At 43.1% G+C, this 144,179-nt stretch overlaps 1 protein-coding gene across 5 annotated transcripts; it reads left to right on the forward strand.

Annotated features, from left to right (window-relative positions):
• Window positions 1–25,138: 25,138 nt before the first annotated feature.
• TMEM184A (transmembrane protein 184A) lies at window positions 25,139–97,681 on the forward strand. Of its 5 annotated transcripts, none has more exons than XM_073636741.1 (10): window positions 25,139–25,456; window positions 45,513–45,563; window positions 75,028–75,296; window positions 81,085–81,250; window positions 82,331–82,421; window positions 85,917–85,992; window positions 91,831–91,922; window positions 93,990–94,159; window positions 96,031–96,228; window positions 96,512–97,681. In XM_073636741.1, the coding sequence occupies exons 3-10, from the start codon at window positions 75,039–75,041 to the stop codon at window positions 96,757–96,759; spliced, it is 1,299 nt and encodes a 432-aa protein (XP_073492842.1). In that variant the 5' UTR covers window positions 25,139–25,456; window positions 45,513–45,563; window positions 75,028–75,038; the 3' UTR covers window positions 96,760–97,681. The 5 variants fall into 5 exon arrangements, with proteins under 5 accessions (XP_073492842.1, XP_073492844.1, XP_073492843.1 ...); XM_073636743.1 differs by having other exon boundaries at window positions 25,139–25,381; XM_073636742.1 differs by lacking the exon at window positions 45,513–45,563 and having other exon boundaries at window positions 25,139–25,488.
• Window positions 97,682–144,179: the final 46,498 nt, after the last annotated feature.

Consider the following 144,179-nt stretch of genomic DNA (forward strand, 5'->3'; position numbering starts at 1 on the left):
AAGAAAGCTCTATTTGTGTGAACAAAATGATAAAAATGTCATTTGGGTACGGTGTAGCATGACTGAGTAATTGTCATTCAAACCTGAAAATTGGTCTGGGAAGGAAGGGGGTAAAAGTGCCCAGTATTGAATTGGTTAACTAAGGTATATATCTAAAAGTGCGGAAACTTTTTGAAGACCCCTCATAATTTAAGTAGGGATATTTGTGCTGTCTTTGTAGCTCACAGGAAGTCACAAGAACCCTGATTTCTGAAAAGGTCAACTGGTATTTTCTCACTGAAAATGTACTCAGCCTGAAAAAAAGAAAACGAAGACAGCAACCACATCGGAGGACTGGTAAGCTGAAATATTTTCTGTGCCTTCAGGGCCCATTCACACTTCTCCATTCCGGTGCATTAGGTTAAAGGCATGTGTGTGTTGATATGTGTTGCAATAAAACAGCCAATCATTTTGAATGGCCTACACACAAGTACAGACAGAAAAGAGTATGAGCAGTGCTAACACACTTAGGCTCCATTCACACTTGGCATTTTGGGATCACGGCAGAATCACTGTAATTTTGAGATCGGTGGGCAGAATCGCAGCCATCCTGTTGTGATCCCAAAACGGCTGTGCTCCTCCACGCTCATTTGAGCACTGAGCTGTGGAGGGGCGGGGAGTGGCCATCTCAGCAACTTGCTGAGAGGCTGAGACGGGCATCAGTCCAGGCACCTGGTGGATCCAGTCTTCCAGAGTCCGGGTGACGCGGTGTCTGGACTGATTCCTGTGACGTCAAGTCAACAGAGAGCGGACTTCAGACCGCTCTCTGCTGAAAACGGGTCACAGGAGTGCAAAACGAATTGCACTCCTGTGACCCAGAGGAGAAGCCCAGCCAAAGGAGCTCAGGCTGGACTTCTCCTTTAAGCCTTGTAGCATAAAATGTCCAGCACTTTCCTGAGCCTGGTAAGCCAAAATGCTGCATACAGTCGCCCATACAAGTGAACAGCTGTACAAGGCCACTGGTCTTGTTACTAGAGTTGCCACCTCATTCCTTTAAACCCGAACACATATTAATTACACAGGTTCTGTGGCTAATTGAATGCAGGTAAGGCACTAAGTAAGTTTAATTACCACCTTAATCAGCCAAAGAACCTGTGTAATTAATATGTGTTCGGGTTTAAAGGGATGAGGTGGCAACCCTACTTGTTACTACATCTTCTATGAATGAAACTAGGGTTGCACTGATACCATTTTTTAAAGGAAAGTACAAGTACCGATTAGGGTAGCACCTCATCCCTTTAAACCCAAACACGTATTAATTAAACAGGTTCTGTGGCTAATTAAGGTAGTAATTAAACTCACTTAGTGCCTTATGTGCATTAAACTAGTCTCAGAACCTGCGTAATTAACCACTTGCCGACCAGCCGCCACAGTTGGCTGGGCGCAACGTCACTATGTTACGTCGCTTTGCCCTGTGGCCACTGGGGGTGTGGCGTCCGCTGCTCTCCCCTGGAGCCGATGCGAGTGCCTGGCGGTCACGATCACCACCGGGCTCCCGCGATCGGTGCTGACACACGGAGAACCGGGATCTGTGTGTGTAAACACACAGTTTCCGGTTCTCTGAGGGGAGAAGAGACAGATCGTCTGTTCATACAGAGTATGAACAGCGATTTGTCATCTCCCCTACACAGTCCCCTCCCCCTTCAGTTAGAACACAGAGAGGGAACACAATTAAACCCTTGATCTCCCCCTAGTGTTAACCCCTTCCCTGCCAGTGACATTTTTACAGTAATCAACGCATTTTTACAGCACTGATCGCTGTATAAATGCCAATGGTCCCAAAAATGTGTCAAAATTGTCCGATGTGTCCACCATAAAAATCTCAGATCGCCGCCATTACTAGTAAAAAAAAAAAATAAAACTATCCCCTATTTTGTAGACGCTATAACTTTTGTGCAAACCAATCAATATACGCTTATTGCGATTTTTTTTTTTACCAAAAATATGTAGAAAAATACATTTTGGCCTAAACTGATATATACTTATATATATTTTTGGGGGATATTTATTATAGCAAAAAGTAAAAAATATTGCTTTTTTTTAAATTGTCGCTCTTTTTTTGTTTATAGCGAAAAAAAGAAAAACAGCAGAGGTGATCAAATACCACCAAAAGAAAGCTCTATTTGTGGGAAAAAAAGGACGTCAATTTTGTTTGGGTGCAACATCGCACAACCGCGCAATTGTCAGTTAAAACGACGCAGTGCCAAATCGCAAAAAGTGCTCTGGAAGGGGGTAAAATCTTCCGGGGCTGAAGCGGTTAATATGTGTTCAGGTTTAATAAGGATGAGGTGGCAACCCTAGTGCCGATCCTTTTGGTCAAGAACTCGCCGATACCAAGTACCGATACCTTTTGTGGTGCGATTTGAGCCCATACAAAATGACTGGGTTTATATCGCAAAGAATTGCATGCGATTTGAACAGAAATGCGGTATGATTCCTGTCCGAATCGCATGCGCTTTCTTGTACTGTTATATAGTCAGGTTGAAAAAAGACACAAGTCCATCTAGTTCAACCATAAAAAATAAATAAATAAAATAAAAAATATCATACAATCCCATATACCCAATCCTATAACCACAGTTGATCCAGAGGAAGGCGGAAAAAAACCCCAGAAAAGCATGATCCAATTTGCTACAGCAAGGGAAAAAATTCCTTCCTGATCCCAGAGGGGCAATCGGATTTTCCCTGGATCAATTTTACCTAATGTTAGTACCCAGTTATATTATGTACATTTAGGAAAGAATCCCAGGCCTTTCTTAAAGCAATCTACTGAGCTGGCCAGAACCACCTCTGGAGGGAGTCTATTCCACATTTTCACAGCTCTTACTGTGAAGAAACCTTTCCGTATTTGGAGATGAAATCTCTTTTCCTCTAGACGTAAAGAGTGCCCCCTTGTCCTCTGTGTTGACTGTAAAGTAAATAACTCAACACCAAGTTCACTATATGGACCCCTTATATATTTGAACATGTTTATCATATCCCCCCTTAATCTCCTCTTTTTAAGAGGGAATAAATTCAGTTCCTCTAATCTGTTCCTCTAATCTGTCCTCACAGCTGAGCTCCTCCATGCCTCTTATCAGTTTGGTTGCCCTTCTCTGCACCTTCTCCAGTTCCCCGATATCCTTTTTATGAACTGGTGCCCAAAACTGAACTGCATATTCCAGATGAGGTCTTACTAATGATTTGAACAGAAGCAAAATGATATCTCTCTCTCTGGAGTCCATACCTCTCTTAATACAAGAAAGGACTTTGCTCGCTTTGGAAACCGCAGTTTGGCATTGTATGCTATTATTGTGTGAACCCAGGCTGAAGTGACCATGACAAGCCTGGGTTCAGACAGGAGTGATGCGGGAAACCACATGTGATTGAGACAGGAATCGCAGCTCCTGTTTGAATCACATGCGATTTTTGCAGTGCGATTTAATCCCATTCATTTTGTATGGGCTCAAATCGCACGGTGAAGGTATTGGCTTGGGTATTGGAGCATTTGCACGAGTATGAGTACTCATGCAAATGCTCAGTATCAGCACCAGTATCGGTGCAACCAGTGATGGCGAACCATGGCACCCCAGATGTTTTGGAACTACATTTGCCATAATGCTTAACTACACTGCAAAGTGCGTGAGCATCATGGGAAATGTAGTTCCAAAACATCTGGGGTGCCAAGGTTCGCCATCACTGCCAGGCGTGCAACCCTAAATGAAACATGATTGATGAATGGAGAGAGTGGACTTATCAATCATCCACCAGTCCTCCATTCTTAGATCCTGGTTCATTAATAGACGCTCTAGTATGGCTTCTATGATTAGAGCAGCTGAACAGAAAGGGTGGGCATAGTCAGGCACTCTTGATGAGAACCTGTGAGAGCCCCTTAATTCTATTAACCCCTGCCGCACCAGAAGATTGTGGGGGTAGGGCATGCACAGAGGAGGATTTCAACTAAAAGAAGAGGCATCAGCACATGGATACATCTCAGTGACTGTAAATTATGTCCCTTGTGCTGATTTTTCTGTTTTGTTTTGTTTTTTTGGCTGCACTTAGGCTTTAATATAGGTTTGTATATTTTCCAAGGAGTGATTTTTTTAGTTCTGCGCACCGGCTGTTGTCATAACCAGGAAAAAAAAGCAGCAGAAGCATCAACACCTCTTGTAGTAGCAACGGGACTCTGACGTGATTGGGAACAGGGCCAGAAACAATGGGTAGAAGACCCTTGCAAGTAACTCAACCCTTGAATTTAATCTATAGCTAAATATCACATTTTAGTGGTTTAAACTAGTAACCAAAACCCTCATAGATGTCTGTACTCTCAACATTTTCTGTAAGCCAGTCATTCACAACCTTTTTACTCCAGAGGAATCCTTGAAATAATTTTCAGGTCTTAGGGATCACCTGCTAAGATTACTACATCATGGATCATTGGGGAAATGCCCCTTACACTGGTGGTAGTGAGGAAAATACCACTTATATTGGGGGTCAGTGGAAAGTATGTCTTCCTTACAGCAGTGGTCAATGCGAAGAATGCTCCCTCTTACAGTGGTGGTCAGTGGGAAAGAATGCCTCCCCCACCTTACAGTGGTGGTCAGAATATCACCCTTACAACCATATGAACAGATCACTGGTGTCATGTCTCTGGCTCTTCCAAGTGGTGTTGACCCTTGAACTATGCAGGCACCATTAGGGGAGAGGTCAGTTAGCCACAGCTCAAGGAACCCCCAGCAACCTCTGAAGGAACCCTTGAGTTCCACAGATCCCTGGATGACAATGGGTGCTGTAAGCTGAAGGTCAGCCTTGCTAATAATAGGAAATAGACTTATGCGCTACTTAGTGTATAGATTACAAATAAAATAAAATGCAATCAAGTGGTAAAGTGTGGTGCAATTATAAATAATATAATAAAGCTGCCAAACTCCTGTAGTGTCACTAACACCAACGCTAATAAATGTGCATATTAATGGAGCAGCGCTAAATTTAAAAAAAACAACAATAACCATACAATTATAATACAAGGAATATGTACAAGGCATAAAAAGTGAAAAAAAAATGATAAAAATTATGAAAATAAATGAAATAAAAAGTCCAGTGCAAAAAAATGTGAATATCAATAGCAATAATGATGAGTGCTTGACAAACAGATCCCATTGTCAGCGATCATACATTTGTACTGAATCCCCCCCAAAAAAGAAAGCAAACTCCGCCACCATGTGCAAACTCCAGCACTTCAGAAAATGGAAGCACAATAATATTACCTATTTTCATTTGTTGAGGTTTTTTTTATGTTATTGCTGTTGCGCAAATTATAAATCCAGAAAATTGTTTTGTAATTTTATTCTTCCAAACATTACAAATGTATTCAACTGATCAATACCCATACACACTGAATAAGTCAGAAAATAAAATTTTATTTGCTTCCAGACAATAACATCCATGTGTTTATTTCTTGTCTATACACCAAATAACAGATGCAAGACAAACAATGAACAAAATCACATCAGCAAAGAGTAATGAACAGAAAGGAACGCTTTTCCAAGGAATGAAGTAAAAACCTGGTGATTGGTGACAGCAATGTAGTATAAGTGACTTCCAGAAGATGATTATATGTACAGTTCAATAAAAATTGATTTGCTTTATAGCAACTTAGTTTATTAAAAACTGTGTTTAAACATAAAACCTTTGCATTAAACTTGATTCAGGGGACACAATACCTGCAAAAAAGGCTATAAAGTACAGCTGTCACGATCCTAGAGGGAAAACAGATTTTTAGAAACAAATTTCAGCAGTTTGTTCCTCCCGTTCATCTCTTGGAGGCTTGGGAACCCCAAACCATGGGTGCTTTTTTTAATACAACCCCTGGCAAAAATTATGGAATCACCAGTCCCTGAGGATGTTCTTTCAGTTGTTTATTGTTGTAGAAAAAAAGCAGATCACAGACATGGCCAAAAACTAAAGGCATTTCAAATGGCAACTTTCTGGCTTTAAGAAACACTAATGCCCCGTACACACGGTCGGACATTGATCGGACATTCCGACAACAAAATCCTAGGATTTTTTCCGACGGATGTTGGCTTAAACTTGTTTTGCGTACACACGGTCGCACAAAGTTGTCGGAATTTCTGATCGCCAAGAAAGCGGTGACGTCAACCATGTACAACGAGACTAGAAAAGACCATTTCAGAACCAAGCGCGGCACCCTTTGGGGTCCTTTTGCTAATCTCGTGTTAGTAAAAGTTTGGTGAGAGACGATTCGCACTTTTTCAGACTCGTGGCTTTCAGATCGTTTTCTGTGGTTCAGTTTGTGCTTGTGGGTTTGTATCTGCTCTTCAGTGCGTGCAAGCAAGCTACGCGTGACTCAGTCATTGTGTTCTTGTTCGTTCGTTACTGTTTTTTAGGTCACTCTTCACAGGCTTTGCTGTTCTTCAGTGCGTTCTGTTATTTTGTGCTGAGCAGCAGACCGTTTTCTAGCCATGTTGCGTATACGTACTCCTCGTAGAGTTCGTGCTGTGCGGGGGCTTGGTGTTGGGGTCCTGACCTTGACACAAGTCCAGTCCATGAACAGGGTGGGGAGGAGTTCATGGACCAAGAATTGGTTGCTTCAGCGTGACCAGATCTCTCATATGCCTTTGCTCCGTGAGATCCGTGAGAATAATCCTGATGATTTCAGGAACTTTCTCAGGATGACGGACCCCGTATTTCACCGTTTGTTGGCTTTGTTGACCCCCTATATCAGCAGGCAGGATACCTGCATGAGGCAAGCCATCACGCCGGAGCAGAGGCTCGTCGCTACCCTGCAGTACTTGGTGACAGGGAGAAGCCTGCAGGACTTGAAGTTCTCGACAGGCATCTCCTCCCAGGCTCTGGGGATCATTATCCCAGAGACCTGTTCTGCCATCATCCAGGTCCTGCAGAAGGAGTATATTAAGGTAAGATTTTTATCCTTTAATATCACATTTTATTGTATATAATGTTTGCTAATGTATTGTATTTCTTTCCTCATTCCCTAATTACCATGATTGGAATATGCTGTGAATGTCCCCTTTGTCCTCATGCATGCTGGAATTTTTTATTTTTTTTGTCCTTCATACAGCATCGTCTCCTGCCCTATATTCACCTCATGTAGTCACTTAACAATGTATTTTATCAGCTCCATAGTAGTGCTTTACCCCAAACACCCCCTAAAATGTTTTTAAATGTGATTTGTGCTTTAAATTCAGGCAGAGTGACAGAGGCTTTTTTTGTGGTGTCCCCAAATCATTTTTAACCCTCCCTCCCCCCAACTGCTTAGTCAGCTGATACCAATTCTCTATCTATCCTCAATCATCTATCTGCTGACTTTGCCAAACCCATACACACTATAGCCATCTCTTTTGTGGTCAGATTTATTGATGAATTCCCCAAAGCATGTAGTGCAAGGGCCTGTCGGTATACTTTCAAATGGTACTGTTTAAAGTTTTTGTATCCTATTATTATCTTGATAGGTAATAGCAGAATGTCCAAATGTGCTCAAATGTGTACTGTGTGTATTTATATCTTTGTATTATGACACTTCTTACCTGTCCAGTGGGCTGCCAATAGTGTAACTAAGGAGGGGCTGGCCAAAGTAATAACCATTATTTAGGCATTCATCTCTCAATGAAGTGGAGAGGGATACCTGTCCAAGATCCCCCCCCTATAATGTTAGAAATGGCCCATGAGAGGGGGGGGATATAATAGGTGTACCTTATACTTTGGTGTTGTAAAATTCCCCTTAATAAATGTCATCTGGATGTTGGCCAAGAATGTTTGTGTCTAATCTGCTTTCCATGTTTGTGTGCAAAAATACTAATTTATTTTTGTTTTCCTCAACAGTTTCCTTCCACGCCACAGGAATGTCAGACTGTGGCCTCCCACTTTGCCCAACGGTGGGACTTTCCTAACTGCGGAGGGGCAATTGATGGGAAACATGTCCACATCGTCCCACCACCCAACTCGTGGTCGTACTTTTATAATTACAAGGGGTTCAATAGTATTGTGATGTTGGCGGTGGTGTCGGCTAATTACGAGTTCCTGTATGTGGACATGGGGAAGAATGGACGGATGTCCGATGGTGGAGTCATCGCCCAGACGGAGTTTTAGGCGTCTCCAGAATGGCAGCTTGGACTTGCCACCTCCAGAAGAGAATGTGGAAGGACTCCCATTCGTCTTCGTTGCGGATGAAGCATTTGCACTGGGGGACCATCTTATGCGGCCATTCCCGATGAGGACCCTCACCCCGGAACAGAGGGTTTTTAATTACCGGCTGGCCAGAGCCAGAAGAGTGGTGGAGAACACATTTGGAATCAAGGCCAGCCGGTTCCGCCTATTTCTTACACCCATCCATATGGCGGAGTATAAACTGAATCATATAATTCTGGCGCGTTGTGTTCTACATAACTTTTTACGTCAACATTCTGCCAACTATGCTAGCTCAGTTGGGCCTGAGGCTGGAATTATAAATGAAACAACCCTGACGGCGACTGAAAGTGGCCATCCTGGCTTGTCCTCCATGAGTGCCCGTGATGTCTGGTTAAGATACCTTGAGTTCTTTTCGGGTAGGGGGGCCATCAATATGCCAGACAATTTGTGAAACCTTGATCCAATAAAAAAAAAAATTGCTAATCTTTGGTGACATTTACTGCTTGTGTTTGTTTTAGCTGACCCTGACAGAAATGTGGTGAGTCCAGAAAATGGCGTGATTGTGTAACCTTACAAAGCACTGTTGGGTGTTATTTACTAAAGGCAAAGACACTTTGAACTACAAGTGCACCTGAAACTGCACTGAAACTGCACTTGGAAATAATCCCCATTGTCACATAAAACAGCAATTACATCACCACAAAAGTGTTGTAGCGTTGAGACAATAATCCACACATTCTTGATTAACAATCTTTTTAATACCTGCACAATCACATGTGCATTTAGAAATGGTTTTTTAAAACAAACCAACATGTTTGTTGTATAACAATTTTTGGGGTGGCTTTATCAAAAATAGAAATGTCCATTTAAGATAAAACAGGCATGTGTAAAACCAACAAGAAAGACACAAATCTTGAACTTACAAAGTTCACATTTGGTAGAATTTGAAGGCAATATCAGACATGAGTATTTAGGAACTGTGTTTGATATTGCGTTCAGATGGGGTGAAGTCACCCCAGCAAAAGCCAAATTTGGAAGATGCACACAAATTTCCGAATGTCAACATGTGCTAGCTGCCATAACGGGGGATCAAGGGACGTGTTTTGGGGGAGAAACCCCTTCCTCTCAGCTACTTTATTATTGAGGAAGGGGTTGCACCCCCAAAACGCGTCCATTGATCTCCCGTGATGGCAGATAGAAACATGGTGACACACTGTGTGCATCCTCCAAATTTGGCTTTTATAAAAATCGCTAAAACATTTTGAACATTGTAGCACACAAAAAAAGAAAGTGATTTGGAGGTGTTTTAAACTCTACCCAAAACATCAATGATGTTCTTATTTTTTTGAATAACATCATTGATGTTTTTCTGGAGGTTTTCCAATGCTAAATTACACCCCATGATCTCCCTGATCAGGATCTGGGCACTTTCTGATGTGAAAGGATCTGGATCCACAACACCACGATCACCTAAAAAGAGAGAAACCAAACAAAAACAGGTATAAAAAATATGCCGTCATCCATCTCTTACCTGAGCCTGTGGTCACAGACACTCACCTGTTGTGGTGACTAGTTCCACCACGTCTTCTTCCTCCTGCTCTTCTTGTGTTGGGTGGATTTCCCCTTCTTCCAGAGGGGGGGGGGCTCTGGTCTCCTCGGATGAGGGGTGTCCTCCGAGTCTTTTCTCTCCTATGTAAACAAAAATGGTATACTTAGCACACAGATATTTGATGGCAGAACTATAAATAGGAAACATTGCTTGGAAGTGTGGTACAATTGTCTATTTTGGCAGAGTTCCAAAATGTAGCATTTTCAGTGTCCTTTGTCAAGCTACAATACTTTACCTGTTTGGTACAAGCTTCACAGATGGAGACCCCCCCTATAGTATACACTGGAGCACCTGTGTGGCCCGCCTAATAAAAATGGTGTTCTGGTGTCCCACACTAGTGCTCCAGTGTCCAGTGTCCAGATGCTCAGTGTCCTCTCCTTACACAGAATCTAATTTGCATTTCATTCTAGTAACAAAGCCATCTACACAACCAAATTAGTTTCATACAAGTAGGGCCTAAAAAATGTGGCCAAATGCATATGGCCAAAACAATGGTGTTTTATAGGCCGAAAGAAAAATGTTTCGAACAAATAATGTGCCCATGAACATGAAAGTTGCCATTTTAAAATGTACAACACTTTTAAGAAAAGCACATGGAGCAGCACGAACGTAATAAAGACAAAAAGAATAGGAACACCGCACAACTACTTACTTTTTTGCAGCACTCTCCGGATCTTTCTGTACTGCTCATGTTCTCGTAATTTGAGGTCCGGCCACCGTTTCCTGAGCTGATCTTTCGATCGACGTACCCCGAAATTCCGGTGCAGACTTTTGACCACTTTCGCCATGATCTTGGCCTTTCGGACTGGGTTGGGTTAAGGTCCATACTTCCCGTCATAGTCGGCCTTCTTCAGGATGTCCACCATCTCCAACATCTCCCCAAAGGACATATTTGATGCCTGAAATCTTCTCCTTCTGGACGTCTCCGGCTCCGGGCTTTCCTCCTCCTCCTCCTCGTTGCTGTAATTAGCACGCACCTGCTGTGTCTCCGCCATGTGCTCTTCACCCACTGCAGAACGAAAAGGGGTGGGGAATAGACTAGAAAGAACGTCAGGGGCGGGCGGAGTTACACGCATGCGCAGTGTGTATAAAGCGTAACACGCATGCGTATTACGTACGATCTGTGAGCGGAGGAAGGAGCATCGGAGGCGCCGATCATGATAACGAAGGTAAGATCTAAACTTGGGCCTATACTGCTTCGAAATTGAAGCCTATATTGTAACAAGATTAGGAGAGTTTGGCCTGACCTTAGGGTTTGTCTTGTGTTGTGTCTTGCAGAGAAAATGGATGGCTTCAACAACCACAATTTCCTACCCCTGTTCATAGACAAGTACAGGGAGCTTCCCTGTCTATGGCAGGTGAGACATCCCCATTACAACAATATACAAAAGAAGCAGGCAGTGCTGGAGAAACTGCTGGGGTTGGTGAAGCCGGTGGTCCCCACAGCAACCATCCCTTATTTAAAAACCAAAATTGGTGGCCTGAGGAGCACTTATCTAAGGGAGCGCAAGAAGGTCACAGATTCCCAGAGATCAGGAGCTGCAGCAGATGACGTTTATGTCCCTAGGCTCTGGTACTATGAGAGACTGCGATTTCTGTCAGACCACACTGGAGTCAGGGAATCCCTCTCCACTCTTCCTTCCACTCTTCCTTCCACCCCAGCTGAGGCTTCCGATGTCCAACCTGGGCCTTTAAGCCAGGAAGAAGTGGAGGAGCCCAGCTGGAGTCAGGTATAGCATTGTTCTACAGATTTCTGGTCAATAAATAAATTATGTTTACTAGATGTCATTATTGATCACTAATTGCTGATTGCAAAAAGTGTTTTACATATCAATAGACAGTAGTGGGCACCCAAACTTGGGACAAGAATGAAAAATGCTGGGCTCAGAATGATAGTCTGTTATATTTGTTAACATTCAATTTGCAACAGTCAGGAGGTGAAAATTGTGTGTGATTGATGAAAAAAATACTAAAACAATGTCCCTTTTTCATACACAGGAAGACCTCAGCCAGGAGGAGGCTGTGGAATGTGGCAGCCAGGAGGAGGCGGGGCTAAGTTGCAGCCAGGAGGAGGCGGGGCTAAGTGTCAGCCAGGAGAAGCCCGGGACAAGTCGAAGCCTGACCGAATCGCAGGTTCCTCCCCTCTGCCCTCCGTACAAAAGAGCGAGGAAGGCGACTCACATGCAGGATTCTGCGCTCAGGCTCATTCAGGAGGCTTCTGCGTCCCTCAGAGCCTTACCCACTCCTGAAGAGGCCTTTGCCTGCATGGCTGCCACAAAACTGCAGGGCATGCAGGAGGGTCAATGCAAGCTATGTAAGCTACGACCTTCTGTATAAAGTCCTAAGTAAGGGGGTGAGTGGGGAACTAACACCCAATACCCACCTGAGTGAGTTGGCCACTCCTCCTCCTGCTGCCACAACTCCACCACCAGAGCCACAGCGTGGAAGGAAGACAATAGAGTGATGGCCCTGGGTTCAGTCTGGTCTGGCAAAAGATGCAGTCTCTTGTATGACCACAGCCTGGGGACACAGATCTCATCTGCTGCTTTCCGGATCTCTGGGACTCCTGGACCAGACTGCACTCCCTTAGATAAGGATTCCTCAGGCCACCAATTTTGCTTGAAAATAGTTGATGTGTGCCCTGGGGGTCCAAGGCTTCACCCATTTCTGCTGTTTCTCCAGCGTTGCCTCCCTCTTTGTTTAGTTGTGAGCCCTTAATAAATGAATTTTTTTTTTTAATTATACTCTCCTATGTGTGTTTTAATTCAAAAAGGACAGTTTGTTGGTGACGATTAAGGTACAACAACACCAAACAATCTCCTACAGATTAAATATAACAACATATCAATGGTGTTGTGGTAACTTGACACACAAAACACACACAAAAATATTCTGGAGTAAAACTAAAAATACAATAAAACAAAGATCAGCCTTGAAAAAAATACAAACCAAAAAAAAATAATCTGCCTTTAAAAAAAAAAATATACAACACAAAAATAATGTTGTCAGATGTGACAAATCAAAATATATTGAGGGAATCCCGATAAATAATAAAGAAAGAAGTTTGTGAGAAGTCTGTGTGAATATGAGCAGCAAAACTACTTCATTCTTCTCACATTATAAAGAAGAAGAGAGTGCGCTGTATTAAACCATTCTTAACATTGCAGCGTGACGAAATTGCTGTATCCATTGCGAACGCTAAGTTTACCAGACCGAGCTGTTCCGTCTCGGAATTTCTTCTGAGCATGCATGGCACTTTGTGCGTCGGAACAGGCCACACACGGTTGGAATTGACGCGATCGGATTTTGTTGTCGGAAAATTTAATAGCCTGCTCTCAAACTTTGTGTGTCGGAAAATCCGATGGAAAATGTCCGATGGAGCCCACACACAGTCGGAATTTCCGACAACACGCTCCGATCGGACATTTTCCATCGGAAAATCCGACCGTGTGTACGGGGCATAAAAGAAATCAAGAAAAATAATTGTGGTGGCCAGTAACAGTTATAGGGCGTACACACGGTCGGACTTTGTTCGGACATTCCGACAACAAAATCCATGGATTTTTTCCGACGGATGTTGGCTCAAACTTGTCTTGCATACACACGGTCACACAAAGTTGTCGGAAAATCCGATCGTTCTGAACGCGGTGACGTAAAACACGTACGTCGGGACTATAAACGGGGCAGTGGCCAATAGCTTTCATCTCTTTATTTATTCTGAGCATGCGTGGCACTTTGTCCGTCGGATTTGTGTACACACGATCGGAATTTCTGACAACGGATATTGTCGGAAAATTTTATCTCCTGCTCTCCAACTTTGTGTGTCGGAAAATCCAATGGAAAATGTCCGATGGAGCCCACACACGGTCGGAATTTCCGACAACACGCTCCGATCGGACATTTTCCATCGGAAAATACGACCGTGTGTATGGGGCATTAGATTTATAGAACAAGCACAGGGAATAAATTATGGAATCACTCAATTCTGAGGAAAAAATTATGGAATCATGAAAAACAAACAAACAAAATAACACTCCAACACATCACTAGTACTTTGTTGCACCACCTCTGGCTTTTATAACTGCTTGCAGTCTCTGAGGCATTGACTTAATGAGTGATAAACAGTACTCTTCATCAATCTGGCTCCAGCCTTCTCTGATTGCTGTTGCCAAATCATCTTTGCAGGTTGGAGCCTTGTCATGGACCATTTTATTTAACTTCCACCACAGATTTTCAATTGGATTGAGATCCGGACTGTTTGCAGGCCATGACATTGACCTTATGTGTCTTTCTTCAAGGAATTTTTTCACAGTTTTTGCTCTATGGCAAGATGCATTATCATCTTGATAAATGATTTCATCATCCCCAAACATCCTTTCAATAGATGGGATAAGAAAAGTGTCCAAAATTTCAATGTAAACCTGTGCATTTATTGAAGATTTAATGACAGCCATCTCCCCAGTGCCTTTACCTGACATGCAGCCCCATATCATAATTGACTGTGGAAATTTGCATGTTTTCTTCAGGCAGTCGTCTGCATAAATCTCATTGGAACGGCACCAAACAAAAGTTCCAGCATCATCACCTTGCCCAATGCAGATTCGAGATTCATCACTGAATATGACTTTCATCCAATCATCCACAGTCCACGACTGCCTTTCCTTAGCCCATTGTAACCTTGTTTTTTTGTGTTTAGGTGTTATAGATGGCTTTCTTTTAGCTTTTCTGTATGTAAATCCCATTTCCTTTAGGCGGTTTCTTACAGTTCGATCACAGACGTTGACTCCAGTTTCCTCCCATTTGTTCCTCATTTGTTTTGTTGTACATTCTTGATGCTTTGATGTCTTCCTTGGTCTACCAGTATGCTTGCCTTTAACCACCTTCCCATGTTGTTTGTATTTGGTCCATGTTTTAGACACAGCCGACTGTGAACAACCAACATCTTGTGCAAAACTGCGTGATGATTTACCCTCTTTACCTACATACTAACAAGCAGATTTAATCTGATGCAGGTGTTAGTGTTTGTAATGAAAATTTACAGGGTGATTCCATAATTTTTTCCTCAGAATTGAGTGATTCCATAATTTATTCCCTGTGCTTGTTTTATAAATCTAACTGTTACTGGCCACCACAATTATTTTTCTTGATTTCTTTTAGTGTTTCTTAAAGCCAGAAAGTTGCCATTTGAAATGCCTTTAGTTTTTGGCCATGTCTGTGATCTGCTTTTTTTCTACAACAATAAACAACTGAAGGAACATCCTCAGGGACTGGTGATTCCATAATTTTTGCCAGGGGTTGTACTAATTGTGACCATTATCGAAGCTAAGCCCACCTCTTCTATGCCTCTTTTTTGGCCTGAGGGTACAGAACCATTTGGCAAGTGTTATGATGCCCCCTGGCACACTCACCCAAGGCACGGAGTCTAAGTGGCAATGGGTCTTTACCAGAACTCCTAATGGTGGAGAAGACTAGGAAGCCTAGTGGTCTCAGTTTTCTTTGCTGCTACTGCCACTAGGTTGTGGGCCTCAGGGCTATAACAGCAGGGGAGTGACTGCAACAGAAAAGCTTTGGAGACTAGAAAGTGGTCAGGTTAGGTAGAGGTCTTGTCAAGCGAGAAAGTAGTCAGGTCCAGGATGGGGGCTCGGCAGGCTAGAGTATTCAGGTCCAGACAGGAATAGAGATAGACAAGACAGTATTCAGGTCAAAGCAGGGGTCACGGGAGGCAAAAGAGTAGTCAGGTCTGGGCAGGGATCATGGCACGTGAGAGAGTAGTAAGGTCCAAGCCGGAGACAAAGTAGGCAAAAGAGTAGTTGGGTCTGGGCAAGGGTTGAGGCAGGGAAGAGAGTAGTCAGGTCCAAGCAGGGGACAAGGCAGGCAAAAGAGTTGTCAGGTCTAGGCAAGGGTTGAGGCAGGAGAGAGGGTAATCAGATCCAGGCAGGGGTCGAGGCAGGCGACAGGCCAAAGCGTAGTCAGGTCAATTCAGTAAGGCGACAAACAGGCAACTGGCAGCTAAGTACTTTAGCTATCAGGTAGCTGGCGATAAGACTTGGCAACAGCCACTTCAAAGACTGGTGCTTAAATACTATGCTGCTCACTCCAGTTAGACCCTGTCTAAACAGTTCTCTCACAAGAGGGTCTGTAGAAACCGCTCTCTACACTATGTGGGACCTTGCTTAGGACTGACTCCCCCAAAATTGATAAATTGTGGGATCTCTGGAAAGCAGACATTCCCCCAATAGACTGGGAGGACTGTCTTGAGCAATGCCCCAAGTTGGTAGTCTCATCAAGAGAAAAGTTAATACAAACAAAAACGACTACACCGGGTTTTTATACACTAGTAAGACTCCACAAAATATACCCAGACAGAGACCCTCATTGTCCACATTGTCAAACCCAGATGGGTACATTTTTTCATATGCTTTGGGAGTGCCCCAAGATACAGACCTTTTGGTTAGCGATCTTTGACATGATTAACACTAAATTGAACCTATCGATTCCCATGTCTCCTGATGATGCGCAGCGATCGCATCATAGCAAGCTGTTGATTTCTTACTTATTATTCTATGCTAAAAAGGCAATCATCTGCAAATGGTCTTCCTCTGCTCTGCCTGCTCTGTCTACTTGGGTGGCTATGATTGATGCTGCGTTGCCTCTTTACAAACTGACATACATCAGTCGTGGCTGCCCCTTGAAATTTGAGAAGGTGTGGACTTCCCAATAAGGTGGGGTTTCTATACTGAACTGTTGTACCACCACATAGACTTGAATATCGCCTCTCTCCTTCCCCTCTCCCTCACTTCTTCCATTATGTGCCTCCTTTCCTTCCTGGGACACTTCCAGGGGAAATGTAGCCCTCCCTCCAGATGTATATGCTATGGAAGATATTATGGGATTGTTTGGAAGAGAGTCACTCCTTCCTTCTAAACATTGCTGAACGGTCTTTATTTGTTCCCCCTTATTTTATTTTATTCTATATCATATTAATTTATTTAACTTTATTGTCAACTGTCATACATGCACAACCTGTTTCTATTGTACTACCATGTCAAGTTTGGTTGTTTCCGTTTTTCTTTCTGCATGTTCTATTATTTTATCCTTCAATAAAGCAATCCTGATTGTTGAAAAAAATAAAAATATTCTTCTGATCAGAAGATACGCCCAGCATTGTTACTGGTAACTCTGATAGTGGAGGTCCTAGGAATCCTGGAAGGCCCAGCAGGAATTCTGCAAGTACTGTAACAAAGTGGCTTAAAGTGGTTGTAAACCTCAGATATTAAATATAAACAAAACATATCCCTCTATAGTGTGCACTTGTCTCAATTCAGAACACTAATGCCCCGTACACACAATCGGACATTCCAACAAAAAATCCATGGATTTTTTCCGACGGATGTTGGCTCAAACTTGTCTTGCATACACACGGTCACACAAATCTTGTTGGGAATTCTGAACGTCAAGAACACGGTGACGTACAACACGTACGATGAGCCAAGAAAAAGGAATTCAATAGCTAATGCGGCTCTTCTGCTTGATTCCGAGCATGCATGGAACTTTGTGCGTCGGAATTGTGTACACACAATCGGAATTTACGACAACGGATTTTTCTGACGGAAAATTTGAGATCCAGATCTCAAATTTTGTGTGACGGAAATTCCGATGGAAAATGTCCGATGAAGCTTACACACGGTCGGAATTTCCGACAACAAGCTCCCATCTAACATTTTCTGTTGAAAAATCCGACCGTGTGTACGGGGCATAAGTGTAATTTCTGTCTGCTGCTATCAGCATGAATCACTTTTGACAAGTTTACCTGACACCAAGAGAAAATAGGTGACGGGGTGGGATCACACAATTTGTGATTGACAGCCTCAGCTCTGTTCCTGTGTGCTTTGTAAAGGGGAGGTGTCCCTTCAGTCCAATCAGCACTCAGAGCTCTCCTCACTGAGCTCTGCAGAGTGTATCTTTAGCTCTCCACCCATGATAAATGCTTAAGGGTCCCCGCTCAGGCTGTTGAAGTCCTGCTCTTCAGCTCTGTAACTTCAGCTCTCCATCCTCTTTTTTTCTGACAATATTGAGTACAAATTTTAGAAACTGCAACCATTTTTATACACAGTCTCCCCATTTTCAGGGACTCAAATGTAATTGGACAAATGAATATAATCATAAATAAAACGTTCATTTGTAATATTTTGTTGAGAATCTTTTACTGGCAATGACTGCTTGAAGCCTGGAACCCATGGACATTACCAAAAACTGGGTTTCCTTATTTCTGATGCTTTGTCAGGCTTTAACTGCAATTGTCTTCAGTTCTTTGTTTGTGGGTCTTTCTGCCTTTAGTTTTGCCTTCAGCAAGTGAAATGCATGCTCAATTGGGTTGAGGTCAGGTGATTGACTCAGCTATTGCAGAATATTCCACTTCTTTTCCTTCAAAATCTCCCGGGTTGCTTTTGCAGTGTGTCTTGGATCATTGTCCATCTGTACTGTGAAGCCTCGTCCAATCAACTTTGCTGCATTTGGCTGAATCCGGGCTGACGGTATATCTCTAAACACTGCAGAATTCACCCATGCCATCACACTGCAAGCTCCACCATGTTTTACAGATGATGTTGTGGTCTTTGGATCATGAGCTGTTCCAAGCCTTCTCGACACTTTTTTCTTCCCGTCATTCTGGTACAGATTATTCTTAGTTTCATCCGTCCAAAGAATGCTTTAACAGACCTGGTCTGGCTGTTTTAGATTTTTTTTTGGCAAAGTCTAATCTGACTTTTCTATTCTTTAGGCTTATGAATGGTTTGCACCTTGTGGTGAACCCTCTGCATTTGCTCTTTTGAAGTCTTCTCTTGATTGTAGACTGTGACAATTATACGCCCACCTCCTGGAGAGTGTTCTTCACTTGTCTGGATGTTGTGAATGGGTTTTTCTTTACCATAGAGAGGATCCTGCGATCATCCACCACTGTTGTCCTCTGGGGACGTCCAAGCCTTTTTATGGTGCTGAGCTCACCAATTCATTCTTCTTTCCTCATAATGTACCAAACTGTTGAATGGCCACTCCTAATGTTGCTGCTATCTCTCTGATGGATTTGTTCAGTTTTTGAAGCCTAATGCCCCGTACACACAATCGGACATTCCGACAACAAAATTCATGGATGTTGGCTCAAACTTGTCTTGCATACACACGGTCACACAAATCTTGTCGGAAATTCCAAACGTCAAGAACGCAGTGACGTACAACACGTATGACGAGCCGAGAAAAATGAAGTTCAATAGCCAGTGCCGCTCTTCTGCTTGATTCCGAGCATGCGTGGAACTTAATGCGTCGGAATTGTGTACACAGGATCGGAATTTGTGACAATGGATTTTGTTGTCGTAAAATTTGAGATCCAGATCTCAAATTTTGTGTGACAGAAATTCCGAAGGAAAATGTCTGATGGAGCCTACACACGGTCAGAATTTCCGACAACAAGCTCCCATCGAACATTTTTCTTCGGAAAATCCGACCGTGTGTACGGGGCATTACAATGGCCTGTTTCACTTGCATGGACAGCTCCTTTGAACGCATGATGTAGGTTCACAGCAATAGATTCCAAATGCAAATACCACACTTAGAACCAACTCCAGACCTTTTACCTGCTTTAGGCTTGATTCACACCTATGTATTTTTAGTGCTTTTTGCATTTTGCAGATTTGCACTACAGAACATGTTCCATAGGAAACCATGCTAGATGGACTGTAGTTCAAATCTGCAAAATGCAAAAAGCACAAAATATGCATAGTTGTGAATCAGGCCTAATTGATGAAGAATTAACAAAGGAGTAGCCCACACCTGGCCATGAAACAGCTTTTGATTCAATTGTCCAATTACTTTTGGTCCCATGAAAAAGTGGAGGTGGCTGTTCTTAAGAGCTGTAATTACTAAACCCTTCCTCCGATTTGGATGCACGTACCCTCAAATTAAACCTGAGAGTGTGCACTTTCAGCCTATATTCATTATATAACTATATCTTAAATATGTTTAGGTAAATAACTGAAAAAAAACTAAAATTGTGCCAAATATATATGGACCTAACTCTTGTGTAGGGGGATTTGTTTCATCACTGTGTATCACCTGAGGCCATAGCTCCCAACTGTCCCTGATTTCGAGGGACTGTCCCTGATTTGGAGCAATGTCCCTGTCCCTCATTCCTCCTCATTTGTCGCTCATTTTGGTCATGATCTATAAAGTTGTATATAAAATGCACTTTTTATCTTTCAAAAAGTGTTTTCCAGCGCTAAACCTTTCATCTGATTTCTAAATTGCTGCATTTGTAAATTCCAAAAGCCAATATAAAGGAATAGTAGTGGGAAAAAAAAGCACTTGTGGGTTTAACCAATCTTGTTTTTTTGTACAATTCTCCTTTAAAGGGGCGCAGCAATGGGGTGTGTCCTTTGCCTGAATACTTTTGCTGATAGGTGTCCCTCATTCCCATCTCAAAAAGTTGTGAGGTATGCCTGAGGCCAGTCACTTCACAGAGTATACAGTAGGTAAGGCATACTTCCCAACTTTTTGAGATGAAAATGAGGGACACTTTTTAGCAAAAGTATGCAGGCACAGGACACACCCCTTGTCTCGCCCCCTTAAAAGGAGAATTGTACAAAAAAACAAGATTGGTTAAACTTACACGTGCTTTTTTTACCACTACTATTCCCTTATATTGGCTTTTGGAATTTACAAATGCCACAATTTAGAAATCAGATGAAAGGTTTAGCACTGGGAAACACTTTAAGATACATACAAAATGCATTCTATATAGATCAGACCAAAATAAGGGACAAATGAGGAGAAATGAGGGACAGAGGGACATTGCTCCAAATCAGGGACAGTCCCTCCAAATCAGGGACAGTTGGGAGGTATGGTAAGGGTTTACAACAATTTTAAAGTGAAGTGGGGTTTGTCTGTGCACAGCAAAGCAAAAGGTTCACATTAGGGTTCCTGACCCTCTAGGAAGAGGCCTGGGGGTATGTGTTGACTCTATAAAGTTCTGAGTTTTGTTTATAAAACTTGTCAGCACTGTCTGTGTAGAACGTAGTTTAGAAGGTGTTGTCTCCTCTGACTTAATTTAGTGTAAATTGTTCTTGTCTGAACACGGCTTATCATTATTTGTTTTAAGGTCAACCCAGAAATAATGTGAGAAGCATGTTGAACCTAGTTACAATGGATAATATCTGATGTTTCTGAATTTTGGAAGGTTCAGCCTAGGTTCACACTGTAGCGATGCGCTTCCAGCGCCGGTTCCGCATCGCTTCTCTCCTGCAGGCAGTTCACGCTGCCTTCTGCGAACCGCTGTGGGTGTCAATATGATGTTACTGACACCCCCAGATCGGTTCACAGATCGCATAGGTGAGAACATCCATGCAATCTGATTCCAGTGCGGGGTAAAAAATGTTCCTGCAATATTTTCCTGCAAATCCAATGCGAGTTCAGCCATACAAAAAGGACTGCCTTTTTTTTCCAGTCCTGCAAGCGCACCGCCCCAGTGTGAAAGCACTCTGGCTTTCACACTGGGGTGGCTTGAGAGGGGCTGTTCAGGCGCTTTACAAGTGCTATTTTTCGCACTAAAATGCCTGAAAAGCGCCTCAGTGTGAAAAAAGTTTTAGGGGGAAGAATAGTGTCCCATCAGTGTTGGCGTCAGTGGGAGGAATAGCGCTCCATCGTTGGTGTCAGTGAGAGGCATAGTGCCCCATCATTGCTGTCAGTGTTAGGAATAGCGCCCCATCGTTGGTGTCAGTGGGCGGAATAGTATCCCATCATTGGTGTCAGTGGGAGAAATAGTGCCCCATCATTGGTGTCAGTGGGAGGAATAGTGACCCATTTTTTGGTGTCAGTGGGAGGAATAGTGTCCAATCATTGGTATCAGTGCGAGGAATAGTGCCCCATCTTTGGTGTCAGTGCGAGGAATAGTGCCCCATCATTGGTGTCAGTGGGAGGAATAGTGACCCATCTTTGGTATCAGTGCGAGGAATAGTGTCCAATCATTGGTATCAGTGGGAGGAATAGTGTCCCATCATTGGTGTCTGTGGAAGGAATAGTGCCCCATCATTGGTATCAGTGGGAGGAATAGTGTCCAATCATTGGTATCAGTGGGAGCAATAGTGTCCAATCATTGGTTTCAGTGGGAGGAATAGTGTACAATCATTGGTGTCAGTGGGAGGAATAGTGCCCCATAATTGTGTCAGTGGGAGGAATAGTGTCCAATCATTGGTATCAGTGGGGGGAATAGTGTCCAATCATTGGTATCAGTGGGAGGAAGTGTCCAATCATTGGTATCAGTGAAAGGAATAGTGTCCAATCACTGGTATCAGTGGGAGGAATAGTGTCTAATCATTGGTATCAGTGGAAGGAATAGTGCCCCTAAATTGGTGTCAGTGGAAGGAATAGTGCCCCTAAACTGGTGTCAGTGGGAGGAATAGAGCCCCATCATTGGTATCAGTGGGAGGAATAGTGCCCCATTGTAGGTCTCAGTGGCTTGAAATTTGCCCCACTGTTGCTGACAGTGGTGGGGAGGAATAATGCCCCAAGGGCCGGATAAAAGCAAGCAAAGCCCCTGTGCCTCAGTTTGGAGACCACTGGACTAGAGCAACAAAACTTTCCCTTTATTTCCAAGTGAAAACCTAACTTTCAATTGTGTTATATTAATATATTATTTTTTATAACTTGTATTTGAAATTCGGCCAGTTCAGCAGGGACCAGCCAAATTTCAATCCATGTATGGGCAGGCTTGGATGTATACAAGTCGATCTATCGATCAACTTGTGGACAACCAGCCTGTCTGATTATTCCTGAACGATCATTGCCACCAGCTACAGCCGGTAACACTGGTCATTGTATTCTGATGGCAGGAAAGTCCCCTCACTAGCAGAACACACTAGCGCTGTGGGAAGGATTCCCCTATCAGTGTGTAGATGGGGAAATCAGCACATTTTTTTAGTTTAATGAAAAAAAAAAATGGTTCAATCTATGGTCAGCCTTAGTTACCCAATCCAGCACTACTTATGGAATCCCATGCACATGTTTCCTTTACACTATTGCAATGTGAGAAGCAGTAAAACCAGTGTTTTACTACTGGCTACCACAACGCATGGTAATACTATGTGGTACAGCATGATAACTTAGTGCGAGGGCCTTCAAACTATATCCAGCCGCTATAAGATTTTATCTGGCCTGCAGCTAGAGTCAGTGGTACATCCCCAATGTACAGAGATTGAGATTTAGGTCAGCAGGGGCAGATGATGGTCCTTGCTTCAACCTCCCCTCCCTTTCCTCAAGCCAAACCCAGACTCTGTAACAGAGACCCTAATGGGGGACTATGATGGCGACTCTTATGTAAGAGGGACTCTGATGTAAGGCGGGAGGACTCTAATGGGGACTTGGATGTATTGGAGGAATCTGATGGGGACCCAGATATAAGGGAGGATAAGGGAGGACTCTGATATAAAGGGGGTTCTGATGTACAGGGGAATCTGATTGGGACTCTGATGTTAAAGATATTCTAATGGGGACTCTAATGTTATGGGCAGGGGCTCTAATGGGGATTTTTGTTAGGCCCGCTAATATTTGTAAAATACACAGTGTGGCCCTCATAATGGGCACTGATTAGGTGGCACTGACAAGGAGGCACCATATCATATGCCGCACTGATGAGCACTACTAGGCAGCACTGGTGGGCAATGATAGGCAGCATATATAGGTGGCACTGATGAGCAGGCACTGAAAGGCAGCACTGACTCACTAATATGCGCTGATTGGTGTCACTGCTGGAGCTGTACTGTAATCAGGGCACTGATGATCAGTGCCCTGATTACCTGTACAGGTCTCCCCTGCGAGGAGGTTCCAAAGATCAACTCTCCTCGCCTCACACTCTGTCACTGTGATTGGACACAGCGGATCACATGGGTAAAGAGCCGCGTCATCGGCTCTTTACTGAGATCTGGGTCGTGTCGTGTCCTAGGAACACGGCGTGACTGTGATCACCGCGCTGGGCACCCATGTGGCCGTGCGAGATCGGCGGTTCTGGGGTGCCGTGATATGACACCGTCCCAGAACAAGAGTGCATTTAGTGGTTAAAAAAAGTGTGTCCAATGCCACATTTTGAAGCAAGTGTAAAGAACCCCTTACCGCTCATCTTGAATGGCACCCCAGCGCTCCTTGTCAGTGCACAACATTGCAACTGCACAAGTTTAGTGCGATTGTCTCAAACTTATTTGAAAGTGCAACCATCGGCCGAGAACTTCCCTGAATATGTACCCAAACTGTGATTTAAAGTGGGAGTAAACTCTGGACTGAAAAAAAAAAGATATATTATATTCAAGTATAAGGGCCAGTTCACACCAGATGCAGTTTTGTGCGATTTTTTTCTACACTAAAAATGCATGCAGTGTTTTCCATGTATTTCAATGGCTCTAGTTCACACCAATGTAGTCAGTTACTGCACTGACCGGTGTGAACTAGAGCCATTGGAATACATGGAAAACACTAAACACTGTGCATGCAATTTTAGGGCCAGTTCATGCCACAAAAATGCACTCCGGATACGTTCCAGATCAGTATTTGCTTACAGTTCACACCATGCGCAATTCCAGTGCGTTTTTTATACAATTTGAAAAATACTTTTTTTTTTGCACTGGTGTGAACTTGCACTCACTCATAAAGTCCCTTGTATTGCTCTGAGCCTCCTTCCTTTTTCTATGTGTTGCTGTGATCTGACTTCCTATTAGAAGACGACTACGCTCATTCTCCATGGTCCCATTGTATGTAGAAATGTAGCCATTCTCTCTCCCTCACTCTCAGGTGGACCATGGATTGGATTATAGGAGATGTGTTCAGTGGGCGTGTTATCCATGTACACCTGAGAGCAGCTCTCAGTGTAAGCAGTAGGGATGGGCGGGGTTTACTCACAGTGGGCGTGGTATCTTAGTACAGGTTAGAGCGCGGATCTGTGTCAACATGGGGGAGGGGCGGGGTTTGCCAAAAGTGGGCGTGGTATCTATATACAGGGGGAGCGGCCGTCAGTGTCAACAGAAAGGAGAGGCGGAGTTGGCAGACAGAGAGAGAGGGCGTGGTATCTAAGTACAGGTAAGAGCGGCTATTGGTAACAACAGTGGGGTGAGGCGGGGTTTGACAACATTGGGGGTGGCATCTATATACAGGGAGCGCAGCCCTTAGTGTCATCTAAGGGAAGGGGCGGAGTTTGCAGAGAGTGGGCGTGGTATTTAAGTACAGGGAAGATCGGATCTCAGTAGGGGAGAGGCGGGGTTTGCAGAGAGTGGGCGTGGTATCTAAGTGCAGGGAATAGCAGCTCTGTGTCAGCGGGCGGGGTTTGCTGACAGTGGGCGTGTCCTCCTGGACAGGTGCGCTGTGAGCAGAGCGGGCAGCAGGTTTGGCAGGAAAAAGTCCTGCAGAGCCGGTCATACACAATAGGAGGGCAGAGACACTGAGAGCGGGAGGCGGGTACAGGACAGACAGGAAGAGCCCCGGAGAGATCGGCTACCTGTGTGCTCGGTGTCACTCCACGATCGGCCGGGGATCGCTCGGGTTACCTGTTGGAAGGTGTGTGCCAATGAAAGTGATCGCTGTGCCTGTCTAGTCCCTGGATCCGGAGAGCAGCCGCTGTTCCCCCCCCAGGTACACTCATAGTACATCTACACGTCACACAGGTGATCATCCCTCACCTACATGACCGATCCCCCCGGCTACAGCTGTTAGAGGGACAGTCCACCTAGGAGGGATGTGTAATGGTAGTTGTAGAGGGTGCACAAGGTGCTGGGACAAACCTTATTCTCTGCTATGATGGTTGTGTGTCATCATTCCTGACTCTGCTCCTGTCCACCTTCACAAGTCCGGCTCTTCCGCTAATAGTCTCCAGAAAATACAATATCCAACAAGAAGAACTCCATTATAATGGTCATAGAAGGTGGGCACACCCTCATCTCACCTGGAGAGCCCAGGACAGAGCAGAGACATCCATGTAACACAAAGATTTCACACAACTCAAAAGAAGTTTACTGCAAAATATCCTTTTTGATAGTTGGAAAAAAAAAAAACATATATAATATTTTATGTATATATTTAAAAATAAAAAAATCATTACAGCCAAGTGTATAATAGGAAGGTGCTTAGGAGAGGAGGAGGCATTTAGTTTTGACGTTTAAAGAATCAGGTGTGTATATTATATGGAGAGTGATGGAGGTACACAGGGTATGTGGTGGAAGTGTACGAAGAATGGTGGAGATATGCAGGGAGAGTGGTGGAAGTGTATGGAGAATGGTGGAGGTACGCAGGGAGCGTGGTGGAAGTGTATGGAGAATGGTGGAGGTATGCAGGGAGAGTAGTGGAAGTGTATGGAGAGTGGTGGAGGTATGTAGGGAGAGTGGTGGAAGTGTATGGGGAATGGTGGAGGTACACAGGGTATGTGGTGGAAGTGTACGAAGAATGGTGGAGATATGCAGGGAGAGTGGTAGAAGTGTATGGGGAATGGTGGAGGTATGTAGGGAGAGTGGTGGAAGTGTATGGGGAATGGTGGAAGTGTAGGGAGAGTGTTGGAAGTGTATGGGGAATGGTGGAGGTGCACAGGGTATGTGGTGGGAGTGTACGAAAGAATGGTGGAGATATGCAGGGAGAGTGGTGGAAGTGTATGGAGAATGGTGGAGGTATGGAAAATGGTGGAAGTGTATGGAGAATGGTGGAGGTACGCAGGGAGAGTGGGGAGAGTGATGGAAGTGTATGAAGAGTGGTGGAAGTGTATGGAGAATGGTGGAGGTACGTGGGGAGAGTGGTGGAAGTGACGGAGAATGGTGGAGCTATGTGGGGAGGTATGTGCTTCTGGTAGCACGTCAGACAGATGTTTCTGAAGTGGTGAGAGAGAGTGGTTCTAACATTTAGGGCAGTATGTACCAAGGGATAAATGACCAAATGCACTGTCCATCCACCGCAGCTTTCAGCCTCTCATAGAGTTTTACAGGCTGTTGGCAGCAGAGCTGTATGGCACACCTGTGCCTTTCACCTGCACAAAAACCAAGTGTGCATGAGGCCTAAAACCATAAAATGTACGCTGGGGAAGGGGAGCATGGGAGGTTCCCCCAGAGTTGGGCTTTTAAGGCTTCATGTACACCTGCAGCTCCTAAACGTGAGTTTAGAAACTTTTGGCATTTTTTTGCCAAAGCTCCTAAACTCAACTCCATAAAAGTCTGTGTCAATGTACACATAGGCTTTTACCAGAGTTTAGGCGCTGATGTGTTTAGGTGAGCTTCAACCTCCTTTTCCTGAGAAGAATTGCATTCAGGATGGAAACATTTTGGCCGTGGGGAAAACGCAAAACGTGGCAAAAAAGCAGTTTGCTTTTTTGCAGCATTTTGCTTTTGCCGTGGTCAGGGTAGGCTGGTGTACATGTAGCCTAAGTGACACTAAGCGATATCCTTATTCTCCAAAATGAATCCGTACACATTCACTACTTAATGGTCCTCTAATCTATTAATCATAAAAAATGTTCTTACGGTGCTTTTCTATTTCCTTGTAACATTTTCCCTGAGCTCCTGAACGTCTCCTTATCCACCATCACTTCTGTTTGTTTGGAAGGAGGAGAACACGTTCGTTGCGGTCATGTACATTGCTCTCTGCACACTACACATCCCATAGTCCATGGCCCATCTCAGGAGTGAGTAAGAGAGGGTGGCTACATTCCTACACACAGTGGGACTATGGAGAATGAATGTAGCCATCCTCTAACAGGAAGTCGGATCACAGGAGCAAAAAATAAATAAATTGATAGATTTGTAGGAGGTTGAGAGCAATAGAAGGGAATTTTCTGAGTTAAGAATACTTAAGTATTAAAGTACTTGAATAGAATTTATTTTTTATTATTTTGAACCAGAATTTAGTGTCGCTTCGAGGCCATATTTTATCTTGGTACTTAACATAGCATCATACCAAGAGATTCATCTCTGCACAATCCTGTATTTTGCAATGAATGGTTTATCAGCTGGTAAATAACGTCTAGTCCTCTTAATACAGGTAATCCCCAGGGTGCCGGGAGACAGGTTGTAAAGTAGTGGGCAGGGAGAGGTGGGTGCCGGTTGGGTTTTAATGATTGATGTTAAGCCTTCTGCTGTTGATTTGTGCATCATTGTGGTAGGTTGGCTTTGAAGTGTGCTTGTGTTTTGTGTAGGGTGATTTAGGAGGCATCCTGCGTTTATATTACTGGTAAAGGCAGTGGGTGTGACTTCTTGGGTTATGATTGTAGACTTTCATCCATTGAGATGGCTTGTATCACTATATAAACATTATACACGTCTTTTATTGTATCTGTATACACTAATACAGGTTTGACTACTGAGGCTTTGCATGGTGCTTCCATGTACCAAGTGTGGTAATCCAATGATTGATTAGGCTGAGCTAATCTGACTCACATCTGAAGGTATTAGAATTATTGAATTAAAAATGCAGAGGTATTTTTCTTCCAGGTTTTGTATTCCACAGACGTTGCTCCATGCACATCTTCTGCAGTCACCCATCACTAATTGTCACCTTTGTAGGTGTCTGTCTATGAAGGCAAGACTAATCCACATCATGACACTCCTTTACCACGGAGCCTCAACTCATCATTAACCTGATGTATTGTCACAGCAAAAAATTTAGATGGTGACCGTAGCATTGAGTGGTCAGAGAAAAAAAAAAAAAAAGCCCTCTTAAAAAGAAAAAAAAAAAAAAAAAAAGCATTTAAAAATCATTTGGGTACAGTGTTGCACGACTGAGTAATGTCTGTCAAAGAATCTCGAAAACTGAATGGCTTAGTAATCAAGGTATATTACAGGCTGGTACATAAAAGTGCAAATAAAAGATATATATATATATATATATATATATATATATATATATATATATATATATATATATATATATATATATATATTAATTTTTTTTTTTTTTTTTAATATTGCAATTCATTTTTTTCTCTTTTATTTACTTAGGTACCAGCCTTTAATTCGACTTGATTACTAGGCGATTCAGTTTTTGTGATTCTTTGACAGACAGTTACTCAGTCATGCAACACTGTACCCAAATGATTTTTAAATGCTTTTTTTTCACTTGAAATCTTTCTTTTGGTGGTATTAAAAAAAAAAAAAAAAAAAAAAAAAAAGGAAAAAAAAAAGAAAAACACTAGGTCATTTATTGTTTTACTATAAAAGGGAAAAAGTTCAAATATTTTGAACAAAAAAACTGTTTTCCTAAATCTCTATTAAAAAAAAAATTCTAAAATAGTACTAAAACTCCAAAGTTACCCTTTTTTTTAGAAAGCAGGCATTAATGTATGGGTCATACACACAGGAAGGAGGCGGTAAAGGGTTTAATGTACAGTTCGTATAAGATGGGAAGATGAAGGCGTTAATGTTTGGAGGTGAAAGGTTTAATGTAAAGGTCACATGGGCATGAAAGGGTTGCGGAAACAGAATGAATAAATCCGCAGCAGCTGATCCATTCATTCTTTTTTAATTCACAAATACTCGATCTCTCTCCTTTCCCTGTTGTAAGGGATCAGCGCTGTAAGCGATTCCATATGATCGCTATGATGACCAATCACATGGTACCTAGCCCCTTGGATTGTCTCGGTAGAGTGTCTTTGTACACTGAGCCATCTAATGACTGCACTGTGATTACCAGGCAGATCAGCAGCCAAATGACTATCCAGTGCCATGGGTAAATATAGGGCCGCTGCTCTGCCGTTTTTAAAGGCTTATCCTGGTAGAAAAGGGGTTAAACTAGCCATACATGACTGGATTTCTCTTGTTCAGCCTATGTTGAGAACAAGAGAAAATCAATCCAATCCTCAATCTGTGCTAGGAGCATGGAAGAAGGAATCATACCTACCGGTTATTGTATCCAGCACATACATAACACTTCCATTGAGACCGCTTTCTTGTTTTTCCCACGGCCTGAGATTACTCCTCAGGATCTCCTAATAGAGTCCAATGGTGTTTTCTGCTATATCATCTAAGCCCCGATGAAGAGGCATTTTCTGGCCCCCGAAGCGTGTTTGCTACAGCTTGTCTTCCTGTTATCAAATATTTACTAGCAATACAGTATTATTGTTTCTGGAGATCAATTTCCACTCAGCTCAGTTGATTTTTAAATCCACTTTTGTTAAAAGGGTTGCAAACCCTTGTGTTTTTTTTTTTTTTTTTCACCTTAATACTTAATTCTTTAGGGGGGGGGGCTGGAGCACCGCTTTAAGCAGGAATTGGCAGAAACTCGAACAGTCTGTGGTCAGCTTTATTTGGCTATATGGTATCTGAGGGTTTTTTACGTTTCTTTTCGGGACATTGTCTATATGCAGTGGCAGCGCGTCCATACGGGCGCCGCCCCTCTCTCCTGCCACCCCTCTAGCACCAATAGATAGATTCATGCATTGCATGAATCTATCAATGGACGCCGCTGCCACCCCCTATTCAGGCGCCCTGCCCCTTTTTGGGCACCTGAATTACAGCGGCGGGGGGGGGGGGGGTGGGTGTTTTTGAAGCACCTGATTAGAGCCATTGGCTCTACTAGGCGTAAAAAAAAAAAAAAAGTGACCTCTGAGCGCCATAATGGGCGCTTGCAGGTCACTCAGCTGTGTTAGAAAAGCAAATGAATATTCTCTTTCCTAACACTAAACCGCCTCTCCGCCAATCAGGTGCTTGAATCTGTTACCCGTCACCTGATAGGCGTCCAATCACAGCGCCTGTCATTTCAGCCATCCAGGCGTCCAATCACAGCAGAGGATGGGAGAAGACATCGAGGAGCATCTAGGAGCTGTCTCACTGAGACAGGGTAAGTGCATCCGGCGGGCGGGGGGGGCACACTGGCAGCATTAGATATGGCACAATGGGAGCGTTTGATGGGGCACAGTGGGAGCATTTAATGGGAACAGTGGCTGCAATTGATGGTACAGTGAGGCTGCAATTGATGGGGGGTTTTTTTTCAGAATTTTTAAGTTTGCGCCCCCCCCAAAAATTTTGAGCACCAGCTCAAATTGCAGTATGTCAGAAGAGCGATCCAGCCCTTGATATCATATCTCTTCCCTAATGTTAGCCAAACACTGTTCTATTTACAGTCCGCACTCACTTGTCACATAAGCTCTGTGTGTATATATTGTGGTCATGCTTACTGGAGCATTTTGCTAAAGACCATTTTTCACTTTTCTCTCCTCTGCTGCGGAATGGTGACGGAGGCGAGCCATGTCACACGCTTATGTAGAAATGTGTCCTAGACTCACTGCAAATATTGTCCTACAGCTGCTGTACATGGAAAAATAACATGACCAGCAACTTTGGGCTTCAGTTATCATGGCGGTAGAAGGGCTTTCTGTGTTGCATGTGGCAGCCAATCGGATCATTCCTTTCCTCCTTCCTGTGCGGGATAAAAAAAAATTAAAGTAAAAATTGAATTGTTTGCTATGGATGCTTCTATGGAAACTTGGCTCTTTTGGCAACTTTTTGACAGATTCCTATTTTTCCCCTATGTGCAGTCTGCAGGAATGTAAATAAGTGCTATATACACTTACCGGCTACTTTATTAGGTACACCTGTTCAATTGCTGGGTAATACAAATTGCTAATCAACCAATCATATGGCAGTAACTCAATGCATTTAGGCATCTAGATGTGGTGAAGATGACTTGCTGAAGTTGAAACCGAGCAGCAGAATGGGGAAGAAAGAGGATTTGAATGACTTTGAACGTGGCATAGTTGTTGGTTCCAGACAGGCTGGTCTGAGTATTTAAAAAACTGCTGATCTATTGTGATTTTCACGCACAACCATTTCTAGGGTTTACCGAGAATGGTCCAAAAAAGAGAAAATATCCAGTGAGTGGCCGAAAATGCCTTGCTGAGGTCAGAGGAGAATGGGCAGACTGGTTTGAGATGATCGAAAGGCAACAGTAACTCAAATAACCATTCCTTACAACCAAGATGTGCAGAATACCATCTCTGAACACACAACCCATCGAACCTTGAAGCAGATGGGCTACAGCAGCAGAAGACCACACTGGGTGCCACTCCTATAAGCTAAGAACAGAAAACTAAGGCTACAATTTGCACAGGCTCACCTAAATTGGCAATAGAAGATTGGAAAAATGTTGCCTGGTCTGAGTCTCAATTTTAGCTGCGACATTCAGATGAAGGGTCAGAATTTGGCATAAACAACATGAAAACATGGATCCATCCTGCCTTGTATCAACGGTTCAGGCTGGTGGTGTAATAGTGCGTGGGATGTTTTCTTGGCACACTTTGGGCCCCTTGGTAACAATTGAGCATTGTTTAAACGCCACGGCCTACCTGAGTATTGTTGCTGACCATGTCCATCCCTTTATGACTACAGTGTACCCATCTTCTGATGGCTCCTTCCAGCAGGATAATGCACCATGTCACAAAGCTCCAATCATCTCACCACTGGTTTATTGAACATGACAATGAGATCACTGTACTCCAATGTCCTCCACAGTCACCAGATCTCAATCCAATAGAAGCCGACAAATCTGCAGCAACTGTGTGATGTTATGTCAATATGGACCAAAATCTCTGAGGAATGTTTCCAACACCTTGTTGAATCTATGCCATGAAGAATGAAGGCAGCTCTGAAGGCAAAAGTGGGTCTAATTTGGTACTAGCAAGGTGTACCTAATAAAGTGGCCGGTGAGTGTAAGATCTAAATAAAATTTGCAATACTGTGTTCTGAATCATTCCACATTGCTTTGTAGACTCCTCAGAAACAGGCAAATTCCATATACACAGATACTAAAACTTGTTTTCTTTTTCTTTTTTAATGTAGAGCTGTTCCTCCTGTGCACATTCTGTGCAAATGGGGTTAAAAAATCAAATGTTATTAAGCTAGTCGCTCTCCAGCTCGAATGTTATCTAATCATACAGAATAGAGTGAATCAGGAAACTACCACATTATGGCCACTGGATGGAGCAAATGAAATGAATTACCTGGAGAATAAGTTCTTATTTACTGTGATCGTCATCAGCTCTATCTAGTGGCCATAATGCAGTATTTTCTTCATTCACTCTGTTCTGTATGATTGGATAACATTCGAGTGAAGTAATACTGTACTGTCGAACTCATAGTGGTATCTTGTACTTGCACAGTGGGCTGTGTATTTCCTTTCCCTATTTTTTCCCTATCCCCTTTATGTCATTGGGGTCGGCTGAGCCCAAACAGGGTTTTTATTATGAGTTTTTGATTATTTGATACCCAGAGCTCCCACTCCAATCCTTTTTCCCCCTCTCCCCCCCTTTTTGCAGTTTCAAGCGTATAGTGGTTTATTTATATATTTTATAGATGTATTCATAACTGGCATTAGCAGGGTTTTGCACCTTGAGGGATTCCTGTTTTTAGTTTTCATAGTGGTATCTGCTCTCCTTCTTCCTTTTTTTTTTTTTTTTTTTTAAATAAATGTCTCAATCTTTTAAAGTGGTTTTGAACCCTTCCATATACCCAGTGCAATGGCTGGCCTCAGGTGATACAGAGATGGAACAAACCCTCCTATGTAAAGTGTGTGTAACCGTTCATATACAGTGAGGGAAAAAAGTATTTGCTCCCCTGCTGATTTTGAAGGTTTGCCCAATTGACAAAGAAGTGATCAGTCTATAATTTTAATGGTAGGTTTGTTTTAGCAGTGAGAGACAGAATAACAAAAAAAATATCCAAAACATGACTTCGTACTTGGCAATCAGAGGCCAGACGTTTCTTGTAGTTGGCCACCAGGTTTGCACACATCTCAGGAGGGATTTTGTCCCACTCCTCTTTGCAGATCCTCTCCAAGTCATTAAGATTTTGAGGCCGACGTTTGGTTACTCAAACCTTCAGCTCCCTCCACATTTTCTATGGGATTAAGGTCTATAGACTGGCTAGGCTACTCCAGGACCTTAATGTGCTTCTTCTTGAGCCACTCCTTTGTTGCCTTGCCATGTTTTGGGTCATTGTCATGCTGGAATATCAATCCACTAACCATTTTCAATGCCCTGGCTGAGGGACGGAGGTTCTTAACCAAGATTTGACGGTACATGGTCTCGTCCATCGTCCCTTTGATGCGGTGAAGTTGTCCTGTCCCCTTAGCAGAAAGACACCTCCAAAGCTTAATGTTTTCACCTCCATGTTTGACGGTGGGGATGGGTTTCTTGGAGTCATAGGCAGCATTCCTCCTTCTCCAAACATGGCGAGTTGAGTTGATGCCAAAGAGCTCAATTTTGGTCTCATCTGACCTCAACACTTTCACCCAGTTCTCCTCTGAATCATTCAGATGTTTATTAGTAAACTTCAGGCGGGCCTGTACATGTGCTTTCTTGAGCAAGGGGACGTTGTGGGCGCTGCAAGATTTTAGTCCTTCACGGCGTGTGTTGCCAATTCTTTGCTTGGTGACTATCATGGTCTCAGCTGCCTTGAGATCATTGACAAGATTCCTCCATGTAGTTCTGAGCTGATTCCTCACCATACTCATTAGTGGCGGCTGGTGCTCAAAATTTTTGGAGCGGCCAAACAAACTGAAAAATAATAAAACAAATACATCAAATGCGGCCACTGTGCCCCATGAAATGCAGCCACTGTGCCCCTCACTCGCTGTCTGAGCGGCACTTGCCCCATCTTGATGGCGGTTCAGGTACCAGGTGACAGCGGCGAGCTGTGGGACGGGTAGCACGGGTCAGGCGATGGCTTCTGTGTCCTCCGTGCTGGTATTAGTTCCACGACCCCTGATTGGCGGAGAGGTGATTCAGTGTTAGAAAAGCAAATATTCATTTGCTTTTCTAACACGCCTGGGTGGACAGCGAGCGCAATGTTCTGTGCTCCAAGTCCACCTTTTTTGAAGCCTATTAGAGCCTATGGCTCTAATCGGGTGCTTCAAGAAAAAATACCCCCGTCGCTGGAATTCAGGTGCCCGGCATCCGAAAAGGGGCTGGACGCCTGAATAGGGGGTGGCTACAGCGGCCATGGATAGATTCATGCAATGCAATGCATAAATCTATCCATTTGTCATATAGGGGACTGCGTGACAGAGGGAGCGGCGCCTGTGTGCCCTTAATGGACAGGCCGCCCCTGGTTCTCATGATCGTTGAAACTCCACAAGGCGAGATTTTGCATTTGAGCCCCAGACTGAGGACTATTGAGTTATTTTTGTTTTTCTTCCATTTGCGAATAATCGTACCAACTATTGTCACCCTCTCACCAAGCTGCTTGCCGATGGTCTTGTAGCCCATTCCAGCCTCGTGTAGGCCTACAATCTTGTCCCCGACATCCTTGGACAGCTCTTTGGTCTTTGGCCATGGTGGAGAGATTGGAATCTGATTGCTTCTGTGGACAGGTGTCTTTTATACAGGTAACAAGCTGAGATTAGGAGCACTCCCTTTAGGCTGGGTTCACACTAGAGCACGGAGCGGCTCACAGTAGGGGGTCCGGTGCGTCTCCATTCACAGGTTCAGGTCCGATTTCAGCCCAAATTTTTGGCTGAATTCAGACCTAAAATGGTCCAGAAGACACACAGGACTCCTGTGTAATTCGTACCGGAGCCTCCCCGGAGATGTGTGAACCGGCTCCATAGAGCGCAGGTCACAATCTCCTGCTATGCACTTCACAATAGTGTGAACCCAGCCTAAAGGCCCCTTTCACACATGTAGACCTTTCTGGTCCGCCTGTCAGTTTTTCCAGGTGGATCTGAACGGACGCTCCATGCAGGTCTGTGGAGCGACGGATGTCAGCGGTGACTTGTCTGCTGACATCTGATCCTCTGAATTCAGACGAATGGAAACCCTATTTTCCATCCGTCTGGCGGATCGGATGAAAACGGACAGGCGGTCCATTTTTATGCGATTTCCCCCATAGAGGAGAGCGGAGCTCTGACAGGTCCGTCCCTGCACAGTGAGCGGAAACGGACCTGTCATCCACCGGGGATCAACAGAGAGATCTCTGCTGAGCAAGCGGAGTCTGTCAAAACGCACATTATGGGGGTTATTTACGAAAGGCAAATTCACTTTACACTACAAGTGCTCTTGGAATTGCAGTCGCTGTAGATCTGAGGCGAAGATCTGAAATGAGGGGAAGCTCTGCTGATTTTATCATCCAATCATGTACAAGCTAAAATGCTGTTTATTTTCCTTGCATGTCCCCCTCAGATCTACAGTGACTGCACTTCCAAGTGCAAAGTGGATTCGCCTTACATAAATAACCCCCTATGTGTGAAAGGGGCCTAAGAGAGTGCTCCTAATCTCAGCTTGTTACCTGTATAGAAGACACCTGGGAGCCAGAAATCTTGCTGATTAATAGGGGATCAAATACTTATTTCACTCATTAAAATGCAAATCAATTTGTAACTTTTTTAAATGCGTTTTTCTGGATATTTGTGGTGTTCTGTCTCTCACTGTTAAAATAAACCTACAATTAAAATTAGACTGATCATTTCTTTGTCAGTGGGCAAACGTGCAAAATCAGCAGAGGATCAAATACTTTTTTTTCCCTCACTGTACCTGATATGTGGCTGCTGTACCATGTACTTGTATGAGAAAGTATCCTGTTTTCCTTGTATTGCTTTCTTTATTTAAAATCACTGGCGTTCCTGCTAGTCTCCTTGCTTTCCTATTAAAAACTGACCACACTAAGCAGGAGAGCACACGTGGTCAGTTCTCTAATTTATGCTGGGAACTAAGTGTACACTCCTCCAATGATCAGACTTGTCCTGACACGCTCCTGCTGCACAGTCATTCACTGGGAAGCCCAGTGTACTGCTGCTTCTCCTCCCCCAGCTCTTATGCAGCTGAGAACAGAGGGAATGTAATCACAAGGGTATTTGTTTTCTTATATCTATAAAAAAATGTTTTGCTTATCATTTCTATTTTAAACTGAATGGGATGTTTTACAAGGCGATCGTTTACAATCGCCTTAAGTTGTGCCTGTTTATCTGTTGTATTTTTCTTCTCTACATCAGTTCAAAGTCCAGCATCCTAAAGCTTGTCTGAGCGTCCAGAAAAAAGGGGGCGGAGAGCTGAAGTCACCCTCTCCAGAGCTCAGTGAGGAGAGCTCTCAGAGCTGATTGGAGGGAAGGAGCACACCCCACTCCACACAGCACACAGGAACAGAGCTGAGGCTTTCAATCAGCTGAAGGTCTATCTCCTGTCACCATTTTTCTCTTGGTGTCAGGAAAACATGTCAGACATGCTGATAGCAGAGGAACAAAGCAGCAGACAAATGTGACATTTTAAGGTCTTATTTACTAAAGGCAAATCCACTTTGCACTACAAGTGCACTTTCAAGTGCAGTCACTGTAGATCTGAGGGGGACATGCAAGGAAAATTAACAGCATTTTTGCTTGCACATGATTGGATGATAAAATCAGCAGAGCTGCCCCTCATTTCAGAGCTTCCCCTCAGATCTACAGCGACTGCACTTCCAAGTGCATTTGCAGTACACTTGTAGTGCAGAGTGGATTTGCCTTTAGTAAATAACCCCAAAGTGTACACACTATAGAGGAAAATACGCTTTCTTCATATTTCATGTCTGAGGTTTACAACCATTTTAAGTAACATGCTTCCTGAGGTTAACATATGTAGCATATATCCATTGCCTGTGCCTACATTTCCATCTTAGAAGACTAATTATACATGTATAGATTCTTAAGTAGTATGCATGAAGAAATCTGCCCTGTTGGCTATTGTATTCTAATAGCTGGCACCTGTGTCAGAATGCCCAGTCACTTCACCAGATTGGTTGCAGTGCCTGTTCACCTGACAATTTTCCACCTGACTCCTTTGACTAAAATCAATTGAAAAATTGACTTATGTTGAGCCAGGTTGGGGCAACAGGGGCCCATTCAACCCTCAAATTCTGCCTGATTCAGCAGGCATCATCCAGAATTTGTGCTGAGTATGGCTTAACTTTGCCAGTTAAGGTCCAATGCAACAGATATTAGCAAATGTGTTATTTGCTACAGGGACAACCTTCTGGGGCCTCAGTGGAGGAAGTGGAGAACACTTGTCTCAGTTCATGATTCATGTGAGTGTGACCTACCTGCTTTGCAGCGGTTGTAAACCCTCACATATACCCAGTGAAGTTAATAGCCTCAGATGATACACAGAGAAAGTTTTACTTGTATTTCTGCTGTCTTCCCCTTTCTACACTCTTTGGAACGTGCACATTGTGTTAGAATTCTTTCTTCCTCTTTCAGCAGTGGGTGGGAAGTCTGGGCTTACACTGTGTGAGAGCTGATTGGAGGAGAGGCGCACCCTCCACCCCCTCCACATAAGCAGAGGATCGAAGGAAAATTCAGAGCTGAAGTCTGAATAGACAAGCTCCCTGCTAATCTCCCTCTAAGCTCCCTCCCTGACACAAATTTTCAGCTACTGTTATCTCATGTGTCGGAGAACTTGTCAGAAGTGACTCATTCTGATAACAGGAACAGAGCACCAGAGAGAAATGACACTTAGAGCTTTGGAGAGAGATAAGTAGACACTACATGAATGTGGTTTACAACCACTTTAAGTTGGCCATACACATGCCAGTCGGCATAAAAATAGGCAGTTGAGCCATAGTTTTACTGCCTACCCCCTCCCCTAGACTGCCCAGGCACAAGTAGATATGGCTGGCGGCCATGTTAGTACTCGCTGCCATGATTGCTATGTGGTGAAAACTATACCCCCTGTTACGTTTGGCAGTACTACATGAGGTGTGATATTCCTATTCAAAACCCTTGTTCAGTGGGGGGAAAAAAAACAAGGCAGCAGTATCGCTTCCCGAATTCCTGACCGCCTCTGCTTAATTATGCCCTAAAAAGCAAACCACCACACATCACTTTTCAGCAACAAATGCAAGTATAAATGAGCCCTTAGACCACCAATAAGAAGCCAAAAAATGTATTTCATACATCTGTAGTCTATAAGTACAAGATAACTTATGCTATAAAATCGATATATCTCGGGTGGAGAGGTGGTAGGTGAACAAGAGACCTGTTTGGAATGTATTAATGTTAAGTTATTCAATATTTGTGTCGTCTTAACTGTAAAATGCCTATCTCATCTGAGCTCAGTACATTCATAATGGATGTTAAAGGCAAAGCAATCTTTAAGTGGCTTGAGAGAAAGTAAATAAAAGAAATAGGTGCCTAGTTGAGTGTTTTGGAATATCGATGTACAACTTTGGCCTGCCATGGAACAAAAATATATACCATATATTCTGCAGAACTTGTACATGTTTTTTCCTTGTGAAGTCCAACTTCCTGTGATGGGGTGGCAGCAGTACTGCACTGCTACTAAATCCAGAGTTGCCACTTTAATACAGGCTGTGCTGCTTGCAGTACAGTATGAGGATCAGCACTGCCGATTCACAACCCTGTAGGTCCCTGGTGCCCAACCTGCAGCCCTTTAGTGTTGGCAGTGTGGTCCTTGGACCTCAGGAGCCTACTGGGGGTGATGATTTGTAAAGGGGTTGTAATAGTCATGATCTCTAGCAGCAGGGCCAGGGAACAAGGGGTGGGCAGAGGGGAATGGAGCCCCAGGCGCCGTAGGTGAAAGCTGGGACCAACAGCAGCAGCACCATGATGAACAGTGCTGCTACCATCAAACTGCTACTAAAACCCAACAACATTCTTCTGCACTCAAGAGTAGTGTAATGGTGCTGGATGGATCACCAGTCCTTAATTCCAATAAAGGCACAGGCTTTGATGCCCCCTAAGGGTGGGAGGAGAACCCAGTAGAAACGGTGGAAAAAGAAAAGAGGCGCAGCAGCTTTGTGCATTTCCCAAGTGGTATCTTTAATAATATAGTGAAAGGAAGTATACTGACAAACAATTCGGTAATATCAGGGTCCACAGTATACACAAAGCAACCAGGATACCAAGACTAGTCCCAGCAAGCAAGCTGGAGGATCTTCTAGACGCATTTCGAGGGGAGATTCCCTCTTCCACAGAGCCAAATCCCAAGAAATGTAATTTCTTGCTTGCGTGATTGGCTCACTGGTTGTCTCAGAAGCCTGTACTAAAGCTGGGTACAAGTTGGTTGGGCAGGAACCAGCTGATTTTCGGCCAATGTTTCGGCTCCCTGTCAATCAGCGCTCACAGCCAATGGCTGGGTGGTAGGGGAGTCCCCCTGTCAGATCATAATAGCTCAGCCTGGGAGATCGTGACACTAACATCGCTTGTGTTACTACGGTAATCTGTACCCCCTTTAATTATAAAAATGTATAGTGTGTACCCCACATTGGATATTAGACATTCCCTGCAACATAAATTTCAGTTTTGGTGAGATACTCCAAAAGGAGTTATCACATCTATAGGGTATTAAAGGATAAGTCCACCCTGACACTAAAATCGCTACATCTACAGATATCCATGATCTAACACTAACCTATCTATCCCTATAAAGAAGAAATCAGTATACATACCTTTTCTCAAGCCGATTTAGTCCGGTCTCCAGTGGCGGAAGCTCTGCAGAGGACACAGCCGACAACGGCTGTGAAATGAATGGGGAGTGACGTCGCCCATAGACTTACTATGGGGCTTCCGTTGTCAGACGTATCCTCTGCACCCACTTCCACAGCAAAGCCACATCGGGTGATCGGGTCGGATCGGCTTCAAAAAAGGTATGTATACTGATTTGTTCTCTACAGGTCTAAATAGGGTAGTGTTAGATCGTCTGTCTGTAGATGTAGAGATTTTAGTGTTAGGGTGCACTTATCCTTTAAGACATTGCACCTTTCCTCATTAGAACACCAAAAGTGCATACGCTGACTGACAATTCAAAAGTCACTCCCATTCAGATTTACTTTGCACACTGACATTGAAAAACAAACCGCTATTTCTTATAGCAACAAAAGATAGGAATCTGCAACAAAGTTTGTTAAAAAATCCCTGCAATGTACATAGATCAGAGTGGATTGTTGTTTTTTTCTAAGAAAAGTGAAGTTGCACTCTCTGGAGTCGTCCAACATGTTTTCTGGTTGCTTTAGGTTTCTGCACTTTGCACATCATGGTTGCTCAGTGCTGCCTTGTTGCTTTCCTCACTTTGGAGAGAAGAGGAATTCTGGGAAGGACGGTGTCACCGCACACCATTCCAAATCCTGGGTGGGCACACATTTGCTAGGACATTATATACATTGAATAAAGTGACACTGGACAATAGAAGCAGCTGTCGCCTTCATCAGCCTTGGAGAAAACCATAGACGATGAGTTACAGACGTAGGGCTTTCAATTATTTAAGAGGCCAACTACAAAGGAACTGTTTTTCAAACATTAATGAAGCTTATCTTTACAGTTTAGTACATGAGACGACTGTGAACAAGCTGGCCCTTCACTTGAATCTGCATACAAGGTGTTCTGTACTTGTAAGATGACTTTTCTGAAAGGTTTAAACTTATCAGTACATTAAATCCTCATCACATGTTTGTACAGCTTTTCTTTTGATGTATATAGCCATTTCCTGGAGAGCAACATTTTTTTTAATTTTTTTTATTTCAAATATATCAAAAGGCTGAATATCCACATACTTGTGTCACGTGATTAGTAAAAATGAATACTGGATTGTGCTAATGTAGGTAGCTTGTTGCTTGATTTACATCCATGGCAACCTTTTACCGTACAGACAAAGATGAGAGAGGCCGTTATAACGCTGCACTTTAGTCGTAAAGGGGTTAAAGCTGGTTTTACATTGGTGATGGCATCATTGTGTGGTCCATTCATTTCTACTTGACCAGTGGCACATCTGACCCAGGATGCCCTCCTAGGCATACACCTGATGGGAGCTGGAGGTAAAGGCAAGAAGGAAAATTTGGAGTTGCATAGCTACCATTGATTCCATATTTAGTATTGCAAATATTTGGGATGGAAAAATTGTCAGTCATAAATTCAGTTTGTAGACAGGCGCAGTCTACTTTCTCCACTGCAGGTGGCGCTTACCCGCTGCAGCCTTGAAGGTGGAGAGGAAGTCAAGAGGAACATAGTTCCTTTATGGTTTCCTGGGTCACTGGGGAAGCTATCCGGTTGGATGCTGTGGGCCCATGTGATTCTGGCAACCATCTTGGGCTAGGTAGAGCCTATTTAAGGCCCTCACTCCCAGGTTTGGCACGCATAATGCAAGTGGGCAGTGTAGGGAAAGGTACCCTGTCTGTTGGGGACAGTACTAGCAGGAGAGAAAGGTTGCTGACCAGGAGGAATAGTGTAGGGTCACAACTCCTCTGGACATCCTCTTACTTGGGCACGAAACGGCCAGGCTACATTCTGCCCTCTTAAAGTAGTAGTCATAATGTACTAGTATGCACCCCACTAGAAAAACAAATAAACAGAAGAAGCTGCCATCTAAGTGTATCTATTAAAATACATGAGTAAAAAAAGGAGTTAGGTTGCACTCATAGGCAACTCATCAGTCCCAGTGTGCTGGTCAGCCTCAGGAAGCAGAGGGTCAGGAAGGAGCTGTAATACACCCGTGTCTCCCGCTGTGGATAAATTGAAGTGTGGCTGCGTGGTAACAGAGGAAGCTCCACAGGACAGGCAGGCGGGCGAAGGAATCCGCATGCTGGAACCAGAAGGACGTCAGGGCATGGTGACGTCACAAATGGGGTGGTAACATGTTTCGGAGCGAATCTGCTCCTTTGTCAAACCAGTATCCTGACAAGAGGAGCTGCAGCCATGTTTTTATTGGACTCTATCATACCTGGATTTCCAAACATATAAACATTTATGGCTTTGTGGTTTTCTTACCCAATCTCTGTTTGCGCTATTGAGGTTTCTTTCTTTCTTTGGACTCTAGTATGCACCGCATACTAGACTAGCACATTATGACAGACTTACCTGTAAAGCGGATCCCTCCTGCACAACGCTGTCATGGATCCCCGGTGCTACCATCTTCACGCGGTCTTCCTTCTGGGTTCGCAGGCTCCGGCTGTATTAATGGCTGGAGCCGCGGTGATGTCACTCCCGCACAAGCACGTGGGACCCCTCAGCTCCGGCATGGAGCTCTGAAAGTATGGCACAGGTGTGTCGTTCCTTCAGAGCACATGTGCTGGTGACGTCACTAGCAGCATCGCTTGTGCATATCTCCTAAACGGTGCAAGTTAAAGAGATATTCACTGTACCTACAGGTAAGCCTTATTATAGGCTTACCTGTAGGTATAAGTTCAAATGTGGACCGTACCTCCACTTTAACAGACGCTGTAAGTTCGGCCGAAATCAGCTCTCTTCATGTTGCTGGAAACCGTGAGTGTACCCGATTGGGCAGTCTTCCCACTGGGTTTGTTGTAAACCGTTGCAGCATTACTTCAATACAAGTTTTCTTTGCACCTGACCATGTGAATTATTGCGGCCAAACCCCACCTACAAGTTACTGCAAAATTGAAGGGCCTTAGTTCACAAACGTTTTTATTAACATATTTGAGCAAGTACAAAAATATAAATGCATGGAGAGAATAGCGTGTGCATTCAAAAACCAACATATGATTGTACAAGTAAACAGCTCTCCAAATATCATTGAGTAAGAAAAATAATAAAATAACAAAATTCAGAATGAAAAGAAACTGATTAATGTAACATAGTTGCTTCTGCAAGATAAGTAGAATGATTACATAGAAAATATGCTCTAGACGGGAATCTTCCAAAATAATTAAATTGGCAGTACTGGGTGCGTTGCCTTCCAGAGTTACCCAATCTTCTAATGAACTCAAATGGGGAAACAAGGAAACCCTCCAAACACAGGTTAAATCTGATAAGAAGACCAATTAGCCCACTTGCTTTTGAAGATGTGCATGGTATCCTCATGGGTGCACCATACCCTCATGGGTGTGGTGTACCCTTTCCATCATTTTAGTGGATTTCATGCGAGTGGAGCTCCTGTGACCATGAAACAGAGGGACACCACCAGTTTAGGGCAATTGCCCAGTGGATGGCACTGAAGAGTGTGTGGCAACTTTTGGGGGTGGGGGGGGAGATCTTCGGGAGCTCTGCAAATAAGATGCACAGGTGCACTTGTTGTTTTAAACACCATCGAGGAGGCTTTTTGCCATATGGGTTTCCACACTGAGCAGCTCCAGAATGTATGGAGAAGAGTGCCCCTGTCGTGACAACCTTTGAAACGTGTCAGGAACTAAGGGGAAAATCTTATTCAGTCTAAAAGGGGTGTCATATCAGTGGGTGTGTAGCTTGACAACAGTCTCTTTAACCACTTGCCGACCAGTCGCCGTCATTCTACTGTGGCAGGTTGGCACGATCCCACGAGCTGTCTTAGCTGTATGTTTGCTCCTTTAAGCGGGATAGCAGGCGCGCGCCGCCCTGCGGAGTGCCATTGCATATGGCCAGTGGTCGCAATGACCGCCACGAGAGCCAGAACAGGGACGTGTGTGTGTGTGTGTGTGTGTGTGTATAGAGGAGAAGCAGATCGTGAGTTCCTAATAGCTAGGAACCACTATCTGTCATCTCCTCTAGTCAGTCCCCTCCCCCTAAAGTTAGAACACACACTATAGGGAACACAGGTAACCCCTTGATCGCCCCCTAGTGTTAACCCCTTCCCTGCAAATGACATTTACACAGTAATCAGTGCATTCTTATAGCACTGATCGCTGTATAATTGTCAATGGTCCCAAAAAATGTGTCAAAAGTGTCCGATCTGTCCGCCATAATGTCGCAGTCCCGATTAAAAATAGCAGATCACCACCATTACTATTAAAAATAATAATAAAAATGCCATAAATCTGTCCCCTATTACGTAGACGCTATAACTTTTGCGTAAACCAATCAATATACGCATATTGTGATTTTTTTTTTTTTTTTTTTTTATTACCAAAAATATGTAGAAGAATACATATCGGCTTAAACTGAGGAAAAAAATAGCTTTTTTTAAAAAAAACTTGGGGATATTTATTATAACAAAAAGTACAAAATATTGTGTGTTTTTTTTTTTTTTTTTTTTAATTTATAGCACAAGAAAATAAAAACCGCAGAGGTGATCAATTACCACCAAAAGGAAGCTCTATTTGTGGAAAAACGGACATCAATTTTGTTTGGGTACAGCGTCGCACGACTGCGCAATTGTCAGTTGAATCGACACAGTGCCGTATCGCAAAAAATGGCCTGGTCATTGAGCAGCCAAATCTTCCGGAGCTGAAGTGATTAATGGCGATGGAGCGTGTGCATTTATGTATGTTATAGGCCACGTCGTACCAATCCTCCTCCGAGATCTCCTGGTCAGTCTCCTCCTCCCACCCCAGCATAGCTGATGATTTGGCTGTACTATTGTGGTCATTGTGGTATTGATATAAGGTTGAGCTAGTCCCCTTATCTCTGGAGGCCTCCCCCACAAAGGTTCTCACATGGTGTTACAGCACTATTGGCAGCCTGAGTTAACATATTGGAGAAGAAATGACGGATTTGTAGGTATTTATAGAATTCAGAACTGTGGAGGGCATAATTCTGTTGAAGATGTTCAAATGAGCAAAAAGATGAACCTTGCAACAGAGAGTCCAGAGTCACTAGGCCCTGTGATATCCAACTCGAGAAATCTTTATCTTTTGTCAAAGGCAATAGGGTTAATACAAGCTTGACTGCATGCCTGGTTGTAAAAATTAAGATTCTGATGCGCAAGACAGAGTATGCGATAGAGTGACTGGAACCTGTGTATTTTGGAGTGATATAAATATGGGTCGGTTCAACCAAATGAGATATTTTTCTTTCTTTTTTTCTTTGCTAGATGCTGGAAATGTAGATCACCAGACCATTTCCTATATCTCTCTGGGTATTGGTAAGATATCTGTGTCTGAGTTTTTGGGTCTGCATGCCTGCTGTGGCCATTATGAGGAGTTGGTTTTGTTTTTCTTTTTTTGTTTTATTTTTGCAGTGCATTGCTTGTTGAAACCTGGTGAACAAAAAAAGAGAACTGTGAAATTACAGCACATGGGGGAAAAAAAGTGCACAAGGGTACAGTATGGTCCGACCTCAGAAGAGGAAGGGTCTCAAACCCTGAACCCCCTTAACGGGGCAAGGCTCCTGACAGGGGCAAGGTAATCTGGTATACTTAGGCTGCTTAGGGTCCTGCCGAAGCTGGTCTTCCCAAGTTCTTGGTGAGGGCTTTCTTAAAGTGGGACGCCTGGTTGGGGAGAGGAAAAAGACCCAAGGGCCACAGATCCTCATCTCAACATCAGGGCAGGCCCTGAAAAAAATCTGCACCCTCCATCTATGGCTGGGGAAAAAACATCAATTTGAATCTTGAATCGAGTTGAGAGGTCAAATTAATTCCAAATTTCAGCAAATCGATTTTTTTTTTTTCTCACCAGGACTGGCACTGACACCGCGCCAGTCCTGAGGAGCTGCGGGCAGGAGTTTTTAGGCGAGGCAGACTCGCAGACTAGGCCGAAGCCGCGGCCTCGCCTAAACTCCTGCCCGCAGCTCCTCAGGACCGGCGCAGTGTCCAAAAAAAAAAAATTAGAATCGTGAATCAAGTTTTCTTTTTTTGTTTTTTTTTTTTAATTCGCTCTGCTCTACCTCCATCTATAAATATAAAGAAACCTGTCCAGCGTAAGTGCCCATAATCAATACATGCATATATACTGTATATAAAAAAAAAGTACCATTACTCACGGCCAGCCATTTATTTTACACCATGAGGAATACAACCAGAGACGCTGAAGCAAACAGCGGCAGGGAACCGCTTTGAGCATACCTGTGGAATTTGCTATTGTTCGGAAATGTTATGCTTCAGATGGAAAATTAACATAAGTTAATATTGACCCTGCTCTAGAATGACATGAATAGGCTGCTTTGCATGATGTAGGAGGAAGCGTGTTTTGCCTTTTTGTAAGTTTGTTTTCCTAAGCTTTGTTTCCTTTATATTTTAATATTGAAGAGATACAGATTTTGGAAATCGTATTGTTGAATTCAATGGCCATTGTGCACCATGGGAGGTAGTGATCTGTTCCTTATCTGCTGATTCAGCAAACGCTAAACCCCAGTGCCATTACTGCTAGCAGCTTCTCAAGACAAGAAACTTTGCAGCAGATTCACAACAAATAATTTTTTTAAATAAATCTATATACAGTGAGGCATGCAGTGAGGCAAACATACTGAAAAGTTGATTTTGGGTTTACATATATTTACTCCTCTACTATCTAGTAGATGCCAAAATATAAGTTAAAGTGATTGTAAAAGAAGGGTGAGGTGCCAAACGATGCCTAAACACTTTTTACCCTAATGCAAAGAATGCCCTAAGGTAAAAAATGTTTAGGCTTTAGAACCCCTTTTAAATATACAGTCAGGTCCATAAATATTGGGACATCGAAACAATTCTAATCTTTTTGGCTCTATACACCACCACAATGGATGTGAAATGAAACAAACAAGATGTGCTTTAACTGCAGACTTTCAGCTTTAATTTGAGGGTATTTACATCCAAATCAGGTGAACGGTGTAGGAATTACAATGGTTTGTATATGTGCCTCCCACTTTTTAAGGGACCAAAAGTAATGGGACAATTGGCTGCTCAGCTGTTCCATGGCCAGGTGTGTTTTATTCCCTCATTATCCCATTTACAAGGAGCAGATAAAAGGTCCAGAGTTCATTTCAAGTGTGCTATTTGCATTTGGAATCTGTTGCTGTCAACTCTCAATATGAGATCCAAAGAGCTGTCACTATCAGTGAAGCAAGCCATCATTAGGCTGAAAAAACAAACCTATCAGACATAGCAAAAACATTAGGTGTGGCCAAATCAACTGTTTGGAACATTCTTAAAAAGAAAAAACGTTCAGCAACACCAAAAGACCCGGAAGACCACGGAAAAACAACGGTGGTGGATGACTGAAGAATTATTTTCCTGGTGAAGAAAACACCCTTCACAACAGTTGGCCAGATCAAGAACACTCTCCAGGAGGTAGGTGTATGTGTGTGAAAGTCAACAATCAAGAGAAGATTTCACCAGAGTGTTCACCACAAGATGTAAACCATTGGTGAGCCTCAAAAACAGGAAGGCCAGATTAGAGTTTGCCAAACAACATCTAAAAAAGCCTTCACAGTTCTGGAACAACATCCTATGGACAGATGAGACCAAGATCAACTTGTACCAGAGTGATGGGAAGAGAAAAGTGTGCAGAAGGAAAGGAACTGCTCATGATCCAAAGCATACCACCTCATCAGTGAAGCATGGTGGTGGTAGTGTCATGGCGTGGGCATGTATGGCTGCCAATGGAACTGGTTCTCTTGCATTTATTGATGATGTGAATGCTGACAAAAGCAGCAGGATGAATTCTGAAGTGTTTCGGGCAATATTATCTGCTCATATTCAGCAAAATGCTTCAGAACTCATTGGACGGCGCTGCACAGTGCAGATGGACATTGACCCGAAGCATACTGCAAAAGCAACCATAGAGTTTTTAAGGGAAAGAAGTGGAATGTTATGCAATGGCCAAGTCAATAACCTGACCTGAATCTGATTGAGCATGCATTTCACTTGCTGAAGACAAAACTGAAGGGAAAATGCCCCAAGAACAAGCTGGAACTGAAGACAGTTGCAGTAGAGGCCTGGCAGAGCATCACCAGGGATGAAACCCAGCGTCTGGTGATCTCTATGCGTTCCAGACTTCAGGCTGTAATTGACTGCAAAGGATTTGCAACCAAGTATTAAAAAGTGAAAGTTTGATGGATGATTGTTAATCTGTCCCATTACTTTTGGTCCCTTAAAAAATGGGAGGCACGTATACAAACTGTTAATTCCTACACCGTTCACCTGATTTGAATGTAAATACCCTCAAATTAAAGTTGAAAGTCTGCACTTAAAGCACATCTTGTTTGTTTCATTTCAAATCCATTGTGGTGGTGTATAGAGCCAAAAAGATTAGAATTGTTTCGATGTCCCAATATTTATGGACCTGACTGTAAGTGTACTGAGTTATTAACTGATATGTAGAAAATTCAAATCGGAGTTTCCACTTTAGTATGAGGTAACCAAGCTGAACTCCATCAGAAAAACTTCAATCTATAAGAATATTAAAGCGGAGGTCCGCTGAAAAAAACATATTAAAAGCCAGCAGCTACAAATACTGCAGCTTCTGACTTTTAATATATGGACACTTACCTGTCCAGGGAGCCCGCGATGTCGGCAGCCGAAGCCGATCCGTCCTACGGCTCTTGGCTGCAGCCTCCGCCATCCTCGGTAAGGGAATAAGGAAGTGAAGCCATGCGGTTTCACTTCCTGGTTCCCTACTGCGCATGCGCGAGTCGCGCTGCGCATCCTCTCAGGTCCCTGCTGTGTTCTGTGTCTCACAGAATACAGCGGGGGAGGATGGGGTAGGCGCTGGAAGTGGCATAGGTCACCGCAAGCGCCGCGGTGATCTATGCCAGGAAGTGGGAGCAAATACCTGTATTAGACAGGTATCTGCTCCCTCTTCCCCCCTGAAAGGTGCCAAATGTGACACCGGAAGGGGGGAGGAATCCAAAAAGTGTAAGATCCATTTTTGGGTGGAACTCCACTTTAATAATGTTTCTTGTATATCTTTTAATTATTATTATTTATTATTATACAGGATTTATATAGCGCCGACAGTTTATGCAGCGCTTTACAACATGAGGGCGTACAATACAATTCAATACAGGAGGAATCAGAGGGCCCTGCTCGTTAGAGCTTACAGTCTAGGAGAATAATGTGCTCAGTTGCTCAAGGCACAAAGTACAAGTAGTACTTTGCCCCGTCTTCCTATGTGCTAAGGCCCCTTTCACACATGCGGACCGTTTGTCCATTTTTCATCCATCCTTTGACAGATGAAAAACAGACATCAATGCATCTCTATGGAGAAACGAATGTAAACAGTTGATCATCCATTTACATCAGTCTATATCCGCATCCGTCAATGTCTGTTTTTTTTTAAATGGATCAAAGCATGTAAACGGACAAAAGGAACCTGAAAAACGCATGTAAACGGACAAACGGTCCGTTTTTTGCATTTGGTAGTGGATATAAAAAACTGATTAGCAGCTGATGAGAAACTGATGTAAAGTTAAAGTGTTACTAAACCCAGGACCCTGCATTCACTATATCTGGTCTCCCACAGTACACATAAATGCAATTATTTTAGTAAATACAAACTGCTAAATACCTTCTCTTATCAGCAGTATATAGCAGTCTTGTGACTTCTATCAGTGCCTCGTTAAAGCTTGTAGGAGGAGTTTTCATACTGCACTGAGCTGTCCTATTAGGATCCCTGACCTGCTGTCTGGACAGTGCTGATTGGCCCTGTACTGATCACATGCACCCTCCCAAGAAAAAAAAACCTCTAGCAATATACACTAAATTGAGCATGTGCAGCCTGACTCCACTAACTCTCTTACCCGGACATGTTCTGAGGGCAATGCAAGAAGGGGAGGATCTGTGCATACAGGATCAAACAGCCTTTTTGCACAATGCAGAGTATTAACCCCTTAGCTTCCATAGTGAGTATTACAAGCATGCTTTACTTCATATACAGACTGATTTTACTGTTGTGAGTTTTTAGTATTACTTTAATCATTTTTTTTTTTCTTTGGAAAAACATGACTGAACTGATGAAATGAACTGTCCGCATGTGTGAAAGGGACCTAAGCTGCGTGGTTGGACAGGGCGCTCCTACTTTGCTCCAACTCCAAACACTTGCCACTTGCCTGGAACATTTTTGTTGACAAGCCCCTCTTCCCTCTGTATTTCTAGTGTGTTGCTTGTCACTGGCAAGTGCATGAAGACGGAGAAAAGTTATCTCTGTCAAAGCAGCCGTCTCCTTGCTAGCTGCGTTGTCGGACAGCCGTGGAGAGAGGAGGAATGCCCTGGTTAAAGTGGGGGTCCACCTATCTATCGTTTTTTTTTTTTGTTTTTTTTTGAGTTCATTCACAAACTTTTCTTCTCAGCATTACATACTCACATATTGTGTGTAATATGTCCGCCTGTGTCAGATTTCGTCGGAAAGAATAACTTATATTATTCACTGCAGGCGGTTTCCATCTTCATTGTGGGCATTTGAAGCCCACAAGCATTTATTTCCTGGATGTGGTGAATGTTGTGCTCCCAGCATTCACCGCTCCTTCCCGCACATGCTCAGTGGCATCCTGGGAAGCCTGAGACTAGCTCCCAGGAGTCTGGGAGAGGCTAGAAACACGCCTACTCCCACGGGAGGAGAACCAGGAAGTGCAAAGAAGAATAGAAAAATAAAAGGTAATTACAGCGATTTAAATTTTTTTAAACGGCATGTCAGCATCTAGGCAAGGAAGAGAATACATACAGATATTGTTCAAAATTTGGGTGGAACTCCGCTTTAAACTTGCAGCTAGCCTTTTGGAAGATGGGACAAAGTACTAAATGCACTGTATGAGGAAAAAAAACACATTAACAAAAATTGAAGTAGGACTTTGATCATAGCGATTTCCTGTACAAAGTATTGCACATGAACATAAATGGTAAACAGCGGATGTCAGTCAATTCCCCATCTGTTCTTGCTAATGTCACTGACCCAGCAAGAGGAACCTGGTTGCTTAGGAAAGCCCAGACAGGCCTGGGTAACACTTACATAAACTGTAAATAGCAAACCGTCTTTTTTTTTTTTTTTTTTTTTTTCCTTTTTGTGATTTAATAGTACAGGAACTTCATTACAAAAAGCCGCCATTCTCCACGCCATATAATTTTCACTGACACATTTATTTGTCTGCACGAGCCTTTGAGGTGTAAGCTAATGTGTTAATTCTAGGGCAGGCTGTGGACATTTGTTAAATATTTATAGAAAAGTTCCTGCCAAAAGCTTCCACCTTATTTACAGGTATTGTGTGAACAACATCTGTTAAAGGAGCTGCCAGCCTCAAATTAAAGAGGCCTTGTATAAAAAAAGATAAAAATTTCTATTGATCAGAATTTATTATAAGTTATTAGCATGTTTGCAATTATCAAGCAACTGTGTTTTGTCATTTCTTGTTCCTCACAATCATTGAATCAGGAAAGGCTGGCAACTCGGGAGTTCTTGAATAAAAATACTTTATTTTCTACATGTGTACAGGTACGGAGTATACGTTGACGCGTTTCGGCTATGAAGCCTTCATCAAAGCATACAAATTTGATTTAACCTCTTCCTGCTCCCGCTATAGCCAAAAGATGGCTACAGTGCGGGCCTAAATTGCCGGGAGGGTGTACATGTATGTCCCTCCGATGCATGTGCTGCCTGCCCGCGGGCGGTGCGCTCTTTGATCAGCGAGTCCATGAGACTCAGCTGATCACAGATTGGAGGAAGGGGCCAATCCTGCCCCCTTGCCACGTGATAGCTGATCACGTGATCTAAACAGAAGCCGGTAATCTGCTTTTATCCTTTTTCCTCATACTCAACAGCGTAAGGAGAAAAAAAAGTCGATTACCAGCTTGTGTAAACGGGACATTGATCCTACATATGCCACACCCGCTGCTGCTAAGCAGTGCCACCCATCAGTGCTGCCAATCAATGTCTCCTACCAGGGCACCCATCAGTGCTGCCAATCGGTGTCTCCTATCAGTGCCTTCTGATCAGTGCCACCTATCAGTGACCATCAGTGCTGTCTTATCAGTGCCTATCAGTGCAGCCTCATCAGCACACATCAATGAAGGAGAAAAATGACCTGTTTGCAACATTTTATAACAAACCATGAAAACTTTTTTTTTTTTTTTTTTTTTTTCAAAATTTTTGTTTTTTCTTTGTTTAGCAAAAAATAAAAACCCCAGTAGTGGTTAAATACTACCAAAAGAAAGCTCTATTAATGTGAAAAAAAAATAACAATTTCATTTTGGTTACAGTGTAGCATGACCGCGCAATTTGTCATTCGAAGAGTGACAGCGCTGAAAGACGAAAATTGGCCTGGGCAGGAGGGGGGGGGGGGGGCTTTAGGTGCCCGGTAAGCAAGTGATTAAAACTGGTAATTTATAACAAAACAGAGTAGGGCTCTTCTACATGAAAGATGACAACCACCCTTGATAACGCTATACATGTCTTTATAGGCATACAGAATAGGAAGATGTTCTTGGAGAATTGCAACAATCTTATTGTATTCTAAACTCCTCAATCATCATTGTTATACTGTTTAGAATTATACAAAAGATATACTTTAGGTGTCATGTTTTTCCCTGTTGTTGCTGTGTAGCTCTTTCTCCATGTGTGTTTTTTTTTTATTGATTTAATTATTCCTAATTAGGATATACCCGCCCCTCTGAGGGTCTGTTTTGTTACACCAGTTTTAAATCAAATTTTGTATGCTTTGATGAAGGCTTCTAATGCCGTGTACACACGAGCGGACTTTTCAACCGGACTGGTCCGACGGTCTATCCGACAGACTTTCGGCGGACTTCCGTCAGACTTTCGAATGAACTGACTTGCCTACAAACGATCACACCAAAGCCTGATGGATTCGTACATGATGACGTACGACCGGACTAAAATAAGGAAGTTGATAGCCAGTAGCCAATAGCTGCCCTAGCGTCGGTTTTAGTCCGTCGGACTAGCATACAGACGAGCGGATTTTTCGACCAGACTCGAGTCCGTCGGAAAGATTTGAAACATGTTTTATTTCTAGGTCCGTCAGACTTTTGGGGAAAAAAAAGTCCGCTGGAGCCCACACACGATCAAATTGTCCGACGGAGTCCGGTCCGCCGGACCAAGTCTGCCGGAAAGTCCGCTCGTGTGTACGCGGCATTAGCCGAAACATGTCAGCGTATACTCTGTACCCATGTAGCAAATAAAGTACTTTTATTTAAGAGCTCCTAAGTTGCCAGCCTTTCCTGATTCAAGATTATCTATCTGTTGGAGCTGAACGCCCTGGCTAGAGCACCGGACAGCCATGGTTCATGGACATCCATACCAAACAGTATAGTGAGGGTAACTTTTTGTCTTTCCCCACAATCATACCTGGGAACTTTTCAATGGCTGGGAATCTATATTTGGGGTAGGGCAAGGGGAGGAGCTAACAGCTCAACTGGTGAAATGGGGCAAGGTTGCAGTGGCATGCTTTGGTAGCGGCAGCAAATGGATAGGTTTAAAAGCTCCATGCTTAGTTTGTGTATAAAAAAATAAAATATATATATATATATATATATATATATATATATATATATATATATATATATATATATATATATATATATATACACATAGCTGTTTGTCCATCAAAGCGTCATGTAAATTCTTTCTGTGGGAATGGGGTAAAATCAAATGTTTTCAGGCTATATCCTCTGCAAATCAAATATTTCAAAGAGGAAAATACCACAATATGACCACTAGATGGAGATGAGGCACAGAATTATTTCCTATTATAGTCGGAACCATCTAGTGGCCATAATGCAGTATTTTCTTTATTCACACATTCAAGCTGCAGAGAATATAGCCTGAACATTTGATTTTGCCCCGGTTCCACAGAATTAATTTATATGGAGTTTTAACCACTTCAGTTCCCGAAAGGATTTGCCCACTTCCTGACCAGGCCCTTTTTTGCGATACGGTGCTGCGTCGTTTTAACCGACAATTGGGCGGTCATGCAACATTAGTGAAGGGTTAGTGTGTGGGTGTGGCGCTGTCCTAATTTATAGAAATACTTGGTAAATTGTGTGTAGCCAAATCCCATATGTAAAGTCGCATAAACCAAACTTGCAAATAAAAAATTCAACGAAAATAAAACCAAACATAAAACAGCAAAGTGACCCCCTTTGGAGTGTGTAGGTGTAACGTTGTCCTAGTTTAAAAAATACTTTGTAAATCGTGTGTAGCCAAATCGCATGTAAATTATAAACAAAATATAAACAAAATCGCATAAAGCAAATTTAACGGCTAGGTTGGCCCCCTTTGAATTGGGGGAGGGGGAAGGGGAACAGGGGATGAAATCAAAAAATGACTTTAGCCAAAGCTATTCCATCCGCATAAAAACCCCATATAGTGATTGACAAACATAACATTGCTGAATAATTACATAGTTCAAATCGTGACTAGTGCTCAGTGCAATTTAAGTGAAAAACTTGACATCTATGTAAAGCAAGGCAGGTATTTGTATTAATCTTGGTGACCAGGTGCTCGTGTCTTGTGATCATGTGGACACTCACCAGCTTCTTTAACCCCTGCGGGGGTAATGCGCAGTCAGTGTATGCCACTGTGCGGCAATCCACAGGCTGTTTCTGGGTCACGGTGATGTTTTAGGCAGCTTCTTTAACCCCTGCGGGGGTAATGCGCAGTCACAGTGTATGCCACTGTGCGGCAATCCACAGGCCGTTTCTGGGTCACGGTGACGTTTTAGGCATAAGAGAAGAAAGAGGAGATTTCATAGCGTAAAACCATAAAACACTCTTTATTGAATGCAGATGACAGAATGGTACTCACATTTAAGCAGTTTATAATAGGCAACCAAATGTCATCAAAACAGGAGAGCGTCAGATTTAAGTTGGTGATCCTCTGGGAGATGATGCAAAAGCATCAGAATAGGCCACGCCCTACGCGTTTCGTCATAGGGACGTCAACTGGAGCGCTGCGTTCAATAAAGAGTGTTTTATGGTTTTTATAAAAAATTTTTTTTTTTTTTTTTTTACTAGTAATGGCGGTGATCAGCATTTATTAGCGGGATTGCGGGGACAGATCGGTGTTCCTGATCACTTAGAACAGCAGATCTCTCTCACCTCCCCTGTCAGAACGGGGATCTGTCTGTTTACATTCTGGCCACCGGTCACACGCATCGGCTCCAGCGCGCCTGCTTTTGCTCCTAAAGCAGCCGACGTACACCTACGACAATTCGCGCAGCTGTGCCAACCTACCTCAGTATAATGACAGCGGCTGGTCGGCAATCGGTTAATAGATAAACAGTTCTTGAGTTTTTTTAAAAACATGTACCCCTTAGTGTGACACCACAAAATCTTCACTTGGAGAGTTCCGGTTACTTTAATAACTGTACATCAATACTCCCAAACTGAATGCTGCTGATTTAGAAGCTCCTAATCCTAAAACAGTCCCTGCAAAAGAAAAGTATTTCCACTTGCCTTGAATTTTCACTCTCTCTCACAGAACTATGTCCACCATTAGAATCTTTTTAGTGTCCAATACTTTGGGGTGTGTCAGACACATGAACTGCAAAACAATTTGCCTCTATGTTGTGCAGATGAGGACAGTGGGATGGATTCAGTAGTTCAGCAAAAGACAACTGTGCAGGGCTTATACCACTCGATCTACAAAAATGCTGTGTATTGTCAGCCCACAATGGGAAATTAGAAGCTGAGTTATTTTTGACACACAAGCAGCTATTTTTCTGTATTTGCAGGCTCTTTAACCACATGCTTACTGGGCACTTAAGCCCCCCTCCTGTCCTGACCAATTTTCAGCTTTCAGTGCTGATGCACTTTGAATGACAATTGCGCGGTCATACAACACTGTACCCAAATTAAATTTTTATCATTTTTTTCCCACAAATAGAGCTTTCTTTTGGTGGTATTTGATCACCTCTGCGTTTTTTATTTTTTGTAAAAGAAATGTAAAAAGACCGAATTTAAAAAGTTTTTTTTTTTCTGTTTTGTTATAAAGATTTGCCAACAGTAATTTTTGTCTTTCATTGATGTACGCTGATGAGGCGGTACTGATGGGCACTGATGGGTGGCAGTGATGGGCGGCAATAATGGGCACTGATCGGTTTCACTGATAGGCAGCACTTCTAGGTTTCACTGATAGGTGGCACTGTGGGCAATGGCAGGTGGCACTGGCAGGGGGTACTGGTGGGCACATGTGAGGCAATTATGAGAAGAAAAAAAAAACGGTTACCGTGCTTTTGTTTACATCATGTGATCAGCTGTCATTGGCTGACAGCTGATCACGTGGTAAGGGGCCGGGACCGGCCCTTTACTCGGATCTGTAATCACCGAGTCTCAGTGACTTGGTGATCACAGCAGGGAGCGTGCAAAGGGGAGGCCGTCATATGAAATTCTGGCCCGCACTGTGGTCTTCACTCGGCTATAGCGCGAACGGCAAGTGGTTAAAAGGCTGAAGCACTGGGACTGTATTGATATTTTTATTTTCTAAATTTACCCTGGCATCTAATTTAAGTAAACCTATGCTTTGTCTATGCAGGACAAAGCAATAGGTTCCCTTTCATGCCAGCCAACTCAACTGCTTATGCTTGTCTACCTGTCAAACCTCTGCCACAATGATCAGCCAGGAAGTAAAGTGACCTATCTTGTGATTCTGGTAGAACGAGCATGTCGCTCCCTCCCCTTCCTCCCACATAATCAGTCACCCATCGCCATCACATGGGGACAGGGAGAGAGTCCTCAGACCATAGTTGCCAACATTGCAAAAAAAAATATGTGGGACACTTTTTTGGCTGTAGGCAGAGCTGTACAATAATTAGGGGGTGGGGCATTCGTTTGTAGGCGTGACTTAGCAAAAATACAAGTGCGGTGCGCTTCGCGCGCCGCTGCGAAAATGGGCGTGGCTTAGTGCAATAGTGGGCGCGGTTTAAATGGGTGTGGTTTAAGAGGGTGTGGTTAGAGTCTGAGATGAATGAGGGATGGAGAGGGAAAGGGGGAGAGGGGAATGACGGGACAGCAGCCCCAGATCCTACACAATAAAAATATGTGTATTCTAGAAAGTTTAACAATCAGCAGATAAAGATACTCCAAACACCTGGTGTTAACGCTTCAATCATCCCGGCACTTGGTTGTTATGCTGTCAGGATGATCGAAGCGCATTATTTCTATTATTACATTGTAATATAAAATTAAATCATTCAATGCACCATAATGCCGAATCAGTGGGATCCCTGAGCGTGTCGCTAGCCACGTCGCCTGCCACCAGCAGAGTCTGTCCTTGCATCAGGTGCCCCCGGCAGAGTCTGTCCTTGCATCAGGTGCCCCCGGCAGAGTCTGTCCTTGCATCAGGTGCCCCCGGCAGAGTCTGTCCTTGCATCAGGTGCCCCCGGCAGAGTCTGTCCTTGCATCAGGTGCCCCCGGCAGAGTCTGTCCTTGCATCAGGTGCCCCCGGCAGAGTCAGTATAGACCCCCTCAGTGCAGACCCCCCCTCTGTTAGTGCAGCCTCCCCCTCAGTGCAGCCCCCCCGCTCAGTGCAGACCCTCCCCTCGTCCAGGAGCGGCCGGTGTTCTGCCGAGAAAGTTCCCCTCGGCAAGTAAGGACCCCCTGTACTGCGCAGGCGCAGCGCTTGCGCAGTACGAGCCAGCGTAAATAGCCGAGCTGGGGAACTTTTCGGCAAGACACGGCGGCGCCGTGTCTTCAGCGGAGAGGGGAGGGGCCGTACAGCTAAAGAAGCCGATTCATTGGCTGCACGGATGGAGCCCCCTTCTTCTCTCCACTGACTGAACACTAGGGGGAAGATCGAGCGGCGGCGCCGGCCGCCATTTTGCTGGAGTCAGCTGCTCCAAAAATAAAAAAAAAAAAACAACATTCCCGATTTTCCTTATGGAAAATCCCGATTCGGGACGAGGGTCCCAAAATCGGGATTGTCCCAGGAAAGTCGGGACTGTTGGCAACTATGTCAGACTTGTGTCCGCTCCAAGTCATGACTTTAAGCTTAAGGCCTCATGCACACAGGATGTTTTTTTTCCTCCTAGTGTTGTAAAAGGGGCCTAAAGCTGCATTTTGCAAAAGCATTTAGGCGCTTGAGCGTTCATTCATTCCATTGATCAGGATATTATTTTTTTTTCTGGCCAATGGAACAAATGAATGCTCAAGCGCTAAACAGTTCAGCCGCTTGATCGTTCTTACTGGCGACGAGAAGGGACATCCCCCCCCCCCCCCCCCCTCCGGTGTTTCTACCGACTCACCCCTGCCATCGGTTAGTCGGAGAACTGATCCGCCGGCCCCCTGATGCTGACGATAGAGATTTCTGGCAGACCAGATGGTCCCCGGAGTCTCTATGATCGTTCGGAGGCCGGGCGCAATGTTATAACGTCACACCCAGGCCTCTTCATTCATTTTGTTTTTTTTTTATTTCAGGCTTTCCAGCCTAGAGGTGAGATATGGGGTCTTATTGACCCCATATCTCACTGTAACCACTTGCCACCCACCATAAAGCAAAATGACGGCAGCAAAGTGGTTTCAATAACCTGACCGGACGTCATATGACATCTTCATGATATTGGGCCACTGCGCACCCCGGGGGCACGCATCGTGGCGATCTTTGTTGCGGTGTGTCAGTCTGACACACCGCAAGTACGATCTCGGTGAAGAGTCTCTGATGGAGACTCTTTACCATGTGATCAGCCGTGTCCAATTACAGCTGATCACAGTGTAAACAGGAAGAGCTGGTGATCGGCTTTTCCTCACTCGCGTCTGTCTATCAGCTGCTCCTCTGACAAGGGGGGGTCTGTGCTGATCGATTATCAGCGCAGCCCGCCCCGAGGACCCTGGACCACCAGGGACGCCACCACCAGGTATGCCACCCTAGACCACAATGGATGCCAATCAGTGCCCACAATGGGCATCACTGGCAGGCATTATTGTTTGGCACTGATTGGTATCCATCAGTACCATACATAACAGTACATCAGTGCCACCTATCAGTGCCCATCTGTGCCGCCTATCAGTGCCCATCCATGACGCATATCAGTGCCATCAATCAGTGCCCCGTCAGTGCCGCATATTAGTGCCCATCATCAGTGCTCATTAATGCCACCTCATTGGTGCCCATCAGTACCGCCTTATCAGTGCCCGTCAGTGCAGCCCCATCAGTGAAGGAAAAAACTTACTTATTTTTTTTTTCAAAATTTTTGTTCTTTTTTTATTTGTTTAGTAGAGAATAAAAATCCCAGAGGTGATCAAATACCACCAAAAGAAAGCTCTATTTGTGGGAACAAAATGATAAAAATTTAGTTTGGGTACAGTGTTGTATGACCGCGCAATTGTCATTCAAAGTGCGACAGCGCTGAAAGCTGAAAATTGGTCTGGGCAGGAAGGCGTATAAGTGCCCAGTATTGAAGTGGGTAAAGAGGACCTGTCATGCTTATTCCTATTACAAGGGATGTTTACATTCCTTGTAATAGGAATAAAAGTGATCTAAAAAAAAAAAATGTGAAAAATAAAAGTAAAATTTACAATAAATTTTTTTTTTTTTTTAATAAAGTGCCCCTGTCCCCGTGTGCTTGCATGCAGATGCGAACTCTTTCATAAGTCATGCCCACTAATGTAAACAGTGTTCAAATCACACATGTGAGGTATCACCATGAACGTTAGAGCAAGAGCAATAAAACTAAAAAATCCTCACTCTAACACGTACTTTAACTAGAGGGTGCTAAAAAAAATTCTGCAAACACTTAGGTGTGCAAGGACACTAAGGGGTTGATTCATTAAAGGCAAATAGACTGTGCACTTTGCAAAGTGCAATTGCACTCTACAAATGCAGTTGCTCCAGAGCTTAGTAAATTGGGTAAAGCTTCACTTTGCAAAGAATACCCAACAAGTGCAAGGAAAATTAAAAATAAAAACAGCACTTTTGCTTGCATATGATTGGATGCAAAAAGTCAGCAGAGCTTCTGCGTATATACTAAGCTCTGGAGAAACTGCACTTGCAGAGTGCAACTTCACTTTGCAAAGTGCACAGTCTATGTGCCTTTAGAAAATCAGCCCCATAGGCTAACATAGAGGGATGTTTAGAGGCAGAGGAAAAAAAACCTCAAATGCCCTTAAAAGTGGTGTGTTTAATGCCCAATGCGCATGAGGCCTTAATAGGCTGCTTCTCGCTCCTCCAGGGTAATAGAGGAGCTAAAGGAAGGAAAGTATAAGCAACTACAGGGGTTGGGAATAAAATGAATCAGTTGTTTTAAACTGCATGGGTAAAGTACAGGTTCACTTTAGGGTAGAGTTATGTAAGGTTTACAAAGGGATTTGGTGTAATGAAGAACTTGCGGTAAAGCATTACTATTCACACTGGAAAATGTTATAACCTGGAATAATCCCAGGATGGGAATTTGCGCTTTTCAGATTTCACTAGCTGCATGCTTATTACAGGTCATTATCTCTCAAAGTGGTAAAGCCAGGCTTAAGACGGAAACTTTTTAAAGCTTGCTCCTCTATAAAATACCAGCTCCCATATTTATATCTTCTTCACAGGTTCTCCTTAGAGCAGTGGTCATCAACCCTGTCCTCAGGACCCACTAACAGGCCAGGTTTGCAAGATACCTAAAATACATTACAGGTGATCTCATTTGCTGCTCAGTGATTGCAGTTTTCTAGTCTGCATCTCCCCAAGGTAATACATAAAACCTGGCCTGTTAGTGGGCCCTGAGGACAGGGTTGATGACCACTGCCTTAGAGCACACACGAGATTAGGCGATCATGTTATATTCACCATGTGTTGTTTAGCATAGGTTAGGCTGCTTATGGGCTATTCCTTCAAACCTGTTAGACCAGTGAGATATTCTGAATGTTTGTTAGAAACACAAACCTTTAAATTCATTTGCTTCAGTGCTTCAAGACAATTATGTAGTAGTGTGTCAGATTCCAGACCTTCTCCTATGTGTGCTGCCTGGCAGAACCTTGCAACTGGAATTTACATTTAGTAACTACAGATAATAAATCATGATGTTACCCTTATTTTAAAAAAAGAGGAGAAAAAAAATCCAGATCATTTAAATTGTGTGTAAAAGATATTATATCTGTCTAACTAATGGTCATTGGACTAACTTTTAAAGCAGAACTCCAGGAATGATGTTTCATCCCATACTTGCATTAGTCCAGCTTTGCTCAAAGTAAGTATCTGTATCAGATATCCATATTCGTAGTCCATACTACCATATATAATATATATATATATACTTTGCTATAATAAATATCCCCCAAAAATACATAAAAAAACATTTTTTTTCCTCAGTTTAGGCCAATATGTATTCTACATACTTTTGGTAAAAAAAAAAATCGCAATAAGCGTATATTGATTGGTTTGCGCAAAAATTATAGCGTCTACAAAATAGGGGATAGTTTTATGGCATTTTTATTTTTAATTTTTTTTTTTTTTTTTTTTTTCTTTTATTAGTAATGGCGGCGATCTGCGATTTATTTTTATTTTTTTTTTATCGTGACTGCGACATTATGGAGGACACATCGGACAATTTTGACACTATTTTGGGACGATTGTCATTTATACAGCAATCAGTGCTATAAAAATGCATTGATTACTGTGTAAATGTCACTGGCAGTGAAGGGGTTAACCACTAGGGGGCGATGAAGGAGTTAAGTGTGTCCTAGGGAGTGATTCTAACTGTGGGGGGTGGGCTTCAAGTCGCACAACAGCGATCACCGCTCCCGATGACAGGGAGCAGTAGATCTCTGTCATGTCACAAGCCAGAACGGGGAAGTGCCTATGTAAACAAGGCTCTGTGACATGATCGCCGGGAGACCAGCGGGCATCGAGTCCGCCGATCCTGCGGGCACTGTCATGCTGTACGTGGCGGGCACGCACCTGCTATTACCGGCTCCTAAAGGGGACGTAGAGATATGCCCATTTGCCCACCACTGCCATTGTGCTGACGTATATCGGCGTGTAGTGGTTGGCAAGTGGTTAAAGTGTTACTAAACCCATTACCCTGCATTCACTATATCTGGTCTCCCGCAGTACACAGAACATGGACATGCAATTATTTTAGTAAATATAAACTAAACCTTTTCTCATCAGCAGTATATAGCAGTCTTGTGACTTCTATCAGTGTCCAGCTGAGCACTGGGTAAAGCTTGTAGGAGGAGTTTTCATTCTCCTCTGACTGTCCTATGAGGCTGCACGACCCCTGACTTTCTGTCTGGACAGTGCTGATTGGCCCTGTGCTGATCACATGCACCCTCCCAAAGAAAAAAAAACTCTCTAGCAATACACACCAAACTGCACATGTGCAGAGTTCCTCCAAAGCTCTGTTCTATCAGCAGATGGATTGGGAACAGTAGAGGGGGAGGATCAGAGAAGACAGGATCAAACAACGATTTTACACAATGCAGAGGATTAACCCCTTAGGTTCCACAGTGAGTTTAATTAGCATGCTTTACTGCAAATACAAACTGCAGTCTGGTGGGGCTGTCTAATGCCCCTTACACACGGTCGGATTTTCCGACGGAAAATGTGTGATAGGACCTTGTTGTCGGAAATTCCGATCGTGTATGGGCTCCATCACACATTTTCCATCGGATTTTCCAACACATAAAGTTTGAGAGCAGGCTGTAAAATTTTCCGACAACAAAATCCGTTGTCGGAAATTCCGATCGTGTGTACACAAATCCGACGGACAAAGTGCCACGCATGCTCAGAATAAATAAAGAGATCAAAGCTATTGGCCACTGCCCCGTTTATAGTCCCGACGTACGTGTTTTACGTCACCGCGTTCAGAATGATCGGATTTTCTGACAACTTTGTGTGACCGTGTGTATGCAAGACAAGTTTGAGCCAACATCCGTCGGAAAAAATCCTAGGATTTTGTTGTCGGAATGTCCGATCAATGTCCGACCCTGTGTACAGGGAATTACTCTTAGGACTGAATGAACAAAAATACAAATCAATTGGTGGGTAAAATGGTTCCTATTTATGTATCTCAAAAGAGGCCGTTTTGAGATACATAAATAGAGCTTCAAGCTGCATCTATACTTTAGTAGCATGTGCGAAAGTCACACAGTTTTGACCACAGTCACAAAACACGCAAAAAAAGTGCTGCGCATTTATTGTAAAACGCAGCAAGCATGACAGATGCGACTAAATACTCCACTAAAAACCATGCAAATTTCAAAGCTCATAAAGATACTTGTATTTCATTGCCACATTTGTCACAGGTAGGACTTCCCATTGAAATGAATAGGCTGTCCTATGCGCAATGTGCTCCACAGTGTGATTTAGCTATGTCTTCTTTCATTAAGGAAAACCTATATTTTAGCTAAACTGTTATGTTTACAAACCAAACCTGCTTGGTCTCTTCTGACATTGTAACATATACCAGGAATGTGTATTACTTCATGCTGTTTAACCCTTTTATGACACGAACCGCATGATGAACACTTTCGTAGTTAGAGCAAAATTTGTAATCATACAGTGTTCTGATTCACCTGCTAAAAACCAGTAAATCCAGTATTCCTCTGTGAAATGATATACTGTAACTTTTCTGGTAGCAGACTTACAACATTCACATTTTAATTTAAAAATGAAACGCAAGCAGTGGAAATGGCTTGTAACAATGTAAAAAAAAAAAAAAAAAAAACCTCAATAGCCAGGAGTAGGGTTATAGGTAAAGCTGGCCATACAGTATACAATTTTCTTGTAGAATTTCTGTACAATTTCCTTCATATTTACCTTTAACTATGTAGCGCAAGGGCCTGCCTGATTGGATACAAATTGAAAGTGTTGTTTAGGTTTGAGCTCATATTATATGATGGAGTGAAATTCACTTTATTCCCCCCATCAACACAGACAGTGACCGGGGAATCCCTCTCGTGGAGCCATTGTGTTCTTCCAGCAGGGAGGGGGGTAGAGGAAGCCGCCCCTTCCGGGAGGACACAGTGATCATTGCTAGTGGCTTTAACAGCCGCTAGCGATAATCGCATGTAAAATCCAGCAGGATAGTTGTACCCAAGTTGATCGATCAACTTTGGGTACATTCAGCCTGCCCATACATGATTCCAAACCCAGCCGATTCAGCAGGAACTGTCTATGGCCAGCTTAAATGTAACCTAATGAGCTAACAACTCGGGGAGGGGGAACAGTAAGGATTTCCATCCTCTCTTTATACGTGTCACTGAGTTTGCAGCTTAAAGGATCCATCCTCAGTCCGCTTTGATGATATGGCTGGAATAACCAGCATTGAAAAGTGTCTTAAAACAGATCTTCAGCTACACAAAAAAATCCATCCGTCTCAGTTCAGTGTGCCATTTTTAGAAAACCTTTTTGATCTTTTTAAATAGCTTTATTCTTGCTCAGACTTTGAAGTCACATGACTGTTCTATCCACAGTCTCTGACCAGACCCTAGAAGGTAAGCTTTGATCAGACCTCGGTGCTTAAGGCCCCTTTCACACTGATACGACACGACAGTGTATGACTGTGGATCCGAATTTGCCCTGCGACTTGAAGTCCGACATGCGTCCGACTTCAATGAACAGGGATCCGACTTTGATCCCCGACAATACCAGGCACTGTCTGGTATGAATCTTTAGGGGAAACTCCACACTCAATGTAAAAAAAAAAATGGCACGGGTTCCCCCTCCAAGAGCATACCAGGCCATCCATACCAGACCCTTATCTGAGCACATAGCCCAAAAGGCGAGCGCCCCCCCTGAACTGTACCAGGCTGCATGCCCTCAACATGGGGGGTGGGTGCTTTGGGGCAGGGGGGGCCCTGCGCCCCCCACCCTAAAGCACCTTGTCCCCGTGTTGATGAGGACAAGGGCCTCTTCCCAACAACCCTGGCTCTTGGTTGTCGGGGTCTGTGGGCAGGGAGCTTATCAGAAATTGGAAGCCCCCTTTGACAAACGGTGCCCCCAGATTCCGGCCCCCCACCCTATGTGAATGAGTATGGGGTACATTGTACCCCTACCCATTCACCAAAAAAAAAGTGTCAAAAATAAATAACTACTTATATTAGCATGGGGCGGGGTCACTGGGTGACGTCATCCGGGGGCCCACCCCTTATGCCGTCACCACCATGACGGCCAATGACATCATAAGGGGCGGGGTCACCGGAGGCCTGCCCCTTATGACGTCACTGGCCATAATGCCCCGGGTGGTGACATCATAAGGGGCGGGCCTCCAGATGACATCATCCGGTATATGCCAATATAAGTAGTGGCGCATGAGGCATTAGAGCGGGAGAGAGCATCGAGTCAACATCAGAAGAAGAACAGAGGGAGAAGACAGTGGAGAAGACCCAGCAAAAGAGTGAGAAGACAGCAGAGAAGACCCGGCAGAGGACAGCGGACAGAGGGATAAGAACCGGAAAGGGCTAGAAGACATCAGCGGAGAGGGGAGAAGAACTGACAGAGGCAGAAGACATCAGCGGAGGAGGCAGAAGACATCGCCAAAAAAGGGAGAAAAGCCAGAGAGGGGAGAAGTCGGAAGAGACCCCAGAGCTGCCTAATAAATTATTTTAAAAACCTGTGTACTGTGTTTTATTTTTGACACTTTTTTTTTTTTTTTTTTTAGGTGAATGGGTAGGGGTACCCCTACTCATTCACATAGGGTGGGGGTCTGGGATCTGGGGGTTCGCCCGTCCCCACCTCCTTTCTTGACCTGCCGTGCTGTGTGCTCGAATAAGGGTCTGGTATGGATTTTGGGAGGGACCCCTACGCAGTTTATTTGGCGTGGGGGTTCCCCTTAAAATCCATACCAGACCGAAAGGCCTGGTGTGCTCTTGGAGGGGAAACCCATACCGGGTTTTTTTTTTTTTACATTTTGCGTGGAGTTCCCCTTCAAGATAAGTCGCATGCCAAAGTCGGATCAGTTAAGACGGCGATCTGACTTCGGTGATATTTAATGGGCTGAAGTAGGATCAAAGTCGGACCAAAGTAGTGCAGGGCCTACTTTGAAGTCGTACTAATATGAATGGTAGTTATTGGAAATCATGGGGAACGACTTGTCCTACGACTTTGCAGTCCCAAGTCATAGGACAAGTCGTACAAGTGTGAAAGGGGCCTTAGGGACATTATGTGTTGGGTAGTGGAGAACATAAATTTGCTACTAGTCCCACCCACTGCCAGCAACTTTGGTGTCATTACATCAGATTTGTGAGCCTGAGAACTACATGGGATGTGTTTATGAGTACCAGGGGGGACAGGAAGAGGCTTGGCAATACTGGGTGTCATGCAGCTGGAAGTTGTCCATTAGCTATTCTGGAAGTGAAGACTTTGGAAAATCCCCGCAAGCATAAGTCAACCTCAGAAGATAAAGACGACAAGCTAGGACACCCTTCACTACTTATGTTAAAGTGTTTAAAGTGGTTGTAAACCCTTACATATACCAAGTGAAGGGACTATCCTCAGGTGATACACCGAAATTAACTGCCTCCTACGGCCATATTGTCAAATGACGGGCGGATGGTGGCTCTTGTTCTGGGAAGATGTTTTATGATGTCCTCCCACTTTTGACGTGCATGCGCGCCTGCCGGGGGGGGCTCGCTCACTGCGCATCACCTATCCCGAAGACCCGATGACGAGGCTCTTTACCCATGTGATCAGCTGTGTCCAATCACAGCTGATCACATGTAAACAAGGAAATGCCGCATATGACGGCATGTGAGGAGAGGAGCACAGATCAGCGGCATTTCCTCACAGGGGAGATTTGCACAGACAATCAGGGCACAGATTATCAGTGTAGCCCCAACAGTCCCCAGCTTTGATACCAATAAGTGCCACCTTTCCGTGCCGCCTATCAGTGCTGCATAATAGTGCCACCTCATTAGTGCCCATCAATGCATCCTGTCAATGCACATCAGTGAAGGAGAAAAATTACTTATTTACAAACATTTATAACAGAAATTAAGAAACGTGTTTCTTTTTTTTCAAAATGTGTTTTTTTTTCGTGTTTTAACAAAAAATTAAAAAACCCAGTGGTGACTAAATACCACCAAAAGAAAGCTCCATCTGTCTCAAATTATAAAAATTTTGTTTGGGTACAGCATTGCATGACTGCGCAATTGTCATTCAAAGTGCAACAGCGTTGAAAGCTGAAAACTGGCCTGGGCAGGAAGGGGGTCAAAGTGCCCAGTAGGCAAGTGGTTAAATAAATCCTCCTACATAAGTTGTACCTGTTTATCTGCAGCCTTCTTTTCTCTATACCCATTAAAAGTGCAGAATTTATAGGCTTGTCTAACACTTAAAAAACAAAAAAAAAAAACAAAAAAAGAGGAGAGCTGAAGTGACACTCTGCAGAACAAAGTGAGGAGAGCTGCTTGGAGGGAGACACACCCCTCTCCACACAGGAACAGAGCTGAGGCTGTCAATCTGCTGGAGATCCCTTCACAGTCACCATTTGTTCTCTTGGGGTCAGGAAAACTTGTCAAAAGTGTGCAAAGGAATGAAGCAGCAGACAGAAATGACACTAGGTGTTCTGGATTGAGACAAGTACACACTATAGAAGGATATGCTTTGTTCATATTTCATGTCTGAGGTTTACAACCACTTTAAGTTAAAAAAAAAATGGAATTCCTGTTTGTCAGGGGCAGGATGGGTTTTTCACAAGTCTCTCTTTTACTCCTAACTTCTAAAGAAAATACCTTTCTATATACAGAAGCGAGAAGGAAGTGGGACTTTATGTGAGGCACACGGGAACAAATAAATAAGTTGGATATATAGAAGAATACAAATTTTTATTGGTTCATAATGCTATATAATTTCATATCTAAATTTTCGCACATTCCTTTATATTGATACTCTTTTGCAATACTTTTGAAACTATTATTACATAATGGTTGACAGTCCATAATGGCAGGGATGTTCATATTTTTAAGCATAATTTTATCTGAATCTGGAAGGGCACTTTATATGAAAGGTAGCTGATCATCTAAGCCAGGGGTCTTCAAACTGCCTTAACAAAGGGCAAGTTTACTGCCTTTAAGACTTAAGGAGGGCTGGACTGTGGCCACTGGGAGTAGAAATGTCCTAGTATTAATGTGTGTCCACAATGTCTCAGGCTTGGTGGTCAGTGGGATTTAAAAATGCAGGAGCAGTGCCCCATCATTGTCAGTGGGAGGATTGAGGCTCCATCGTTGTCAATGGGAGGATTGAGGCTCCATAGTTGTCAGTGGGAGGAATGAGGCTCCATCGTTGTCAGTGGGAGGAATGAGGCTCCATTGTTGTCAGTGGGAGGAATGAGGCTCCATCGTTGTCAGTGGGAGGAATGAGGCTCCATCGTTGTCAGTGGGAGGAATGAGGCTCCATCGTTGTCAGTGGGAGAAATAATGCCCCGCTGTTGGTGTCAGTAGAAGGAATAGTGCCTCAAGGGCTGACCAAAGGCAATCAACACATCCATGGCCCTTGGGCTGTGGTTTGGAGACCACAACTAGAATAATGTTCCCATGCTTTCTCTACTCTCCCTAGTCATTGGTAGTGATTTTCCCACCACCCTCCACTGACAGCTAGGAGAGGAGTGCCTACACCTTGCTCTTCATTTTTAGAATTCTTCTGCATGTGTCTCCCTCTAAAAGTTGTTTTGCACAGTTTTGATGTAAAAGAATGTACTTTTTTAAAACTACTGGGACTAATATATAAAGTTGGAGAATAAGGATGTCTTGAAAATATCAACCATGTTTCATTTACTCGGATCAGGTTACAGAATTTGTATAACCATTAGTGAGAGCTGGACGCATGTGTGCTCCAGGGTTTTTCTAGCAGCTGAAAATTCCGTAGGTCTATAGGCAAGTACTGTGAAGAATATGCAAATGATTACAAGTGTTAATAATTTCCCAAAGGCCAGGAGTGCTGAATAAATGGTGGAATATATTATTAATATTTACATAAAGGTTAATAATATGCTGCGAGTAATCCAAACCACCACACTACTGCATATGGCCATTTTAGCAAATGTGTTTACTTTGGCCACACTTTAAAGGGCCATAAAAGAGCTTAATGTGCATCTCCTAAATAAAACCACTTACAAATTTAGAGCCATTAACTAGTAAATGTTTAAACTTGAACCCCAGCCAAGATTTGTGGGGACAGCTGGACAGAAAGTAAGGGGAAATTGATCCAGTGACACACACAGTATTTGATATTGGTCACAGCGGCATACCGATCCCTACACCGTTTGAAAGTCCATCTTCAATCCTGCGGGATGCAGAGGTGTTCTGTGCAGACTGCATTCTGATCTGTGCAGGTCCTTGCAGTGGCCCACCTGTCATTGATGTATCAGGCTACCTGTGCAGGTGATAACGGCCCTCCGCACAGGTGTACAGAACAATACACCCATGTGAATGGGGTCTTAAGTAGTTCTTGCTCTACTTCTTGCTGAAGTAGAACTCCATTTAAAAGCCAAGAAAAAAATTAATCCCATTACTCGCTTTCAGTCTTTAGCCCTATAGTACTTCTATTACCACCACTAAATGTTCTCAGTCTTTCAGGCTGAATGATACCTATAGACCCATACACAGCCTGTGATTGGACAGTGAAGGAGAAGCAGCACAATGATGAGCTTATCTCTCTGTCATTTTGCTTTTACCTCCTATCATGTTCCTTGTCAGTACACAAACTGACTTCTTGTTCTGCTTTTTCCTCTCCCAGTCTGAGCTTCTCCTGAAGTCTGATACCAGTTCAAATTCAGGTACAAATACCATATATATAAAGTGTGTATAATGGAAGACACCCTTGTTATTTCTTAGTTTTGGATAGCCGTGAAGTGTTAAAACCTCTGTCAAGTTTTTATTGCTGTCTCTGTCCCCACTGGGCAGATTCACCCCTCCTTTTCTCCAGGTAAATATAGATAGAAAGTAAATGGAGATCCTTAATTTTAGAGTTGTTATGGGAGCAAATAGTGAAGGTAAATTTTCCAATGGCGACACGTTTTGGTGACAACTATCTAAGGTAAGAATTCCTCTGATTTTTGGGGAGATTTCATCTTGCTTCCTGTTGCATCTGCAAGACCGTAAGTGAAGGGAAATCTCCCTAATGGGCCACAGACAGCAATATTATCATGATAGGAGTTTCAACCCTTCCCTTCTCTATCCAAAACTAAGACAAAAAGTTTTGGCTATACATACACTTTATTGATGCACTGAATAGAGCGCTACATTTGCTTGTGTCATTTATATCTGCTTGGCGTTCAGTTTAAAAAAATCCAGACAGGGATTCACACCTATGTTCTACAAAACTTTAAAAAAACTCTTTTCTTTTTAAAGTTTTCAATTTTCTGTCAGATGAAAACCCCTTTCCCACCCAAGCTTTGAAGGCACACCTCTCCCTAATCCCCAAACCAGACAAAGACCACTCCCTGAACTCAAATCATCACCCGATCTCCCTCATAGGAGTCAAACTAAAATTTTATGCCAAAATGATAGCCACCCGACTGCAACCACATCTTCCACAAGCAATCAACCAGGACCAAGTGAAGTTCTGGGCAGGGATGAGAAGCACATGATAATCCCCTGAAAACAATTTTAGTAATCCACCATGTACAAACTTCCAACACACCCTCACACCTTCTCTCAGTATAAGCTTAGAAAGCCCTCAATCATTAGTGAATTTAAGGGTTTTGGTTCACCTAGCAATTTTATGGTAAATTACTCCAAATTGAAAATTTGAATTTATCCCTAATCATCCCAGCAGGACACTCTTCCACTAGAATTTCACTTTTAAAAAATGTCCACACTTCCTAAATTACCTTGGGATCCATATACCTGGAGACCTCACCCAGCTATATGTCCTATACTACCTACTTTGCCTACAAAAAAACCATGTCTTAAAGTGGTTGTACACCTGCAGAAAAGAAAAAAAATGTAAAAAAAAAAAAAACCTGTAAGGCAAAGGCATAATGAGCTAGTATACTAGTATACTAGCTCATTATGAAATACTTACCTTGGAACGAGGCGTCAGCATCTAATCCCAATCCACGCCGAAGGAGCTGACATTTTGCCCTTGGCGTGTCTTCCAGGTTCGCGGCTCCGGGGCTGTGAGTGGCCGGAGCTGCGATAATGTCACTCATGCGCGCGGGAGACTTCTTCCCGTCTGCTGGACCTTCAGCCAGGCATTCACAGCGCATGCGCCACTGACGTCAGCGGCTGCATGCAAAGTGAATATCTCCTAAACCGTACAGGTTTAGGAGATATTCATTTTCTTTAATTTATTACTTCTTTTATTATAAATTTGTAATCATTACAAACCAAAATACATTATTATTAGATATAGTACTTATCACTTATACAGTTTGTACATAAATTCCTTATTTCTAACACCTTACATATGGTCAATCCACAGCAAATTCTGAGTTTTTCTTTTTATTTATTCATTTTACCTACAGGTGAGCCTTATTATAGGCTTACCTGTAGGTAAAAATTTAAAAAATGGGTATACACCCGCTTTAAGAATAATGTACACATGGTTTCTATAAAGTTCCAAATGATCCCTATTCCTCATTCTTTCTACCAAACACTGCAAAATCTTTTATGACCTTTTACATAGGGGCGGCTGTGTACCCAGACTATGCTGCACAGTTCTCTACTTAAATTTAAGGGCGGAGATGGTGTCCAGACATGACCCCTCTAATTATACTGCCTCTGTCTTCTCCAGATTGCTAGATTGTGGTTCCAGAAACCAATCTTCCAAGCCATGCATTCATATTTATCAAACTCTCAAACTGACCTCAAAGCCCTTCCAGACCAAAAAATATAGGAGCCCCTGTCCATTCTTAGTCGACGCTAGTGTTTGGGATGTTGGTTTGGTGTGAACTAGAAAAAAAATTCTGCACCCTTGATCCAATAGAGACATTATAAATGATGTTGATGGCATAATCTTGCTGAGGGAGAGGGCACAGACACAACTCTTTTCAGGGTGTCAGATCCAGGATGACATCATCACATCATATCTCTTCCATTGTAGTCAGATGGTTTACTTATTTACTAAAGCTTAAAGGCATTGGTCTGCATTTTTAGGCTTAACAGCAATTTTCTTTTGGTTAAGGGTTGTTGTTCCTGAATGTTCTGGAGACGCATACAAAAAGATATTGATAAGGTAGAATTCATAGAGTCCATAAAAGTCGATCAAAATTGTGCAAATTCTGAGAGACAAAACTTTTTAGGAATGCCTGGACGAGTTTTAATTGACATAATTTCCTAAGGGCAAATTCGCAAGGGAATTTTCCCTCATCTCAGTGAGTGAGGTGAAGCTTTTCTGACTTCCATCATCCAATCATGTGCAAGCTAAAATGCAGTTTTTCTTTTTTCCTTGCGCATGATTGGGTATTGCTAAGTGGATTTTCACCATTGTGCACGCATGCTGTGATGCATTGTTACAATGCGTTACAATGTTTTTTTTGTTTTTTTTAACTCTTCCTTTTATGATACAAAAAAATATTAATTTTACTATATACCCAACAGCATGTTGCGCCAACCTTCCTCTTTTTTTTGCAATGCGAGCCAACGCATTTGTACCATACAAGTGCGAGCCAACGCACTTGTATGGTACAGGAGAACAATTGTTTTCTTAGTGTTGATCAACACCGCTCAATGCATCTTGTGTGAATGAGTCCTAAGGATGTGGATAAGGTTAAGAAGGGCAGTATTTTTAGTATGAAGCTGAGCTCAAGAACACAGGGACATGACCAAAAACTAGTTAAAGAAAAATTCAAAACGAATCTTATAAACTATTATCATAATGAAAGAGTAGTTCATACTCGCAATTGTCTTAAAGTGTAACTAAAGGCAAAACTTTTTTCATTTTGGATGGAATAAGGGAGGGTTATAACCCCTGTCTGATTTGTATGTTTGTTGCGAAAAAAAAAAAAAAAAAGTGCAGCGCTCTGAACAAGGAAATGTCCTGGAAACCAGCATAAAGTCCACAGCAGGGGACTCTGGCTGCAATGTCCTCCCAACACCAATTAAGCAACTGAATCAAGTAAAAAAGCCGGCAACTCCAAATCCATATGCAAATGATTTATTGGTACAGGTTAAAAGAGTACAAAGGCACTGATGCATTCCGGCAAACCGCCTTGGTCACAGCTCAAACATTAAAATGAGAAACAAACTATATATAATGTATACAAGGGACTATACCCATCAAACAGGCAATCAACCAACACTGCCTATCCTGCTGATTGAAAATATTCTGCCAGACTGTCTTAGTGAGAGGAAACGCCACTAAAAAAAGGAAAACATCATAAGGCAAATATAAATAGTATCAGGAAAACAAAAAAACCCAAACTACCCCAATATAGACCTATGAAAAATACATGGCTATATATGAACCATATGAAAAGCAGTATGATAAATCCACATAAATATCATATAAGCTATGGCTTGATAATTGCTTGTATGTAAATGCTACTTCGGAAAGAGATCCACATCATACTTATGATTCATGCCCGTAGGAATCCTTGTAAGGAGGTTAAAGATCCAAAGAAAGTTGCGCTCAGGTATTTAGCTCCAAGGAGGAAGATAATAGCTTAATCCTTGTTGTCAATGCCTACGGTCTTGCCCGCCCTCTCAGGACCATGGGTATCCACAAGTACTAAAAGACAACTAAAAACAAGAAACGGGTCCACCGACCTAGTGCAATACCATTAAAACCATTTATTCAAGGATAAAAAGTGATACATAGAATACTCACAAACGTGTATAGTAAAAACGCATGTCAAACACAGTGTGAACCCATTGTCTATAGGACTGCTAGAAAGCTCCAAATGTGCAAGGAGACCAGATGGCGTCTGTAATGGCTAGGCTGATGCTTTTCGAGGGAGAACCCTCTTCCTCAGAGCCACTGAGGAAGAGGGTTCTCCCTCGAATTGCCTCTGCCTAGCCATCATGGAGCTTTCTAGCAGTCCTACAATAATAATCCATTACTACAGTAGATATATGTGAAATAAAATAATAATAAAAAGATAAAAAGTATGCTCAGTCTCAAATATTTGTAGGTGCTCAGTCCAGAATATTATTAATCATCAATTCCACAATAAAAGTCCATCCTTAGAAAAGTGAAAGAAGTGCTCGTGCCTTGACATCAGAATAATGTCCCCTGGTAATGCTATATTACCACGTGATCTTCTGAGGATGTCACGTGATGATGAATCGCGTCAAGTGTGGTGATATAGCATTACCAGTGGACATCGCCACGCTTGACGTGATTCATCATCACGTGATGTCCTCAGAAGATCATGTGGTAATATAGCATTACCAGGGGACATTGTGGTGTCAAGGCACAAGCATGTCTTTCACTTTTCTAAGGATGGACTTTTATTGTGGAATTGATGATTATTAATATTCTGGACTGAGCATACCTTTATTACATTATTATTTTATTTCACATATCCCTATTGTAGTAATGATTATTTTTGCAAGCGCTGTCTAGCACAAACATATCTTGTGTTACTTGTGATTTTGTTTATTTGATATGGGATAGTTGCTGCACACTAGGAGGCACATTGGCGTAATGGTGATGTATACGGTATATCTCATACAGTAGGTTGTCATTACTGACTAAATAAATATCCTATTAATCTTGTGCTTTCCATAACTCCTCCCTACGTGTGAGATGATCACTGTGTGTATAATCCTTTCCAGTTACTATCCTGAGCGCCTGACGAAGCCTGACTTTACCTTTGCTCCCTGACAGGCTCTGCACAGATGAATTACACCACGGCTGATCAGTTCTCCACGATGGAGCCAAATGTGTCCCTTTCCACTCTGATTCCCAACACAACGGGTCAAACTATGTCTGACAGATCGGAGGTTATATTTAGTATGGACAGTGAGACTGCTGTTCAGCTTCGGACAGCATCCAATACCACCATCGATGGAGATCAATTATTCCTAACGACAGCGGCCGCACAGGGCATCTCCGGGTTGTTTGTGTGGACAGCTCTGCTGCTGACCTGCCACCAGGTAAGGCATTACTTAACTGTTGATTTAATAATGGTTCTAGAAGGGCTGGCAGTATAAAACTCTACAAACATGGGCATTAACTTTAAATTGGATCTAAAACTGAAAATTAATTTTTCTTATTTGATCTGCTAAATATACCACTGAAAGTGTTTTGTTATCTGTTTGATAAGTGTAAAAAATACCTGTTGAACCTGCCAGAAATCCCATGCTGTCCTGTACACTGTGCAGTATAAAGAAATGTTACCAGCACAACTTAGGTCTTCTCTCAGGCTGACAGAACACCCCTAGGTTATGGAGATGTATAGAGTAGGAGGTGTTGTCTATATTCCTATCACACTTTCTGGAAAACAAGGCTCATCAATAGTGGGTGCTGTAACAATTACCAGCTGGATCCTGGAAACTTCAAACAAGTGTACATATTCGCCAGCACACCTAGGATCTACAATCACCGTCCAAAGGTTTTCCTTTGGACGGTGATTATAGATCCTTGGTGTGCTGGTGAAATATGTACACTTGCTAGAGTAGGAGGTGTTCTCCAGTCCTTACACACTTCCTCTCCTAAATAAACCTGCTACCCAATTTCACTTAATAAATAAGTAATATTTTGATAATAACATTGCATAACTTTACTGAAGCAGTGTCCCGTTTAAAGTCCCAAATAGAGAAAACCAATTTTTAGTGATTTATCATACAATTTAGGGATGTGGGTCGGCTGACTTCATTTGCTAAAACGGAAACACCATAAATCCATATTTTCTAGGACAGGAAGTGTGTTGTGCTGGCAGTATCATCTAAGGAATAGTGAGCTGTAATATGTTACATTTCTTGGGTTCAGATATACTTCAAGTTGGCCATACATTGGCAGATCAGGCTGCCAAGACCTCTACAACTTCATACAGCTTTAAACTTGATCATCCATGATCAAGCCCAAACCTGTAACAATTTCTAAGTGCCCAATTTTTTATGGGTTTAAAATTTGTGATTGTGCAAAGTTGCATGCATCTGCATTGTTCAATATCCTCAATGGACTGAGGCTCGGTTCACACCTAAACCGGCCGCGGATCGCACAGCAACGCTGTCTGTCCTTGTTCTCCGTTTCAGGGATGAATCGGGGCAGAATCTTTGCCTGAATTCGGCCCTGAAACAGAGGTAAAGGCGAAACCGCATTTCTGTGCAGTGCGCTCCGCAGCCGCCCTGGAGATATGTGAATCAGCTCCATAGAGAGCCCGTCACATTCTCCTGCTATGCGAATTGTGCGACCCGCATCCAATTCGCATAGGTGTGAACCCAGCCTTAATTTCAACCCAGAAGTAGATGTCAGCCTATACCCGTGCCCATTCACATCTTTACAATTTTATTTTAACCTGTTTTTGAAAATACGGCATTTCCTTACCATGGCATTTCCTTACCTGGTAGCAGGTAAGGAATTGCTGGTGCATTTTTGACCACAGACCTTAATTGAATTTCATCAAAAATGCGTGTACATGCTTTTAAGAAATGTTATTGGGGTGTTTTTTGCCATAACAGGGCTCCTTCCCTTGCTACTTTCCCTATAAGCCTTCATCCACCTGGTCAGCGTGAAGCCATTACGGCATGATTCCTTCCACCATCACCAAGTTTCCCCATAAGCATCATATGACATGTGAGGAAAGTGTCTGTAAAGCATTTGATGATTGAGATATCTTATCCTTTTCACAACTACACAGGCAAACGACAAATAGAGGAAGCAGAAGGCTAAAAGACAGATAACATCTAATGATGTCATAGGAGATATTGTTTGCTGTTGGCCAAAACAAAAATGTCAAAAAAGCATTAAAAGAAATGAAAAGCATATGGACAGATGTGAACTTAAAGTGGAAGTTCAGTCAAAAGCTAACTAAACCTGCTCTCACACTCAATCTAAGCCTATTCTGTCTAACCCCGTAAAGAAGGATCTGTATACCTACCTATTCTGAAGCTGCTTCAGTCCAGTCCCATGATCGACTGTCAGAGGCGGCTTCAATGTAGAGGAGGGACAGCCAACAACAAATGCTCCATAGTAAGTCTATGGGTGACATCATCTTGCAGCCATTTTTAGCTGTTGGCGATCTCTCCTCTACACAGAAGCCAAGACTGGACAAATCATGTGATCAGACCAGAGCGACTTCAGAATAGGTACAGTACGTATACCAGTCTTTTCTTTACAGGGTTAGATAGAATAGGCCTCTTTCACACGAGTGATCTGATCAGGTCCAACTGTCAATTTTTAAGACGGACCTGATCGGAAGGTCCATGAATTCCTGTGGACAGGCGGGTGTAAGTGGACTTGTGTCCATTTACACCCACCTACCTCCGGGTCCGATCTAGTCTGATAAAAACAATGGAAGGGGATCCATCCTCTTCAATTTAGCAGATCAGACTGGAAGGTACTCAGGTGTAAACGGACAGTCTTTTTACTCCCAGCCATCCATAGAATGGAGTGGGCTCTGGTGTGTCTGCTCTGCAGAAACTGAATGGACACAGATGTGTCATCCGCTCGGCAGATACACTAAAGCAAGCTAACCCTTACATCGCTACATGGTAACTTTGAATACAGTACAAAAATAACAGTATTGGCACCTGCCTACATTTATGTGGCCCTGCACAGCACCACGCCTTTCATGGCAAAAACCACAGCCAAGCCTACTGCATTTGTGTACCAGCCTCATTACTATTCATGGTAAAGAGAACTTGTCCTTTAAACTTACTCTTCCCTATATAATAATAATAATAATTCTGCATACAGAACTTTTTCATACCTAATTGCTAATGTTTTTCGAAGTCCATAATTCGATTTCTGGTTTGAATTTATGGGTTATCATTAAAAATATGACAGATTTTATGATTAACATTACTTAGGCTAGCCATACATGTGGGCTGAATGAAAGAAATATAATAGAATCTCCTGCTGCCGGTTATTGTATTCTGAAAGCAGGGTCCTGCAGCTGTGAATACCTGAACCGTGACTGTTCAGCTGCAATTTTGCCCCCAATTCATTCGTTCGTTCCTTAGACTGAAGATCCTCAAGTTAGGTGGCACTGGCAAGGCCACCCATGGATCAAATTTTGGCTGGATCAGCAGGAAACAAACTAAATTAGTTCTGAGTATGGCCAGTTTAAAATATAATGGGGAGAATAAACCTCTCTATTTGTCCTGTTTACCATTAGCATTGAAAGTTGAAGTAAAAGTAAATTTTGGGTTGTCCCCTGAAAAGTAATAGAGTGGAAATCTTCCAACAGGGACACTAGTTCTGGTGACCTGGGGGGTGCCCAAGGGATTCCCTTAATTTGCATAGATTTCCTCTTGTTTCCTATTTTGGCTATGGAACAGGAAGTGAAAGTAAATCTCCTCAATGGGAAACAGATGATAAAAAAATGAACCAACAGGCATTATAACCCTCCCTTACTCTGTCCAAAATGAAAAAAAAAAAAGATTTGCCTATAGTTCTACTTTAAGTATTATATTATTGATGCACCATTTGATCAGTGATAAAACACTTGTTTTTGTTCTTCATAAGAGAACCATGGTCTTTGAATGTATTAATGTTTAACAGTCGTCATGGGAAACAACAATCTTGTAGCTTAGTGAATGAAGCATTCCATGCTCAAAAGCAAATTGTTCCTGGAAATACTGTAATTCTAGATTGTTGGCAACTGTGTTCCATGAATTTTAATTCATTGTATCTCCGATTTCCTAATTTCCTTACTCTTACTATTTTTATCTAGTCACAATTTCCTTTCCATGATGTTCCTATTCTGTTGGTGTGGGAAAAATACTGTATATGAGATAATGGGTGATTGTAGCATGAGGCATTGAGTCATAGCTATCCGGTTGTTAAATTTCTTGTCACTTGTGAGCTTCTGTAATCATGTAATCAGCGGCTGTACATGTGTAATAGGGCAGAACGACTTAGATCACATGCTTTTATTGCTGATTTTGAGTGTTGTCATACCTACAGTGATATCTCCAGTTGCCTCTGGCTGCTTGTATGTTTGCTCAGAGAAGTGACCCTTGTCCTTCATGTAATGACAGCTCCGTGTCTACCTGGCCTTCTCTTCCTGTTAGCTGTGTGCTCACCTATTGATTGGCCATTGTCTGCTGATAACATATTTTGATTTCTCATGGCCATTTCTAACACACCTCTTTCATTGGGTTGTGCAAGCTAAGTGAGAAATTATTACTGTCTAAACACAGGAACAAAAAAAGTAATACGTTGCAGCATACCAGACCTTCGATGTGGTGGCTGCACGTGTTTTCTTATTTTTCTGCAAGCACAGAAAAATCCAGTTCCTTGGAACTTAGGCCCCTTTCTCACGGGGCGGACTCCGCCAGAAGCCCGTTTTCTTAGCGGAGGATTTGTCCGCTGAGCAGGCAAGTGGCTGATCTGCCTCCGTTCCGCTTATGCAGACACAGCCCGCTCACCTCTATGGGCGTTTGGATGTAAACAGAGCGCTTGTCCATGTACTGCCATCTGATCTGATTCACTAGACGGAAGGGGAGCGAATCCCCATCCATCTATTTTTAGCGAATCAAATCAGACTGGATGTAGGCGGCTGCAAATGGACACGTTTACACCTACCGCTCCATAGAGGAGAATGGAGGGACTGATCCGGTCAAAAACTGACAGGAGGACCCAATCAGACCGCTATGTTATGGAGGGGGGGGGTGTTGTAGTTCTGCCCTAGATTAGCGATGCTCCTTCATAGATAAAGTACGGTGAGTGAGTGTTGTCAGTCTAGGACAGGAAATGTTAGTGCCAGGATCACCAGCTAAAGGAGGAAAAGCCTTAAAGAGGTTGTAAACCCTATAAAAAATAAAATAAAACCTGTAAGACAAAGGCATAATGAGCTAGTATGCAATGCATACTAGCTCATTATAGCTCATTATAAAAATACTTACCTGAGACAGCTGAGATTTTCCCCGGAGATTCTTCTGGGTTTACAGGCTCCGGCGCTGTGATTTGGCCGGAGCTGCTGCAGCACAGGGTCTTGAAGAAACGGCACGGGCGGCCGTGTCTTCAGAGCGCATGTGTCAATGGCATTAGCGTATATAGTAAATATCTCCTAAACGGTGCAAGTTTAGGAGATATTTATAGTACCTCCAGGTAAGGCTTATTATAGGCTTGCCTGTAGGTACAATTAAAAAGGAAGACTTTACTTCCTCTTTTAATAAAGAAAAAAATGCAGCCACCTCATCTAAAGGCTTTAAGCTGCAATATAATAATATTTTAATATATTAAATTCTTATTTAAGGATTTAGATGTACTTTAAAGTGACGTGTGTGTGTGGTGTTTTGTTTACTCATGCAGGTCACTTTAAAGTGCATCTATCTATATAATATAAAAAAACTGATAGGGTTTTAACCCTTTCCTACTCACTCCATAAATTAAAAAAATAAAAAAAAAAAGTTTGGCTTGAAAGGAAATTTCTTTCTTTCCTTTCTTCCTCCTCTCAATCCTCCCATCCGTGTTTTTTTTTTTTTTGGTTTTGGTTTTTAGGTTTGTGTCCAATGGAAGAGATTTCTCTTCACTTCCTGTCCCATCAAAACAACAGGAAGTGAGGGGAAATCGCTTCTGTTCTGTGACTACATTTTCTCCTCTCACTTTTAGTTTAAATGGTCCAGTACAAATAGTGAGTATATCTTCCCAGGAAGACACAGATAGCAAATCAAAAGACAGAGTATCTAACCATTCATTCAATCTAAAATGTTTTGGCTTTAGATACGCCTTTAGAAAATCCATTCCACTACTAATGCTTTTTTCTTCTTGCAGATCTACGTTCACCTAAGAAATTACACTATCCCAAATGAGCAGCGCTACATCATTCGGATCTTGTTCATTGTGCCCATCTACTCTTTTGACTCCTGGCTGAGCCTCTTACTCATCGGCAATGACCAGTACTATGTGTACTTTGACTCAGTAAGGGATTGCTATGAAGGTGAGGGAATTAAATATTGTGCTACAGTAACTGCATCAAGCAGCTATAGCTTGACTAAAGCTGGCTATAGATGGACCAAAATTCACCTGGTTCAGCGGGGACCAGCCGCGTTGCAACCCAGGTTTGGTCGCTCCCGCTCGATCTAATGATCAACTTCTGTTGTACAGGAATCTTGGAAAGGTTTTCTGGATCAATGGGCTGCATCCAATGATTAGTGTATTCTGACAGCGGATAGTCTTACTGTTAGAATACAATGTCTCAGTGGGGAGGATCCACCTCATTTGTGTGGATAGAGAAATCCTTTTTATTTTTTTTGTTTTTTTTTGTTTTTTAGCTCATTGGCTGAATGAAAAAAATGATACATCTATGGCCAGATTTAGGGAGCCAACAGAGCAAAAAGTGCAGCTGTTTTTTACTGCTTGCCAACCATATAACTTACATATGCGGCGGCAAGGTGGCTCTGCTGCGCAGATCACGTACCTAGTACACACTCGTGCAAGTCGCCAACGGCCCTCTCCCGCTGTGATTGGACTCGGTACACAGGCAGAATGGCAGCCTGCCTATGTAAACAAGACAGATTGCCGTTCTGTCAGTACAGAAGGCATGAATCCTGTGTCTCTGCTAAGCAGGGGCACCAATCCATACCTTCCCCTAGTACAAGCACCTCCCCTACAGTAGTAAAGCACTGGTCAGGCACACATTTAACCCTTTGATCGCCCCTGATGTTAACCCCTTCCCAGTTTCATTAGTACAGTGACATTGCATATTTTTATCACTGATCACTGTATTAGTGTCACTGGTTCCAAAAAAGTGTCAAAAGCGTCAGTGTCCCATTTGTCCGCAGTCATGCTATAAGCCACTGATCGCCACCATTACTAGTAAAAAAAATCCCATAGTTTTGTAGACGCTAAAATTCTTGCGCAAATTTTAGAAATTTTAGATTTTTTTTATTGGGTATGTTACATAACAAAGTAAAAAATTTGTGTGAAAAAAAGGACATACATTTTATTTGGTTGCTGTACCATATTGCTTGCATCATATCTTGTTTTATCTTACCAGTTTTATTTTTCTTCCCAACAGCATTTGTCATATACAGTTTCCTCAGTCTTTGCTTTGAGTACCTGGGTGGGGAGAGTTCGATTATGACAGAGATTCGTGGGAAGCCAATAAAGTGAGAGTCATTTCATTTGTTTATAGAGTGGCATCTTATTGCAGGTGTTTGGAGTACATACAATTCACATTGTTCTCTGCCTAGGGGAGCTTACTGTACAATGTCCCCAATGTAAGCTTACAGACACAGGCCTTATTGTTCAGTAATGTTTGGCAAAGTGGCAAAGCAGTCTTTGACATCTGCCGACAAGTAGGCACACGGTGGGTTTCCTTGCTGTCTGTGCATACTGTGATTAGTGTCACTAGCTAACCAGTACTTTTCCACTAATGACAGTTTAGGCCAACCTTTCTCAACCTCCTCCAGAGGTTTCTATAGGTTCCTTGAACAATGAGCAAATTCTGCCTCCCATATGAGTAACTACTGAGAGCAGTGATCTCTGCAGTGTCCTACTGACCCTAAATATAAAGAACGTTCTTCCTGTTTGACAATCACACCAATGTACTGTGAGCTGTAGAAGATAAAGTAATAATTATCAGGGGTTCTCTAAAACCAGAAAGGTATTTCAAGGGCTCCTCCATGCTAGAAAGGAAACTGCAAACTGCCCCAAAAAAGACAGAAGGTGAAAGACTAGTCACCAGTATTGCCTGAGGTTTCCTGCAGCTGATATTTTCCCCATTACTCACTTACCATGGCTAGTTCAGCATTGTGTCTCATTATGGAGGCGGCCATCTTGGTAGAGGCAAGATTTTGCCTCCCCGTGCGTTCAGCATGAAGAACAGTGAGCAGCACAGCAGTGACCTCACCAAATTTCACTCCAAATCTCCTGAGCCTTGAGTTGGAGGCAGCAATGCCTTCAATCTCACACTGCAGATACACAACTAGGAGGCTGCAGGCACATTTGTGCCTAGGCACCCTCACATACCGTCTAGTGCACTGCTATATTTAAGATGGAATTAAAGAAAAAGGGTATTTTTTAAGGATACTGCTTGGGTAATATTAACACCTCCTAGATGTTGCCTAAAATGTTATTAGTTCAGTTCCACTTTAACTCTTCCCCGCCTACCCTGGCATCCCTTTAAAAGGTTCTGAATGCCTGGGGGGCAGGAAGGATCAGCAATCATGTGACCATTGTGATTGACTGTTACAGTGGTCATATCTCTGGGAGCCGGTCCCACCAGCTACCAATTGTTAGTTGGTACCATGAGCTGTCTTTGGTGTGAGTGCACTCTTGGCACAGAAACATCAGCCATCCAGTGACGCATATGTGTAGCTTGTGGCCATTAGACCCCTTTCACACTGGAGGCGTTTTTCAGGCACTTTAGCAATAAAAATAGCGCCTGTAAAGTGCCCAAAAAATGCCTCATCTATAATCCCTGTGTGAAAGCCTGAGTGCTTTCACACTGGGTCGCTGAGCTGGCAGGACGTCAAAAAAAGTCCTGCAAGCACCTTCTTTTGAGGCGCTTTAGGAGCGGTGTATCTTGTCGGTGTACAGTGGAACCTTGGTTTACGAGTAACGCGGTTAATGAGCATTTTGAAAGATGAGCAACTTTTTTTTTTTTAAACTCTGACTCGGTTTGCGAGTGTTGTCTCGCAAAACGATCAGAATTCAAGCAAATGAGGGACACTCGGAACGGTTCGGAGCCGTTCGGAAATACTCAGAATGACTCGGAAATACTCTGTTCCCGAGTGTTTCCGAGGCTTTCTGAGTATTTCTGAGGCTCTCCGAAGCCCCCCCCCACCTATGGCCACATGCGGTATTGCATGTAATAGAAATCAATGCGGTAAGAATTATCTTCGTTTCCATTGACTTCTATGGGGAAACTCTCTTCGATATACGAGTGCTTTGGATTACTGGAACGGATTATGCTCGTAATCCAAGGTTCCACTGTATATTAAAATCAATGGGCAGTGCTGCTTTGCAGGCGCTTTTAACCCTTTTTTCGACCGCTAGCAGGGGTTAAAAGCGCCGAGCTACCAGCCGAAAAGCGCCTCTAAATAAAAAATAGAGCTTTCTTTTGGTGGTATTTGATCGCCTCTGCGCTTTTTATTTTTTGCGCTATAAACAAAAAAAGAGCGACAATTTTGGAAAAAAAACAATATTTTTAAATTTTTGCTATAATAAATATCCCCCAAAAATATATAAAAAAACTATTTTTTTCCTCAGTTTAGGCCCATATGTATTCTTCCACATATTTTTGTTAAAAAAAAATCGCAATAAGCGTATATTGATTGGTTTGCGCAAAATTTATAGCGTCTACAAAATAGGGGATAGTTTTATGGCATTTTTATTATTATTTTTTTTTTTTATTAGTAATGGCGGCGATCTGCGTTTTTTATCCTGACTGCGACATTATGGTGGACAGATCGGACACTTTTGACACTATTTTGGGACCATACATCGATCAGTGCTATAAAAATACATTGATTACTGTGTAAATGACACTGCCAGTGAAGGGGTTAACCACTAGGGGGCGATGAAGGGGTTAAGTGTGTCCTAGGGAGTGATTCTAACTGTGGGGGGGAGGGCTTCAAAACACATGACAGCAATCACTGCTCTCGATAACCGAGAGCAGTGATCTCTGTCATGACACAAGGCAGAATGGGGAAATGCTTTGTTTACAAATGCATCTCCCTTTTCTACCGCTCTGACACGATCGCGGGCACCCGGCGGACACCGAGTCCACGGGACCCACGGTCACGGAGAACGTGGCGGGCGCCCGCAGTGCCGCTTCTTAAAGGAGACGTACCTGTACGCCCTTTTGCCCGCCAGTGCCATTCTGCTGACGTAAATCGGCGTGCGCTGGTTGGCAAGCGGTTAAAGCAGTGATGCACCAAAATTTTGGCTGAGAACTGGGTTTTCAGCATTGTGCCGGAAGAAAAAAATGTGCCAATAATGGCTGCTGAAACCGCCCGCGATTTTGCTGCAATTTTACCACAATTTTGCTGCGATTTTTACCATGCTTATGGTGTGTTTTTCATAGGTCATGTGACTCAAAAAATGTATCAAAACGCAACACGGGTGCATTTTTGATGCGTTCTTGCTATGTTTTCAGTGTATTTCAATGGGGGGGGGGGGGGATTTTTGGTATTTTTTTTTTAACTGACCAAATATGCACCAAAAATCATTTTAACACTGCTTCAAAAGGTGCTGATAATGGCCGAAAATAAATTTTATAGTCATTTAAATTCATGATATTAAAAAGTTCAATACAATACAATTATTTATAAAATTTTAAAACCGGTCAGCTTCAGTTTTGTTTTTGGTTCTGGCCAAATGCATCCTGAAGTCACCAGAATTTTCAGTGCACCACAAGTTTAAAGTAACTGTCAACACTTCCATTAAAATCTGTATTTAGGATGCCAAAAATGAAGCTGCAGGGTGTTTTAAAATAATTTAAAAAAAAGCTGCTCTTCTTAGTGGAAAATAAATTCAGGACCCTGGTTGTAAATGAATATGAACCAAAATAATGTATTTGTAATTGAATATGATCTATATAATGTAACAAATACTTTCTAATGATTTAATTGTATAATGTTTTTTTTTTTCTTCTTCAGATCCAGCTGTTACTATGGAACTTGCTGTCTGCAGGGGGTGTCATATTCCATTGGTTTTCTCCGGTTCTGTAAGCAGGTAAGTCTTCAGCACCATTAAGTTACAGAGCATTTATATAAAATTTAGAGAATTGTTATGTCTGAAAGCATTTAAATAAAATGTAAGGGTCTGAATGCATCCCCTATACCCCCTATATCTTTAAAAATAATTAATCCAATTCCATTATCAAAAAGACTTTAAAACTTTCTGTGGAACTAAAACATTTATCATGCCAATATGGATCTTATAAGTACATGTGAGAAAATGTAACTCTCTCTTGCCCCTTCGCTGGATGTTAGGAGTCTGAACCATCCCATATGCACACACTTACTAGATTTTGCCCACTGAGCCAACAGTAGTAGAAGTGCCGTGATTATACTGGAGGAGTTATAGTCTAGAAGGGTTTTGAGTCTAGGTAGTTAGCCTTAATGCTGCTTTCAGGGTCGTATTGCCCATGAGAGTAGCACAGTGGGTACAAACCAGACACTCGATCCCCAGTTCATGTTTAGCCCTATGAATGGTCAGCCCCTGTACAGCTTCATTAGTTATGGTGCAGGTGCACCAAAAAATGTCTGTATCTCCCTTTTCTCCTTGGCCCTATCTGCTTTGTAAAGATTACACGTCACTCAAACCTTAAAATCCTCCATTGGAATGCATACTGACTTACCACTTGATCTGTCCGTTTTTCTTCCAAGCATTGCTGTAGTGCTCCAGTTCATCACATTCCCTTTTAGCCGTAAACTACCTCATGACCAGCGACATAACAGTACATCTCTGGACTAAGGGGTTATACTAGGATGCCGGTATCTGCAGGCATCATCCGTGTTTTTTTTTTTTTTTTTTGAGCCAACGGTCTTCTCTCTTGTAAAAGCAATCCTAGTGGCTAACTAGCCCCTGGATTGCTTTTACAAGCAGCGGGAGAGGACCAGGAAGACCCGTCTATGATCAGCCGCTTCTGCTTGCTGATCATAGACCAAAGACCGTAACGGCTCTGTTCATCTCTATGATATAGGAGACTGGAAATGATGAACATACGTCTCTTCTGGTTTCCCCGGATGTAAACTGTGTAATTTTTAAAAATATAAAGCATTTGATCACACTAATCTTGGTGGGATCAAATGCTAATACGGGCAGAGGAGGGATCTGGGGTCTAATAGATGGGTGGGTGTAAAGCCAGGGACGCTGCCAGTGGAGGTGACGTTTGTAGAGCAGTCTTGTGTGCTAAGCCAGGGACCGAGCAGGCCAGTGGGGTGACGCTTGAGGAGTATCTGTGAGTGCCAAGCTAGGGACCCAGCAGGGTGACGCTTGAGAAAGATACTCAGTGAGAGGATTGGAAGAGCTCCGGAGATCCAGTGGCAGTGGATCAGCGAGTCTAGGTGATAGACTGGGACCTCAGTTGAGTGAGGATCGGAAGAGGAGATTATGGAGAAAGTGAAAGAGTTCATTGCAACCTTTGTTAGAAACTGTTCAAGATTGTTGCCATAAGAGACAGCGCGTCCGGCTGGGTGCCTTTTCCTGCATGGCTGTCTACCTATAGAAGTCCCGGAGTCTGCTAATTAACATTGCAACTACTAAAGGAGATATATATATATATATATATATATATATATATATATATATATATATATATATATATATATATATATATATATACATACACACACACACAGTATCTCACAAAAGTGAGTACACCCCTCACATTTTTGTAAATATTTTGTTATATCTTTTCATATGACAACACTGAAGAAATGACACTTTTACAATGTAAAGTAATGAGTGCACAACTTGTATAACCGTGTAAATTTGCTGTACTCTCAAAATAACTGAACACATAGCCATTAATGTCTAAACCGCTGGCAACAAAAGTGAGTACACCCCTAAGTGAAAATGTCCAAATTGGGCCCAAAGTGTCAATATTTTGTGTGGTCACCGTTATTTTCCAGCACTGCCTTAACCCTCTTGGAGATGGAGTTCACCACCTGTTTTAGAACTTTGAATGTATGATTGGTGACATAGGAAACAGAGGAGAAAAGTTACACAACAAAACAACAAAAAAACACTCCCAGCAACCAGTAGGGATATCTCTGGAGTCCTGCTGCAGTGGGTTACAGACGGTCCCCGGGTTACAAACAAGATACAAACAAGGTTCTGTAGCTTTGTTACAAAAGCAGAGCTCCACTTGTCTGAACCCCCCCCCCCCCCCCGCCACATTTGGCACCTTTTGAGGGGAGGGGGGAGCGGGTACCTGATTTTGACAGTTCAGCTCCCCTCCTCCTTCCCCTGCAGCTGGCCCATTCACAGAGCGCAGCATGCTTCACACATGCGCAACATGGAACCGGCTGTGCAGCCCCAAGGAGATGGCAGCAGCAGTACCTGATAGCCGATTGAAAAATCGGCTCGGGTGAAGACATCGCTGGATCCCTGGACAGGTAAGTGTTCTAATATTAAAAGTCAGCAGCTACAATATTTGTAGCTGCTGACTTTTTTTTCTGAAGGAGCCTGGAGCACCTCTTTAAGTTTAATTTGTATGTAAGTTGGAACAGGTACTTTTTTTTTTTTTTGTGTAACGCCAGCGAAAAAGAGAATTTTTTAAAAATGTTTTTTTAATGTTTTTGGATCGCATAGGGAAGAGCAAAGACCCCTGTAAGGTTTGTTTTGCTGTTTGTGCCCCTGTTCAGAAGATTTCACCTCACTTTCTATCCCTGTGACAACTGGATTTTGAAACTTGTGGGTTGTCGTGGAAACAAGGATTGGCGATAAAGCAGTGATGGCGAATCTTGGCACCCCAAATGTTTTGGAATCACATTTCCCATGATGCTCAACTACACTGCAGAGTGCATGAGCATCATGGGATGGGAATCATGGGAAATGTAGTTCCAAAACATCTGGGGTGCCAAGGTTCGTCATCACTGCGATAAAGCTTCAGTGAAGACACCCTTTTCCAACTGGTAATTCTTACAGGAGTGAATTTCTCTTCCTAGGGGTAGATTTCCTCTCACATCCTGTTGTCTCCCTCCATTTCTGTACACGTTAACTAGAATTAGGTTCAACTAAATGAACGTATTCACTTACAGGGAGAGTATGATAGGGTAAAAAAATTTAAAAAAACATACAGTTGTGTTAAAAATAATAGCAGTCCAACATCGCTAACCAGATCATTCACTGTTTTTGGTATATTAATATTTCTACATTGCAAATAATTTACTAGTAGGTGTAGAGTAATAGAAAACCAACAGACCTGACATGCATGCTGCTGATTTTGTGTGATAATCAATTCATTAATTGAAAGGAGCGTGTTCAAAATAATAACAGTGTGACGTTCAATTAGTGAGGTCATTCAGTCTGTGAAAAAACAGGTGGCCCTTATATAAGGATGAAGGCAGAAAATGTTGTACATGCTGGGTATAGTGCATTTCTCTCTGAAAATCTGAGTAAAATGGGTCGTTCCAGACATTGTTCAGAAGAACAACATACTTTTTATTAAAAAGTTGATTGACGAGGGGAAAACCTATAAAGAAGTGCAGAAACTGATAGGCTGCTCAGCTTAAATGATCTCAAATGCTTTAAAATGGCAACCAAAACCAGAAAGATGGAAAGATGTAGAAGAAGACGGAAAGCTAATTTTCAAATGGCTCGAAGAATAGCCAAAATGACAAAGACTCAGCTCCAGGGTGATCAAAGAAGGTGTAAAGTTACCTGTGAGTACTATAACAATTAGAAGACGCCTTTGTGAAGCCAAGCTATCGACAAGAAGCTCCCGCAAAGTCCCATTATTGAAAAAAATAACACGTTGAAGAGGTTACAGTTTGGCAAAGAACACATTGACTGGCCTAAAGAGAAATAGCGCAACATTTTGTGGACTGATAAAAGCAAGATTGTTTTTTTTGGGTCTAGGGGGACACAGACAGTTTGTCAGATGACCTCAAAAGACTGAATTCAAGCCACAGTACACTATGAAGACAGTAAAGAATGGTGGCGCAGCCATCATGATATGGGGATGTTCCTCATACTATGGTGTTGGGCCTATTTATCGCATACCAGGGATCATGGAACAGTTTAAATACATCAAAATACTTGAAGACGTCATATTGCCCTATGCAGAAGAGGAAAGCCCTTGAAATGGTTGTTTCAAGAAGACAATGACCCCCAAACACACCATTAAGCGAGCAGCATGGTTCCAGACCCACAAGATTAACGTGATGGAGTGGCCAGCCCAATCTCCAGACCTTATTCCAATAGAAAACTTGTGGGGTGACATCAAAAATGCTGTTTCTGAGGTAAAACCTCAAATGCAGAGGAATTGTGGAATGTAGTGCAATCGTCCTGGGCTGGAATTTCACAGGTGCCAGATGTGAAGCAGTTCTCAGAAACGGTCCTTCTACAACCAAATATTAGTTCAGTGATTCACAGGAAAGCTAAATTTTCAAGCCTTTTTCAGTTTATACATTGAAATGTTTGAGTATGTAAAGAAAAATGCACACACTGCTTTTTTTTTTTTGGAAAAGCCTAATGTTCCTTCTTTTTCACTTTCCGTAAGGTAATAATAAGTTTGAAACATTTTTTTTTGTTTTTGATTTTTGAATAGCCTGTGCAGTGTTCCCAATGCATTTCCGTGTATGGAAATGAAAGCTATTAGAAGGATTTTAAGCTTTGCTTACTTTTTTTAAACACACTCCTATTATTTTTAACACAACTGTATTCAGTACATCTCATTAATACGTGCACATTTCTCTATGATTTGTATCTTTAAAAAATACTGAACGTAAACTACTTCCGATCCTTCCAGAAATCTCCTACCTTACTATAGTGAGCTGATAATGCTACATGTGCTGGATTGAAATGTCCGCTGCTGGACTACAGAATACCTCCCCCATTTTTATGGAGATGAGGGAAAGGGAACTCGTCAATGAAAGTGTCCAGATGGAATTGTTGTCTGGTCAGAATTTGTTACCGTGGATAACAAAGACAATTTTGTCTGTAGCCACTTGTGACAGGGTGGATTTGATTTAAATCAAGTCGATTTTTAAATCCTGATTTGAATCACTAGTAAAAAGGCTTGATTTAAATCAACTCGATTTAAATCATAACTTTTAAAAAGCAACTGTCATTTCTGTCCCACAGCGGCTCCTCCTCTGACCCGCTGTTGACTCGCCAACAGTCCCATTCACTTCTATGGGAGGGCTGGTGATGCGGCAGTGACACAACAAGGTGAGGGACGTGGCAGCAGCAGGTGAGTGGATGTCCGCTAACAGGCACTGCCACTATGGATCTGAAATGACAGGTACTCTTTAAATGTAAGGACTCATTCTTGCTGGTAGTTAAAATTTTTAATATTTGCAAACAAAATGAAGGTTTCCTATTTAGAATAATAATCTGTCAGGTTAGTAAAACAGCGATATCAGAACCAATTCAATCATACAGTTTGTAATGTACTTAGATTTGTAGAACAATGGGATAAAGGAATATTTCTGAACTTGGTGTTATCTCATGGTTGCTCTGAAATTGTGTGAATGCATCAATGCAGTGCATGTTATCTCAGCTTGCAGAGCTTGTATTCATTGAATGAGTTTACCAAAAATTTAAATATTGCAGAATATACAGCCTCATGCTAAATAACTAGGCTCCATTTCATGCTGAATCAACTAAATTATTAATGTATATTAAATAGAAAACTATCTTTAGATTTTTACTCCAAAAGCATTTTATTAAAATAAAATTGATAAAAATAAAAAAAAAAATCCAATTTTAATTATTTAAAAAAAAAAAACATTGATTTTTATCCACCCTGACTTGTGATCATGATGCCCATTGTGACCACGTACTAAAGGAAATAGGATAAGAAACACTTTTTTGTAATGATTTTTTCTTCCTTCACAGGCAACCCTGCAGTTCTGCATAGTGAAACCCATCATGGCTGTTGTGACGATAATTCTGCAAGCGTTTGGGAAATATCATGATGGAGATTTTAAGTAAGATTTTCATTTGTTATTGCTAGTGTGTTTTTGTTAAACTTGCTTTCAGCTCCCCAAACTTCTGTCAGGTTTTTCTTACTGGAACAAGTAGAAATTAGGCGCAGATATCACATTACCAGAACATCAGTAAGCTTGGGATGGGGCACAACGGCTCTGGTGAGGCTGCTCTCTACAAAAACTGGGCATACTTTTAAACTAGGGATCCAGACTTGAAGATGCACATGTATAAAGTCTAATGAGCGTCCATCCTAAGTGTTTCAGGGATCTGCCCATTCATCAGGGCTTAAACACAATGGGTAATTATAAGGACTCAAAGCTGGCACAAATTACCAAGAGTCATTTGGTGTAACAGTTGTAGCTAAAAGCAGTGAATGAGTGATTAATTTGTATTTTTGTGCCAGCTTTGGGACCTTATGATTGGCCACTCTGTTTAAGCCATGAAGAGGGAGGTCTTTGAGCCCCCAAAAAACATTGATTGTTGTGTGTTCTTGTTTGTGAACCATTGCTAATAGTAAAAGCTTTTGGACCCTTAGACTGTTTGGCACTCTCATAAGATGTTATACAGGTTTTTTTGGGGTTTTTTTGCTGACTATGCCCTTATTTGGGAAATTTCAGGTGCTGGTGACAGTTTGAGAGCATCAGATGGCAATAAAAACACTGGCAGAAGTCCTATCCCCAACCTATCCTCTTTCCAAACAAATACATTGCAAATAAGTTCTTGATCTCTCTAAATTGCGATCTTAGGTATTTCATTTTTTTCACATATAAGCTGCTAGCACATAGATGAATAGATCATTGAAGCAAAGTCAAGCACTATCCAGTGTAGAGCTAAAACCCCCCAACACAGCCCCAGGTAATGTCACATATACTAAACAAAAGCATCCAAAACACATAGGTGTCCCGAAAAAAAAAAAAGCATATCTTGTGTGTTCCACTTTTGTAAAAACAATATTAAAATGAAAAAACACAAACACAAACACACAAACACACAAACACACACACACACACACACGTAAAGTGCATTGAATCTGTGCAAATGAGGAAAGGGTTTTTGCTAGATACTCACTACTTAGTATTTACTACTGCTGCTACCAGTTCAATGCATGCTTACGTCAACAAGTCTCTGCCCACTGGCATGTTTGTATCCAGATTCAGCCATCTTGCGCGCATATTCAGTGCAAATTACTTTTTAAGTTTATTTTATATCGTTTTAATAAAGTTTTAAAAAAGAGAACACACTTTTATGCTGCTTTATATAATTGTTCTGTATGTGCCCTGTTCCCAAAACGATACAGTAAAGTGGGTTGCAGTGCCTAAAAATGTAGACATGCATATTTACGCTAAAACTGATCATTTAAGTGTACAAGTTGGTGTGAATGAGTCCTTAATGCTGGACTTTTTAGTATTTTAGTTAAGAAAACATTTTAGCTGCAATTTTTGGAAACTGGAGCTGTGGAAGGGGTAAATCCTTCGTCACATTTTTATAGTTGCCTGTTATGCTGGAATACTCTCTTCAGGAGGCTAGAAAAGTACCATGGTGCACGTTTACCTGCTGCCTATCTGGTGAAGTTTCATGCATGTGCTGAATATATAGCTGGAGCACCGACTATATGTACAGAGACCACCAACTCTCTAATCAATTCCATTCAGACCTTCATCTCTTCTCCTATGGCTCTGTGATTTACTCCAGACAATATACTTATAATCTGTACATGTTCTAGGCTTAAAGGTGCCAGGACTCTGACATCATTGGAGTCATATCCTGCCAACTGCAGCCTCTGATTGTTGGTTTATTTTAATGGTGTCATCATGGAGCAGGGTCTAGGAAAGACAGAGATACCCAGGGATTGGTTGTAACTCCATTAATATGATCTCAAAGCCACCACAAGGCTGTGAAATGGATGACCAAAATTAAATCGATCACTGTAATTGCCATATCATACACTACTAGTCTCGTACTGTTTGAAGGATAAGGGTGCCCACGCTCACCTACTGTTCCACAGGATTCAGTGGAGTTAACTTGTTTGATATTGACCATGTTTATTATATTCTATTTCCTTGCAGTGTTCAGAGTGGCTACCTATACATCACAATCGTCTACAACATATCAGTCAGTCTGGCTCTCTACGCCTTGTTCCTTTTCTATTTTGCAACTAAAGAGTTGCTCAACCCCTTTGAACCTGTGCTGAAGTTTCTTACCATAAAAGCAGTCATCTTTTTATCGTTCTGGCAAGGTGAGTGCTGCTGTTGGGTTTGCACTATTATGGTACATGTAGTTATTTATGGTTTATACAGTAAAGGTGTTTTATTATATATTCTTAATACTGTCATCAAGCAGATGGGAAACATGAGGATAGATTAGAGGAACTGAATTTTATTCCCTCTTGAGAAGAGGAGATTAAGGGGGATATGATCAACATGTACAAATACATAAGGGGTCCATATAGTGAATCTGGTGGCGTTATTCACTTTAAGGTCATCAGAGAGGACAAGGGGGCACTCTTTACATTTGGAGGAAAAGAGAGTTCATCTCCAAATATGGAAAAGTTTCTTCACAGTAAGATCTGTGAAAATGGGGAATAGACTCCCTCCAGAGGTGGTTCTGGCCAGCTCAGTAGATTGCTTTAAAAAAGGACTGTGTTTTTTCCTAAATGTACATAATATAACTGGGTTTTATAGGTAAAGTTGATCCAGGGAATATCCTATTGCCTCTCGGGGGACCAGGAAATCATTTATTTTCCCTGCTGGAGCAAATTGGATCATGCTTTGCTGGGGTTTTTTGCCTTCATCTTGATTAACTGTGGGTATAGGATTGTGTATATGGGATTTATGATTTTTTTTTTTTTTAATTTTATTGGAAGTTTATTTTGTTAGAATGTTCCATCACTGGCATGTCATCATTGGTCCTTTTATGAGCATGCCTAGTGACCAAAAGTGAAGAACAAGAAGGCTCTTGACTTTCCAATGCTATAGCTGAGATTTACTTAATGGAGTACTCCAATTTAGGTTGTCTAAATAGTTTTCACAAAGAACATGTGTACTTAGATGAAGTGGGGAATGGTTAGGATCTCCATCAGGCTTTCATCTGTGTCGTTAGCAGGAAGATTTTCCTTCACTTCTGATCTTATAGACTAGGAAGTGAGTAGAAATCTCAAAGTAAGCGGTAATCCCATCTATGTCAGGTCAAAGTGACCTTTTTGGACAATTTCCCCTCTACTCCCATTTTCAGTTACAACTTTCCAATTTTCCAATTTTCCTTTTCCTTTCTGTCCTGCTAACACTGGTCACCATGAATAGATAGGAAGTAGTTCTGGACAGCCGCACTCTGAAAAAATTGCCTTTTACTCAAAATACAGGATCAAAAATACATGCCACAACAGAACGGACAGAAGAGTTGATGCATTTCACACTAATAACCAGTGCTTAATCATAGCTAGCAATCACAGGAATGAAAATCAAATAAATACTTATTGTTGCAGTCCATGTGACTAGGTAATTGGTTAATTGATCATTTGATTCATATGTTAATTAAATTTAATGAGTCACCTGAGATTTCAACAAATGCTGTGAACATAACCAAACATTAAACATGATTGAATAAGGTGCTTCTAAAAAGATCCATGTGCAGAGATATGTGTGGATTGAAAAATGGTTTTATGTGTGAATAACGGTGAAAAATAACATTAATAAATATCAAATTAAGTGATATTTCAAAAGTATGTATATGTATATATGTGAATCAATCTATGTGACTCAATAGTGCTTGAATAAAAAGTTAATAAAAAAGTTAATAATTAAATAGTTAAATATTTGAATGGATATGCTCATTAATTAAATCAAATTAATATTGGTCAATCAGTCCATATACATCAATGGACATTATCAGTGTCGAACAAGTCCATATATACATGCACTAATGAATATGTGAATACATATGTCAATAAATATATGTGTAGAAAAAGGAGAAAAAACTGGAAAAAGGGGTGGTGAAAGGAGGGGGGGGGAGAAGGGGGGGAATCTTAGGTTTTATGTGTAGCGCAGACACTTCTGTGCTGTTATATTTAAGAATACTTCTTTACTCTAACTCTGGTTATCTATTTATCAGGAATGCTCCTGGCCATACTGGAGAGAGCAGGGGCCATTCCAGAAGTCCAGATTATCCATGGCAATACAGTCGGGGCAGGCACAGTGGCTGCTGGGTATCAGAACTTCATCATTTGTATTGAGATGCTGTTTGCGGCCATTGCTTTGCGTTACGCCTTCACCTGCCAGGTCTACAGAGAGAAAAAGGAAAACTCAACAGGTACACTCATAAGTTCCTAAAATGTTATCAAAGTAAAAAAAACCTTTCCTGGAAGTGTTTGGTGGAGGAAGCCGCTCTCTTGACTTGTTGGCTGCATACTAGCTGTGGGGCAATGACCAATAGGTTCAGCTTCACTGCCTGGAATTAGTTCAATTGTTCATGAACTGAAAGTGATTGCATGTATCAGAAGCTTCTAAGAAAAAAGTATTTTCTTCATCACAAAAATCCATATAAATGTGCATATTTCATATCGAGCACTCAACATTTTTTCCTTGTCTTACAGCAAATGTGGCACCTATGCAGAGCATTTCAAGTGGTTTGAAGGAGACGATGAGCCCACATGACATTGTACAAGATGCAATCCACAACTTCTCCCCCACATACCAGCAGTACACCCAGCAATCAATGCAGGACTCTGAGCAAAAATCACAGGGACAGAATGTGAACAAACCAGCAGCCAATGGACACTCCAGCAAGAAAAAGAAGCAAAATGAGAAAATGATGCTTATCATTTCAGACGACGAGCTCTAAGGCCGGAAAGCATTAGCTGTGATCGCTAGACAGAACTATAAGACTGGAAACTGCTAGCTGTATTCACTAGATGGAACTATCTGTAGCCAGTTACTGCAACTGGTTTGGTTTACTGACATTTCAGGCAAAAGGATCTTCTAAAGGACCCAGTGACACCAAACATGTTCAACAAAGGACCTTGCAAGAATTTCTGTATACATTTCAGCATTCAACAGCCCCTTGGAATTTCATCTTGACCAGTGCAATTGTATTGCATGGCTACACCCATCAAAAAAAAAACCAAAACCTCATTATAAAACAGCCACTGAAAAAAATATGTTCCTTTTTTTTTTCTGTGCAACCGATCATTGGCTGTGTTGGTGTTCCATTGCTATATGTTGCTTAAGCTAGAAGAGCATGACTCTCTTTGGGTCTCAAATTGTGTCCCAGCTTCATAGATCCACCACCTTGACAAATGACTGACGTCTGTATTCTCTGGGACTTTCCAGTGCCTGAAAAACCTAGAGACACTGCAGATGGGAGCTTGTGTTCTTCACTCCTGCTGCCTACCTCTTTTCTCATTTCAGCAGCCGTGTAGGCCATCCTACAGTGAGCCTGGGGTGGAACTTCAGTTGGTATGCTGGTAATTCAACATTAGGAAGGATTTTAGTGGACCTCTTCATGGCGCTATCACTGCTGATAATGACTGGTTGTGAAAATAAACAGACAAGGGTGCACTCACCAAAATGGTGACCCCCCCCCCCAAAAAAAAAGCCCCTCCAAAAAAATAAAAATAAGTCAGAAAATAGGCCCGAGGATTTTTGACTGAGCAGCCAACTTTTCCAGGGATCGGGGGGACCTGGCGTTCATTGAGGGCAGTTGATGACAGGATATTCACGGAGTCGGTCCTTCACTGAGATATAAAGGGGATTTCACTGAAAAGGGGCACTGTTATGATTACAGTGCCCCTTTTCAGTGAAATCCCCTTTATATCTCAGTTCCCCTAGCAATCACAATGCCCCATGCAGTCATGCCCCCCCCCCCCCTTTTTTTTTCTTTGGACGGGGGAGCTGCAGATCTGGATCATATTAATAAGCGGGTGATTACCCGCTTGTTAAGATGAAAAGACTCCTGCTCCTCTCGCCTCCTGCTCTGCTGATAGGATAACATCATTGGCAGGGCGGGTGAGCTGGGAGAGGACACACAGGCATGACCTCATAGCTGGAGGTGAGTGGTGCCTGTGGTCTGTGGTAGCCCTGTCTGGACAGTGGTCACCACTTAACTCACTCTGTGAGGCCCGGTCATTTACAGGCCGCTCTTGTTAGGACATGCAGCCCCGGCCGACTGGGCAAATGCTGGTGTGCCCTATGGGCAGTCCGGGCCTGGTCGGCATAAAGAGAGAAAAGCCAACTCCAGCTTGGGAATGAATGTGTGCTGGTCACAGCTGTCAAAAAAGGGTACATTTTTTGTTACTTATGAGCGCATGCTGGTCACAGCCTCCTGTAGACGAAAAAGCCAGTGCAACTTATACAGTAACTCAGTGTATCCACTTCACATCTAAGTCACCATTTACTAACCTGTTTCAAGGCTTTTTTATCTACAGGAGGTTAGGGCCAGCACGGTCTAACGAGTAACATAATATTTACCCCTTTTTTAAGAGGTGCCTTATTTGCAGTATGGTCATTTCCAATGTATTTCAAACATAGGCAAATGTAACAAGACAATTATTTTTTGTAACTATGCGATTAAGAATCTGACAAAGTTAAAGCGTAACTATGGGTAAAATAAAAAATGACATATATGCTGCAATCTGTCACTTGCATAAAAACAGAGCGTTTTTCTTTTTTCTATTAGTTATTGATCCTGCCAGGAGATACTTTATTTTTCCACTTTCTGTAACAGGGTGACAACACTGTTCATTCTACAGTAAAATAACACAGCAGTGTTGTCACCATGTGGACAGGGTAGTCTAATGCCATGTACACACGGTCGGAATTTCAGCCCGCAAAAGACCGATGAGATTTTTTTGTCGGAAAATGCGACCGTGTGTATGCTCCATCGGTCTTTTGCTGGCGGAATTCCAGCCAGCAAAAGATTGAGAGCATGCTCTCAATTTTTCTTTCGGGAAAAGTTCCTATCCGAAAATGCGATTGTCGGTGGCAATTCCGACGCGCAAAATCCCTACGCATGCTCGGAAACAATTCGACGCATGCTCGGAAGCACTGAACGTCATTTTCTCGGCTCGTCGTAGTGTTGTACGTCACCGCATTCTTGACGGTTGTAATTTCAGCAAACTTTTGGGTGACCGTGTGTATGCAAGGCAAACTTGAGCAGAATCTCGTCGGAAAAGCTGTCATATCTTTTTTCCGACGAGAAAACCAATCGTGTGTACGCGGCATTAGATGGCCATGAGGCTTTAAATGTATTTACATAGGTGGCAAACACTTTTTAAGCAGTTACACATTTAAACCATATGAATAAAAGCTGAGAGTTGTAATCACCCCTGCCAGTGTTAAATTATTTGTCCCAGCCATGTAAATGGCACTTTTGCTGGCCAGCTTGGTCTGTTAAAAGGAGTGAAAACATAACATATCTACTGGCAGGACCAATGGGTAATAAAATTATGTTGTAGGCGATTTAGAAAAAATAAAAACTGTTGTGTAAATATCAGTCTACGTCATCTATAGTATGTCATTTTTTAATTTGCCCGTGGTTCCACTCCAATCCCTCAGCCTAGAAGCAAGTTCCCACGCTGGCTAATTTCCAGCAACTAATAATTTATTGGATATTTAGAAATATATGGCTCTATTTGTTGCTTTTAAGTATTTTTGATCTGTTGGGCAACATTTTAGGGTCCTTTCACATATGGTAAAATGTGGATCTTGGAAGGTGATTTTGATCCCTACCAAGCAAAATCTCAATGATGGGTGTAATGTAGCTGACTAGCTCAAAGTGCATAGCAGCCGACTGGTGCAATGGGGCAGGTTGAACTAGATCAGAGCCGGTGTCACCAGGCTTTGGGCTTGTGTCAATGGAATCTGTATGAGATCATTCAGAATTCATTGAGAGGTGCATTTGACCTGCTGTTGACCTCCATTTGAGCTGCCATTGATCTGCTTCAAACGGGTTTTCCATTTAAAACCCACTTAAAGCCAACAAGAGGCAGCCGAAACAGACAATCATCCAAGCTGTGTCTTATTGATTTCTATTAGAAGAAAGACACAGGGAGTGTGGCTCGCCCATTGACAAAATGCCATCCAAACAACACCTGGATGCATATGGCTCCTGTTTGAAGGGGACTTTTTACTAGCCGAATTTGAGCCGTAGGTGGCCCCGCTGACACCACTTGGTTTTACAAACTTTGATTGAGAAATTGAAGAAGCCAGCCAGAAAAGAAGTTGACAAAGCATTGACTGCAGACAATCAGATGAGTGCTGGCTGTCAGAATACAATGGTGGCTAGGGAGCTTCATCCATCTACACTGTTTAGCATGGAAGGGGGAATCGAGCAGTGTAAAAAAAAAAAAATCTGTTTAGTCCTTTTTTAAATGAATATCCCGTATATTCAGGCTTTTTTACCTGGAGTCCTTCAATAACTACCTTTAGCCAAATTTTTTTTTTTTTTTGATGTTTAATGTATTTTGCAAAGTGAATTGTTGTTTTTATGTTTTTTGTGTGTTTTTTTTAATGACTTTCTAATAATGCCAAATATTTGTTAGTCTATTTGTGTAGATAATTGGTTTATTTCACTTGTGCAAACCCAATGCAAATGTATGGAATGAAATCCTTTTATTAGACTACTTCCAAAGTTATTTAAGCTGCAAGAGTTTGTCATTAACCATTGACACCAACATTCTTCATGATGGTGGATGTAGAATAATAATGTCACCCTTCTGGAATACAGAGAGCAACATATTTTGGGTGTTTTCCCCACCATTGAAGTGTGATATTCTCATGGACAATTTTATTGTACTGTATTTTTAAAGAAAAAACACACTAAGCAATATTTAATAATATTAGTATTAACAATAATAGTGTGTGTGTGTATATGTATGTATGTGTATGTATGTGTATATATATATATATAATATATTATTATATTATATTTTTTTTTTTTTTTTTTTACACCATCCAACTTTTCTGTGTCTGAATGTCTGAAGATGGCCGATATTGGGGAATGTGTGTTCTGTATGTGGCCACTTTACTTCTGTGTTTATAATTTAAGCATTCTAAAATAGGCTACGCAAAAATCACTGGGCTCCCATAAACCCCTATTCACTCTTAGTGTGAGCTTAGAGAGGTGATTTAGAGGAGTTTTTGACTTGTAGTACAGGAGCAGAATTGTGCGCTTTTTGGGAGTGCCTGGAAAATGTGCATAAATGTTTCTTAGGTTCTCCCAAAAAGCTTCTTGCTCACAAACGCCTGAGCCCATTCAGTGTAAATTCTGGTGGATTCCTCCACGCAGGCAGGCACTGGGTACAGCCTCCTGTACACATACATGGCTATGTATTGCTATACACAGGGTATACAAAAATACATGTAGCGTACAGGCGCATGCAAAAAAGATTTTCTTTACTTTTTGGTATACTCCCATATGCTGTACTAATGTTTACGATGGCTCCGCTGTATACCATGGAGTACAGACAAACATCGACAAAGCACACATTCCCTTTAAAAAAAACACTGCTGTAGTCACCTGCAGCAAGAACTGCAATGACAACAAAGTAAATTTAAATCAACAGGTACTTCAAAAGTCAGTAACTACATACAGAACAAAGTAGTAGTAAATAAAATATATAGTATACGATTTATAAAAATGATCTCTGCGCTGTCACATTGATAGTGAACAATGTGTTATATAAAACAAGGAAACTGGATTACATTGGTTGTAATTTCCACTGCACAAGGGCTCTTTCACATGAGCATGTGCATGTGCTGCGGTGCATTGTTAACAGCAATGTAGTGCTTCCTTTTTTTTTTTTTTTTTTTTTTTAACGCCTATTAAATTCTGCGTTGTGATGTGTTACAGCGTCTCAGAAATGGGAATTCTTCAAAAAGACTGTATGTGAACTCACTGCAAAGTATATTCCTATGAGCAATACGTTTAAAAGGCTAAAAATAAAACCTATGTGGCTCACGGCCAAAGTTAAAAAAGCTATAAATCATAAGAAAAGAGCTTTTAAAAAATATAAAAATGAAGGAACACTATCATCGTTTAACTGTTACAAAGGATATAACAGAATAATGTAAAAAGGAAATCAAGGATGCAAAAATTCAAAATGAACGACAGATTGCAAAAGATAGGACAAAACATTCTTTAAATACAGTGCCTTGAAAAAGTATTCTTACCCCTTGACATTTTCCACATTTTGTCATGTTACAACCAAAAATGTAAATGTATTTTATTGGAATTTTGTGTGATAGACCAACACAAAGTGGCACATAATTGTGCAGTTGAAGGAAAGTGATTAAATGGTTAAATTTTTTTTTTACTAAATATCTGCAATTACAGCTGCAAGTCTTTTTGGGTATGTCTTTACCAGCTTTGCACATCTAGAGAGGGACATTTTTGCCCATTCTTCTTTGCAAAATAGCTTGAGCTCTGTCATCTTATGGCTTTCTTTCAACAATGGCTTTCTTCTTGCCACTCTTCCATAAAGGCCAGATTTGTGGAGTGCAAGACTAATAGTTGTCCCGTGGGCAGATTTTTCCACCAGAGCTGTGGATCTCTGTGCAGCTCCTCCAGAGTTACCATGGGCCTCTTGGCTCTTTGACCTCTTGGCTGCTTCTCTGTTTAATGCTCCCCTTGCCTGGCCTCTCAGTTTAGGTGGACGGCCATGTCTTGGTAGGTTTGCAGTTGTGCCATACTCTTTCCATTTTCGGATGATGGATTGAACAGTGCTCCGTGGGATGTTTAAAGCTTGGGATATTTTTGTATAACTTACCTTCTCCACAATTCTATTCCTGACCTGTCTGGTGTATTCCTTGGCCTTCATGATGCTGTTTGTTCACTAAGGTTCTCTAACAAACCTTTGAGGGCTTCTCAGAACAGCTGTTTTATACTGAGATTAAATTACACACAGGTGGACTTCATTTACTAATTAGGTGACTTCTTAAGGCAATTGGTTCCACTAGATTTTAGTTGGGGGGGATCAGAGTAAAGGGGGCTTAATACAAATGCACACCACACTTTTCAGATATTTATTTGTAAAAAAAAATTGAAAACCATTTATCATTTTCCTTCCACTTCACAATTATGTGCCACTTTGTGTTGGTCTATCACATAAAATCCCAATAAAATACATTTACGTTTTTGGTTGTAACATAACTAAATGTGGAAAATGTCAAGGGGTATGAATACTTTTTCAAGGCACTGTAGGGCCTGGGATTAAAAGTACCATTTCAGTCTTTGCAGATGACATCAAGCTATGCAGTGGAATAACATCCTTACTGGATGTGTCCAATTTACAAGCCGACCTCAACGCACTGTTTGATTGGGCAACGATGTGACAAATGAGGTTTATTGTTGATAAATGTAAAGTTATGCACTTGGGGGCTGAGAATATGCATGCATTAAACATTCTAGGGGGGAGTACACCTGGGAAATACATAGTGGAGAAGGATCTGGGGATTTTGGTAGATCATAAGCTTAATAGCAAACTGCATTTTTCAGAGTGAGCAAAATCAATTGTACTAAAAGAGGTATGGACTCCAGAGAGAGAGAAATATTGGAGTTTTCGGGACTTTAAATGAGGCGCATGGGGAATGCGCCTCCATCCCTAATTCAGAGAGAAAAGGAAGGGAGTTTGGGACTTTAAATGAGAAATGAGAGATATCATTTTTCCCCTGTACAAATCAGTAGTAAGACCTCATCTCGAAAATGCAGTTCAGTTTGGGTACCAGTTCTCAAAAAGGATATCGGGGAACTGGAGAAAGTGCAGAGAAGGGCAACCAAACTGATAAGAGGCATGGAGGAGCTCAGTTATGAGGAAAGATTAGAGGAACTGAATGTATTCTCTCTTAAGAAGAGGAGATTAAGGGGGATATGACGAACATGTATAAATACATAAGTGGTCCATATAGTGAACTTGGTGTTGAGTTATTCACTTTAAGGTCATTGCAGAGGACAAGGGGGCACTCTTTACATCTAGAGGAAAAAAATATATCTCCAAATACGGAAAGGTTTCTTCACAGTAAGAGCTGTGAAAATGTGGAATAGACTCCCTCAAGAGCTGGTTCTGTCCAGCTCAGAAGATTGCTTTAAAAAAGGCCTGGACATACTATAACTGGATACTAACGTTTATAGGTAAAGTTGATCCAGGGAATATCTGATTGCATCTCTGGGGATCAGGAAGGATTCCTTTCCCCCCTGCTGTAGCAAATTGGATCATGCTTTGCTGGGGTTTTTCGCCTTCCTTTGGATCGACTGTGGGCATTGTGTATATGGGCATGTATGATATTTTTTTTTTTTTTTTTTTTTTGTCATTGGTTGAACTAGATGGACTGTCTTTTTTCAACTAACTATGACATATCCCATTGTTTTTTCAGCACACTTCAATGCAGAGTGTTGGTATGAACTTAAAAAGGAGGTCCACCTAAAAGGGGAAGCTCTGCTTGTTTGTACCCTCCACTGCCTCAATTGGCATTTTTTTTTGTGGGGGGGCAGGTACCAGGTTTTCACAGGTACACGCTCCCACTTCCTGCTCAGACTGTTCAATCCCCCCCTTCCTTCCGCCGCAGTCTTTTGGGACGCATCACAGGTCCCAAAAGACTATTGGACTATACACATGGCACAGTGCAGCAGGAGGCCGGCTCTGAAGCTGCCTGTTTTCCTTGCTATGCCTGCACCCGAAGCCGATTGAAAAATCAGTTTGAGTGAGGACATTGCTGAATCCCTGGACAGGTGAGTGCGTGCTTATATTAAAAGTCAACAACTACAGTATTTTTTTTTTTTGGGAGAGCCTGGAGCTTCTCTTTAAAGATTATGTCTACTCAGAGTTTTGAATTCCTGATATGTGCCTGCTGTACCATGTATTGTATGAAAAAAGTATCCTGTTCACTATGTATTGCTTCCTTTTTGTGAAATCGCTGGTGTTCCTACCAGTCGCTCTGCTTTCCTACACTAGGCAGAGTACAGGGTGGTCAGTTTTCTAGCTAAGTCGGGAACTCAGCCTGCTCTCCTCCAATGATCAGACTTGTGCTGACACATCCCCCCTGCATGGCCATTCACTGGGAAGATCAGTGTATTTCTGTTTCTCCTCCCCCAGCTCTCTAAGATCCTTATTCTGCTGAGAACAGAGGTTATTTGATCACTTATAAAAAAAGGAGAAAGGGGTGTTTGTAATGTTTTTTTTTACATCTGTACACAAATTTTTTACCCTTTATTTCTATTTTAAACAGAGTGGGCTGTTTTACAAGGTTGAGGGTTCACATATACTTTAAGCCCCGGTTTACACATATGCGATGCAGGAACCAGCGCGATTCCAGAGCCGGTTCCTGCATCGCATCTCCCTCGTACTGCCCTCTGCGAACTGCTGAGGGTGTCAATACAAAGGTAATGACACCCCCAGATCGGTTCAGACCCATACGATCCGATTCCAGTGTGGGGAAAAAAAAGGTTCCTGCACTATTCTCCTGTGAATCCAATGCCAGTATGGAATCAACTGTATGGCTGAACTTGCATTGCACAGACATTGCATGTGATCTGCACAGCAATGCAGTGCGAATCCCATGCGATCTCTGACATCGCATATGTGTGAACCCAGGCTCATCAATAGGACATAAAGAAAGTAGCCTTCTCATTGAGTAATCCTGCACACACAATGTGTCTGCTGTGAACAAGCCCCTAGAAAGTTGTGTTAAAGGGAATTCTGTTCATTCTCCAAGTTTATAGTTGTGCTACTGTAAGAACGCAGGGATTTTTGCTGGAAGGGGATTACCTATGATGAAGGCTTGTTTTTTGAAGGGAACCCAGTAATAAAAAAAAAAATATAAGGCAACAGTCTCTATAGAGAGTCAACGTAAAAGCAGAGTTCCAAATAGAACCCACAGAGTTCTATTGCAGCTTTTACAGCACCCCCTATCATGATGCAGGGATGATAGCAGCAAGAACTGGGTACAGTACAGGTTCCCATCATGAAAAATGTTGCTGTTTGTTACCTATCTATATTTTCAGAAAATTCCTGCATGCGTGTTTGTGTAATTCTTTAAATTGCTTTGTTAAAATAGTAATAGCAATGGGTATTATAAATTCATCTGTGTCATACTTGGGTGTTTTGCAGTAGAGGACTGGTTTGAAGGGCAGGAGACATTTTTTTTTGCCCCAGGTCATGACTAATAAGATACTGCATGCTGGGCTGGTGACCATGAGTAGAGATGCCTCCCCATTTAGCCAGCGATCACAGCAACTGGCAGGGGGTAGTCTTCTGGCAATAACTTCCTTTGTCTTTCTGGGATGTCATGTGACCAAATGTTGAGTGTCGCCAAGGAAGCTGATTTATCACAATAAACCATGTCTTTTAGGCACAATCATCTTTCATGATGCCCAAAATTCTATGAAGCACCATGGCACACTTTGTATGCTACATATTATTTAGCCACATAAATTTGTCCCTTCTACGTTAAGGCTAGTAGATTGCATTTGCCCCTGCTACCCCCTTGTCAAAGGTTCCCAGTCCTTCCTTGGTGCTTTACATTTTATTAACCGATAAAATTAATATTTCAGCTTTTTGTCCTACAGACTGACCTAAGGAGCATAGGTGCTAATCTGTTGGTGACATATTATCATCACTTAAGGATACCCTATCTTTAAAGTGACTTTGTCATGAGAAAAGTATAGGGGCTGCCATTGCTGGGCCTCGTTTGCCACAATGCCAGTTATCTGGCTGTGCCAGAATAAGCATGCTTTACATCAGTGTCAGGAAAGTGTCAAAATACTTTCTCTATATCACCCTCCCTGACATCACAGTGCACCCCCTTACCTTGTGCTGCTGCTGGGAAGAACCTGTAGGTGTAGGAGGACCAGAGGAGGGCTGGAGTCAGCTGCCGGAATCTGCTAAATTCTGAGAACAGGGGAGGCGGAGATGGGAGGTGCTGCTGTTGCACAGAGAGGTGAAGGATCTGGAGGAGTTCTGTCGTCCTCTCTGATGCCAACAGCTGAAGGGGTGCTACAGCGAGGTGCGAGTACCACATGAAATGACCTAACGGGCCAGATTGGGCCCACGGGCCTTGTGATTGACACGTGTTCTAGTGTTAAGACTCAAAAAGCGTTAAAGTCAAAGTATAAGCATGACAGCCAGAGAACCAACATTCCTGAAGGAGAGGTCAACAATGACAGCCTCGTACTTTAATTATGACAAAAGAATATGTCATCTCTGCATCGGCACTTGCAAGCCATGGGTCCGTTTAGTGTTCCTCATTGAAGCAGAATTACACTCAATTTATGCACTTTGACCCATCTGTACACATACTGCACATACTTCTTATATTTTCTCTTTTAATCTCTCAGAGCTGTTCCATTCCTGGAGATGTTTGCAGAAAGCTCCTTACACCGGACTACTAATGCATGCGATTGTATGATGTTCTGTATGAAGGACAGAAGCATGGTTGTGACGAAGTAAATAGATGACATTTTCCAGTGTGGCACCATTGGGGAAATGGCAGGTAAAAGACATATTAATAAAGCTATATAGAGTCCTTACTAATCACATGGTGAACATTTTCAATGTGGTTGTGTGTTTTTATGGTATTTTACTTCAGGGTTTAATTCCACTTGATTCAATGATTCATTTATCTGCAACTGTGCATCTTCCAATGTGACATAAATGAATCCATATGACTCTTGCTGTCATTATTTCAGCACTATAAGAACACCCAGTAACCGTGGCCGCCCGTCCATACGGGGCGCCGCCTCTCTAATCCATGGGCCTGGCCCCTAATCTACATGCAAAAAGAAAAAAAGATTAAGGCGCACACATACAAAAATGACATTTAACACCTGCAAGGCTATTTAACCACTTCAGCCCTGGAAGGATTTACCCCCTTCCTGACCAGAGCACTTTTTACAATTTGGCACTGCGTCACTTTAACTGCTAATTGCGCGGTCAAATAGAGCTTTCTTTTGATGGTATTTGATCACCTCTGCGGTTTTTATTTTTTGCGCTATAAACGGAAAAAGACCGAAAATTTTGAAAAAAAATGATATTTTCTACTTTTTGTTATAAAAAAATCCAATAAACTCAATTTTAGTCATACATTTAGGCCAAAATGTATTCGGCCAAATGTCTTTGGTAAACAAAAATGTCAATAAGCGCATATTTATTGGTTTGCGCAAAAGTTATAGCGTCTACAAACTAGGGTACATTTTCTGGAATTTACACAGCTTTTAGTTTATGACTGCCTATGTCATTTCTTGAGGTGCTAAAATGGCAGGGCGGTACAAAACCCCCCCAAATGACCCCATTTTGGAAAGTAGACACCCCAAGGAAATTGCTGAGAGGCATGTTGAGCCCATTGAATATTATTTTTTTTTGTCCCAAGTGATTGAATAATGACAAAAAAAAAATTACAAAAAGTTGTCACTAAATGATATATTGCTCACACAGGCCATGGGCATATGTGGAATTGCACCCCAAAATATATTCAGCTGCTTCTCCTGAGTACAGGGATACCACATCACAGTTTTGAAGGCCATAAAATGCCCAGATGGCACAAACCCCCCCCCCCCAAATGACCCCATTTTGGAAAGTAGACACCCCAAGCTATTTGCTTTGAGGCATGTTGAGTCCATGGAATATTTTATATTTTGACACAAGTTGCGGGAAAGTGACAAATTTTTTTTTTTTTTTTTTTTTGCACAAAGTTGTCACTAAATGATATATTGCTCACACAGGCCATGGGCATATGTGGAATTGCACCCCAAAATACATTTAGCTGCTTCTCCTGAGTATGGGGATACCACATGTGTGGGACTTTTTGGGAGCCTAGCCGCGTACGGGGCCCCGAAAACCAATCACCGCCTTCATGATTTCTAAGGGTGTAAATTTTTGATTTCACTCTTCACTGCCTATCACAGTTTCGGAGGCCATGGAATGCCCAGGTGGCACAACCCCCCCCCATGACCCCATTTTGGAAAGTAGACACCCCAAGCTATTTGCTGAGAGGCATGATGAGTATTTTGCAGCTCTCATTTGTTTTTGAAAATGAAGAAAGACAAGAAAAAAAAATATTTTTTTCTTTTTTCAATTTTCAAACTTTTGTGAAAAAAAGTGAGGTCTGCAAAATACTCACTATACCTCTCAGCAAATAGCTTGGGGTGTCTACTTTCCAAAATGGGGTCATTTGGGGGGGTTTTGTGCCACCTGGGCATTCCATGGCCTCCGAAACTGTGATAGGCAGTGAAGAGTGAAATCAAAAATTTACGCCCTTAGAAAGCCTGAAGGCGGTGCTTGGTTTTCGGGGTCCCGTACGCAGCTAGGCTCCCAAAAAGTCTCACACATGTGGTATCCCCGTACTCAGGAGAAGCAACAGAATGTATTTTGGGGTGTAATTTCACATATTCCCATGGCATGTTTGAGCAATATATCATTTATTGACAACTTTTGTGCAAAAAAAAAAATTTGTCTCTTTCCCGCAACTTGTGTCACAATATAAAATATTCCATGGACTCGACATGCCTCTCAGCAAATAGCTTGGGGTGTCTAATTTCCAAAATGGGGTCATTTGGGGGGGTTTTGAACTGTCCTGGCATTTTATGTACAACATTTAGAAGCTTATGTCACACATCACCCACTCTTCTAACCACTTGAAGACAAAGCCCTTTCTGACACTTTTTGTTTACATGAAAAAATTATTTTTTTTGCAAGAAAATTACTTTGAACCCCCAAACATTATATATTTTTTTAAAGCAAATGCCCTACAGATTAAAATGGTGGGTGTTTCATTTTTTTTTTTTCACAGTATTTGCGCAGCGATTTTTCAAACACATTTTTTGGGGAAAAAACACACTTTTTAAAAAATTTTAATGCACTAAAACACACTATATTGCCCAAATGTTTGATGAAATAAAAAAGATGATCTTAGGCCGAGTACATGGATACCAAACATGACATGCTTTAAAATTGTGCACAAACGTGCAGTGGCAACAAAATAAATACATTTTTAAAAGCCTTTAAAAGCCTTTACAGGTTACCACTTTAGATTTACAGAGGAGGTCTACTCCTCTGTAAGACGGTGGGGGGGGCATTCCCTCCCACTGCTTGTAAAAGCAGTCTAGAGGCTAATTAGCCGCTAGGATTGCTTTTACATGAAAGCCGACTGCTGGCTGAAAAGAATGATACCAAGATGATACCTAAACCTGCAGGCATCATTCTGGTATAACCACTCAAAGTCGTGAATGGCGTACCTGAAGACAAAAAAATGGTTAACAATAAAGCACAGTAAACAGTAAAGTGTAAAAAATTGCATAACTGAAAAACAAACATGATAAAACATAACAATAAAACATTGCAGAATAGAATACATTAAAAAAGAGCAGAACAATAGAGAGAGAATATAGAGAGAGAGAACAATAAAACTACAACTATTTTTTTTTTTTTTTACACTTTTTTTTTGTAACTGTAACTTTTATAACTGTAACCGGTTCCAGGTTCGGTCTCTCAAAATGCGATGGCATCTTGGGAGACCCTGTGAAAGTGTGCCTAGTCTGTGCAATGCTGTACCCTAATACTCAACTAGTGTATGGTAGCGTTCAAAACATTCACCAATGCAAAGACCAGGATTGTCAGGACAGGAGGGACAATAATAGTGGGTGTCACGCCTATATCAGCGCTTGCTGTAGACATGTCATCTTTTTTGGGGGGGTTCGTTGGGTAGGGGTACTCGGGAGGACATAAAGAAAATGCCTCTCATGCAGCCGACTGCATTTGGTTGGGGATGTGAATGGGGGAAATACGGGTGCTGCAGAAGTGGTGGGTTCCCAATTAGGATTGGCGAATGCAGCAGGAAGGGCACTATGGGCACGACGGGCCTGTTTGTCGTCTTCTTGGTGGCAGCGGGACACTACTTGTGCTTGCCACCTCACCAGCTTGAACTGCACTTATGGGACTCGCCATGTCACTAAGTGTTACTGCAGTGCTGGTTTGACTACGACCAGGGTGTACTAGGTCGCTGGTGCTTGCCAGTTCACCAAAACGCTACCAAAAAAACTGATAGCGATCGCAGGGATCAGGCCTGACTCTGCGAACGCTGCAGTTATGCGTTTAGTGTTTTGTAAGCGACAGTGATCGATCGATACTGCACTTGGGTGGGCCGGGCGTAGGGGTAAAATGCAGGTGCTAGCAGGTATCTGGGCTGATCCCGCTAACACTGCGTTTTTGGGAACCCTAAACTGCTGGGGACGCTAGTACAGATCTGATCGGATCAGATATTGATCCGTTCAGATACTATACCACTAAGGGAGGTGTACGGTGCGTGCGTGGGTGTTAGCGCTACTGGCACTAACCAGACGCTGCCTGGGGCTGGTGCTTGCCAGTTCACCAAAACGCTACCAAAAAGACTGTTAGCGATCGCAGGGATCAGGCCTGACTCTGCGAATGCTGCAGTTATGCGTTTAGTGTTTTGTAAGTGACAGTGATCGATCGATACTGCACTTGGGTGGGCTGGGCTGGGCCGGGCAGAGGGGCAAAACGCAGGTGCTAGCAGGTATCTGGGCTGATCCCGCTAACACTGCGTTTTTGGGAATCCTAAACTGCTGGGGACGCTAGTATAGATCTGATCGGATCAGATATTGATCCGTTCAGATACTATGCCACTAAGGGTGGCGTATGCTGCGTGCATGGGTGTTAGCAGTAATGGCGCTAATCTGACACTGCCTGGGGCGACGCATATCACCGCCGGGCGATCAGGGGGCTAAACCTTTATTCGGTAATAAACGGCGGGTGCCCTGACACTATAAAAAATAAATGAACTAACCAGCGTCACCCGTAACGGTTATACGGTGATCAGTGGTGAAAGGGTTAACTAGGGGGCAATCAAGGGGTTAAAACCTTTATTAGGTAGTATATGGGGGTCCCTGACGCTATAAAACGCTGACGGCGAACCTAGATATTTACCTCCCTAACTAGCATCACCTGCGACACTAATACAGCGATCAGAAAAATGATCGCTTAGTGACACTGGCGACGGGGGGTGATCAAGGGGTTACAACTTTATTTAGGGGGGGGTTAGGGGGGTACCCTAGACCTAAAGGGGGCTAACACTAACTGCCCTACCACACTAACTGTCACAAACTGACACCAATGCAGTAATCAGAAAAAAAAAAACTGCTTGGTGTCAGTGTGACGGGGGGGGGGGGGATCGGGGGGTGTATTGTGTGCCTGGCATGTTCTACTGTGATGTGTTGTGTTTTACACTCACATTACAGTCTTCTCTCCTCGGCGCCGGAACGGAAAATGCCGAGCCGAGGAGAGATGACATCATTTTCTCTGCCTCTGTGTACTATACAGAGGCAGGGGAATGATCTCATTGCCTGGGAGCGATTGCGAGGGGGGGCCACGAATGGATGGCCTCCCCCTCATCTCTGAATGCTCCCAGTCAGAAGCCGACCGCCTCGGGCACCGGGGGGGTCCGATCGGACCCCCCCCCGCCCGTGGCAAGCAATCACGTACCAGGTACGTGATTTTGCCTGCCCGTGCCATTCTGCCGCAGTATATCTGCGGTAGGCGGTCGGCAAGTGGTTAAAAACACCTGAGCATATTCAGAAAATATGGGGATTTAGTTACACCATATGGCCATATAGAGCTAAACCCACTACTATGTCAAAGTACCCCAATATCAGTGGGTCCTACGCTAGCCATAGAATGGGAAATCCTGCTTCTCTGAACCATGGGAGAAATACACTCCTCTATATGGGAGAACTAAAGGACTCCTCCTATAACACAGGTGGACACTAATAAGAGGCAATGATGGGGGGGGGGTGCATTTTTTAGGGTGTGCCCCCCAAATCTTTGTCTAATCTACATGCAAGGTGCCAGATCGCATGGATTCCAACTGGGTTTTTTCTTCTTTAAGCACATGATTAAAGCCTGAGGCTCTAATTGGTTTAAAAAAAGGGTGGGCTTGGGGCGCAGAGCCCACCCAGTTGTGTGACAATAGCAAATGAATATTCACTATTTTACATGGGGCGTGGCTTGGACATACAAGTGTGAGGTCGCATCTCTGGTGAGCTCCTGTTTCCACCTGGGCTTTTGGCGCTTTTAACACTTCACCACCTGCTGTCGGAGAGCCTCCTCACAGCCGGCCTGAGCTGTCACATCCCGCTCGGGAACCCATGGATTCTTACTTTGCCAGCAGTCCCGGGCCTGCAGGAGGAGGGGTGCCAAGTTGGCGCTGGGTTGCACCCAGTGTCTACGGCCTCTTCTTCCTGCTTGGACCCACAGTCCTCTCCACTGCATCACCAGGACCAGGTACAGGGCCACAGCCCAGCTCCCTGTCATGCCTCAGCCTCATTGTCACATGCAGACTCCCTGCTGGAAGACCGTCTCACGCAGGGTGGGGGGGATGCTTGAGGTGATTGTTAGTTTGCCCCCCCCCCGAAATGTTTAGCACCAGCCGCCACTGCAGTAACCTATGAAAATCAAAGACTGAATATAATAAAAAATATGTAGACTGATTATTGATGTAGGAGTATACTTCACATGTTTGCAGGGCCAGATTTCTATTGCGTTTAGTCTCCAGAAGAGCCCATCTTTACTTTTCTGGTCCTATCCTGGCCTCTATTGTATGACTATACAGTATTTCTACTAATGATCTCCATAAAAAAGCCAGTACTTCCAGGGATTGGTTACATGTGTGCTCTTACCCTACCTCGCACAATTCAGTGTTGGGTGTCTTGGTGATTATTTACCAAACCCAATTGCTGTCACTTCAGCAGCAGAGGTAGCCACGCTTGGCCCTATTCAAATTTAAAAGTCCATATTGTCATTAGCCTCTTGGTGGACACTCATGATGATTTGCCCACCACCATCTAAAACTGCAACTGATGTCACCAGGACAGGAAGTGAGAGGAAATCTCACCAATGAGGACACAGAAAGCAGAGAAAACTTACAGTAACAGAAGTTCTGATTCTTATCCACTCTACTGAAAACTAAAAACTAAGTTTTGGCCGGAGTTGGACTTTATGAAAAATGCATTTGCAGGATTCTGCTGTCTAACTATTCTATTATTGTAATCTATTATTGTAATTATGTTACATTAAATCCTGTAACACCTACACATCCTCTGATCACGTCTGGTACTGATTATTAATCCAGTACATCACATTTATTTGTGTGTCTATATAATCCTACATGGTGCAATACTCACAAAGTAGCAGTCATAACTGGACCCTCAGACATCATAGCCCCCGGAGCAGTTGCACTTTCTGTGCACCTCGTAGTTCTGGTATAAGTGAAGAGAGGAGAAATAAGTAAGCTGCTGAGGCACAGAGAACGTTAGCCTATATAAGCAAGACACTGACTGACATGTTGCGGTGGCCAGTATTGGATTCTCTGACTTATATCTATCCTGCTTGTGCTACACACTACATTTACCTATAGCAATGGCAGTGTGTTCACTGACTCATATCTATCCTGGACAGGCTTCTTACTTGACTGACATAGCAATGCCATTGGATTCACTGCAAAGCATACGTCACCAGCACACTATGGAACTCCATAAAGATCTATAATTTTTTGCTGCGATGTGATCGTTTAATAAAACGCTGGACCCTTTATAGAGTTGGGTGGGCTCAGTGACACACTTACATCTAGCTTGGTCTACTCTTCGCGCTTGACCACGTAGTAATGTAATGGGCCCCTATACACATCCATTCCGCTTAGGCTTCACACTTAGCTAAGATAGCAGTGGCAATGGGATCACTAAAACATATCCATCCTGCTTGGTCTTCACACTTGACCACATAGCAATGATAATTGGCTTCCTAAACACATCTATCTTCCTTGGTCTTCACACTTGGCTGACATAACCGTACCAATGGGCTCAGTGACACACTTACATCTAGCTTGGTCTACTCTTCGCGCTTGACCACGTAGTAATGGAAAGGGCCCCTATACACATACATCCCGCTTGGGCTTCACACTTGGCTAACATAGCAGTGGCAATGCGATCACTAACACATATGCATGCTGCTTGGTCTTCACACTTGACCACATCGTAATGACAATTGGATTCCTAAACACATCCATCTTGCTTGGTCTTCACACTTGGCTAACATAACAGTGGCAAGGGGCTTACTGACATACAGTACATATATCTGGCTTAGTCTTCACATTTGACTGACATAGAAGTGGCAATGGGTCACTGACACGGTATCCATCCTGCTTAGTCTTCACACTTGCTGATATAGAAGGAATGGGTTCCCTACACATATCTATCCTGCATGGTTATCACACTTGGCTCGGATAACAGTGGCAATGGGCACTGTTATATATCTGGCTTGGTCTTCACGCTTGACCAATTTGTATTGGCACTGGGCTCCCTATACACACCCATCCAGCTTGGTTTTACTTGGCTGACTTAACAGTAGCTATGAGCTCACTGATATATCCATCCTGCTTGGGCTTCACAATGATCCTAGTACACAAAAAGATAAGACTGCAACAAATTTCAAAGAAATTTGTTTCTGAAATCAATTTTTTATGATGTAGTTCCATATTGAAAAACTGTTACATCTACAAAAAACAATCTGTAAAAGCTGAAAATAAGCCACTGGTAAATTGAGCATTGTCTGGAGTGCCACTAAGAATGCATGCATCTTTCTTTGCAGTTAGGGCTCATTTAGATGTGCAGAAAAATTTGAGCACTCATTAACACACCTAATGCATTAAGACACATTAATTATAATACAAAAAAAAGTGCAGCACTAAAAATAATTGATAAATAGTGACAGCTAATGAAAACATGAGAGAGAGAAGTTCTGAAACCCTCATTCATATAATAACATATTGTATACAAATGGATATACATATACATAAATAGTGAAAAAAAGTCCATCAAACATCAAAAAATGCTCTCCTCTGTGCTCTGTGATAGATGACAAACGCGTAGAAAACTGTGAAGCTGGACCGGATTGGCAGCAAAGAGATAACGTGATCCCCAACCAAGACGGATTATTGAAGCTGCTTACCAGAAAAAAATGACCACTAAATCATAGGTGGTCAGAAGACGCACAGGGAATTAAGGTCTCTCTCCGACAATAATAAGTTCATGTGGTTCCAACGGTACTCAAATGTAAAAATGTGCAGTATAATATAAAACAAGGTAAAAACAAGCACTTACAAGATTCCTGAATATAAAAGCTCAACAAGTAACCAAGCCGGCATGTTCGGAGTTCTTATACTATACATGCCTAAGCCAACCAATCAGGGATGAATAGCGTGATGACATCACCATCATAGGCCCCACCCTACGCGTTTCATCAAAGATGCACTATGTGTGCGCTTCTCTTGTTTTTATCTTTTTGTACTGTCAGAACCACATGAACCTATTGTGGTCGGAGGAAGACCTTAAAGAGGTTGTAAACCTTTGGGTTTTTTCACCTTAATGCATTAGGCATTAAGGTGAAAAAACACCTGGCAGTGTCCGGCCCCCTAGCCCTCCCATTTTACTTACCTGAGCCCCTTGTTTCCCTTGGTGGGGACACGCTGTCCCTCTCTCCATGGGGTCCCAGCTCTTGATTGGATAAATTGATAGCAGCGCAGCCAATGGCTCCCGCTGCTGTCAATCAAATCCAACGACGCGGGCATCTATGGACGCAAATGCTGGACTCAGGAGCGCGCCCGCAAGGTAATCCCCTGGGAGAGCGCTTCTCCTAGGGGGTTATCTGATATGGGGAAGAACCGCCGAGGAACCCCAGAAGAGGATGTTTGGGGCCACGAGCTGCACAGTAGAGGTAAGTATGATATGTTTGTTATTATTAAAAAATAAAAAACGAGCCTTTACAAGCACTTTAATACCCCGTACGTTTTCTGACCACTAGTCATTTTTACCTGGTAAGCAGCTTCAATAATCCGTCTGGCTTGGGGATCACGTTATCTCTTTGCTGCCAATCCAGTCCCCAGTTTTCTACACCTGTTTGTCATCTATCACAGAGGAGAGCATTCTTTGATGTTTATTGGACTTTGTTTTATGGACTTTTGTTTCACTATTTTTTTTTTTTTTTTAACATGAACAGACTGTTCTTTTACTAAGAAAAAATGAAGGCACAGTACACTTTATGAAGTACAATATATAAATAGTGAAATTCACATGTAGGATTACATACAGTAGTTGAGCAGCAGATATAATGATTCATGTGGTTCCAACATAACCTACAGATCTAAACATCTCCCGAGAAAAAGGGAGGGTAGTATAACTATCACAGGAGAGGTCGGCTACACCTCGTGCACAAACCTTGTTAGCAGGTACCTATACCCTCTATGCAGTCCGGGGCTGCCAGCAGGGGCGTAACTAGAAATAGCAGGGCCCCATAGCAAAATGTTGTATGGGGCCCCCCTGCAAACAGCCCCCCCCCCCCACAGCTGCCCTAGTGTCAATGCAGCGTGACCTGTTCCCAATACAGCGTGACCTGTGCCCCATACAGCGTGACCTGTGCCCAATACAGCGTGACCTGTGCCCAATGCAGCCTGGTCTGCCTGTGCCCCATACAGCCCCACCTATGCAGAGGAAGAGGCAAGCCACCCGGATCAGCGCTGTAATAGCTTTCATTTAAAATTTCCTGTCTTCCCGGAGTTAATCGTCACATAGTCCCACCTCTTGGCCCGACGCCTTTGATGACGTCACATGTCCCGCATTGGATCGGCGTTCTGTCTATCAAAGGCACCGGGCCAAAAGGTGTAGCTATGTGACGTGAGCCCCGGGAACACTGGAAGTTCTAATGAAAGCTATTACATCGGGCAATTCAGCTCTCTGCTGATACGGACAGCTCGCCTCTTCCTTTCCTCTCTCTTCCCCTGGCTGGGATACTGTGCCGGTGGTGCTCTTATCCTCACTGGGCTCCATAGCGCCCGCATGGGGGTTATGTAGGTTAGTTTGTACATAGGAAGAGCTGAGGTAATAGCTTGTTCCCATGAACCCACGGAGGGGGGGATCGTTAGTTCCACTTAAATATGATTTCTCTTCTAGCATAAAATAATAAAAAACATATAAGTATTTTGGTGTATCTGGTGTATAACTTAGGAGCAACAAGCCAGGGGAAATCGGTAAAGTCAGCTGAAGGCAAAAATGTAAAAGTTTAACCACCTGCGTCCAGAAACAGGTCACTCTAGGGCAGCTCCAGAACATATGCATATATGTACCCTCCTCTCCACCACATCTAGTGCACTCCGCTGGTCTTTCTGGGTATATGCTATGTAACCTCTGGGGTGTAAAATAAATTCTATGTAAAAATTTAACTTGAATGAGCCCGTCTCTAGATGAAATCAAGGCCTGAGCACTTTCTCCAAGACAGTCATCCCAGTCCTCCCTGTCCAAGTCCGGAATGTCGGTCTTCCACTTCTCCCATAGGCGCTCCATCCTAGAGGAGTGACATCCTAATAGGTCAAAGTACAATGTGGACACGGGTTTAGAAAGATGTTCTGGTGCCAATCTACCTTCCATTGGATCCATATCTAGCTTCGGGATAGTAGGAAACTGAGCTCCTATGGCATGATGCAACTGGAAGTACCTGAATGTCATCCAGCCAGGAAGATGAAAACGGGTTCTGAGCTCTGTTAGGGAGAGCAGTCTGTCAGTCGTTAGTATGTCCCCAAGGTTTTTATTCCAAACCTAGCCCAGTTCTGAGGGTCAGGGATAGTACGTAGATGTGAGAGATTAGGATTCCCCCATAGCGGGGTGAAAGGGGACCATCTGTTGGAGCAAGTAAATCTAGTCCTTGCAGCAGCCCATACCGAGTGTAGTCTTAGTGGAATGAGGCAGCGCAGCATACGCTCGGGGCCCCCTATTTATCAAACTCCCCAGTTTGTGTAGGGAGCCTATGACTGACGCCTCAAGACAAACCGCAGAATTTGCTCTTGACCACATAAACCACCATCGGACAGTGACCAGCACTGCCGCCCAGAAATAGACACGCAGGTCCGGGAGTGTCAGGCCCCCGCATCACACCAGAAGAATCAAGGTAGACTTTGCTATCCTAGGAAGTGTCCCACCCCATATGAAGCTACCAATAAATTTCTCCACCTCCTCAAAGAACAGGTTGGGCATCCAGGTCGGGGAATTGGGGAAAACATAGAGAAATTTGGGTAGAAAGATCATTTTCAGGAGGTTAATTCTCCCCATAAGATTCAGGGGAAGTGAGGACCAAACCATACATTTCTCCTTGAGTCAAGTAAGTATAGGCATTACAATAAGAGCAGAGTAGCTGGTCGGATCTCTCCTGACCTGGATGCCCAAGTATTTGAATTGTTCCACCCATATTAACTGATTATCAGGGGCATTTGTGCGAGTAGGGGGGTCAAGAGGGAACAGAATTGACTTATCCCAATTAATACGCACTCCCGAGTAGTGTCCAAATTTGTTAAATAGGTCTAGGGCCGCTGCAAGAGAGCCAGCCACGTCTTGTAAGTAGAGCAGTGCGTCATCCGTGTATAAGGAGAGCTTCTCCTCCAGTGTGCCCACCTTAAGTCCCTTAACCAAGGCAGATTCTCTAATAAGTATCTCCAGTAGCTCTAAAGCCAGGGCAAAGAGGGAGGGGGAAAGCGGGCATCCCTGCCTCGTACCCTTCTGTAATAGAAAGGATTCGGATAGCCTGTCATTGGTACGTATTCTAGCCCTGGGAGAACTGTAGAGCAGTTTAATCCAGTGAATAAAATGGGAACCGAACCCAAACCTAACCATCACCTACCACAGAAATTCCCATTTGACGGAGTCGAAAGCCTTCTCAGCTTCGAGGGAGGCTATGACTCTGCTACCACTGTTGGTGTGAGTGACCGAGAGGTTCAGAAAGAGGCGTTGGAGGTTGATGCCGGTGCCCTTACCCGGCATAACGCCAGTCTGGTCGACGTGACTTAGGTCTTCTAGGACCACTGAAAGTCGGTTTGCAAGTATCTTAGCTAGGATCTTTGCATTGACGTTTAGGAGGGAGATTGGTCTGTATGAGGAGCAGTCCTCAGGATTCCTACTGGGCTTAGGCACCAGCACCACTACCGCCTCTGACATGGAGTCCGGCAATTCTCCCAGAACCAAAAATTGTTTAAGAAGAGATGTGAGCCTAGGAGCAAGCAGATCCAGATACTGCGTGTAAAATTCTATAGGCAGCCCATCAACCCCAGGTGTTTTGCCCGGCTTAAGTTGGGTCATGGCCCTCTGAACCTCCTTGAGAGTTATTTTCCGGTCAAGGTCAGCGTGCGTCTCATCATCAAGCCTGGGGAAATTAATTCTGTCAAGGTAAGAGTGCAGGTCAGAGGCGGCGTAGGAGACCTTGGTGGAGTAAAGTTGTTTTATAATAGCAAAGGAAGCGGTCATTAATAGCAAAGGGTACCAGTATAGTCCCTAACCCCACTAATAGTAGTCACTGCAAACTGCCCCTTCGTCAACCAAGCCAGCAATTTTCTATTTTTATTCTAGGTGTAAGCGGGACTTTTGAGTCTCATCTATCCTTAGCAGGGATAGCTGCTGCAATGCAAATTGCCATGCCCCATACGCACTGGGGTTTGGGTTAGCCACATATGCTGCCTCCTTTTGAGCAACCTCTCTCTCAAGTTCAATAAGCGATTGTGCCCAGGCTTTGCGTGCAGCAGCTATGCGGGAGACATAGGCCCCTCGAGCCCAGGCCTTAAAAGCATCCCACGTTACCTCAGGAATGGCAGATTCTGCATTAGCAAGCCAGTAATGACAGACACCCTCCTGGATATGTTCCTGTACGGCAGGATTCTCTATCCAAAATCTGGACAGACGCCACATCTGCACTCCCGGCGCCCTAGCTGTCAACCCAATCCGCAGCGGAGCATGGTCCGAGACCCCCCCTTGGGAGCATACTGGTCTCAGAGATCCGGCACATCATGGAGCGGGAGGCAAAGGCCAAGTCAATGTGCGAGATTGCCCGGAAGGATGCAGAGTGACAGGAAAAACCCTTGTCATGCAGATGGTAATACCGCCATACATCCACCAGGTCGAACGCGCCCATCCACTGGGCCAAGCCAGGGGCCCACCGAGAGGCGGAGGGGAGTCTGTCCAGATAGGGGGATGGGGTCATATTGAAATCTCCTATAAGCAGTACATCGTCAACACCATATGCAATCACTTTCTGCATAACAACTTTAAGGACTGAGACATCAGCAGGAGGAGGCAAATATAGACCCACCAGAATTAGGGGGTTTACTAGTTATAAGGGCATGCATTATTATAAAACGACCCACCTGGTCCATTTGCAAATCAATGAGCTGGAAAGGGAGTTTCCTATGGACTAGGACACTAACCCCCCTAGGGTAACTGGAGTGCGTGGTATGGTAATGTGCCCCAACCCATGCCTTCTTCAGGCCCAGGATTCGAGATCCTACCAAGTGGGTCTCCTGAAGCACAACTAGGTGGGGAGAGTATTTTTTAAGGAAATTAAAAACTAGGGATCGTTTTGTGGCAGAGTTTAAACCCCGCACGTTCCAGGAAATTATGTTATGCACAAATATATCGTTATTATTGAAGATTGGGGGTACAGGAGGATTGGGTAGATCTGCACACCAGTACTCCCAGGGGTAGCAGACAAAATCGCCCAACCACTGTGGGAAACGCCCTGCCCAGCTGTATCCTCGTTTCTCATCATTCCTTCAGAGGGGATATCATGAAAAGGTACTTCATATTGTAAAAGAACTGTATACGTCATATAAAAACAACAACTCAAAAAGCAAAACTTATAAACTCTAAATGTCCATGTGCGATCGCCAATGGCCGACCTTCCCATCCCCCCTCCCCGCAGGTCCCTCAATGGAGGGTCTGCCTGGTTCCCCAAAACCTGCCCGAAAGCAACTAAAAACTGTTGGAGGCGTGTAGTAAGCGTGGAGCAACAGCAGCTCTTGCACATTAATGCTGGAAGAAAAAATAAAAGGGGGGTAGTCAACAGAATCTGCAGCATACAGTTCCCCTCAGGAGATGCTGGAGTCTGGATAACAAAGTACCTGAGTTGGGTAATTCACCTGGTATCCACCAGGGGCACAAAACTTATTGTGGCTTCCTACCACTGATAAAATGGTAGGCTAAGCCGTTTGGGAGTATCAAACCAACCCCCCACCCCCGCCCCGAGATGTAAACAGATAACTGATGTGGGCAACAATCAGGCTCCACGAGTAAACTAAGTATCCCCCACCCTCCACCCCACCCCCACCCCCCAAAATGATGGAGAGTATATGCAGGACAGGGGTCAACCAACCCCGCAGGGATTGACACATCTGCAGAGCCTGAAATAAAGTGTGGGCACATCCAGGGGGGACCTCATCCATGTGGCGGCAGGGATTCCAGCCATTTGGTTGCTTCTCCTGGGGAAGTAGAGAATCTCACAGTCTCCCCATCCATGGCTCTCAATTTGGCCGGGAAGAGTACACTGTACTTGATCTTCCTTTTCCTGAGGGCAGCTTTCACAGCATCAAAGGATCTGCGGGGCTTCTGCGTTTCCACAGAGTAATCCGGAAACAACATGAGCCTGTTGTTCTTATAACGTAGATCCCCTGTCATTCTGGCAGCGCTCAGTATTTCATCCCGGTCTCTGAAATTCAGCAGCCGCAGGATGAACATGCGTGGGGGGGTTCCTTAAGGGCCAGGTTGTGGCAGAATGCGGTGGGTCCTCTCCACGGTAAAGTACGGGGATAACTGGGCTGCGGGCAAAAGGGAGCACAGAAGTTCCTCTCTGAAGACCCTGGGATTCTTCCCCTCGCCCCCCTCTGCTAGTCCTATGATATGGATATTGTTGCGGCGGCAACAATTTTCGGCATCTTCTGCTCTATATTCAAGTGTCTTTAGCTTGGATTGCAGCGTGCGAAGAGCCCCATCATGCTCCGCAACCATGTCTTCCACATGGCCCACTCTCCCTTCTGCATTAGTCAAGCGGGACCAGACCTTCTCCATGTCTTGGCGGATTAGTCCCATGTCTAACTGCACTGCCTCTATCTTACTGGTCAGGGTTGTTTGGCAGGTAGCGATGGCCGTATGGCAGGACGCAATAGCCGCCATAACCTCCGGTATCCCTGGGGGATCCACTGGGGCCTGTGCACGGGAGTCAGTCTGCGACGCCATATTAACATGTGCTGTGGATGCAGGCCACGGCCGCAGTTCTGGGCCAATAGTAACCGGGATATCAGGGGGAAAACGAATCCTTTTACCAGCCCTGCCGCGCCCCGATGTTCTGGATGGCATCCGCCGATTGTTTCAGCTATTTAGGGTGACTGTTGTCCCAGGTACACATAACGGAAGTAGAATTTCCAGCGGAGCTCCGGGATGTGCGTCTGGTCACTCCGCCATCTTGGTCACGCCCCCTTGTTTCACTATTTATGTTCACTCATATACATTATGTTATTATATGAATGAGAGTTTCATACCTCTCCTCTTCCATGTTTTCATTAGATGTCACTATCAATTATTTTTAGCGCTGCAACTTTATTTGTATTAGTTTAGTTGGAGTTTTTTTTGTATCTTGACGCTTGGTGCTTTTTATTATTTTTTAGAGCAGGGTTTCCTTTTTATATTGCGTTTCCCATATGTTTTGATTGCATTTGCTTCTCATAGAAAAACGCTTGCCAGGCACCCCTTCTTTGTTGGTTTTCTATTACCAGTATATAGAATTTTGTATTATCATGTCTGCTAGTAACTTTCTACATTCATCCCAAACAAGCTGTAAACAGCAAAGAGACGTTTGTGGCACATTTGCATTGTCAATTTTGAGGCAACCATGTCAACAAGCTTTCATGGAGCTTCAAAAACGCTCCTGAAACACCTGCTTTTTAAGCTAGTTTAAACTTAGCCCTATACACCCTGTTCCAAATTATTATGCCAATGATATTTTTCTCATTTACCTAAATAATTAATGTAAACAACAGTCAGCATAATTCTCATGTTATCAACTATTAATAGTACAATTCAAATTTTATTGAACAAACCTCCTAATGATAACACTTTTTTTTCAAAATAAAAAACTTACAATGCACTGTTCCAAATTATTACGCACAGTAAGTTTCAAAACACTTTATAGGTTTTAAAGAACTGAAAATTGTCATTTGTTGTGTTTGCAGCTTATTTACTGAAATCAAAAGCTATTTCAATCAAACTTTGAACAACATTTTAACGTTTTAAACATTTTAACAGGTCACCTTACATTTTAACATAGGATCCCTTATTTGATAGCAGCTTCACAAGTCTTGCATCCATTGAACTTGTGAGTTTTTGGACAGTTTCTGCTTGAATTTGTTTGCAAGATGTCAGAATAGCCTCCCAGAGCTGCTGTTTGGATGTAAACTGCTTCCCACCCTCATAGATCTTTTGCTTGAGGATTCTCCAAAGGTTCTCAATAGGATTGAGGTCAGGGGAGGATGGAGCCCACACCATGACTTTCTCTCCATTTATCCCCAAAGCAGCCATTGATGTAGAGGTATTCTTTGCAGCATGAGATGGTGCATTGTCATGCATGAAGATGATTTTATTACTGAAAGCATAGTTCTTCCTTCTGTACCAGGGAAGGAAGTGGTCAGTCAGGAATTCCACTTACTTTGCAGAGGTCATTTTTACACCATCTGGGACCCTAAAGGGGCCGACCAGCTCTCTTCCCATGATTCCGGCAAAAAACATGACTCCACCACCGCTTTTCTGACGTCGCAGCCTTGTTGGAACAGGGTGGCCGTCCACCAACCATCCACTACTCCATCCATTTGGACCATCCAGGCTTGCACGGCACTCATCAGTGAACAGGACTGTTTGAAAATTAGTCTTCATGTATTTTTCTGCCCAATGCAGCCATTTTTGCTTGTGAGCATTGGCTAGTGGTGGCCGAATGGAAGGTTTATGCACAGTTGCAAGCCTCTGGAGGACTCTACACCTTGATGTCCGTGGGACTCCAGAGGCACCAGCAGCTTCAAATATCTGTTTGCTGCTATGTAATGGTGTTTTAGTAGCTGCTCTCTTGATCCGATGCATGGATCTGGCAGAAATCTTCCTCAATGTGCCTTTATCTGCACAAAACCAGTCTGTGCTCTGAATCAGCCACAAATCTCTTAATAGTGCGATGATCACTCTAAGTTTTCATGAAATATCTAATGTTTTCATACCTCATCCAAGGCATTGAACTATTTCACTCTTTTCGGCAGCAGAGAGATCCTTTTTCTTCCCCATATTGCTTGAAAATTATGCTCTGCTTAATAATGTGGTACACCATCCTTTAGTAGTTTTTCCTTTAATTGGGCTCACCTTGCAATCTAATTATCACAGGTGTCCGAGATTGTTTTCAGTGATCAAAAGAGCCCTGAGACACAATGCCATCCATGAGTTAAACTGAAAAACAAAATATTTAATCTTTGTGACACTGAAATAGAATTTGCATAATAATTTGGAACAGGGTGTAGTTTGTTAGTCCAGTTTTAATAAGCATAAGTATACCAGCATTATTAACTGAGACACGTTCTCGGCTCATCACTGCCATCTGATGTTAGAAGCCAGTATTGCATGTATCATCTGCGGTCTTGCCAATGATTGTCACATCATTCCAATATTTAACCACTTCAGCCCCGGACCATTTGGCTGGCAAAAGACCAGAGCACTTTTTGCGATTCGGCATTGCATTGCTTTAACTGACAATTGCGTGGTCGTGCGACGTGGCTCCCAAACAAAATTGACGTCCTTTTTTCCCCACAAATAGAGCTTTCTTTTGGTGGTATTTGATCACCTCTGTGGTTTTTATTTATTGCGCTATAAACAAAAAAAACGTCAATTTTGAAAAAAACGCATTATTTTTGTACTTTTTGCTATAATAAATATCCCCAAAAAATATGTAAAAAAACATTTTTTTTTCTCAGTTTAGGCCGATACGTATTATTCTACATATTTTTGGTATAAAAAATTGCAATAAGCCTTTATTGATTGGTTTGCGCAAAAGTTATAGCGTCTAGAAAATAGGGGATAGTTTTATGGCATTTTTATTAATAATTTTTTTTTTTTTTACTAGTAATGGCGACGATCAGCGATTTTTATCGTGACTGCGACATTATGGTGGACAGATCGGACACTTTTGGCGCTATTTTGGGACCATTCACATTTATACAATGATCAGTGTGATTAAAAATGCATTAATTACTGTGTAAATGTGACTGACAGTGAAGAGGTTAACCAGGAGGGGGCGCTGTAGGGGTTAAGTGTGTCCTAGGGAGTGATTCTAACTGTGGGGGGATGGGCTATGTGTGACACGACACTGATCACCGCTCCCGATTACAGGAAGTGGTGATCAGTGTCAGCGTCACTAGGCAAAACGAGGAAATGCTTGTTTACATCAGCATTTCCCCGTTCTTCTTCTCCGTGAGACGATCGCGGGTATCTCCACAGACATCGAGTCCGTGGGACCCGCGATTACACTCACGGAGCTTGCGGCGGGTGCACCCACAAGCTGCGTTTCAAAGGGCAACATACAGGTACTTTGTATGCCTGTACGTGCCCTTCTGCTGACGTATATCGGCGTGAGCCGATCGGCAAGCTGTTAAATTGTTATGAAGAGCCATATTTATTTTCAGATAGAATGTGGAAGAACTAGAATTGACTTATGCTTTTTTCCCGTTAGTAAAGATTCATGCTCGGTATTGGTCCCAATGACCATTGTCCAGTACTAACGGTTTGAAGATGTCCTCTTGTACTTCTTTCCCTGAGACAGAAAATACAGGGAAATCTCCCCGACTGGACACAATTAGCTTTAAAAAAAAAAAAAAAATTGACAGAGTGCAGAGGTAACATTGGACCCCGATGTCTCCTTAAAGAGAACCTGTAACCCCCCCCCCCCAAAGTTCCCTGCCCTTTCATTACACGCACACGTACAAAAAGATTGTGCCACACAAATTAGGTATCACTGCAGGAAAAAGTGACAACAATAAATCTGGCAGACTGGCTTCAGATGAGTGGACACTGGGAAAAAAAATGCATTGATAGGGCCAACCCACTCATATACCCCTGACCAAGAGTAACTTCAGTTATTTAGACGGAAGGGAGGGGTCTCTGTCCTGTACTATACCCCAATATAAGGAACTTACATGTAAGCCAAAATTCCTATTCATTGTACAGGACACAGGCCCAACAATAAACTTAGGGTGGGAACAACCTAGCAATCAGAAATTCCAACTGACCCATAAAAAAACCCCCAATGAATAAAGAACCCAGACAAAAAACTAAGATGACAGCTTGAAACAACTTGTGGCTGAAGCTTGCATCAGCTGAGGCCTGAACATCTACCTGGTAAACCTGGATTTACCATCCCACATCCAGTGTGGGATGTTTTGTTACACCCCCCATCATCCCTAATCGGCACGCTTAGCCTTAAGCATAAATTGCCTTTGCAAGCCTTGCCAAACAAAAATTCCCCCTCCTCTGAATACAAATCTTTCCCTGCTAAAATCCACCCTCCCAGCACTCCCCATCCTTTCTCTAAGCTCAAATCCTCTTTGTTCCCAAATGTCCCCTGCTAGCACAGCTATCCCTCACCAAAAAAGCACCCTGTTGGCACATATACTCACCCCTCAAATGTCCCCTCCTAACACAAATACCCCCCCAGTCATCCCTACTAGCATAAATCCTCCCCCTCCTAGCACAAATACCCATCAATCATCCCTACTAGCACAAATCCTCTCCCCCAAATCCCCGCCCCCCCAAAAAAAATGTCGCCTTCTTGCACAAATCCCCCCTCCTAGCACAAATCCTCTTCTACCCATTCCCTCAGCACAAACCCCCCAAATTACCCCTGAAAATGTTTTCCCTCCTAGCACAAATCTAACATCTGTCACCCCCCAAATTCCCCCTCTTAGCACAAATCCTCCCCCCAAATTTCCCCTCTAGCACAAATAGAATCACTTTTGGATGGGGGCCCGCAGAATCCCTTGAAGTGGCTGGAAAACCCTTGTTTCAGCTATCCATGTACCTCCTATGTCTAAGTTACCCTGTGTCTATTAGGGGCACAGGGTGACCGAGAACCCCAGTCTGATCTGTACTAATCAAACTCACTGTACAACCACATTGGAATCTGTATATATTGTATATTTTTTCACACTATGGTGTGCACTCTGCTGGGTCGTTTGGGGTGTGGCTGTATTCCATTGTTCTATTGTATGTGTCTGTCTTGTGAGCAAAGTATTATGGGATGTATGTCTATGTAGATTAGCTATGAGAGGGGAGGGGGGAATTCCTCCAGCAGCCCCGTATATGACGAAAGCACTCAAGCGGAGTGTGGGATGTTTTGTTACACCCCCATCATCCCTAATCGGCACGCTTAGCCTTAAGCATAAATTGCCTTTGCAAGCCTTGCCAAACAAAAATTCCTCCTCCTCTGAATACAAATCTTTCCCTGCTAAAATCCACCCTCCCAGCACTCCCCATCCTCTCTCTAAGCTCAAATCCTCTTTGTTCCCAAATGGTCCCTGCTAGCACAACTATCCCTCACCAAGAAAGAACCCTGTTAGCACATATCCTCACCCCTCAAATGTCCCCTCCTAACACAAATACCCCCCAGTCATCCCTACTAGCATAAATCCTCCCCCCTGCTAGCACAAATACCCATCAATCATCCCTACTAGCACAAATCCTCTTCCCCAAATCCCCGCCCCCCCCAAAAAAAAATTCCCCTCCTAGCACAAATCCTCTTCTGCCCATTCCCACAGCACAAATCCCCCAAATCACCCCTAAAATTTTCCCTCCTGGCACAAATTTTTTACCTGTCACCCCCCCCCCCCCAAATTCCCCCTCCTAGCACAAATCCTCCCCCCAAATTTCCCCTCTAGCACAAATAGAGTCACTTTTGGCAGGGTGCCCCTGGAATCCAGAATCCCTTGGAGCGGTTGGGAAACCCTTGTTTCAGCTATCCATGCAACTCCTAAGTATAATTCACCCTGTGTCTATTAGGGGCAAAGGATGACCGAGAACCCCAGTCTGATCTGTACTAATTGGACTCACTGTACAACCACACTGGAATGTGTATATATCGTATATTTTCTCACACTATAGTGTGCTCTCTGCTGGGTCGTTTGGGGTGTGGCTGTATTCCATTGTTCTATTGTATGTGTCTGCCTTGTGAGCAAAGTATTATGGGATGTATGTATATGTGGATTAGCTGTGAGAGGGGAGGGGGGAATTCCCCCAGCAGCCCAGTATTTGACGAAAGCACTCAAGCGGAGTGTGGGACCTTTCATTACACCCCCATCATCCCTACCAGCATAAATTCTCCCCCTCAATGCCCATTTCTAACAGCCCCAATATTCCCTGTCCTAGCACAAATCCCCTCCCCAGTCACCTCTTCTAGCACAACCCCACCCCAAAACTCCCCCTCCTAGCACAAATCTTCTTCCCCCTATACCCACGGCACAAATCCCCCCTCCTGGCACAAATCCTCATTCTCCCACCACAAACTCCCCCTCATAGCACAGATCCTCATTTTCCCAGCACAACCCCCCCCCCCTTAGAACCAATCTTACCCCTGTCAGCCCCCCCAAATTCCCCCTCCTAGCACAAATACCCCCCCCCCCAATTTCTTCCCTAGTACACGTATAACCCCATCATTCCTGAAAACACAAATCCCCTCCCCCCCAGTCCCCTCTTTATAACAGCCCCAGGATTTCCTGTCCTAGCAAAAATCCCCCCATCCCAATCATCTCTTCTAGCACAACCCCCCCAATCCCTCCTCCTAGCCCCAATCATCTTCCTCCCCTCCCCCAACACAAATCACCCCTTCTAGCACCCCCCTCCCCAAAATATCCCTGTTAGAAAAAATCTTATTCTGTTACCCCTCAAATTCCCCATCCCAGCATTGTAGCGAAACAGTAGTTGCCACGGGTAACCACAGACTGGTGGGAATGTATAGCAGCCGGTCGATAAGCATGGTACCTGGAGTAAGTGACAGGTCTTCCAGTGGCGAGGGGGTCAGTGTTCTGACTTCCTGCCTAGCATTCAGTTCCTGCAAAAGTAACTGGGACCAAACATGCAGAACATATGTTACGGGAGAGTGGAAGAAGTGCCCAGCGGGACCCCATTCTGTCACTGAGAGTGAGGAGACAGAGTTACGCTGGACTGGTCTGTGCATCACACTACTCCACACAGTTTATGCACATCTCTAAGCCGGGGTTCTGCCTTAACGTTGACTTTCACGTGAATGCTGCCTGGTCCTGGAACATGGTGGCAATCATGTCCACAGACACACTACATGCTTACAGCAGCCCGGGCCGATCATGTATGCCAGGATGACTAGCTCCCATGCATGCGCATCTCGTGCCAGCCAATGAAGATGGACGAAACCCAGCACACAGAAGAAGATGACGGCGCCCACAAGGAAGCATTGGGAAGGCGAGTATACTCCTTTTAGTTCCGCTTTAAGGAGGGGGTGGAAACATCCACACACCTAAGTAAAAGGTAAGGCTGGGTGAGGATATATTGTAACAAAATGGCTATACAGTGACCTCAGGATGAGGAGGACCATAATACAACCTCCCTGATTATAGGTTGGACTTGATGGACTTGTGTCTTTTTTCAACCTCACCTACTATGTAACTGTAACTATGTGTATATATACAGTATGAATAATCAGCCTGATTAGAAAAAAGAAAGCAGATCTTTCTTCTCGTAAATAGATCTAATAAGGATTAGTAACTGAGTATTGTGTCTGCTGACTTTTCAGGGAAGTACAGAACTCACAAGACACATATTTTCTTGTGAGGAAGGAAAAACCTTTACACTTGTAAACAGAATCCTTGTGATTGTAAATTTTTTTTTTTTTTTCAAAAACAAACATGTTATACTTCCCTGCTCTGTGCAATGGTTTTGCACAGAGCAGCCCGCATCCTCTGAATAGTCACAAACACAAAAACCTCCTATGCTTAGAAGTGGGCCTGCACACATAAATAGGCTACTTAGGTCCTAGCTTGTGTGGATGCACCTCGTCTTGGTGCCCTCTTAAGACTGGGAGAGTCTGCACAACTGAAACCACAAAGAGAAAGAGAGGGCGCACAGACCTAGTGCATTATCCTAAAACCATTGCTTTAGTAATAAAAAAGTAGTAAGTATTATACTTACACATAGGTGTGCGCAGCCTATTGCATAAGGGTCGGTTCACACTAGGACGACTTGTCAGGCGACCTAGTCGCCTGACAAGTAGCGTCCCGTTCTGTACAATGGAACCGTTCTAATCGGAGCAGCGCAAGTCGCTCCGACTTAGAAAAAGGTTCCTGTACTACTTTGGGGGCGACTTGAGGCGACTTGCATAGACTTCTATATAGAAGTCGTTTTGCAAGTCGCCGCCCCTGTCGTGTCCAGGTCGCCTTGGAGCAGTCGCGCTGCAAGTCGCGCTGCTTCAGTGTGAACCGGGGCTTTGGGTGTGCACTCCAAAGCTCAAACACACATGTGTATATGTCCTAGATTGTAAGCTCTAACGAGCAGGGGCCTCTGATTCCTCCTGTGTTCAATTGTATTGTAAATTGTAATTGTATTGTCTGCCTAAACGTTGTAAAACGCTGTGCAAACTGTTGGTGCTATATAAATTCTGTATAATAATATAAATAAATAAATATATATATACACACATATTATATTGTCAAAACTATTGGGACACCTGCCTTTACACGCACATGATCTTTAATGCCATCCCAGTCTTCATCCGTAAGGTTCAATATTGAGTTGGCCCACGCTTTGCAGCTATAACAGCTTCAATTCTTCTGGGAAGGCTATCCACAAGGTTTAGGAGTGTGTCTACGGAAATGTTTGACTATTGTTCCAGAAGCGCATTTGTGAGGTCAGTCACTGATGTTGGATGAGAAGGCCTGGCTCGCAGTCTCCACTCTAATTTATTCCAAAGGTGTTCTATCGGGTTGAGGTCAGGACCCTGTGCAGGCCAGTCAAGTCCTTCCACCCCAAACTCGCTCATGGGAATGTTTGACCATTCTTCCAGAAGCACATTTGTGAGGCCAGGCACTGATGTTGGACGAGAAGGCCTGGCTTGCAGTCTCTATTCTGTAGAGGGGTTTCCACCACTCCTGCTAAGTGTTAAGAAAATGTATGTCTTATTCTCAGTTTGATGTGTATTACATGTGAAATCACATATCACTGGAATTATTGCTCTTGAAGTTAATATGTATTGAAAAATATGGTTTCCATAAACTGATGAGCGGGACAACCTTGTGGACCATACCTCTACCTTTCAACCCTTTTTCTTCTTTCTCTTTCCTTTTCTCCACCTTACGATTAAAGCTCATTATCAGAATTTATTTGACCTATATACACTCTACTTGTAAACAATATGTATAGTAGGTATAAATCATTTAAATACCTACAAAAGTAACTAAGGAAATGATATATATCTTTAATTTAGGTTTACGTGAACCCAATGTTTAATATTTGAAATTTCATGATATTTACCTATATAAACCCTACTGTAAAACAATGAGCTTACTTTATAGATCCTTGTAATCTTACTTTATGTATCTTTATAACATTGTATACTCAATAAACTTCTTTTGACAAGGAAAAATATGGTTTCCACCATCCCTGCTAAGTTTCATTTGTTATGTCTTGTTTTCAGTTTGATGTGTATTATATGTGAAGTTACATATCACAGAGACCGGTATTGTGGTAATATTGAAGTTTATTGAGATTTCCATACATTAGAGTTTTCCACCATTATTGTTAAGTTTTTGATTATTAAGTTACTGCTTCACTTTTTTTTTTCTTCGTGGTGTGGGGACACGTAACAGTGCTTAGCAGCAAGCCTTTTTACAGACACCTTTATATTTTACCTCCAGTAGTTTATTGTAAATAGTAGTGTGGTAATTACCTGTTATACCAAAGATTGGCATGTGGCATTAATAAACATTGATGAATTTCAGTTATGCCCCACCAGGCCGGCCCCCCATGGACAATGTGCCTGTCTGCTGAGTTAATCTCCCCATCCCTGCACTCAGTGCATGATGGGCACTAATTGACAGCATTTATAGGCACTGGGTGGCAGCACTGATTGCCACTGTTAGGAAGTACTGATGGGCCCTGATTAGTAATGATAGGTGGCACTGATTGGCATAGATTGGCAGCACTGATGGGCACTAATAGGTGGCACTGATTGGTGGCACTGTCAGGTAGGGCCTTGTTAATGAGCAGGCACCCCAGGGCCCCCCCAGCTGCTTGCAACTTTACCTGTCCCTTTGTAAACATGTACTGCTCTGCTTTGCCAAGTCGATCGGGTCAGCAGGAGTGTCAGCGCCGCGGTGTGGCGGAGGCTGCCTGTCATTCTCCTCTGCCATTTATTCCAATTAGGCTGTTCCTTGGGGATCTTCCCTATCTCCCGAGGCTGCCTGAGTATGTGGGTGGAGCCAGGGGTGTGGCTGCCTCCTCCACTCCTTCCAAAGACTCGTTCACTCAGGCTGGGGAGGAGAGACCCCAACAGCCCTGGGAGTGTTCGTATCCAGGAATGCTGTAAGTGACTGACTGTGCACATCGTCACTGCATACAGCCCTAACCTGCCACTATTTCACCATGTACTATCCAAACCTACCACTATACCTCCCTATACCACCCACATCTGCCAATATACCTCCCTATACTACCCACATCTGCCACAACACCTCCCTATACTACTCACATCTGCCACTATACCTCCCTATGCTACCCACGTCTGCCACTATACCTCCCTATACTACCCACATCTGCCACAACACCTCCCTATACTACCCACATCTGCCACTATACCTCCCTATGCTACCCACGTCTTCCACTATACCTCCCTATACTACCCACATCTGCCACAACACCTCCCTATACTACCCACATCTGCCACTATACCTCCCTATGCTACCCACGTCTTCCACTATACCTCCCTATGCTACCCACGTCTGCCACTATACCTCCCTATACTACCCACATCTGCCACAACACCTCCCTATACTACCCACATCTGCCAAAACACCTCCCTATACTACTCACATCTGCCACTGTACCTCCCTATGCTACCCACGTCTGCCACTATAACTCCCTATACTACCCACATCTGCCACAATACCTCCCTATACCTCCCACATCTGCCACTATACCTCCCTATACTACCCACATTTGCCACTATACCGCCCTATACTACTCAAACCTGCCACTATATCGCCCCATACTACCCAAACTTGCCACTATACCACGCAAACCTCACACTACACTACCCAAACCTGCCACGTTACCACCTGTACTACCCAAACCTGACACTATACCACCTATACTACCCAAACCTTCCACTAATACCACCTATACTACCCAAAGCTTCCACTATACCACCCTATACTACCCACATCTGCCACTCTTACCTCCCCATACTACCCACATCTGCCACTATACCGCCCTATACTACCCACATCTGCCACTATACCGCCCTATACTACCCACATCTGCCATTATACCTCTCTATACTACCCAAATCTGCCATTATACCTCTCTATACCACCCATATCTGCCACTATACCTCTCTATACTACCCACATCTGCCATTATACCTCCCTATACTACCCACATCTGCCATTATACCCCTCTATACCACCCTATACCTCTCTGTACTACTCAAATTTGCCACTATACCTCCCTATACTACCCAAATCTGCCACTATACCTCTCTATACTACCCACATCTGCCACTATACCACTCTATACTACCTACATCTGCCACTATACCACCCTATACTACCCACATCTGCCACGATACCTCTATTCTACCCACATCTGCCAATATACCTCCCTATACTACCCACATCTGCCACTATACCTCCCTATACTATGAGTAAGCATCATTTGATGTGAAACGCATTAGCCTTTGATCCCTGTTTCATCCACTCTTTGATGTGACTGTTTTTTGGATTTTTATTAATTTTTGCCAATAAAGATGCCTTTTTCATGGAGTGTAGCAGTCCAGGATTTCCCTCCTTCTTCTATACCTCACTATACTACCCACATCTGCCACTATGCCTCCCTATACTACCCACATCTGCCACTATAGCACCCTATACTACCCACATCTGCCACTATACCTCCCTATACTACCCACATTTGCCACTATACCGCCCTATACTACTCAAACCTGCCACTATAGCACCCAAACCTCACACTATACCACCCAAACTTGCCACTTTACCACCTATACTACTCAAACCTTCCACTAATACCACCTATACTACCCAAACCTGCCACTATACCACCTATACTACCCAAAACTGACACTATACATTACTACACCCTATACTGTGCCCTCCTGCCCCCCGTACTGTGTACAGTCATACATAAATACGGGCTGCTGGGAGAGGCATTTATGACAGGGGGCAGCATGTACAGGGAGGGGGATAGTTTAAAAAAAAAAAAAAAAAAAAGGAGTGGGAGCATCGTGTACAGGGGAAAAGAGTCAGTGTATAATACAGAGGGTCAGTGTAAATTTTGGGGGGGGGGCAGTGTGTAGAGAAGGCGGGACAGTGGCCCTGCTTATAGGAAGCACTGATGGGCCCTTATCATCGATAGGTGGCAATGACTGGCAGCATTGATAGGCACCAATAGGTGCCACTGTTAGGCAGTAATGATTGGCACCGATAGGCCCTGATTAGCAATGATAGGTGGCACCGATAGGCAGCATTAATAGGCCCTGATTGGAACGGATGGGCAGCACTGATTGTCATTGACAGGCAGCATTGATTTGCACTGATAGGCAGCACTGATGGGCACTGGCAGTGGAGAGGGGGTTTCACATGCAGCAGATAGTCAGGCTTGCAAGAGCCACTCAGTGTGGGAAATTGTCAGGTAATGTAACTGCTTGCAGGGAGAAAGGCCAGCTGCAGTCAGGGATGGGAGGAGCCACGGGACTGAGCAGCTATCAAATACCAGCCAATAATTGGGCTGCTTAGGAAAGGGGGCAGAGCCACATGAATGTAGCGGCCCGCCCAGACCATATCCCATTGGTGTTTAATAGCTGTTCAGTCCCCCCCACCCCGACATTACTGCACAACTTTGACGGCGGATCTTTCTCCCCTGAAAGCAGTTACATTACCCAACATTTTCACACACAATAAGCGGCTCTGGCAAGCCTCACAATCTGCTCAATGTGATACTGTTACACAAGCAGCGCAGGCTACACACCCCTTGGATGACACATTTCATTGCAGATCTCGGGAGACAGCACGGGCGATCAGGGTGTGCACAACTGGCACACGCCAATGTACTTACAAGACACTAAATGTATTAAGCTCATCACATAGTATGTCATCATCCAATCCACACTGCATCATATCATGTGATGAGAGGAGATAAAGATCCAATAGGCTATGAGGAAGAGGCTAGTCCTCGAAAAGCATTAGCCTATTGGATCTGTATCTCCTCCCACCATATGACAGGATGCAGTGTGGATTGGATGACGATGTACTATGCGATGAGTTTGATACATTTGTTATCTTGTGAGTAAAATACTTATCACTTTTTTTTATTAATAAAGTAATGGTTTTAGGATAATGCACTAGGTCTGTGTGCCCACTCCTTCTCTTTGCGGTTTCAAATCTGATCCTCTGCTGAGTACCCCCATAGCAAGCCACTTGCTATAGAGGCATTTGTGCAGACTCAATCCCCAGCCATGCTCTGTGTGCCCATAGACAGAGTGTGGCTCGGCTCTGCCCCCACTCTCTGGTTGTGACTGCCAATGGCTCTCACTGCTGTCTTCATGTCCTGTGAGGAAAGAGCTGCTACTCCCGGACACAGCACTGTATCAAGATCTGGCTCAGGTAAGTATAGGGGGGCAGAGCTGCACACAGGTTTTGTTTTGCCTTCAGTTATTCTATGCATGAAGTTAAAAAAAACTGTGTGTAGCAGCTCCCCCTAATACTTACCTGAGCTCCATCGCGACCAGTGATGTGCACCACAGCCTCTGCTCTTCAGGGACTCATCCGCCGCATTTGCTCCCGCTGCTGTCAATCACAGCCAATGACCAGAGAGATGGGGAGAGGACGAGTCGTGACCCTGTGTCTGAACAAGAAGAGCAGTGGCTCAGGAGCGAGCCTGCTAGGGTGCCCCCATAATAGCCAGCTGTTTGCCCTGGGGGGCACTTGACAGGAGAGAGAGGCCAGGAGCACGGGGCACCCGAGAAGAGGAGCAAAGCCTTGCCTTTAATATCACTTTAATGCAATCACTTTATGGTGGGGAAATCAGATGCAGGGACCCAGAAGCAAGCCATTGAGTCCTGGATGGAAATAGTGTGGACATGAATGAGATACAACACTGTCCAGTGTAAGGCGGCAGACACCAGTTCATTACAGGTGGCAGAGGGTTTAAAGAAAAAAAAAAAAGAAGGAAAAGAGGCAAAAGAGACTTAAGCCTAGTACACACGGGCCGAATGTTGGGCGACATTGGCCGGTTCAATAAAAACCAGGCGACATTTGGCCTGTGTATGTCAGCCAGTCCAACAGAAGCCAGCTGTTCGGTTGGCTTCTGTCAGATGTGCATGCTGAAATCTGAAGTGTTCTGGTGGGGGCCGTCCCCGTCAGAACATAACAGCTCAGCGGGGGGAGATCACTGTATTAACATCGGCTAGTAGAAACGAATAGTGTTTACTAGGCTTTAAGCTGGCAAAACAGCGATTGAAATTTGGCCAGTTCACCGTGGACCATCTGGATTATGATGAGCGCGTGGCTGTCCTAGCTCAACAGAAATCGATTGTTTGATTGACTTCTGTCAAAGAGATATGCTGGTAAACTTCTGCTAATTAGCTGAAAATATTGAGAAATCCCAGAGAAAAATGGAATCCCCAAAACTCCCCAATATTCTCAGCAGCTAGCATCTCACAAAAGTGAGTACACCCCTCACATTTTTGTAAATATTTTATTATATCTTTTCATGTGACAACACTGAAGAAATAACACTTTGCTACAATGTAAAGTAGTGAGTGTACAGCTTGTATAAATGTGCTCTCCCCTCAAAATAACTGAGCAAAATATTACAGCGTACACATGCAAAAAATTACATTTAACTCCTGCAAGGCTATTTAAAACACCTGAACATTTTCAAAAAATGTGGGGATTTGGTCACACATATGGCTATATGGTGCTTAAGCCCACTTACTGCGACACATTATCAGTGGGTCCTATGCTAGAATGGAAGATCCTGCTTCTCTGAACCATGGGAGAAATACACTTCTCTATATGCGAGAACTAAAGGACTCCACCTATGACATAGGTGGACACTAATGAGAGGCAATGGTGAGGGAGTGGGGTGCTCCTGCCCAAAGGGATTTGCTCAGAATCCATACAATAGACAAACAAAAATGTGTCTATTGTATGGATTCTGACCAAATCCCTTTGGGCGGGAGCACCCCACTCCCTCATCATTGCCTCTTAGTAGTGTCCACCTGTGTCATAGGTGGAGTCCTTTAGAAAATGTTCAGGTGTTTTAAATAGCCTTGCAGGAGTTAAATGTAATTTTTTGCATGTGTACACTGTAATCAGTGGCGGAATTATCAGGGGCGCAGCCGTCACACTTGTGACTGGACCCTGCAGTTCTGCCACTTCAGGGAGGCCTGCCCACCCGTCCGTCTGCCAGTGCAAGGGGCCCGCGGACCCCCCCCCCCCCAGGGGGGGCTGCTTTCGTCCACTGATAGCATTGAGGGGAGAGAAGGCAGAGCTGAGACTGTAAACCCCGCCTCTATCCAGAAAGAATGTAGGGAGTCGGGGGCGGTCACTGAAAATAAAGTCAGCTGACACCAATCGAGTGAAGGTGGAGGGGCACTCTCTCCTCTGCGATTGCCAGCAGTACCCATGAGGCAAAGGCATCCCTAGACTGGAGGCACCGTGTAACAGAATTCTGAGGAGGAATCAACACCACCACCGCTGTCCCCCCTCAACACCTCTGCTGCCACCCCCCCCCTCAACACCACTGCCAGCCCCCCTCAATGCCACTGCTGCCCCCCCCCAACACCCCTCTACAAAAAAATCATGCTTTTTCGGGGGGGGGGGGGGGGGGGGTGGCAGCAGTGGCATTGAGGGGGGGGGGCCTTCATGATTTTCTTCTTTTCTTTGTTCATGAAGTTTGGAAGTGGGTGTGTAAAATACCGCGCCAATCTAACACATCAGGATAGCGGCCAACACTACAATATGACAAAAATTGTGCACAATAACTAAAAAATAAAAGTGTAGCGCTAACGTGAAAACAATGAAAAAAAGGTCTATGAGGGTTTGGGATAGAGGAAAGTCAATCCACATAGGAAGAAGCGGGTACCCCCGTCCAATCTCAAACCTACAATGTAGATATGTGTATAGTGCATGTGAATTTTACCATATCTAAAGCATTGTCTTTGCTTTAGATATGGTAAAATTCACATGCACTATACACATATCTACATTGTAGGTTTGAGATTGGACGGGGGTACCCGCTTCTTCCTATGAAGTTTGGAAGTTCAACATGGCACCTCATGGCAAAGAACTCTGAGGATCTGAAATAAATAATTGTTGCTCTACATAAAGATGGCCTAGGCCAGTGATGGCGAACCTTGCCACCCCAGATGTTTTGGAACTACATTTTCTATGATGCTCAACTACACTGCAGAGTGCATAAGCACTATGGGAAATGTAGCTCCAAAACATCTGGGGTGCCAAGGTTCACCACCACTGGCCTAGGCTATAAGAAGATTGCTGAGACCCTGAAATTGAGCCGCAGCACAGTGGCTAAGACCATACATCGATTTAACAGGACAGGTTCCACTCAGAACAGGCCTCGCCATGGTCAACCAAAGAAGTTGAGTGCACATGCTCAGCGTCATATCCAGAGGTTGTCTTTGGGAAATAGACGTATGAGTGCATCGCTGCAGAGGTTGGAGTGGGGGACGGGTCAGCCTGTCAGTGCCCAGACCAATTTGATGCAGTGTACGGCATATGGTCTGCATGGCTGTCATCCCAGCAGGAAGCCTCTTCTAAAGAAGATATGCAAGAAATACAGCAGTTTGCTGAAGACAAGCAGACTAAGGACATGGATTCCTGGAACAATGTCCTGTGGTCTAATGAGACCAAGATAAACCTATTTGGTTCAGATGGTGCCAAGCATGTGTGGCGGCAACCAGGTAAGGAGTACAAAGACAAGTGTGTCTTGCCTACAGTCAAGCATGGTGGTGGGAGTTTCATGGTCTGAGGCTGCATGAGTGTTGCCGGCACTGGGGAGCTACAGTTCATTGAGGGAACCATGAATGCCAACATGTACTGTGACATACTGAAGCAGAGCATGATCCCCTCCCTTCGGAGACTAGGTCACAGGGCAGTATTCCAACATGAGAACGACCCCAAACACACCTACAAGACAACCACTGCCTTGCTAAAGTAGCTGAGGGTAAAGGTGATGGTCTGGCCAAGCATGTTTTCAGACCTAAACCCTATTGAGCATCTGTGGGGCATCCTCAAAATGGAAGGTAGAGGAGCACAAGGTCTCCAACATCCACCAGCTCAATGATGTCGTCATGGAGTGGAAGAGGACTCCAGTGGCAACCTGTGAAGCTCTGGTGAACTCCATGCCCAAGAGGGTTAAGGCAGTGCTGGAAAATAATGGTGGCCAAACAAAATATTGACACTTTTGGCCCAATTTGGAAGTTTTCACTTAGGGGTGTACTCACTTTTGTTGCCAGCAGTTTAGACATTAATGGCTGTGTTAAGTTCTTTCGAGGGGACAGCAATTACACTGTAATACAAGTTGTACACTTTACATAGTAGCAAAGTGTAATTTCTTCAGTGTTGTCACATGAAAAGATAAAATAAAATATTTACAAAAATGCGAGGGGTGTACTCACTTTTGTGAGATACTGTAAATACACACACACTGTCAGGGGCACTCTGAAAAGTGTGGTCCCTAACTCGAGCTCTTAAAAGAGCACAAACGCATTAAAAGCCCTCAGTGGTATCTGTAGATATCCAGAGTACATCGGTACCAAATCCAAGAGGGATTAAAAAAAAATGAAAGTTAAAAAAATTACAATATTAGAGTGGTGATAGGTTAGAACCCCCCCCCCCCCCCCCATTTAAAGTCTTAACAGATTCCATTTAGAGATTTATATCATCATATGGTAGAAAATAGTTCTGAATGTGGAAATTTCCATATGGCTGTATTTGCTGACTCATTCGTATTGTCTGTCTGCAAAAGTTCTGTCAGTGGGTTGTGAAATCCCAAGTAACTCCGATTTCCTGGTAAGCGGATAGCCATGCCGGGTGACAGGCAACTGTAATTCTATGCATACTGGAGGGATTACAGAAGTTATAAAATACGGAAAAGAACTTTCATGGTAAGCAATGAAATAGATCTGAAGACATTGCTCCTCTGTGTTGTTTTCAGGATAGTCATTTATGTATATACAGAGCAAACAGGTTCTCAGTACCCACATTAAATGACATGGAAATCAGGAGCTTTTCTACTTTGCCTGTAGGTTTATTTATTCCCTTAACATTCCATGTCTCACAAGACAAGTCAATCCATTATGCCACTCATTCTCGCATCATGGTGGGCAGTCAGCTGGTCACTTCTGCCTTCATCTTTTGTAACATTTATGATTAAAGAACAAAGATAGGCCAAGGGGGTGTATGTGCCCCCAATGGGAAATTGCTCATAATGAGACATTTATTAGTCACAGAAAAACTTAGAATGTTTTGAGGACCTAAAATGGATCCTTCCTTACACAACAGTGGTGACACTACTGTCACTGAGAAAAGAGCCATATTTGGGCTCCAAAATATCACTAAGACTAATAAAAGACTTATTATGTGTAAAAGATGTGCTGGTAATAACTACAATGCTTAGATGTGCTGACAATGGCACCATTAATTGTAAGTCACTTCAACGCTCTTATAAAAACATCCTCAAAAAGTTTGGAGTGTACCATTTGTATGCCCAATAGGAAGTCTGACTGAAATTCTACCTCTTCCCTCCAAACTAGTGCCCTGACTCACCTACAGAAGTGGCACGTTTGATCTTCAGATTCAAAACATGAAAAATTCACAGCAATTCGCAGCTTTAGAGAACAGAGAACTCACAGCAATTCACAGAGACTTCAATGAGAACTCTTTATTGGAAAGGTACAAAACCAGTCACAGCAGTATTATATACAGCAATAAATTACTTTGTGGCTGTCAGATAAGGAGAAATCGGTGCACAAGTACAGTACACAGGATTACGGTCTTGACATACAAACATAAATCCACAATTACTTGGATATATCCCAATAATTTATTATTTATATAATGTATAAAAAAGCAGCACAAGAAAAAATAAAAATAAATATTGAAATTAAGCCTACTGAATAATCACATAGATAAAATCAGGAGGCGATGAAGTAAAAAAAAAACAAAAAAAAAAAAAAAAACACACGATCTCTATTCTTATTAATGTAAAAGCAAGGTAACTGCCCTTGTGGTGTGTCTAGGATGCAAACTAAAACAGAAATGATATGAAACATAAGGAGAAATCACATTTTTTTAGAAAACATTATCAAACAGTGGGGTATAACAGAAAGCGATGTGATGGTTATATCCAGTAGTGATATAAAATGTCACACTCCTGGACAAGTTTAGCTAATCAAATCTAAAATACAAAAAATGATTGGGGGTGAAAGCAAATATAAGACATAGAACGCACTCACTCTTACAAATATGTGCAATATAACATTGTAGATGCTCTTCCACCATACAATCACTTGTTCACTTCAAATCACATACTTAATATATTGTTTGATAAACAAACCAGAAGCCAATGCGAGGAAGTTTGATGGCAAAAAAAATGTATCATTCTTGGCTACTTTGCTCTGATTTATGAGTCCACAACATGGGAGGACAAGTTACTTACATTTTTTGTAATTATACTAGACAAGTCATGAGCCTAACACTTTGTAGAGTCACTGACAGTAAAGTTAAAAAAATAAAATTATAATTAGAAAAATAAGAGCCAGAAATAGATTAAGTTTAATGGTGATCTGGTTAACAAGCCCACCACCAACACTGGCCAACATTTCTACCAAAGTGACAGAGATCTGAATGTCACTGCAGCTACAGAAGAACTTCAATGTAATGGTATAATATGGGTCAAATTTGGATTCAAACACCTAAAAAAAGAGTAAGAATATTAGATAATGGCCAATTTAAAAGCCTAGCTCCAGCTCTTGTGTCTTACTCTATAAACCAGCATCAAGTCCTCTTCTGAGCTAAATGACACCCAGTGTCTTGAACTCATTTCCTGTGAATACAGGGTGTCAAGGACCCACAGCCTCCCTGGACTCATCAGAGAATGCTTGAGGGAACAGCACCACATTATTATGTGACACCAATCACTGAAGCATTCTGGGATTACACACCATCTAAGATGGAAGAGTACCTGTGACTTAACATGATCAGATCAAAGGCCCCTAGAAATAGTATGTGTATGAAGGGCGTGGATGGTTGTATTAAAGGGGAAGGAGGGTTAATCAGTAACTGGATTTTAAAGCCCGGTTACAAAAACTCATTTAGTATAGCCCAAAATAGCTATAAATCCACATTGTGCGTGCCAAACTCCTTTGCAAACCCAGATATTACCTTCTAGATGTAGTGGTGATTTAATTGTGCTGTATATAGCCTGTGCAGAGAGAACTATCGATGGGACTCAGCAGGTCCACCTACTATAGGCTACCTGATGAAACCTAGAAGGGAGTGGATACAAGACCAGTCACCATGAAAAGGAGAGAGCTGTGGCCAGTCAGCCAGAAAGCCTAATATACATGGGCTGAATGTCAGATGACAGCGGCCGGTTCAATAAAAACCGTCCGACATTCGGTCTGTATGTATGGCAGCCGGTCCGACAGAAGCCAGCTGTGCGACCATGCTGGAAAACCAGCAGGCATCTGGCTCCTGATCAGTGGGGGGCGCTCCCTGTCAGAACACAATAGAACAGCAGGGGAGATCACTGTACTAACACTGGGTTGTTAGTACAGCGGCTTCTACCAGAGCTGTTAGTTTTTTCATGCAACCCGCTAGGTTGAACGAAAAAATAAAATAGTGGACTATAGTAGGCTTAAAGCTGGCCATAGATAAAGCGCTTTGCTTTCCAGCAAAAAAGAAAATCACTTGATTCCCCCATTAACACAGTCAGTGTTGATGGGGGAATTCCTCCCACGGAGCTATTATGTTCTCCTGGTGGGTGAGCCGTTCTGGCCGAAAGAACACGCAGTGATTATTGCCAGCGGATATATCCGC

Source organism: Aquarana catesbeiana, linkage group LG06, assembly GCF_042186555.1.
Source record: "Aquarana catesbeiana isolate 2022-GZ linkage group LG06, ASM4218655v1, whole genome shotgun sequence".
Classification (NCBI taxonomy): domain Eukaryota; kingdom Metazoa; phylum Chordata; class Amphibia; order Anura; family Ranidae; genus Aquarana; species Aquarana catesbeiana.

Excerpts from the sequence above, each read along its gene's own strand:
- TMEM184A (XM_073636742.1), top strand. The coding sequence starts at position 75,039 with ATGAATTACACCACGGCTGATCAGTTCTCCACGATGGAGCCAAATGTG. Across the intron at positions 82,422-85,916 it reads ATTCGTGGGAAGCCAATAAA|ATCCAGCTGTTACTATGGAA; the intron begins GTGAGAGTCATT and ends TTTCTTCTTCAG. Across the intron at positions 96,229-96,511 it reads GAAAAAGGAAAACTCAACAG|CAAATGTGGCACCTATGCAG; the intron begins GTACACTCATAA and ends CTTGTCTTACAG.